Source organism: Pan troglodytes, chromosome 21 (genome assembly GCF_028858775.2).
Source record: "Pan troglodytes isolate AG18354 chromosome 21, NHGRI_mPanTro3-v2.0_pri, whole genome shotgun sequence".
NCBI lineage: Eukaryota > Metazoa > Chordata > Mammalia > Primates > Hominidae > Pan > Pan troglodytes.
The window spans coordinates 69,090,545-69,194,014 of record NC_072419.2 but is presented as its reverse complement, the minus strand read 5'-3'; the positions used below and the strand labels follow the sequence as shown (position 1 = coordinate 69,194,014).

Sequence of the window (103,470 nt, the reverse complement as noted above, 5' to 3'; positions counted from 1 at the left end):
AGGTCAGGAGATCGAGACCATCCTGGCTCACATGGTGAAACCCCAAACCCTGTCTCTACTAAAAAAATTAGCTGGGCATGGTGGCACGTGCCTGTAATCCCAGCTACTCGGGAGGCTGAGGCAGAAGAATCGCTTGAACCCAGGAGGCGGACATTGCAGTGAACCGACATCGTGCCACCGTACTCCAGCCTGGGTGACAGAGACTCCATCTAAAAAGAAAAAAAAAGAAAAAAAAATTCGGCTGGGCACGGTGATTCACACCTGTAATCCCAGCACTTTGGGAGGCCGAGGCAGGCAGATCACTTGAGGTCAGGAGCTCGAGACCAGCCTGGCCAACATGGCGAAACCCTGTCTCTACCAGAAAAATACAAAAAATAGCCAGGCATCGTGGCATGTGCCTGTAATCCCAGCTGCTTGGGTGGCTGAGGTAGGAGAATCGTTTGAACCCAGGAGGCAGAGGTGGCAGTGAGCCGAGATCGCACCACTGCACTCCAGCCTGGGTGACAGAGCAAGACTCTGCCTCAAAAACAAACAAACAAACAAATAAATAAATAAATAAAATAAATAAAGCACTGACTCACCATTTTCTTTTCCCAGATTATCCAGAGCACTTGGGCAAAAGCCTCCACCCCATTTTTACTAGAGTGTTCCATGGCAGCCTTGGTTCCAGAGGCACTTGGTTGAATTTTGCCCATCGATGCTCATTTGCATGAATTATCAGCGCCTCTTTCCTGTGGGAAATGGTCACCAATGCTTTTAAATCAAAGGCAATCAAAGATCCAGCTCCAGAAAACCCAGAACCAGCTTTGATCACTCCACATCACGGAACAGAAAAATCAATTGGCCCAGGAGTCCAAGAAGCTACAGGAGGATGAGAGGAAGGGGAGCAGTTGCCGGCAGGCCTGGTGACCCTGCCCTGCTCAACCTTCCAAGAATTTGAGAAAGAAAGAAAGAAAAAAAATCCTGCTTGCTGCGGTCTGAGTTTGTATCCCTCCAAGATTCATACTGAAACCTAATCTGCACTGTGGTGCATTAAGAAGAGGGGTCTTTAAAACAATGGCCGGGTGCGGTGGCGCACGCCTGTCACCCCAGCACTTTGGGAGGCCGAGGCGGGCGGGTCACCTGAGGTCAGGAGTTCAAGACCAGCCTGACCAACATGGTGAAACCCTGTCTCTACTGAAAATACAAAACTATTAGCCAGGCGTGGTGGCACGTGCCTGTAATCCCAGCTACTCAGGAGGCTGAGGCAGAAGAATTGCTTGAACCCGGGAGGCGGACGTTGCAGTGAACCGAGATCGTGCCATTGCACCCCAGCCTGGGCAATAAATCGAGACTCCATCTCAAAAAAATAAATAAATAAAAAATAAGAAGAGGGGCCTTTAGGAGGTGACCAGGTCATGACGGGAGAGCCATCATGAATGGGATTAGTGCCCTTTTACAAGAGGCCTGAGGGAGCTGATTTTCTCTCTCTGCCACATGAGGATGTGGCAGGAAGGCAGCATCTGAGCGGAACAGGCCCTCATCAGCCATCACATATGCTGGTGCCTTGATCTGGGACTTTCCAGCTTCCAGAACTAGGAGCAATACATTTCTGTTGTTTATAAGTGACCCAGTCTAAGGTGTCTTGTTATGACAGCACAAATGGACTAAGACACTGCTGGGTTTTTATTGGAACTGCATACATCAGTTTTGGGAATAACAGACATCTTAACACTATCGAACCTTCCAATCCATGAACATAGTATATCTCTATATTTGTCCATCTTTTTAATTTATTTCAACAGTATTTTGTAGTTTTCAGTGTACAGTCTTTTACATCTTTCATCAAATTTATTTCTAAGTTTTTTGTGTTTTTTTTTTTGAGACAGAGTCTCACTTTGTCACTGAGACTGAAGTGCAGTGGCACAATCTCGGCTCACTGCAACCTCTGCCTCCCGGGTTCAAGCAATTCTCCTGCCTCAGCCTCCTGAGTAGCTGGGATTACAGGTGCCCGCCACCACGCCCAGCTAATTTTTGTATTTTTTTGTAGAGACAGGATTTCGCCACGTTGGCCAGGCTGGTCTCGAACTCCTGGCATCCAATGATCCATCCATCTCAGCCTCCCAAAGTGCTGGGATTACAGGGCTAACATTATTTAAAAATAATTTTGGGCTGGGTGGGGTGGCTCATGCCTGTAATCCTAGCACTTTGGGAGGCCGAGGCAGGTGGATCACAAGGTCAGGAGTTCAAGACCACCCTGGCCAATATGGTGAAACCTGTCTCTACTAAAAATACAAAAATTAGCCAGGTGTGGTGACGGGTGTCTGTATTCCCAGCTACTTGGGAGGCTGAGGCAGGAGAATTGCTTGAACCCAGGAGGCAGAGGTTGCAGTGAGCCGAGATCGTGCCACTGCACTTCAGTCTCAGTGACAAAGTGAGACTATCTCAAAAAAAAAAAAAAAAAAAAAGAATTTTGGGCTGGGCATGGTGGCTCACAACTGTAATCCCAACACTTTGGGAGGCTGAGGTGGAAGGATTGCTTGAGCTCAGGAATTCGAGACCAGCCTGGGCAACATAGCAAGGCTCTTGTCTCTACAAAAAAATTTTTTTAAATTGCCAGGTATTCTGGCATACCTGTGGTCCCAGCTACTGAGGAGGCCAAGGTGGGAAGATCGCTTGAGCCCATGAGACTGAGGCTGCAGTGAGCCATGATCACACCACTGCACTCTAGTCTGGGTGACAGAGCAAGACCCTGTCTCTTGAAACTTTTTTTAAAGTAATAAATAAAAATAAAAATAACTTTTGCATCTTTGCTCCTGTCAGATATTGCTCTGTAGTTCTGTTTTGTCTGGTTTTGATATCAGAGTTATGTTTGTTTCATAGAATGCTTTAGAAAGTATCCCCTCCTGTTCAGTTTCTTGGAAGAGTTCGTATTACCAAGAGAACTGGTATTATTTCTTCCTTAAATGTTTAGTAGGATTCGCTCGTGAAGACATCTGTTAGAGGCGTTTTCTCTATGAGAAGGTCCGTAATTACCAATTCAATTTTATCAACAGATATAGAGAAAATAAAGTTATCTATTTGTTCTTGAGTGAGCTTTTGTAATTTATGTATTTTAAGGAATTTGCCCATTTTGTCTAAGTTGTTGATTTTATTGCCATAAAGTTGTTCATAATAGCCCCTTAATATACGTTCAATATCTACAGAAGCTTTTTTTCTTCATTTTATTTTTGAGACAGGGTCTCACTGTCACCCAGGCTGGAGTGCAGTGGCATGATCACAGCTCACTGCAGCCTCCGCCTCCCAGGCTCAAGTGATCCTCCCACCTCCAGCCTCCCAAGTAGCTGGAATCACAGACATGCGCCACCACTCCTGGCTAATTGTTGGTGTTTTTCGTGGAGATGGGGTTTTGCCATGTTGTCCAGGCTGGTTATAAACTTCTGAGCTTAAGCGGCCTGTGCACCCTGGCCTCCCAAAGTGCTGGGAGTATAGGCATGAGCCACCACACCCGTCCAATATCTTTAGAATCTTTACTGCTGTCACCGCCTATTCCTGATTCTGGTCATTTGTTTTTCTCTTTTTCCCTGCTTAGTCTGGCCAGAGGTTGATACATTTTATTGCTTCTCTCAGAGAACCGGCCTTCAGTTTTTTTTCTTTTTTCTTTTTTGAGACGGAGTCTCGTTCTGTCGCCCAGGCTGGAGTGCAATGGTGCAATCTCCACTCACTGCAACCTCTGCCTCCCAGGTTCAAGCAATTCTCCTGCCTCAGCCTCCCAAACAGCTGGGATTACAGAGACCCACCACCACGCCCGGCCAATTTTTGCATTTTTAGTAGAGATAGGGTTTTTCACCATGTTGGCCAAGCTGGTCTCGAACTCCTGACATCAGGAGATCCACCCTCCTCGGCCTCCCAAAGTGCTGGGATTACAGGCATGAACCACCGCGCCCGGCCAGCCTTTGGTTTCATTTGAGCTTTTCTCTACGGTTTTTCTGTTTTTTATTGTATTTAGAAATACAATGGAAACTGATGCACAGTTCTGCTTACTTTACTCTTCCTTTTCTAGCTCCTCAGTGCAGAAGTTGAGATTAATAATTTGATACTTGTCTTCTTTTGTGATTGCTATACTTTTCTAAGTACTTCTTTAGCTATATTCCATGAATTTTGATGTTGTCGTTTTCATTTTTGCTCATTTCTAAATACTTTATAACTTCCCTTTTGATTTCTTTGACCCGTGAGACATTTAGAAATGTATTATTTAGTTGCCAAATGTTTGGAGATGTACAATATCTCAAATATCTTTACATTAGATTTGAAATTAAATTCAGTCGTGCTTGAGGACATATTTTTGTAAAGTTTAAATTTATTGAGACATATTTTATGGTCCAAATTATGGTTTATCTTGGTAGATGTTACCTATCCAGTTGAAAAGACTGTATTCTGATGTGGGTGGTTGGGGTGTTCTATAAACATCAACTAGAGCAAGTTGGTTGATGGCGTTGTCCAGGTCTTCTGCATCCTTTCTGATTTTCTGACTTTCTCCTCTCTCTCTTTCTTTTGAGACGGAGTCTCACTCTGTCACCCAGGCTGGAGTGCAATGGCACAATCTCTGCTCACTGTAACCTCCGCCTCCCGGGTTCAAGAGATTCTCTTGCCTCAGGCTCCCGAGTAGCTAGGATTACAGGCATGCGCCACCATGCCCAGCTAATTTTTTTTTTTTTTTTTTTTTTTTTTTTTTTTTTTTTTTTTTTTTTTAGGTAGAGACGGGGTTTCTCCATGTTGGTCAGGCTGGTCTCGAACTCCCGACCTCAGGTGATCCACCTGCCTCAGCCTCCCAAAGTGCTGGGATTACAGGCGTGAGCCACCGTGCCCAGAATTTTTTTTGTGTGTGTGTGAGATGGAGTCTTCCTCTGTCACCCAGGCTGGAGTGCAGTGGCACAATCTCAGCTCACTGCAACCTCCATTTCTCTGGTTCAAGCAATTCCCCTGCTTCAGCCTCCCGAGTCGCTGGATTACAGGTTCACGCCACCACGCCCGGCTAATTTTTTTGTATTTTTAGTAGAGATGGGGTTTCACTATGTTGGCCAGACTGGTCTCCAACTCCTGACCTTGTGATCTGCCCGCCTCGGCCTCCCAAAGTGCTGGGATTACAGGTGTGAGCCACTGCACCCGGCCCTGCTCCATGTATTTTTAAGCTTTCTAATTAGATGCATTTAATCAGGAAAATGTTCTGCCCCCTATTTCACTATGAAATGACCAGAATCGCTGGCAAAATTCTTGGCTCTGAAATCTACTTTAGTATTTGTTTTCTTTTTTTTCTTCAGACCCGCCCCCTTGAAATTGACTTTAGTATTTATATGCCTATTCCAGCTGCCTTTCGACAGCGCTAGGGAGGTACGCATTTTCCATCCTTTCTCTTTAAAATGAGTTTCTTACGGGCACTCCAAGGTCTGACTTACGGAGTCTCACTCTGTCGCCCAGGCTGGAGTGCAGAGCTGGGACCTCGGCTCACTGCAAGCTCCGCCTCCCAGGTTGACGCCATTCTCCTGCCTCAGCCTCCCGAGTACCTGGGACTACAGGTGCCCGCCCCCACGCCTGGCTAACTTTTTGTATTTTTCAGTAGAGACGGGGTTTCACCGTGTTAGCCAGGATGGTCTCGATCTCCTGACCTTGTGATCCGCCCGCCTCGGCCTCCCAGAGTGCTGGGATTACAGGCGTGAGCCACCGCGCCTGGCCTGCAATCATTCTTATCTTTGTTCCTCTGTACACAATGTCTTGTGTGTGTGTGTGTGTGTGTGTGTGTGTGTGTGTGTATACAGCTGCTTTTAAGATTTTTCACTGATTTAAAGCAATTTGAGGCCAGGCACGGTGGCTTATGCCTGTAATCCCAGCATTCGGGAGACCAAGGTGGGCAGATCACCTGAAGTCAGGAGTTCAAGACCAGCCTGACCAACATGGCAAAATCCCGTCTCTACTAAAAATACAAAAAATTGGCCAGGCATGGTGGCACATGCCTATAATCCCAGCTATTCAGGAGGCTGAGGCAGGAGAATCACTTGAATCCAGGAGGCAGAGGTTGTGCTGAGTCGAGATCGTGCCATTGCACTCCAGCCTGGGAGACAGAGCAAGACTCCATCTCAAAAAATAAAAAAAAAATAAATAAAGCAATTTGCTTTCCGTCTTGGTGTAGTTTCCTTCATGTTTCTTGAGTTTGAGGTATGTTAAACTTCTTGGGTCTGTAGGTTTGCAGTTTAAAAAAAACTTTTCAATCATTATTTTTTTTGTTGTTTTGTTTTTGTTTTTTGAGACAGCGTCTTGCTCTGTCTCCCAGGCTGGAGTGCAGTGGTGCAATCTCTACTCACTGAAACCTCCACCTCCCGGGTTCCAGCGATTCTTCTGCCTCAGCTTCCTGAGTAGCTGGGATTACAGGCACATGCCACCACACCTGGCTAATTTTTTATATTTTTAGTAGAGACGGGATTTCACCATGTTGGCCAAGCTGATCTCGAACTCCTGACCTCAAGGGATCTGCCCGCCTCGGCCTCCCAAAGTGCTGGGATTACAGGCGTGAGCCACCTCACCTGGCAATCATTACTTCTTAAAATGTCTTTCTCCCCATCCTTCCACCCCCAGGGGACTTCAAATCACACTGCTTGAAGTGGCCCCACAGCTCACTGATGCTCTGCTCACTCTCTTAGCCTTCCCTCTCTGTTTTACGTTAGACGACTTCTGTTGCCATGTCCCTGAGAGTTTTAAGTCCTTGCTTTCCTCCTTGGTAGTGTTTTCTGAAACCTGATGTTTTGCCCAAAACTGATATATTATTTTCATGTATACATGTGTGAGTTTAGCTTTGCGTGGCTGAGCTTTCATAGCCCATCGTTGAATCATTGTAATATATTGGTCTGTGTCTAAACTGTGATGAAATGAGCGAAAGATTCAGACCCGGCTTAGAAGACGATGTGCAAGTCACAGGCCTTTAAGTGTCCTAATGCCTAGACAGAGAACAGACAACCACTGAGTGAGATGGGAATGTGGGTGAGAGGTTAAGTACAGGAATTATTTCAAGATTGCAAAAATAAGTCTCTTAAAGACCACATATTGCATAGTTCCCTTAACAGGGAAGGCCCAGCCTAGGCAAACTCCTGGACACAGAAGATTAGTGGCTGCAGGCGGGGGAGGGGCAGTGTGCTGACTGCTACAGGAGACAGGTGGTGAATGCGGCGGTGGAGGCGGGCCCAGCGCTGGGAATGCACCACCACCGTCGCGCTGTGCATTTTTTTTTTTTTTTGAAATGAGTCTCGCTCTGTTGCCCAGGCTGGAGTGCAGTGGCAAGATCTCGACTCACTGCAACCTCCGCCTCCCGGGTTCAAGCGATTCTCCTGCCTCAGCCTCCCGAGTAGCTGGGATTACAGGCGCGCACTACCACGCCCAGCTAATTTTTGTATTTTTAGTAGAGACGGGGGTTTCACCATGTCGGCCAGGCTGGTCTCGATCTCCTGACCTCCTGATCCACCCGCCTCGGCCTCCCAAAGTACTGGGATTACAGGCATGAGCCACAGCACCCGGCCATGCGCTGCGCATTTTACGCGGATGAAGCGGATGGCCTGGGCACTGTGGACTGTGGGTCCAGGTAGCTGTTTTGACAACGTCTTCATTCCTGCGGCTGTAATGGGGCGCACGTGCACGCACGGACGTGGCTTCTCCCCAGGGTGTCACCGCGTAGGTATCACGCTGATTCCAGCGCAGCCGCCCTCGCCGGGCCTCAGCGGGGAGTGGCCGGGCAGCAGGGGCGTGGCTGGGAACCGGGCGTGGCCTGGAGCTGGGGGCGTGGCCTAGCCGTGGGGGCGTGGCTGGGCCGTGGGGGCGGGCCCTCCGCGCAAGCATCCGCCGACGTGGGGCGGGGCCGGGCGTGCGGGCGGTTGGGCGGGGGCGGGGCCGGCGGCGGCGGGTAACGGAGGGGGCGGGGCTGGCGCAGGGGTGGGGTTGCCGTTGCGGGGCGGGGCGGCGCAGGCGCTGTGCGCGGCACTCAGCGGTTTTCCCTCCCCCAACGGCGCGCCGGCTGTGGCCGGCGCAGAGTAGTGCTCGGGCCGGGGGTCGCCTCCCGTCTCCCGCCTCCCGCCGCCCGCCGCCCGCGTCGCCCTCGCCGCCGTTGGGCCGCGCCGCGCCGCCATGTCGGGCCCCGGACCGCGGGAGCCGCCGCCGGAGGCAGGCGCGGCAGGCGGCGAGGCGGCCGTCGAGGGCGCGGGCGGCGGGGACGCGGCGCTGGGCGAGCCGGGGCTGAGCTTCACGACCACCGACCTGAGCCTGGTGGAGATGACGGAGGTGGAGTACACGCAGCTGCAGCACATCCTCTGCTCGCACATGGAGGCGGCGGCTGACGGCGAGCTCGAGACGCGCCTCAACTCGGCGCTGCTGGCGGCGGCGGGCCCGGGCGCAGGCGCGGGCGGCTTCGCGGCGGGCGGTCAGGGGGGCGCGGCGCCCGTGTACCCCGTGCTGTGCCCGTCCGCGCTGGCGGCCGACGCGCCCTGCCTGGGCCACATCGACTTCCAGGAGCTGCGCATGATGCTGCTAAGCGAGGCGGGCGCGGCGGAGAAGACGTCGGGCGGCGGGGACGGAGCGAGGGCACGGGCCGACGGCGCCGCCAAGGAGGGCGCGGGCGCGCCTGCGGCTGCGGCTGGACCCGAGGGCGCGTCCGAGGCCCGGGCCAAGCCGGCCGTGCGCGTCCGCCTGGAGGACCGCTTCAACAGCATCCCCGCCGAGCCGCCGCCCGCGCCGCGCGGCCCCGAGCCCCCCGAGCCGGGCGGGGCGCTCAACAAGTGCGTGCCCGGCGGCCGGGGGCTGGCGGGCCCGGGTGGAGGCCGAGGCCGGGGCCGGGGCCGGGGCGGAGGCAAAGGGGGCCCTCGCTGTGCACGCCCCCAGCCTGCCCTCCCGGCGGCACAGGGCGCGGACCTCACCGGGTCTGGGGCCGCCCCGAAAGGCTGTGTGCGCTGTGCGGGCCCCGGGGAGCAGGTACTTCCAGAAACTAAACACCCCCTCCCTCAGTGGCCCCGCCTGGAGTCGGGCCGAGCGCGCAGAATTCCTGGGAACCATGTGCTCCGGGTGGCACTCTTGGATGTCAGGGAAGCCTAGGAAGGCCCGACGGGGGTTTGCAGGCTTTGAGCTCTAAAATGAGGCTCCAGCCTGCAGCCGCCCCCTTGGCGACCCTCAGGGATGGCTGTGGAAGGGGCTGCGTCCGCAGTTTTCTGCTCATCCCAGCCTGTAGTTGCCCATCGTGGTCAGACTGGAGGATGGCAAAAGTGAGATTGGTGTCAGGATGTGATGAGAGCAGGGAGGTGGCGCAGTTTTGCTTTCCTCCATAGGAAGAGGAGGACTTCCACAGCAGCGATGGTTGCTAATTGTTGTGTGGAGATTTCCAGGATCAGAGTTGGGTTGCTGTCTGGAAAAACTAGCCAGAGCCATGGGAGTGGGATGGTGGATGCTTGTCTGCCACGTATTGCTGACACTTCTGGGCTTTCTTTTGTCTTGGCAGTTTGGTAACTCTCATTCGACATCCATCTGAACTAATGAATGTTCCTCTTCATCAGCAACAAAACAAATGTACAGCATTAGTGAAAAATAAAACTGCGGCTACAACTACTGCTTTGCAATTTACATACCCACTGTTTACTACAAATGCTTGCTCTACTAGTGGAAATTCTAATCTTTCACAGACACAGGTAGGGAACATGATTTGTGAAGCTTTGCTCTTTTGTATTAAATGGGTAAATTTTAACTTATTTTGGTTAGGTCCCAAGTACTTTTTTTCCCCTTCAGTGAGCTTAATAACCTTTTAAGCCGGGCGCCAAGGCCGACACCTGTAATCCCAGCACTTTGGGAGGCCGAGGTGGGTGGGTCATTTGAGTTCAGGAGTTCAAGACTAGCCTGGCCAACATGGTGAAACCCCGTACGAAAATTAACCAGGTGGTAGTGGCGGACACCTGTAATCCCAGCTGCTCAGGAGGCTGAGGCGGGAGAATCGCTTGAGCCTGGGAGGTGGAGGTTGTGGTGGGCTGACATCGCGCCCCTGCACTCCAGTCTGGGCGACAGAGTGAGAGCCTGTCTCAAAAAAAAAAAAAAAAAAAAAAAAAACCTGTGAAAGTTGAGTGTTTATGTGGTATGCGAATATTTTAAAATCTTCAGTGCAACTAAAGTTCTTCAAATTACGTGTTAGTAGTTTTGATGTTTGTTAAGTGCATTTCATTTGTGCAGTAAAGAGGAGAGTAAGCCACATACTGATAAAATTCCTGTTGCTTCATTTTTTTCCAGAGTTCTAGTAACTCATGTTCTATACTTGAAGCTGCCAAGCACCAGGATATTGGATTGCCTAGAGCATTTTCTTTCTGTTATCAGCAAGAAATTGAATCCACTAAACAGACGTTAGGTAGTAGAAACAAAGTTTTGCCTGAGCAAGTTTGGATTAAAGTGGGAGGTAAGTGATGAAGCAGCAGGTAGTGGGAGCTTTCTTCTGACTGAGCCCTGTGGCTGATGGCATTTTGGCCTTGGGGGGCAGGGGAGACAGATGGTTTGTACACGTGGTGTGTCTGTGTATCTCAGGGGTCTGTCCACCCGCTTCCCTGTCTTCTCGCTTTAAACATTATTCTGATTCTCAAACATAATTAATCTTGGTGTGAGAACGTTGCGTTTGAGGGCTTTTTCTTAACAGTAAAGTGATAGACTTACATAAATTTTCAGTTATTTTCAAGTTACTGAAAGTACTTTATAGTTTTTTATTTTCCTTATTTTATACTCGATGAGTGAGGCAGTCATCTAACATCTGCCGAAAGCCTTTGGATAGGTGGCTGCTAATAGGAGGACCCTGGGCTGCCAGGGAGAGGCTGTAAGGTGATTCGGAAAGTTTGGAAATAAAGTCACTGCTGAAGGCACTGCTGCGCTAACCTGCATAGCCCCTTCCTCCCTGGGAAACACCTGCATAGTCCCTTCCTCTCTGGGAAACTGATTTGTCAAGTGACCCGATAAAAAGAACACTCCTTACACTCAGCTTTCCAAGAGTTGGTGAAGACAGGATGGGGATGAAGAGCTACCGCCTTCTCCCATGTCAGTCCTTCCTTTTCCTCCCTATAAAATTTTATGCCAAAGTATATGTTCACATTTGTAAGATACAAAGATGAGTATTAAAGCAGCCTCTGTGCCAACTACTCAGGTTAAGGAATAAAATATCACCAAAACGACCGAATTCCTCTCTCTCCTGCTGAAAGCTTCATCATCCTTCTGAAATGGGTGCTTTGTGTGGCATACGCGTGCACATGAGCATGCCTGCCAGTCACGTGCCTGTGGTCCTTTGATGGATACAGTTCCACTGACGCACACGTGGCATAGCCTGTCACGCAGCAGCAGAGCTCGGACGCTACTTCTTCCTGCTTTGGGGAGGAGAGCCACTTCTGCAGCGAGGGCACACACACACGCTGCTGCAGTTTTGTTCTGAGCATTGCAGTAAAAATACTGTCATATTAGAATAATTGTTTTTTTTCTTGTTCTTAGAATAATTGTATATAAAGAAAATATTTTTGGGAGGAAATATGTCCAGGTGGTTTGTTGTTTTTTTTTTTTTTCATTCTGACCTTTAGAAAAAGTAAACAACTTCTTGTTTTCTGTATTCATAGATAACACCTGTTGATTAAAAAGAGGGGCTTTGGGTGAGGTCACATTGGTTGCATAGCACTTGGAAGACGTATTTAGTGTGATGATTGATTCTTGTTCAGTTTCGTTGTATAAAATAGGCTTGGGCTTCATGGTCCCTGCTGATGCTGAAAAACTGCATTAGTACATCTCTTTGTGGTTCGGTTCTCTGTGCTGCTTACCCAATAATGTTTATATCTTGGATTGAAAAGGCCAAAACTGTATTCAGCATTAATTGAGATAAGAATACAAAATTAAAAACCGCTTTTTTCTTCTTTCGCAAAGAAGCAGCGCTGTGCAAACAAGCACTGAAGAGGAATCGGAGTAGAATGCGTCAGTTGGACACAAATGTAGAGCGAAGAGCCCTTGGAGAGATTCAGAATGTGGGCGAAGGTGCCACCGCCACACAAGGCGCTTGGCAGTCCTCGGAGTCCTCACAGGCAAACCTGGGGGAGCAGGCCCAGAGTGGGCCCCAGGGAGGAAGGTCTCAGCGTAGGGAGAGGCATAACCGAATGGAAAGAGATAGAAGGTAATACGTGTGACTGCTTGTCAGGCTGACTCATATATGATTACCTTAGTCATATGTGGTTATCACAGATGAGTGATCCTTAGCCGTTTCTGCGTTCAGAGGGAATAAAGCAGGTAGGAGCATCGTTAGCTTTCCCAGATGGATCAAGGATCCCCCAGACTATGCCCAGGCTCGCTGGCTCACTAGGAGGACTCCCGGGACTCCGCATGCAGTCACTCAGGCTGTGACTTACTATGGAGAAAGGATGCCAGGTGCGATCAGCAAAGGCGCGTGGGGAGAAGGCAGGAGCTGAGGCGCAAGCTTCTAGGAGCGCGCCCTGTGGAGTCAGGCAGGACGCCCCTCATGCCCCAGCCATGTGGTCTGAAAACACGGGTGAGGTGTTGCCAACCAGGAAAGCTCGCTAGAGACCAGGGGCATGTTACGTAGGCACTGCCCCCATGCATGCAACCACAGTCCAGTCTCCCAGAAGGAAAGCAGGTGTTCGGTGTCAGCCATATTGTTTGCACAGTGTAGGTTCTGGGGAGCACTCTTAACTCCCTGAATCTAGGTTTGCAGACTCCACTAAGGGCCAGCCCTGACTGCAGGCCTTTCTGAGGAGAGTGGTCAGGCTGTTATGGTAACTGCTGCTTACCAGCCAGCTTGAGTTCAGCAAGTTTTGCCTGGTTCTTTTTTTTTTTTTTTTTTTTTTTTTTGAGATGGAGTCTTGCTCTGTCGCCCAGGCTGGAGTGCAGTGGCGCGATCTCTGCTCACTGGAAGCTCCGCCTCCCGGATTCACGCCGTTCTCCTGCCTCAGCCTCCTGAGTAGCTGGGACTACTGGCGCCTGCCACCACACCTGGCTAATTTTTTTGTATTTTTTAGTAGAGACGGGGTTTCAGCATGTTAGCCAGGATGGTCTTGATCTCCTGACCTCGTGATCTGCCCGCCTCGGCCTCCCAAAGTGCTGGGATTACAGGTGTGAGCCACCGCTCCTGGCTATTGCCTGGTTTTTTTAAGATTGCTGGGAAGGAAGAGGTTAAAATTGTTATTTAAGTGGTTTTGTCTGTAGATTTTATTTGTGGTATCCTTCTTTGTAGAATTAAGAGTGGTTAATTTTTTTCTATTATAATTGGGTTTTCTTTTCTTTTTTTTTTTTTTTGAGACGGAGTCTTGCTTTGTCACCCAGGCTGGAATAGTGCAGTGGCATGATCTCGGCTCACTGCAACCTCCGCCTCCCAGGTTCAAGTGAGTCTCCTGCCTCAGCCTCCCCAGTAGCTGGGATTACAGGTACCCGCCACTACGCCCAGCTGATTCTTGTACTTTTTAGTAGAGATGGGGTTTCACCATATTGGCCAGGTTGGTCTCGAACTCCTGACCTTGTGATCTGCCCACCTCGGCCTCCTAAAGTGCTGGGATTACAGGCATGAGCCACCACACCCGGCCTATAATTGGGTTTTCATACAATATTTCCCTAATCTATAATTAATTAACTACATAATGCATCGAGTACTGGTACTGTGTACCAGTTTCTGCTTTAAGTTCAGGAAATAAATAACAGTGAGTGAGACAAATACTCAGGTTTGAAGCTCCAAGGTTGAATGTTGAGCTAAGGCAATTTATTTATTTATTTATTTTTATTTGGTGAGATGGAGATTTACTCTTGTTGCCCAGGCTGGAGTGCAATGGCACGATCTCGGTTCACCGCAACCTTCGCCTCCCAGGTTCAAGCGATTCTCCTGCCTCAGCCTCCTGAGTAGCTGGGATTACAGGCATGCGTCACCACGCCCAGCTAATTTTGTATTTTTAGTAGAGAAGGGGTTTCTCCATGTTGGTCAGGCTGGTCTCGAACTCCTCACCTCAGGTGATCCACCTGCCTCGGCCTCCCAAAGTACTGGGATTACAGGCTTGAGCCACTGCGCCTGGCATGGCAATTTCTTTTAAAGGGATCTATTCAAACTTGCTGGGGCAGGGTGCAGTGGCTCATGACTGGGCCGAGGTGGGAGGATTGCTTGAGCCCAGGAGTTTGAAACCAGCCTGGGCAACATAGCAAGTCCCCGTCTCTAAAGAAAAACCAACAATACTAGTGGTGGTGGTGCACACCTGTCACCCCGGCTACTTGGGAGGCTGAGGTGTGGGAGGATCACTTGAGCCTGGGAGGTCAGCGCTGTAGTCAGCTGTGATCACGCCACTGCACTCCAGCCTGGGCCACAGAGTGAGACCCATCCCCCAAAGAAAGAAAAAAGCTAGCTAATATCTTTTTATGATACTTTTATACACGTGGACTAACTGAGGGCCTTCCTCACCCTACTGTGAATTATGAAGGGCATTTTGCTCCGACATTTATTTAATAGACATTCATTGAGTACCTGCTATGTGGAAAGCCTTACACTGTACGTTGACAGTTTGAAAGTTGGACTTCTAGCTCCACTGCGTAGACTTGTGGTTAGAGTTCAATGAGCTGATGTGTAAAGAGTGTTTGGCTCAATGTCTAGAAGTCCAAAAGCACCTAGTAAATGCCAGCTGCTGTTTTACTGGCAAAGTCTCTAATTAAAGTTCTAAATACACGGGTGTGAAGATGAGTAACAAGGGCCATATTGAATAAGTTGCTCAGTATCTGCTTGTTTAGGACTTTGCATGTTACTGAATGTAATATGTAAAAGTTTAAAAAATAGTCTAATAACAAGACTCCAATTGTTTATCTCTACAAAGACCAAGTTTCAGAATATTAACAGAGTGTTGGGCCGTGATCCTTTCTGAATCAGGGCCCCTTGGAGAAAGCTGTGCACGAGTTCCTGGTAGGGTATTTAGCCCGTGAAGGGCAAGTAATATCAGTCTTGAATGACAGAGTTATCTGCCCAATTTGGACCCCTCAGTGGTCCAAATGGAAGAAGGTGTCAGACACAAAATGTTGCTTCCAGTTTCAGGGGCTTTGGAGCCATCCCTAATCTAGAGACTTGAACCTGGCCCGTGAGAAGTAAAGAGGGAAAGCTCCAGGGAGCATGTGGGTCATGGGGCCGCCAAGGGCACCAGAGGATGCTCTGGCCTCTGGAAGGCAGTGGCTGCCTCTGTAGACAAGGCCGTGGCAAAGCCGTGGGGCTTCCTGTGGTGACAGGCGCTTCCGTGGCACTCAGTGGCCAGGCTGCACGAGCTCTGGTTCCCTCAAGTACTACAGGAGACGCTTCCTTTTACATGTTTGTTTTGCTCCGGTCTCTCTTGGTGATGACTTTGGGTTTTGACTGTAGGCGCAGAATCCGCATTTGCTGTGATGAGTTGAATCTCTTAGTGCCGTTCTGCAATGCCGAGACTGACAAGGCCACAACTCTGCAGTGGACCACAGCATTCCTGAAATACATCCAGGAAAGACATGGAGATTCTCTTAAAAAGGTTAGTGGTAGGCCAGGTAGATTTTCAGAATTTTACAAATTTTACTTAACAATGTCCCTCCTTTTTCCTAAGGATAACTCAAACTATCCTTTGTTTCCTGGAATCTAATGTCAAATACTAAGTCCAGTATGAGCAAAGCTCTGCTCTTTAATGATATAACTTGTCATTTATTAAAGTAATAGTCACAGCCTGCATGTGTTACACTCAGTGTGTAAATAACTGTGAAGAGGCAATTGTCAGATAGCAAATTGGGCACCTGCTGTGTACGGTATATTGCACTGGGACTGACGGGTGTGTAGGACATGATTTTTGCCCTCAGAAAAACTTGTGAAAGGGATAAAAGCAAGAATAGAAAAACAAAAACCGGCCAGCCACAGTGGTTCACGTCTGTAATCCCAGCACTTTGGGAGGCTGAAGTGGGAGGATCTCTTGAGCCCAGGAGTTTGAGACCAGCCTGGGCAACATGGCAAGACCCCATCTCTACTAAAAAATACAAAAATTAGCCTGGTGTGGTGGCGTATGCCTGTAGTCCCAGCTGCTCGGGGCGGGGGCTGGGAGGGAGGATCAATTGAGCCAGGGAGGTCGAGGCTGCAGTGAGCTGAGATCATACCACTGCACTCCAGCCTGGGCAACAGGGCAAGACCCTGCCCCACCCCCACCCACCCCAAAAAAGAAAGAGAAACAAAAATGCAGATAAGTGTCAAATAGTCTGATCTGGACTTCAAATATGCCCAGCAGGTTAATAAGAAATATACTTCTGTGGACTGGGTGACTATACTTCTGTGGACTGGGTGAATATACTTCTGCGGACCAGGTGACTATGCTTCTGTGGACCGGGTGAATATACTTCTGTGGACCGGGTGACTGTACTTCTGTGGACCGGGTGAATATACTTCTGTGGACCGGGTGAATGTACTTCTGTGGACCGGGTGAATGTACTTCTGTGGACCGGGTGACTATACTTCTGCGGACTGGGTGAATGTACTTCAGCCGACCGGGTGACCATGCTTCTGCGGACTAGGTGACTATACTTCTGCGGACTGGGTGAATATACTTCTGCTGACTGGGTGAATGTACTTCTGCAGACTGGGTGACTATACTTCCATGGACTGGGTGAACATACTTTTGTGGACTGGGTGACTATACCTTTGTGGACTTGGTGAATATACTTCTGCAGACTGGGTGACTGTGCTTCTGTGGAATGGGTGAATATACTTCTGCGGACCAGGTGACTATGCTTCTGTGGACCAGGTGAATATACTTCTGTGGACCGGGTGACTATACTTCTGTGGACCGGGTGAATATACTTCTGTGGACCGGGTGACTAGGGAGGAGCCGGCGTGTTAGCGCCAGCATATGCAGTCCCTCAGGACAGCCAGCCTGCTGTGATCCTGTCTGTGTGGTCGTGGCAGTGGCCTGCAGCAAGCCATCGTGGTTGGCTGGAACTAGATGTGTGATTTGAATGCGGGAGTTCAGTCAGCCCCTCAGTGGCCTAAAAGGAAGAAGGTGTCAGTCACAGGGCTGGTTCTGGGCCCTGCCTTCGGGGGACCCCAGTTCCAGGGTTCTGGGCCCTGCCTTCGGGGGACCTGAGTTCCAGGGTCCTGGGCCCTGCCTTTGGGGGACCCGAGTTCCAGGTCCCGTCCTCAGCGTTGCAGTGGCCAGGGTCAGTGGCTCTTTGGCCCTCTAGGAGTGAGCAGACCTTAGTGAAATAGATCCACAGGGTCCTGACTTTGTACCTGGTCCAAGCTGTTGGGGAATTGCTGCTGTTGACCCAGGCAGGAGTCTGACTAGAGAACAAGCTAAGGTTGCTGCAACAAACAAGGACCTCTTCCAAGAAGGGCTCCCAGGCCTGGCGCAGTGACTCATGCCTGTGATCCCAGCACTCTGGGAGGCCGAGGCAGGTGGATCATTTGAGGCCAGGAGTTCGAGACCAGCTTGGCCAACATGATGAGACCCCGTTTCTATTAAAAATACAAAAATTAGCCAGGCGTGGTGGCGCCTGTAGTCCCAGCTACTCAGGAGGTTGAGGCAGGAGAATTGTTGAACCCGGGAGGCGGAGGTTGCAGTGAGCCAAGATAGCACCCCTGCACTGCAGCCTGGGTGACAGAGCGAGACTCCATCTCAAAAGAAGGGCTCCTGTGTCTACGTCATGGTGGGGCTAGAGAGAGGTCCCCGCAGCTGGGCTGTGTTGAGTGAGGGCTCGTCTCTTCAGCGCCAGGCAATAGTTTGTCTTGTCTCTGTTCCTTTTCTGTGTCCACATGACATTTACATCTTGCGAGTTGCATAATTTAAGTTGTTTATTTACATTATACATTTAATTGCATTCTATAGCGATGCTATGTTGAATGTATTCTGATCGGATCGTTTATGGTTATTTACAATGCAGTTACTCTTGAAGATTATTGTTAGAGGTAGACTGTTGATTTGTTTTGATAAAATAAAGCTTTTGTGTTTTAAAAAATGCTTTAATGTTTTGGCTTTGTGTATCTATTAGTAAATCATTATTGATCTGATTTACTCAAGACGAAGGCATTTATAATTTTTGAAATTAAAAAATGTTAATTGTATGTATAGTCAAAGATTAAGTAGACCAAATGTTTATGGATATGATACTTTACATACATTATGTTTGCTGAATATTTCTGAAATGTAATTACATTGAATCTGATTACTTCTGGGTCACATTATTAGACCCACCAAGAAACAGGCTGAGGTCAAGTCAGTTCACAATTTTTTCGGGGAATTAGAACATAAAAAGCCGAAACACATGGGTTCTTAATTGTTTCTTTAGTGACTGCCCCCTTTTACTTGGATGCATATTTTTGTCCTTAAAGACGTAATACATGAGAGTTTTAAGTGATTTCTCTACATTATTTTGGTACACATTTCACTCAGCAGGTCTTTTCCAGTGTGACCAGGCACTGCTGAAGGTGCTGGGATACCTGCGCAAGATAGAGGCATGTCTGGCATGGAGGGAGGCAGAGGCAGGGGACGAGTAAACGTGAAGACAGCGGGAGCAGGCCCTTGCGGGTGGAGGGTGCTGCTGCGAGCCAGCCGGACTCGGGGGCTGCTTTGGATTGGGTGATGTTGGGTGGTCGAGGGAGGTGCCCAACCAAGGCCCAATAATGACAGGGAGCTGGCAGCCAGGACCTGCGGGCCGCAGGGTCTGAGGAGTGCCTGCCTGCCAGCCAGTGTTGCTGGGCAGGGCCCCGGGGCAGGCTGGGGCCTGGTGGACCGCTAGTCCTGAGGGTTGGGGGCCTCGGCAGTCTTTGGGCAGTGAGTGACATGACTCATATCACCCTGCTGCTGGGGGACACCGGATGCTAGGGAGTAGGAGCTGGGCTGGGGTGAGAGTGGAAACCAGGAGTCTGCAGTAGCTGGAAGATGCGGCTTGCCGGGCGATGGCTGCCAGGGGGCGGCGCTGGGGAGGAGGAAAGGCACGAGGCTTCTTGTGTTTGTGGCGGTACCAGTTGGGGGGTGTGATGGGAAAAAGGCGTCAGGGTTTGGCCTCGGTGGATGGGTGGATGGGGCTGTTTACTGAGAGGGAAGACTCAGAGAAGCAGGATCTCGGCATTCTGGGGGCGTCAGGTGGGGACATCGGGAGGCAGGGGATAGACAAGTATGGGGTGAGGGCAGGGCGGCGTCAGCCATCAGTGATTCACTTCTGTTCGTTTTCTAGTGAACATAGGAATTACAGTGAACACCTGTACACCCATGCTTCAGTCTCAGCAATGAACATTTACCGTATTTACTTTGTACACACGCACAATTTCAAAGACAATTATAGACACGAACCTTCATCTCTAAATATTTCTACATAAATCTCCAAGACAGGCCTTCCACAGAATCCCAGTGCCATGATCACGCCTCCCCAAGATAATAAGTCTTTTTCATATCCTCTAATGCACAGACTATTCAGATTTGCCCAAAATGTTCTTTTATTGCCACTATACCTGCCTAATTTTTTTATTTTAATGTTTATTTTGTTTTGTTTTTTTTTTTTGAGACAGGGTCTTGCTGTCTCCCAGGCTGGAGTGCAGTAACATGATTATGGCTCACTGCAGCCTCTGCCTCCTGGGCTCAAGCAATCCTCCTGCCTCAGCCTCCTAAGTAGCTAGGACTACAGGTGTGTGCCATCATGCCCAGCTAATTTTATTTTTGTAGGGATGGGGTTTTGCCATGTTTCACAGGCTGGTCTCATACTTCTGGGCTCAGGTGATCCTCCTGCCTCAGCCTTCCAAAGTGCTGGGATTACAAGCATGAGCCACCATGCCTGACTAGTTTTTTAATTTTTGTAGCAATAGGGTCTTGCTATGTTGCCCAGGCTGGCCTCCCAAAGTGCTGGGATTACAGGCATGAACCACCACACCCAGCCAAAATGTTCTAAAAATGACTTTCATAGCTGTTTTTTTCCACAGTCCAGCACCCAGCCATGGATTATGCACTGCATTTGATGACAGTTTTCAAGCTCTTTGAGCTACAAGAATCCCCCCCACAGTTATTAACTATGGCATTGAGGCTTTGAAGAGATCAGGCCGGTTGTCTAGAGAATGCCCCACATTCTGGGTTTAGATGGCTCTATTTACTTTTGGTAATTTTAAATTTTGGTGTAATTTCAAACTTACAGAAAAATTGCAAGAACAGTACAAAGAGCTCTTTGTAGTCCTGTCCGGGTTTGCTCCATTCTCCCTGCCGGTCCCAGTTTCTCTCCAGGTATCTTTGGGATCCATTTGATAGTAAGCTGCAGACACCATGCTTCTTTATACTTAAATACTTCCGTGTTTTTTTTTTGAGACGGCGTCTCGCTCTCTTGCCCAGGCTGAAGTGTGGTGGTGTCATCTTAGCTCACTGCAACCTCTGCCTCCCAGGTTCAGGCAATTCTGCCTCATCCTCTTGAGTAGCTAGGACTACAGGCATGGCCCACCATGCCCAGCTAATTTTTGTATTTTTAGTAGAGACCAGGTTTCACCATGTTGGCCAGGCTGGTCTCAAACTCTTGACCTCAAGTGATCCTGCCTACCTCAGCCTCCCAAAGTGCTGGGATTACCATTGAGCCACCACACCTAGCTAATTTTTGTATTTAATAGAGACAGGGTTTCACCATGTTGGCCAGGCTGATTTTGAACTCCTGACCTCGTGATCCGCCTGTCTCAGCCTCCCAAAGTGCTGGGATTACAGGCCTGAGCCACCACGCCCGGCCCAGTGTTTACTTTTTTTGAGACGGAGTCTCGCTCTTGTCACCCAGTCTGGAGTGCAATGGCGTGATCCCGGCTGACTGCAACCTCCGCCTCCTGGGTTCAAGCGATTCTCCTGCCTCAGCCTCCCGAGTAGCTGGGATTACAAACGCGTGCCACCACGCCCGGCTAATTTTTGTATTTTTAGTAGAGACAGTGTTTCGCCATGTTGGCCAGGCTGGTCTCGATCTGACCTCAGGTGATCCGCCCGCCTCGGCCTCCGAAAGTGCTGGCATTACAGGCTTGAGCCACTGTGCCCAGCCCCCGTGTTGACTTTTTAATATCCACAACGATGAAAATCAGGACATTTAACATTGGTGCAAGACTGTTATTCACATTTTGCCTGCTGTCTCAATAGTGCCCACTGCAACTTTTTCCCCAGTCGGGATGGCGTCTGGGGCGCTGGTTGTGTTTAGTTGTGAGATGCCCCTGCACGCTGGGGGCCCTGAAGGTGCCAGCCACACCTGGGGCCTCCCTTGTGGTGTCTGTCCCTCCCTTCTTCACACCAGCAGGTGGTTGAGTCCCACTTCGCATCTCCCTGCCATCTGCATCAGGCCCCGGTGTCGCTGTCCCTCACGTGCTGTCTGTTGTCAGGCCCTGCTGCAGACTCGGACTGGTCTGTCCCTTCTCTCCTCCTTTCCTGCGGACACGCTGTGACTTCTCCCGTGATCCTTCTGTGAGAACTCCCTGGACCTCGTGTCCTGTACTGGCAACCGCCCATTTCTCTGCTCTCCTTGGCTGCCCTCCTGAGCCACTTCATCCTCTCTTGGATCCATTCCCAGCAGCCTGTGATCATGGCCTCCCATGCTGTTTAGTCACGCCACCACGCCCAGCTAATTTTTGTATTTTTAGTAGAGATGGGGTTTTGCCATATTGGCCAGGCTGGTCTCGAACTCCTGACCTCAGGTGATCCGCCCGCCTCGGCCTCCCACAGTGCGGCCTCCCACAGTGCTGGGATTACCAACCTGAGCCACCGCGCCTGGCCTACATACGGATTTTCATTCTGTTTTTGAACATGGCCACTGGAGGGCCTCTCGGCTGCAGAGCAAGCGTTTGTAGCTTGTTCGTGGCAGAATGAGCCGAACGCTGTGTTGTGACCTGTTTTAAAAATAAAGCATCTTGAAAAAGAAAAGCCATTCTTTTTGTCCTAATGAGTTTATGCCTCCTTACCTCTGGCCACCTGAGCTCCTTGGTGTGCTGTACCCCTCTGGCCTGGGCCGTGCTGGAGTCTTTCTGGGGCTTAGTCATTCACTTTGTTGGTTTTTTATGTGGGGTCAGTGGTAGTGCTTTTTCCATCATAATTTGCTCTTATCTTTATTATCCAAAAACCTTATTTCTATTATTTCCTTCTTGAAGTTTTATTTTTTTCTGGTATCTTGGGTTGAAAGTTTATTTTGTCTATGTTGTTTTCTAATCAATGCATTATAGTAAATTTGTCCTGGTGTGCTTTTGAAACATTTCACAGGTTAGGACGCAATGCTTTCATTGTTTCTCAGTCTTAAATAGCTTGTAATTTTTTTTTTTTTTTGAGATGAAGTTTCACTCGTTGCCCAGGCTGCCGTGCAATGGCGCGATCTTGGCTCAGTACAGCGTCTGCCTCCTGGGTTCAAGCAATTCTCCTGCCTCAGCCTCCTGAGTAGCTGGGATTACAGGCATGCGCCACCACCCCGGCAAATTTTGTATTTGTATTAGAGATGGGGTTTCTCCATGTTGGTGAGGCTGGTCTCGAACTCCCGACCTCAGGTGATCCGCCCGCCTCGGCCTCCCAAAGTGCTGGGATTACAGGTGTGAGCCACCGCACCCGGCCGCTTTCTTCCTCTTAATAACTTCCTGGTATATTTTCCTGACATATAGTTAGAGCTATTTCTTTTTTCTTACTAAGAAAATTTTTTTTATTGTTGGTATTATTATTTTTCTTTTTCTTTCTCTCTCTCTTTTTTTTTTTTTTCCTAGCGAGGGGCCCTCATTCTGTCACCCAGGCTGGAGTGCGGTGCAACCACAGCTTAGTGCAGCCTCGTCCTCTTGGGCTCAGGTGCTCCTCCTGCCTCAGCCTCCCGAGTAGCTAGGACCGTAGGCGCCCCTCACCACCGCGCCCGTCTTGTTGTTATTCTTCTCATGTTCACAAATCTAACATGAGTATCTGCTTTGGTACGTTGTCATCTCAATGTTTTGATGTTATAAAAATTCCTTTAAAACTCAGCGATTTCACGTATGTTCTGTTGCTAATAGATGCATTTGGATTGAGGTGCAGATTGAGAGTGCGATGACATCAGTACCACGTCTTTGGCCTGGGCTCAGCTGAGGAGGACTAAGGGGATCTGCTCCTCTCTTTCACAGCTGCCCCAGCTCCCAGGAGACGGGTCGTGGGCGGGCCCTGCAAGGGTCCAGATGGAACCAAAACTCAACCCTGCCTCTGCCCAACTGTTCATAGTGAAGGCAGGCGCCGGGACTAGCCTCATCACTGTGTGAAAATAGTTCAGAAGATCTCACGAGCGCCTGGTTATGTCTGAGGATGATTATTTTCTTCCTTCCTTCTTTTTTTTTTTTAAATTATCTTCTTTTAAATTTAGATGGATAATTAAGAATGCTTCCAATTTAAGGTTCTAAGCACAAACTCCAGATACATCATGTTATGGACTTGCTTCCTGAAGATGAAATCAGCAGTTGATGGAAAGAATCCACAACACGCCTACAGAACAGCAAATCACAAATGGCTGTGTCTCCACGAAGCCAGGAGCTTTGCATTTGAAGTTTCTATCTGGGCTCATTTCCAGCTGTTCAGGGTTCGGATTCCTGAAGGCTTCCTCAGCATTTAACTCATTCTTTGTTGACTGAAGGCACTGGCACTGTTTCTCCACACGCAAACTGATCTTTGTCATAAATCACTTTTATAATGAGAGAGCAGCCTGGACACATTGCCACACCTTCCCCATTCTCCAGCTCTTCCTTGGTGATGGAGAAGTTATCTCCGCATGGGCAGGGACAGAAATATGTCTCCGAGTCCTCGTCATATTGGAAGTCCTCGATTTCCACCTCGTCATGAAATACTGCCATGGTCAGCGGGGGTTGCTGAAGGGGTGACGCCCCAGCAGTCTGAGACCAGCTCCGAGGGTCTAACTTCTCCGGAGCCGGCCCGGGCTCTGACTTTCATTTAATTGTCCTGAAAGGTGAATTCTATCTTGCCAAATAGGCAAGTGTTTTTTATATGTAGGCTTTAGGTGTCAGAATATAGGAAATTATCAAAATGTGGGGTCATTTTAAATTGCATCCTAAAACCTTTTAAAATTTGGGAAGAAGCTGGGCATCGTAGCTCACGCCTGTAATCCCAGCACTTTGGGAGGCCGAGGTGGGCAGATTACGTGAGGTCAGGAGTTCGAGACCAGCCTGGCCAATACGGTGTGACCCCCGTCTCTACTAAAAATACAAAAATTAGCCGGGCGTGGTGGCACATGCCTGTAATCCCAGCTACTCAGGAGGCTGAGGTGGGAGAATCAGTTGAACCCAGGAGGCAAAGGTTGCAGTGAGCTGAGATCGTGCCATTGCACCCCAGTCTGGGCGACAAGAGTGAAACTCCATATCCAAAAAAAAAAAAAATTGGGAAGAAAATGAGTATATTTATATGCAGGTGTAGATTCTGAGTGCACACAGTAGTTGGAAATGGCAGCTTGCTTGGTTGGAAAGTTGCTTAAAAGTGGATGGGTGGAATGTTCCAGTCACTCCAGATGGTTCAGAAGTTAAATCCATGGCAGCATGGCGCTTGTGTCCTCCTGGACTTGAATTAAGTAGAAAGTTACTACAACTCAGCAACAAAAAGACTACACAGACTGGGAACCGTGGCTCCCGCCTGTAATCCCAGCACTCTGGGAGGCCGAGGTGGGTGGATCACCAGAGGTCAGGAGTTTGAGACCAGCCTGGCCAACATGGTGAAACCCTGTCTCTACTAAAAAAACAAAAATTAGCCGGGTGTGGTGGCAGGTGCCTGTAATCCCAGCTATTCAGGAGGCTGAGGCAGGAAAATTGCTTGAACCCCAGGAGGCAGAGGTTGCAGGGAGGCGGAGGTTGCAGTGAGCCGAGATCACGCTGTTGCACTCCAGCCTGGGCGACAGAGTGAGACTCGGTCTCAAAAAAAAAAACAAAAAACAAAAAAAAAATGTTAAAAGCCAGGCGTGATGGTGTGTACCTGTAGTCCCAGCTACTCGGGAGGCTGAGCCTGCAGTGAGCCGTGGATGCACCACTGCATTCCAGCCTGAGAGAGCAAGACCCTGTCCAAAAAAAAGACAGCACAACTGAAAAATGGGCAAAGAACTTGAATAGACATTTCTCCAGAGAAGATACACAGATGGCCAATAAGCCCATGAAAGATGCGCCAAGCCGTTAGTCGTTAGGGAAATACGAATCAAGATCCAATGAGATACTACTTTACACATACTAGGATGGCTATTCAAAAACAAAAACAAAATAGCAAGTGTTGGCAAGGATGTGGGGACATCAGAATCCCTGTGCTTTGCCGCTGGGGGTGTGAAATGGTGCAGCCACTGTGGAAGACAGTATGACAGCTCCTCAGAAGGTTCAACATAGAATCACCGGAGAAGCATAAACCCCAAAGAGGTGAAACAGGGATCCAAATGGATGCTTTTCTATGAATATTCATGGCAGCACCTTTCACAGTGGCCAAAAGGTGGAAATGACTCAAGTGTGCTCCAGCAGATGAATGAATAAACAAATGTGTTACAAGCACAGAACAGAATCTTACTCAGCCATGAAAAGGAATGAAATTCTGACACAGGCTACAGCATGGATGGCCCGAGGTCATTATGCTGAGTGAAATAAGCCAGTCACAACAGGGCACACCCTGTGGGATTCCGTAAACAAGGCACCTAGAGCCGTCAGATTCAGAGACAGAAAGTGGACTGGTACGTGCCAGGGGCTGGGGGCCGGAGCGGTGTGGAGTTAGTGTTTAATGGGTACGGAGTTTCTGTTTAGGGTGATGAAAAGGTGGTGGCGGCTGCACAGCACTGTGAGTGGACTTCACGCTGCTCCACTGTACACTTACACGTGCTTAAAAGGCAAATTTTGTGCTATATTTTAATACCACAATAAAAACTATATAAACCTGGATTTAATCGTGTAGAATGCTATGTTTTAAAACCAACTTATGGAAATTTTCAAGTCTGCACAGAAATAGAAAGTGAACTCCCAGGTCCCTCTAACTCAGTTCCAGGCATCAGCTTGTTTCACCTATCCCCTCGCCCTCCCACCCCCGCTGAATTATTTTAAAACAATTCCAGACATCATTTCATTCATAAATATATCTTCAGAAAGAAAAGGCCTGTTTCACAACACAACCGCGGTATCAGTCTCCTTCCTGAAAGCCTTCACTCCTTATTACCCACCTGAGTCTCCTTCCCGAATCTGAGCAGAAGCTCCCGTGAGCCCACAGGTGTCTCTACGGTCGGCTCATTTGAATCAGGATCCAAACATCGCATTTGGTTGATAGTTTTTAAATACATCTTAACCCGTAATAGTTCCCCCTTCCTTTCTTCCTCAGCGTTCATTCATTTGTTGGAAAGGGAATGATTTGTCCCACAGCCATTTCCACATTCTGCCCGTGGTGGTTGGCGCCTCTCATCGGGCCGTCACCTGTGCCCCTCTCTTCCTCTCAGTCTCCTTCGGGAGGTTAAGACTGACCCCACCATTATAATTGAGGCCTTTTGTAAAAGACAGGTGGTGTGACAGGAGCAAGCTCAGCCCACCCCCACCCTGCTGGCAGGGTCTCCCCAAGGACAGAGCCATCTCAGCGAGCAGCACCTCCACCTTGCTGGCCTTGGAACCCTGAGTGTGTGGCAGTGCAGAGGGCAAGGCAGTCGCCCTGGGGTGGGGGTAGATGCCCCTGACTTGTTAATTGTTGAAACTTTTTAAAAATTTATTTTTTTGAGATGGAGTTTCACTCTTGTTGCCCAGGCTGGAGTGCAATGGCTCAATCTCGGCTCACCGCAACCTCTGCCTCCCAGGTTCAAGCCATTCTCCTGCCTCAGCCTCCCTAGTAGCTGGGATTACAGGCATGTGCCACCACGCCCGGCTAATTTTGTATTTTTAATAGAGACGGGGTTTCTCCATGCTGGTCAGGCTGGTCTCAAACTCCCGACCTCAGGTGATCCGCCTGCCCCGGCCTCCCAAAGTGCTAGGATTACAGGCATGAGCCACCGCACCCGGCCTAATGGTCGAAACTTTTTAAAAATTTATTTTTTTTGAGATGGAGTTTCACTCTTGTTGCCCAGGCTGGAGTGCAATGGCATGATCTCAGCTCACTGCAACCTCCACCTCCCAGGCTCAAGAGATTGTCCTGCCTCAGCCTCCCAAGTAGCTGGGGTCACAAGATGCTTGCCACCACGCCCAGCTAATTTTTGTATTTTTAGTAGAGACGGGGTTTCACCATGTTAATCAGGCTGGTCCTGAACTCCTGACGTCAGGTGATCCACCCACCTCGGCCTCCCAAAGTGCTGGGATTATAGGCATGAGCCACCGCGCCCAGCCTGAAACGTTTAATATATACACTCTACCTTCTCTCAAACGCTGGGTTTACAGGTTTATTAGCTAGGGCCTGTTAACGGTTGAAACATTCATGTCATGTATATTTTACCACAATAAAATCAATACAATGTGGCCAGACATTCTGAGTATTGGAAAAACTAAATAAAAGTACATGTACAGTGTAACTGCTATTTGAAAAAAAAAATGTTAAAATCTGTTTATTATATAAATCCCCTTGTGAGGTAAGACACAAGTTTGTGAATGACACCTTAAAACAGCGTATTCTAAAGTCATTAGCTCTTAATTTCAACCTTTTGCACTTTGGAAGACAGCAGTTTTCATGTCAGTTAATTCAGTACGTTAACCGTCACTTCTTCACTGCAGGAATTTGAGAGCGTATTTTGCGGTAAAACTGGCCGAAGGCTAAAGCTGACCAGACCGGACTCCTTGGTGACCTGTCCTGCACAGGGGAGTTTACAGAGCAGCCCCTCGATGGAGATCAAGTGATCGGACTGAACAGGAATCCTCGGGGAGTGAACAGCCATTCCTTCGTGATCTGTGCACGTCTTCTGCAACCCTGGAGCTCTGCTCGGCTAGTCTGACTCGAAAAGGGCGTGACTCAAGCTGACGGGACTCCAGTAGGGACTTTGAGAGCACATTTTGTAAAAATATTTATCTAGAAGCAAATGCTTATCCATGAATGTCCTCTTAGACCATTTGGGGATGAAGCCATCTTAATAATTAGTAATAATTAATTAGTAATAATTAGTAAGCATTTTCTCAATGCTCTGATTCCATCATGTTTTCTTAACATGATAACTTAAAAAATTGACATCCTTTGTACTTTCTTTAATCTTAAAAAGTACACGGCTTTTTACTTACTTACCTTTTAAATATGCCCCTTTAGCAATTGGAACAAGTTAAATTGTTAACTAAAAACAGTTTGGAAATTTTATTTCATTTGTTATATCACACCCCCTTGTCATGACTCTGAGTCACGTGCTGCTGTATTGCAACGTGCAGGACCATTTTAAACCTGTGTGCTAAAAATTTTCCAGATACTTGCTTTAAAGCTACTTTTGTCCACAAATGAAATACTGTCACAGTAGATGCTTAAATGCCACGTTTTCATACCAAGAGTCATTCATTACTTCATGTGTCACAAACTGTGGTGTTTGGAATTGAGTTTTTCAATGAGTGGCTTTATTTATCACAACAGGTAATAGCAATAGACGTTAGTGCAATACAAAGTCACCCTCAATAAATACTGTTAATTGGAGATGTGAGTTTGTACACAAAACATCAGACTAGACCTTTGTATGGGAGAGAATTTACTGTACATTAAATTCTTTATTTTTTGTTACTCTGTAGCCAGTCAATCTGAAGATTTAATATATCATTTTATTGGGACGAGATCATAGTCTTTACACAAATGCTATGTAAACAAGTTACTGAATATTTTTCACCTCGTGGAGTTGTACACCTTTTATATATACACACCCTACCTTCTCTCAAATGCTGGGCTTACAGGTTTATTAGCTAGGGCCTTTTGAGGTATGCTGTCAGGCGACAGCCCGATGAGGGTGCTCGCTGGCAGGGCCCACGCGTCCAGTTGGCGGCCGAGGGGCAGCCAGGGGCGCTCCCTCTCCTGGACGTCACCCGCCTGCCACACCCCCGCTCCTTCATGACCATCCACCGTGCTTCAGGCGTCCTTGTCACTTGCTTCCTCACGTTGAATTTTATGAGCTTCTAGAGCCTGATTTTTCCCCGACCCCTCCTAACACGGCTCCTTGGCAGGCTGAGGTGTCGCAGATCCCCGGTGTCCCCTGGGCCCCAATGGCACCTGGAAGCCCAGGATCTCCGGGAGGCCCAGGCTCGCCGGGAGCACCGTCCTGGCCGTCCTTGCTGGTGCCGGGCACGCCTTGGGGTCCTTGGGACAGAGCAGAAAGGTGAGTTCAGCTGCAGCCCGGACTGAAAGCAGGGGGACTTGACGTCCAGCTGCGGGCAAGCCCTGCTCTTCCATCAGCTCACTCTTCACTTGGGGGGAGGCCGCAGGGGGTGGGGAGGCCGAGGGAACAGGGCACACAAAGGCTCTCCGCGGGGCTGGCGGTTGGGAGTGTCCGGAGAAGGCCAGGCGAGGCCAGCCCCAGGCAGGGGTGCAGAGCCGTCCTGAGGACACCCGCACTCTGACTTACGCGGGTATGGTGGGGGCTGTGTAAGGAGTGGATTTGGAGTGAGCAGGGGGCCCGGAGTGGGGGGTTGTGGGGTGGCTTTGGTGAGTGATGACAGTGGAAACATGGGAGGCCTGGGTGTGAGGGAAGAGGGAGTCAGCCGCCTAAGTGGGGGGTGTCAGAGCCCTTCACTGAGATGAGGTGACAAAGTCCAGAATGGTGTGGGCATGGTGCGGCCGGGAGGCTGCTGTCCACCAGCAAGTGCAACACAGATGCTGTTCAGAGCCACAGGCGGAGAGACGTGGCTGTGGCCTGGGACCCCTGTGCGTTTGGACACCAGGTAGAGGCAGAGCTAGGTCAGCAAAGGAGAGTCCAGGAGCATGGGGCACCCAGAGAGCAGTGTGTGTGCGTGGAAGGGAGGAGGGGAGAGGGCTCCAGGGCACCCAGAGAGCAGCGTGCGTGCATGGAGGGGAGGAGAGGGCTCCAGGGCACCCAGGGAGAGGTGGGGTGGGTGGAGGAGAGGAGAGGGCTCCAGGGCACCCAGGGAGAGGTGGGGTGGGTGGAGGAGAGGAGAGGGCTCCAGGACATCCAGAGAGCAGTGTGAGTGCGTGGAGGAGAGGAGAGGAGAGGGCTCCAGGGACACCCAGGCAGAGGTGGGAGCGGGTGCCTTCTTAAAGACTGTTCGGGATCCTTCTCATCTGGACACACACATCCTTGGAGTCTAAGGCCTCCTGGTTTTGAGAAGGCACCAGGCTAAGACAGGGGCAGGCAGGGGATGGCCTTTGCCAAGGATCCTGGCGCTGCCTCCCTCCGTGACAAAGCATTTATTTTTGACATTAGAAATGGAAATATTCAATGTATGCACAGGTCAATTAAGAGAAAATTCTGTTATACTTTAACTGAAATAGATAGTAGCTTAAACAGAATCTAACCAAATTGACTTAGCTAAAATAGATCCAGGAGGATCTGCTTACTGATTAAACTTTTTTTTTTTTGAGATGGAGTCTCGCTCTGTCGCCAGGCTGGAAGGCAGTGGCACCATCTTGGCTCACTGCAACCTGCAACCTCCACCTCCCGGGTTCAAGCGATTCTCCTGTCTCAGCCTCCCAAGTATCTGGGATTACAGGCGCCCGCCACCACGCCCGGCTCATTTTTGTATTTTTAATACAGATGGGGTTTCACTGTGTTGGCCAGGCTGGTCTCAAACTGCTGACCTCAGGTTATCCGTCTGCCTCAGCCTCCCAAAGTGCTGGGATTACAGGTGTAAGCCACCGCGCCCAGCCCTGATTAAACTTTTATGTATTAAAGTGGTTATTGAGACAATTCCTAATCTTGTCTCTAAGACTGCTTTGCCAAGAGAAGAGGAAAAGAGACCCATTCACAACCCAAGCACGCCCCACATAAAGCTACAAGATGGCGGAAGAGATGTCACCCAGTGAAGCCTTGCTGGCCGTGGACTCCTACCTTGGGGCCCCTGGTCTCCTTCAGGCCCGTCCAGCCCTGCTCCTGCCGCGCCTTTGTCTCCTCTGTCACCCTGGTTTCCTGTCACGAGGTGTGGACACAGACATATGGTTAGAGTATCTGTTGCAGCCACACCACAGCGGTGTCTGATCACCTTTGTAACAAACAGGGTGCCAGCTTTTCACTGAAGTGGAAACATTTAGAAAAGTACAGATGTCACACGCGTAGGGCTTGACGGGGTCCGACAAGAGGGACCCACCTGTACACAGTCTTAGACTGCAGGACGGCTGCAGGTGGACGACACACCGCATAGGTGACAGTGGTCCCTTAAGATTACCATACCCAATTTTTACCACACCTTTCCCGTGTTTGGATGTATTTAACACAGATACCCACCACCAGGTTAGAACCGCCCACAAGACCCAGCCCAGTAACAGGCTGTGCAGGTCTGCAGCCATAAACCCCAGGCTCTGGCACACGGCCCAGGGGTGCAGGAGGCCGGGCTTGCGTAAGTGAACTCAGATGTTCCCACAGTGAAACCGCCCAGTGGCACAGCCGTCAGAACCTATGCCTGCTGCTGAGCCGTGCACGGCTGAACCACCTCCCTGACCTCCGGCAGCCAATTTGAATGGGATTTTAGTTTTGTTCAAAATATTGAAGCCTATTAAGCAGTTGAGTATTTATTAATATTTTGTAATCATGTTTTAAATGATTTTCCACCCATGGTTCACCTAAGGGCATTTTCACATCCCTCTAATTGCATCATTCAAATCTTACATCTGTGTTTTGCCTGGCTAATTTTGTATTTTTAGTAGAGGCGGGGTTTCACCATGTTGACCAGGCTGGTCTTGAACTCCTGACTTCCAGTAATCCACCTGCCTCGTCCTCCCAACGTGCTGGGATTACAGGCATGAGCCACCGCGCCCGGCCATTCCTCACATTTTTTTTTTCTTTTATGGAGATGGAGTCTCACTCTGTCGCCCAAGCTGGAGTGCAATGGTGCGATCTCAGCTCACTGCAACCTCTGCCTTCAGGGTTCAAGAGATTCTCCTGCCTCAGCCTCCTGAGTAGCTGGGATTACAGGCGTGTGCCACCATGCCCAGCTAATTTTTGTATTTTTAGTAGAGACGGGGTTTCACCATGTTGGTCAGGCTGGTCTTGAACTCCCGACCTCGTGATCTGCCCACCTCAGCCCCCCAAAGTGTTGGGATTACAGGCGTGAGCCACCGTGCCCAGCCTTCGTCACATTTTTAATCAATCCCTCCCTGCCAAATATTGTTCTAATGGTATTTGAGAAAAACATCACATTTTAAAAATGTTCCAGTTCCCACAGGATTACCAAGGAGTTAACTGCGCTAGGCCCCAAAACATGAGAGGCCCCCACGTTCCAGGGGTTACCCCTGAGGGCGCATGGCAGGCACCAGAAGCAGCGCCTACTAACAAGTCAGTCTCAGGGATTTTTACAGCAGGGTGACCGTGTCATGGGGTCAAACACTCACCTCTGGGCCCGGGGTCTCCCAGCTCCCCAGTGGGACCGCGGTATCCGGGGGGTCCTCGAGCGCCAGGGTGACCAATGGAGCCTGGGGGTCCTGGGGGCCCAGGGGGGCCAGCTGGACCGGGCCGGCCAATGGACCCGGGTGCCAAAGGCTTCCTTAGGTGCGCGGCTAACTGTGCAATTTGTTCTTTGGGAAAACAAGGGTGCAGGCGTTTACTCGAGAGAGGATCATCAAAAGTATTGTTACATAAAGCATAAAATACACGGTGCTGTCTTCCAGAAGGAAGTTTTCCTTCTGATTGATGGAAAATGGTTTAACTGCTTTGGGGTGATGAACGCTGGAGCTAGAAAGGACCCCCAACCCCTTGGAGCCTGAGAAGCCTGAGTGGGAAGGTGAAGGAAGTGCCCTTGGGGGTGTTTAGGGACCTGCCCTGCCAGCCACAGGGGCACACTCCGCTGTTCTTGTACCCATCGCATTCGGCAGGCTTTAGGGCATCTGCTGCGTGCTGGGAATCTGGTTGAATCCGGGGCGGGAGCGTGGGCCGTCCTCTGGGGCCATCCTCCGGTGCAGAGGACAGGCGGACGCCAAGGCAGACGTGGACCCCCAAGGGCTAACAGGCGGGGTGAGTGCTAGGGGCTCACTTTGGCTGGAAAGCAGTGGCGCGAAGGCTGTGTGTGTAGCCCAAGGCACGGGACCCCCAGGCGGGGATGGGCCCCGCTGCAGCCGGTGAGGGTGGCTGACTTACCGCTGATCATCCCCCCACACAGCTCCCTGATGCGCTGCTCGCTGGCCTCCTTCCCCTGGAATTCACCCCACACATTCGTCAGCATGGGGGCGGCAGCCTCGGTGAGGCATTCCCACCGTCACCCCGCAAAGTAACTTCCTTCCGGAAAAAACACGATCTCAACCCTGTGAAAGCTGGAAAAGCCGGAAAAGCGACGTACCGGAACTCCCGGCTTCCCCGTGATGCCAGGAACACCCGGGACGCCCTGCAGGCCCAGAGGACCGGGGGGCCCGGGGACACCCTGAACACCGCTGGTGCCGTTGGGACCCTGGGTGCCTTTGGGGCCCAGCTCCCCTCGACTGCCAGACTGCAGAGAAACAGAGGAAGGTCAGGGGCGAGCCCAGGAGCCCAGAGCCACCCCGACGTGCTCTTTCCCGGCCGGCACGGAGCCGTCTTGCCCAGCCTTGACCAGAGCAAGCTTTTTTACATCTCAGATCTGGGCAGTGCCCTGCAGGGCCGCCTGGTTGCCCAGAGGTGGGCAGGAAGCCAGCAGGCGCCCATGGATGGTGTCATCGGAACAGTCGCCAGGCACTCACCTCTCCTTTGGGTCCGACCAGGCCGCTGGGACCCTGTGAAGAGAAAAGTTGTGTGTTTGAACTAAGTGTATTGTTGGGTGGGTGGGAAGTAGCCAGTTGAGGATAAATCAAATCATCCACACACCTGCTATTAGACGACATCCAAATATTGACAGTGGTTCCTTCCGTTCTTCTATATACATTTTTTATATTTCTGTGATTGCACTGATTGATTGAAGCTTTTTAAAAACTTACTTTCCCGGGAAGAGTGACTTTGTTAGCTGCACGGTGCTGTCTCTTACACACGCTTACTTTGTTTCCATTCCTTTTTCTTACTAACACGCCTAATGCTGGGCTGAACCTCTCTGCCCTAAAACCCTGGAACCCCCTCCAGCTGGGTCCTCAGGAATGACTGGCCCCAGGTGCGTCAACACATAGTCAGCCGGGTTAATGTCTCCTCCAAAACACATGCTGCAATTGAACGGCCACTGCACTGCAATGCTATTAAGAGGTGATTAGGTTTGAGAGCTCGGCTCTCCGGAGTAAACTAACACCGTTGTCTCCGCAGTGGGTTCCTCATGAAAAGGATGGGTTGGGCCCCTTCCCTCTCTCTGGCACCTCCTCTTGGCCCTTCTGCCTTCCACCATGGAATGACGCAGTGGGGAGGCCCTCGATGGATGCACCCCTCGGTCTTGGGCTTCCCAGCCTCCAGAACTAGGAGCCACATGGATCTCTTTTCCTTGTAAACTACCCAAGCTGTGGTGGTCTGTTACAGCTGCAGAAAACAGACTGACACAGTCTAACCGCACAGCAGAGGGACCGACCGGGCCCAGACAGCATGCTCCGCTGAGGCCAGGAGGGTAGGGGGTCACCTCACACAGCCCGACCGTGCGAGTAGCTGAGAGCAAAGCCTTAGGTTTTCCGCCTGCAAGGGGCTCTGCCCCTCACCCCACCAGCAACAGTGGCCAGGTAGGGCAGCTTCTGAGATTTCCAGGGTCCATTTGTCAGTGCTGTCTAAGAATTCACTAAATGGGCTGGGCGCGGTGGCTCACGCCTGTAATCCCAGCACTTTGGGAGGCCAAGGCGAGCGGATCACAAGGTCAGGAGTTTGAGACCAGCCCGGCCAATATGGTGAAACCCCATCTCTACTAAATACAAAAATTAGCCGGGTGTGATGGTAGGCACCTGTAGTCTCAGCTACTCGGGAGGCTGAGGCAGGAGAATCGCTTGAACGCAGGAGGCAGAGATTGCAGTGAGCTGAGATCACACCACTGCACTCCAGCCTGGGGACAGAGCAAGACTCCGTCTCAAAAAAAAATAAAAAAAGAATTCAGTAAATGAAACACATACAACTGAGGTCTTTTGTCCCCAGGCATAAAAAGTTTACACTGGGCTGCGGGGGTCTGCCAGAGACTGGGGTCCCTGGGGCTAGGCTGTTTCTATTTCACCCAGACACAAAGGAAAGACTTAATCATAGATGAAAAACCCCCTCGGGAAAGCCAGAAAGGCTGTCCTTCCCTCGGACTCACGACTGCTCCATTTGTTACCTCCATAAGGAGAAATGTGTCTATCAAGGGACTCAAACAAGAACGTAATTTTATGCTTCACCTGAGTTTTAGGCCTGTGGAAGTGGAGTTTTCTTCAGTTAAAAACCAGCTGTGGGCCTGACACGGCGGCTCACGCCTGTAATCCCAGCACTTTGGGAGGCTGAGGCAGGCGGATCACCTGAGGTCAGGAGTTTGAGACCAGCCTGGCCGACATGGTGAAACCCCGTCTCTACTAAAAATACAAAAATTAGGCCAGGGGCGGTGGCTCGTACCTGTAATCCCAGCACTTTGGGAGGCTGAGGCGGGCAGATTGCCTGAGGTCGGGAATTCGAGACCAGCCTGGCCAGCATGGTAAAACCTTGTCTCTACTAAAAATACAAACATTAGCCGGGCATGGTGGCGGGCGCCTGTAATCCCAGCTATTCAGGAAGCTGAGGCAGGAGAATCGCTTGAACTGGGAAGGTTGCAGTGAGCCGAGATGGCGTCACTGCACTCCAGCCTGGGCGAAAGAGCGAGACTCCATCTCAAAAACAAACAAACAAACAAAACCCCCCAAAACACAAAAAATTAGTCGACTGTGGGAGGGCCCATAATCCTGGCTACTCAGGAGGCTGAGGCAGGAAACTCGCTTGAACCCAGGAGGCAGAGGCTGCAGTGAGCCGAGATCGCGCCACTGTGCTCCAGCCTGGGCAACAGAGCAAAACTTCGTCTCAAAAAAAAACCCCGGCCGGGTGCGGTGGCTCACGCCTGTAATCCCAGCACTTTGAGAGACCAAGGCGGGAGGATCACGATGTCAGGAGATCGAGACCATCCTGGCTAACACGGTGAAACCCCGTCTCTACTAAAAATACAAAAAATTAGCCGGGCATGGTGGCGGGTGCCTGTAGTCCCAGGTACTTGGGAGGCTGAGGCAGAAGAAAGGCGTGAACCCGGGAGGCGGGGGTTGCAGTGAGCCGAGATCCCGCCACTGCACTCCAGCCTGGGTGTCAGAGTGAGACTCGTCTCAAAACAAAAAACAAAAAACCCCAAAAAACCAAAAACAAAAAAACAAAAACGCAGCTGTGACTGCTTCATGCAGGTGCCACTCCACGGGGCAGAGTGCGGGAGCCCACACGTCTGAGCACCAGGTCAGGTCAGACTCCAGAGCCGCTGAGTTTCCCTGCCAGGCCCTGCCCACTTGCTAAGGGACGGCCAGTGGCCAAGGCCTCTGCCCGACCCTGCTCCATCCCCACGCTGCCCAGCAGAGCTGCCGATCTTCCACCGGGAGCTGCAGATCTTGACCCTGTACCCCAGGACTGCTCCCCAGCCACAGTGGCGACCTCGCTCCCAGCTGTTGGCAACAGTGAGGCTACCTAATTACTCACCAGTTCTCCTTTATCCCCAGGAAGACCGTCGGAACCTGCAATACCCTGAAAACGATACACCCCCAAGTTAAAAGAGCTGTTCATGCATGAGTAGGGACTTCATGCCTTAAAGTCCCTGCTCTCAAGCCTCCGTAGGTGTAATGTTCATCTTAAGGTCGAGGCCAAAAGCCCAGGCCCCAGGGCTGCCTTTTAACCCACTCCAAACGCAGCCCAGGACCCTGCCTTGGGAGACCTGCAGGCAGGGGCGGGGCTAAAAAACGGAAGACATTTGTTTGCATAATGAGGCTTTTCTGCCAAGCAGAACCTGCGGTGGGGGTTCGATGGCTGCAGGCCCTCCAGCCGTATGGAAAGGCCTTGTGCCTAGAAGTGAGAGCAGGCACTGCAGGAGGGCAGGGCAGCCAGACCATGGCCCCACCCACCCAGAGCAGGCACTGCAGGAGGGCAGAGCAGGCACTGCAGGAGGGCAGGGCAGCCACGACCATGGCCCCACCCAGAGCAGAAACTGCAGGAGCGCAGGGCAGCCACGACCATGGCCCCACCCACCCTGACACTTTTCCAAAAAGAAGAGTGCTTCGAAGAGCAGAAATGCATCTCGAATCTGCCTGCAAAACACACGCAGAGTCTAGCCCCTGCCCTCTGTCAGTTCTCCGGAAGGACGGCAGGACACACCTCTGTCCCTTTGAGAGTTCCCATTGGTGCCTCCTGGACTAGAAGCAGCTTCTGTTGCACCCAGAGCCATGCAGGGACACTCTGGCCAGCTGTTTGCACCCAGGAAGGCAGCGGGGGATGCCGGGGCGTGCCTGGGGGCTGGGTGCCCAGAGCTGCTGTCTCTGTGCTAAGCAGGAGGGGCAGGAGCCAGAAAGGGCGACCGACAGACACAGCAAGAGGAGAAAGGAGGCTCAGTGTCCCGAAAACACAGCCAGGGCCAGAGCCGGGACAGGAGCCTGGGAGAAGCTGTGCAGCTTTGCCTTCATTCCTTTTGCCCCAGCCTGTGCCCAGCTCACCTGGTCTCCCTTAGGGCCTGCGGCACCTCCCGGACCCTGGGTGTGGAGAGAAGGCTCTGGATTAGAGGAGCGGCAGAAATTCCTAAAGTGAGCCTGCCCTGGGCCCAGGAATGGTAAACACCTCCCCACATCTCCATCTGTGCTGCACAAAGGGCTTCTGTGAACACCGGCTCCCAGACACAGGCCCAAAGGCCAAGCTCACGTTCACAGCCTCTGGGCCCGACGGCTCTGTCCAGCCTCCCCTTGTGGGTAGTGAAGCCCCATTAGGTTTGCACTGTTTGTAACACCCGTGAATTCCTGCGGGTGTTTCTGCACAATCTCAGGATAATTCCGTCACAGTAGAGTCAAAGATGCAAAAGCTCATCTAATCACCTTCCCCCGGCATTGTGAAATGAGAACATGTCTGGGAGTTGCTATGAATCCCTTTTAAAAATGTCCATTTGCTCACATGGCCGCGTAAGTGAGAACTTGCCCAAAGGGCAGAAAAGCAGGAGACTTTCCCGTGAGTTTAAAGTGAAAGGGAAATTCAGCCACCAGGCCCCACCCACACCTGGGACAGGGACAGTGCCCGCAGGGCGGGTGCCAGCCCTGCCATCTCTCGGAGGCCCTGAGGTTGCTGGCATGGCCCCCACCTCTGGAATGTCCTGCCTGGAGGCCAACAAACAGCCCGCTATCCCCCATGGGGTGGTGGTGTCCACAGCCCCGGCCATCACCCTGGAATGACCATCACCCTGGAACGACGGGGCATCTGCAGCCGTGTCCTGGAGGCTTCTCGGGATTGACGTCTAAAAAGGGGTCTGTCTGCCTAGCAGAGGCGGCCACAGCAGGCACACGAGGTCCCCAAGGACCTGGTGGAGCGTGGCTGGGGCCCAGACCAGACCCACAGGCTCCTTCCAGTGAGCTGGGGCCCTGGGTAGGCCATGCCCCTCTTCTGCCCGGACCCCCAAGGAGCTAACGCTGCAGCTGCTGCAAGACCAGCAGGAAAAAGTCTTGACGAGGTATAAGCTGTGACCGTTACAGTCACTTGGGACATGGTGTTCAAACCTATTTTATAGCAACGTGATCCTCTGTCAACGGCGCCTCCGCAGACACCAGCTAGGCGGGAGCAGGCATGGCTCTTGAGCCTCAGCCTCCACGCCAATCTTGAGGAATGAACACTGACCGTGTGCAGGTCCCGCCAGGCGTCTACGCAGGGCAGGAGGCAGAGCGGCCCAGGCTCCCGCAGTCTCCCACCCACAAGGAACACCACGTGGAAGGTCAGAGGGGCCAAAGGCGCCACAGTCAGGGCCCTGATGCCACTGCCTCCGCCACGCAGGGAGACACTGCCCATGGCCAGATTTCCCACTGGGAGCTGCGAGGGCCTCTCCCTGTCTGCGTCCCAGGGGACCGTGGTGGGGGTTGGGGGACCGTGGTGGGGGGTTGGGGGACCGTGGTGGGGGGTTGGGGGACCGTGGTGGGGGTGGGGGACCGTGGTGGGGGTGGGGGACCGGGGTGGGGGGTGGGGGACCGGGGTGGGGGGTGGAGACTGTGGTGGGGGGTGGGGGACTGTGGTGGGGGTTGGGGGACTGTGGTGGGGGTTGGGGGACTGTGGTGGGGGGTGGGGACTGTGGTGGGGTTGGGGGACTGTGGTGGGGGGTGGGGGACTGTGGTACAGGGGTAGAGGGGGTACAGGGGTAGAGGGGGTGCAGGGGAGCTTCCTGCTGAGAGGGCCACTTACCCGGTCGCCCACGTCACCTCGGAGGCCCTGGGGGCCTGGAAGGCCGGGGTCTCCCATGCTGCCCTTCCGGCCCTGGGGAAGGAAGTCCTGGCTCGTCAGTGCCCATACCCTGTCGGGTCTGGCCCGTCTGGGTGTGCCGCCCCCCGTGCCAGGCCCTTGCCCCAACCTCACCCACCTGGAAGCCTCGGACACCAGGGGCTCCGGGAGGGCCTTGTGGGCCGAGGGCCCCCTGGAAGACAAAGGTGAGGTGTGAGCGGATGTCTCAGGGTTCGAGGAGTCCCCAAGAGGTCCCAGGGAGCCTGGCTCAGCCTTCCCCCAGAGTGGGTGGACACAGGAGCCGGTTCTAAGCCACCTGGCTGGGTTGCTGGGGACAGAGGCAGGGCTACCTCCCAGGGCAGTTTAGGGGGTCTCAGAACTCAGGCGTGCCCTGGACCCAATTTGTCAGGCTAGACTCGGGGCCAGGCACCCATGCCCATGGCTCCCCCTACCAGGGCCCTATGGCTGGTGCTGTCATTATCTCAGTCTATGGGGGTACAAGGCTGGGCTCAGCATAGAAGGCTTGAAAACAGGGCAGCTCCGGCCTGGCCCCGACCGTCTCCCAGCGGGTGAGGGGCAAGAAGGAAACAGGGCAGCTCCGGCCTGGCCCCGACCGTCTCCCAGCGGGTGAGGGGCAAGAAGGAAACAGGGCAGCTCTGGCCTGGCCCTGACCGTCTCCCAGCGGGTGAGGGGCAAGAAGGAAACAGGGCAGCTCCGGCCTGGCCCCGACCGTCTCCCAGCGGGTGAGGGACAAGAAGGAAACAGGGCAGCTCTGGCCTGGCCCCAACCATCTCCCAGTGGGTGAGGGACAAGAAGGTGGGGCCCCACACCTCCTGGCATCCTAGGCTTTTGTGGGCCTGGCCCATCAAGGCAACCAAATGCCACCCCGGCCTGCTCAGAAACTGGGGCCACGTGCCAACGGCTCAGTGCTAACCCCCGACCCCGGGCCATGTCCCTGCACTCACCGCTGAGCCCCGGTGGCCAGCCTCGCCGCGCTCCCCAGGCATGCCAGCATCTCCCTACAGGGAAAGGAAGGAGGGTGTCAGGGCAGGGTCTGCACACAGGCTGGATGGGGAGGGGTCTGGGGTGCCACAGATACTCACAGGGACGCCTGGCTCTCCAGAGGGGCCGGCCTCACCCAGCTCCCCAGCTCTGCCCTGTAGAGGAAGGAGAGCTGTGAGTGCCTGCCTACACCTGCACTGGGGCCAGGTCGCTGGCTCCCCGGCCCCTTGCCTCCCGGCCCCTCGCCTCCCCTCCCAGAGAGAAAGCGGCTGCGGCTGCGGCCACATACCCGTTCTCCCTTCTCGCCTTTGGACCCCGCTCGTCCGGGGAGGCCCTGCCAGGAGAGAGCTTGCGGTCAGGGCTACCAGTCACATTGCACGCCGGCAGCAGCACCCAGGGGCGTGCACGCCGGCAGCAGCACCCAGGGGCGTGCACGCCGGCAGCAGCACCCAGGGGCGTGCATGCAGGCAGGGTGCAGGGGCCAGAGTGAGTGCACCCAAAGGCAGGGCCGACTTCTCCCAGCCTTGTGGACCTGAGGTGCGGCTTTGACAGCTTCCCTGGCCTTGGATGCAGAGCCCATGGGGGTGATGACCGCACGGCATCCAGGGATGGCCATCAACACGTTCACACATGTCCCATGTACACACGAATAAGCACACACATGCAAACACACAGGCAACCGTCCACAGCACCCACTGGGCACCAGGGGTTGTGCCAGGCCCTGATGGACACAGGCCCCAGAACCCCTCACAGGGAGTCGGCCCTACAGCGACCAACCCACCCAGCCTAACATGGGCCACTGGGCAGGCAGAAGCTGTGGCGCCCCAGGCTGGCCCCACCCGCCAGGCACTCACCGGCAGCCCGTTGGGGCCCTTCTCTCCCGGAGCACCGTTGCGACCAGCCTCTCCCTGTGAGGACAGAGATTGGGGTGCGGAAGGGGAGGCTGAGGCCTCGGGAGGCCGAACTCCCCTCCAGCCCCCTCCCTCCCGTCACACCCTGAGCCCCATGCCAACCTTCTGGCCATCGAGTCCTGGCACGCCATTCTGGCCGTCCTTGCCCGGCATGCCCTGGGGACAAGGGATGCATAAGGCCCGTTGGGCAGTGGCCCCCCTCCCCCCCTCTACAGTCCCGCCCTGGGGGCAGCCTCCTTCCCAATCAACCTAAAACTGTGTCTGCCCCCACACCCTGGCAGTTATCTGGTTTCATGACCAGGGTGGCCGTGTGGCAACCAGTGCTGCCTCGGTGACCACACAGGCGAGGGGTGCGGGTGGGTGGCAGAGGCGGTGCTGATGCGGTGCTGACGCCCGAGGCCTCGTCCACCAGGCACATCATGGTGCCCTAAGGAAGTTTGGTTCTGGCTCATTTTACGGTGGGGAAACTGAGGCTTGGGAGCCAGGCCTGCCTCGTCCACCCTGGACTGGTTTTGGAATCAGGACACAGCCAACTGCTGGGTGTCCCAAGACAGGGCACTACTCCGGGGCAGAGGCAACACGAGGGGCTAGAAGGGAGCTCAGGTCTGGGCTGAGGGTGGGCACCCAGCAGGAAGGAAGGTGCCCGCACGGGTGCCCGGGACCCCGGGAGTGCCCACCTCTGCCCAGTGGTGCTACCCACCCACCCTTACTTCCCGTGTCCTCCATGCAGGTAAACCCGCCTGAGGCCCCTACTCCTGCACACTCGTGAGGCTCTGGGCAAGAGAGAAATGTGTGGGGCTGCGGGGCTGTTCCACCGTTAACCCGGATTTCAAGATGGCCACAGCAGAGGGCACTGAGCTCCAGCCCTTCTGAATGCCATCTCCACCTGTACATACCCAGGACCCGGGGGAGGAGCATTCCATGAGCAGCCACGTGCACTCACCGGCTCTCCGCTTGGCCCCGCCACTCCGGGGGTTCCCTTGGGACCAGGTCTGCCCTAGAGGACACACAAGTGACAGAAGCAGTGGCAGTCTCTTCCCAGACGGCCTCACGCATTCCCCGGCCAGCTGCTCGGGGACACCAAGTTGCTATGGTGGGCAGCGGCAGGGGCCACCCCCGACCACCACCCTGGGGCCTGTGGGTGCATGGAGAAAACTGTGTTTGGATCCACGGATGCTGCAGGACGGCACGGCGGCTCCCTGCACTCCGGCTGCCAGGGCTCGGTCGAGGGAGGTGTGGAGGCTGACCAGTCTGGGGACGGTCACTTCAGTTCCACTCCTGGAACGCTTGGCTGCCTCTGGACTTTCCTTATGTTCACTTGCTCAACCCGAGAGCCGTTTTCTCTGGGGGCAGGATCCAAGCCCTGGAGCCTGGTCCCTCCACCCGGCCCGTGGGCTGCTCTGCAGGGGGCCACAGAGCTCCCATGTGGCTCTGGGAGAACGGCTGGGGCCAGGGAGAGAGCTGGGGCCCTCCAGGGTCAGGCTCACCCCCACGCACCCCCAGGCCCACCCAGGGCAGCCCCTTGCAGTCTCACTCCCAAGTGTGTCCCCCTCCCCAGCACGAGTCAGGAGGGAAATTGGGTTCTTCCACATAAGGACCCAGGGAACCAACTTCCTTCTCACTTACAAGGTCACCCTTGGGGCCGCGGAACCCTTCTGGGCCCCTCTCGCCTCGGTCACCCTGGAAAGGATGAGGTGGGGCAGGGACAGAGTTAACACCATGGAGATGGTCGGAGAGTGGGACGGGGGCCCCTCCAGGCCCGGGCGGGGGACAGCCCTCCAGGAGTGGTCAGAGAGTGGGACGGGGGCCCCTCCAGGCCCGGGCGGGGGACAGCCCTCGAGGAGTGGTCAGAGAGTGGGACGGGGGCCCCTCCAGGTCCGGGCGGGGGACAGCCCTCCAGGAGTGGTCGGAGAGTGGGACGGGGGCCCCTCCAGGCCTGGGCAGGGGACAGCTCTCCAGGAGTGGTCAGAGAGTGGGACGGGGGCCCCTCCAGGCCTGGGCCCTCCAGGAGTGGTCAGAGATGGCTGGAGGTGCCAGAGGGACGATGGTGACCCCTCATTCCACGTCCAGAACCAGAAAGGAGGCGAATGTCTCACAAAGAATGGATTCCATTGGTAAGCACCCCCGTACCCATGCCACAAGCCCTCCCAGGGTGTCCAGGGAACAGCTCAGCCACAGAAGAGGGGCCCCAGTGGGGCTGGGGGCGTCTGAGAGGAGCAGAGGGAAAGGGGAGAGAGGTCACGAGGCATGGCGCCCACCGTCCACTGACACACGTACCGCTTTCCCAGGCGCTCCTGGGATCCCAGGCGGCCCTCGGAACCCGATGGGACCCTGCAGAGGAGAGAGGGGATCCGGGGTCCTCTTGTCTGAGGCCTGGCTGGCATCCCCCCAGTGCTCCCTCAGGGGCGGCCCAGACACAAGCAGCCCTTCCTCTAGGGCTCCCCAGCAAGTTCCCCCAAGATGCCACCTAGTAGTCTCCAAATCCCTGCTTCCCCTCCTGCTCTGGCCTAAGCCACAACAGCCCTCACAGCAGCCTGGGACCATGTGTATGGGTGTCAGCGAGCAGAGTTCATCAGCCCTCGCCTGGGCACACGCGTGAACAGCCCTCACAGCAGCCTGGGACCGCGTGCGGGCATCAGTGAGCGCCGACTGTCAGCTCTCGCCCAGGCACATGCGAGAACAGGGGCCCAGAGCAAGGCCTGCGCCACAGCGGCAATGGCCAGAACCAGGGTGCCGGCGGCTTCAGAGTGTCACTCACGGGGCCCATCTGAAGTCTGGAGGTGCAGACAACCAGGCCCCCAGCCACCTGGCCGGCCCCCACTAGGGGCTGCAGGACTTACCCGGTCCCCAGGGGGCCCGAGTGGCCCTGGCAGTCCTCGTAATCCCCGGGGACCCTGCGGGAGAGAGGCACAGATGCAGAGACTGGGGCTGCACCTCCACCCCGGGGAGCACCCAGGGCCAAGGCCCTCGGGGTACCCCTGGGAGCCCTGGTGTCTTCCATGAGCCCTCAGCCTCAGCTCAGGTCCCCCAGAGGGAGAGGGCACCAGCCTTGAGGTCAGCAGCCTTGGCAGAGGTGGGACCCCCAGCCAGGTCGCGCTCCTGTGCCTAGGTATTGGCCAAACACCCCCAGCCGGAGCTGGCCCCCTCGGGGGTAGATATGTGCAGGGCTTGATCACTCTGTGGGCTGAGTTCCCATCCCACCATCCTTACCCCTTCCTAGCCTCACCTGCAGCCCCACGCTGCCCGGGAGGCCGGCGGGCCCAGGGGGGCCAGGGTCACCCTGAAACAGAGGGGATAGGGTGGTCAGCGGCCCAGTCTGGCTCTCCTTGCACCTTTCGGTGCCTCCAGTCACCCTACTCAAGCCCAAGCAGCTGGGGGTGTTGCCCCCTTCACAGTTGGGCCTTGGAGGCTCTGTGAAGGGGACACTTGCCCACAGTTCCAGAGCAGCGAGTCTCGGTGGCCTCGCCCTGCTGGGCCTGGGTCCGTGGTCACTGTTCCCACAAGGCCCTTCAGCCCTGTCCAGGCCCCTCCTCGTGGCCAAGCAGGGACCCCTCTGATGTGCACCTGGGGTCTCCTCATCTGATCGCTCCAGCCATGCTAAAGGGCATCCCAGACCTGGTCCCCTGGCCTGCAGGTGATCATGGACAGACACCCTCCATGGACAGCGGCCACAGGTGAGGGGAGGCTACAGGCTAAAGCCAGCCATCCTCACAGATGCCCCTCGCCCCGGCCACAGACACAAACCAGGGAGCTTCCACAGCGAGACCAGGCAGGACGGGGTCTGTCCAGGGACCCTGCCTAAATCACCCAGCTCTGACCAGCCAGGCCCTGTCTGGAAGACAGGCACAGTAGGTGCCAGTGCAGGTGCACCCATGAAACGGTCCCTCCCCACCACCTGAGCCCAGCCCCTCCCTCCCGCCGGAGCCCAGCCCCCAGCCCCTCCCTCCCGCCCAAGCCCAGCCTCCAGTCCCCAGCTCCTCCCCAGCCGCTGTGCGGCAGCTTTACCTTCTCGCCATCCTTGCCGACTTCCCCCTGCTCGCCTTTGTAGCCAGTGGGTCCCTGCAAGCAAATATGGGGTCACTGCCCCACCCAGACCCCCCGACACCCCCTCCCTGGCAACACTGAAGTGAGGCCTGCAGGGTCAGTCAGCCCAGGGCCCGCCACACGGCAGCGCACAGGACTGTGGGTCTGGGCCCTCATGGGGAAACTGAGGCCTGCGAGGCGCTAGGACCCACATGAGGGCGCTCTGCGGTCAGGAGCGGGCCAGGGCTGGGCTGGGGTGGGAGCTTGAGGCTAGCTCTCCCCCACAGTCTCTGATGCCTATGGCCAGTCCCAGCCTGGCCACATCAGCGTGTCACTGGGGTGCTGAAGGCGGGACCAGGAGGCTGGCCTAGCTTTCTTCCTGGGGCAACCCTGGAACCAGGGTCCAGCTTTCTGGACCTGCCACCTCCACAGCCCCATGGGAGCCCAGCTGCCTCCTGCCCAGCACAGGGTGGTGCTTGGGTCCCAGTCACCCGTGACTCACCTTGAACCCTGGCATTCCAGGGGGCCCTGGGGGACCTGGCGGGCAGATACTTGGGCACTGTCGGAAAACAGAGCAGTCAGACCCCTCCCAGCCAAACAGAGCAGGATGTCTGATGCAGAGGTCAGTGCCCGCAGGACCCCAGGGAGGCCACTCTGCACGGTGACGGGACCCCGGGAGGCCACTCCGCACAGATGACGGGACCCCAGGAGGCCACTCCGCGTGGGTGACGGGGCCCCGGGAGGCCACTCCGCGTGGGTGACGGGACACTCTGGGTGACAGGACCCCAGGAGGCCACTCCACACAGTGACGGGACCCCAGGAGGCCACTCCGCATCAGTGACGGGACCCCAGGAGGCCACTCCGCATCAGTGACGGGACCCCAGGAGGCCACTCCGCACAGATGACGGGACCCCAGGAGGCCACTCCGCACAGATGACGGGACCCCAGGAGGCCACTCCGCGTGGGTGACGGGGCCCCGGGAGGCCACTCTGGGTGACAGGACCCCAGGAGGCCACTCCACACAGTGACGGGACCCCAGGAGGCCACTCTGCACAGATGACGGGACCCCAGGAGGCCACTCCGCGTGGGTGACGGGGCCCCGGGAGGCCACTCTGGGCGGGTGACGGGACACTCTCGGTGACAGGACCCCAGGAGGCCACTCTACACAGTGACGGGACCCCAGGAGGCCACTCCATACAGGTGACGGGACCCCAGGAGGCCACTCCGTACAGGTGATGGCACTGGGACAGGACACAGACAGGGTCTCCTTCAGCACTGGCCAAGTGCAGCAGGGGCTGCATGGAGCAGCCGGCCCCACGGCAGACACTGGCTATCAAAGCAGCCATTCAGCACAGCCCCGGCCGGCACTGTAGGGGGACTTGCAGCAGCCTCAGGTCGGGCCCATCCTCAGCACAGGAATGTGCTCGGCATGGGGCTTTTAGGAGGGACGCAGTGAGCCCAGGCAACAGGCCTGATGCTCAGGAAACCCAGGGCTGCTTCTAGATTATCCTACAGCTGCAATGGGCAGGCCAGGCCAAGGGTGCAGACCTGTATCTTCAGCCCCCACCCCACTCAGCCCATGATCGGGGGCCCAACCACGCACCACATTCTGGAAGGTTCCCTAAAGCCTCCCTTCTGGGACACAGGCTGGCCAGGCACCTAGGCCCCGGGGTGGGGTGAGGAGAGAGGCTGGTAGACAGCCGTCAGTGGTGAGGTCAGAGTGGGCCGAGCTTTTCCCTTCAAAACTATCAAACCTCTGTATGGAAACAAGGTGCTGACTGCCACCACGGACGGCCAAACAGAGAGGAGAGATGGATCCGTGGCCTCCGAAGCCCATTTTCTTTCCTCTTCATTTTTTTGAGACAGGCTTGAGCTTGGCTGCTTACGCTGGAGTGCAGTGGCTTGATCACAGCACACTGCAACCTCTGCCTCCTGGGCTCAAGTGATCCTCCCACCACAGCCATCCAAGTAGCTGGGACAACAGGCACGCCACCACGTCTGGCTACTTTAACAATTTTTTGTAGACACAAAGATCTCACTATGTTGCCCAGGCTGGTCTCAAACTCCTGAGCTTAAGCGATCCTCCTGTCTGGGCCTCCCAAAGTGCTGGGATTACAGGCCTGAGCCGCTGCGCCTGACCTGACCCTGTTTTCTTTTCAGGCAAATGACAAGGCTCAAAGATCAAGATAAAGGTGGGTCCCAGACTCCAGTTCTGTCGCCATCTGTGGCCAAGGGCGCCCTCTGCGGATGACGCAGGGGAGCTGGATGGCTCTGTGATATGATTGTGATTCATTACATTTGCACAGCTCCGTGCGCCTGGTGGCTTCGTGAGGGACAGTGCAGGTCTAGACGGTGGTGAGGAGGGTGGGAAGGGGGAGGGGGAGGTCCCAGCCAGCCTCTCTGCCAGGTTGTGCCCGAGCTGTCTGCTCTGAGCTCCTGTCCCCAGGGAGGGCTCGGGCCCTGCCTTCTTGCCAGTATGGACAAGCCCCTCTCCAGGCCAGACCCCCTCCCCGCAAGGTAGGCACCCCCCAGCACCCTTAACAAATGGCTTCAAGTGCCTACCTGAAGGTCAGTAACGCCTTCAGGGAGGACTCCTGGGTGTCCCTAAGACAAAAAGAGACAGCTGACATTCTCCCGCCCTCCCCAGCCACCTGCAGCCACCCAACCCACCCACCCACTCTCTGACGGACCACAACCTTCCCCATCCACCAGGGGACTTGGAGACCCTTCATCCTGTCCCCCAAGTGGCCAGTGCTGGGAGCTGCTGGCCCACCCACAGGGCATGTGACAATGACAGAATCCACCTGTCCTTGGGGCAGGGTGGCCATGGGACCTGAGTCCTGACCATCCCCAAGTTGGCTGGCCTAGCCACAGCCGCTGCCCCCACCATTGACTGTTCCTGGGAGTGGCCAAGTTAGGGTTAGGAGATCTCGGAGGGGCATGGAGCCTGGGGAGGGTCCAACCCAGTGTCCTAGTCCATGCCCAGCACTTCTTAGAGCCTCTGCCCAGTACTTACAGGGGGTCCGGGAGGTCCTGGGGGGCCAGGGAGGCCGGGGAGTCCAGAAGGTCCCTGGGGAGGGGGTATGACTTAGACAGAGTGGGACCAGCCCCCACCTGAGTGAGGTGCCCGGCTTCTCCCAGGGAGGTGGACACGCCCAGCTGCCCCCACTCCCACGGCCTGTGCTGGTGTCTGCGTCCTGAGGTCGGGTCTGGATCATTGGCCAGGGCTTCTACCAACACCCACCAAGGTGGGGGTGGGGGAGAAAGGGAAAAGGGAGAGGGGAAGGGAGCCCCTGGCTGTTGAGTCTGGGGGTGGAGGCCACAGGTGAGCACACTCTGAGGGGGTCTGGGACAGCCACTCACCGGGGGGCCGCGGAGGCCGATCCCACCTGGGGGGCCGCTCACTCCTGCCTCTCCCTGGAGGGAAGTAAAGAGAGGTGGGGAGGTCTGCACCCGGAAGCCCGGAGGATCCCCACCCAGGGTTGGTGTGCCGCCTCCGAAGGGAGAGGGGCTCCAAGCATGGGGTGGTCAGATGGCTGCCCCTGAGAAGCCCCACCCCCAGGCACGGTTTGGGACATCCCAGCCTGGCAGGCTCTCGGGACTTGCGTGCTTGCTCAGGGCCCCAAGGGTTGTCAGTACTCACGGGGGGTCCAGGGAGGCCTTTGCCCTGCAAAGCCAAACATGGGGTCAGAGCCTGCCAGGCACAAGAAGGGCTGCGCCTCACCCCTCCCTAAGATGGCTCAGGTGGGTCCCGGGGAAAGGGCGGTTCCAGGGATGGGTGTCTGGTCCCAGCCCAGAGAGGGCACCAGGACCCCATCCAGGCACCAGCCTCCGGAGAGGCTGCAGATGAGAGGGCCAGGGATGGTCCCTGGGATTCCTGGAGGCCACCCCATTTAGACCAGGCTCTCCAGCTCCCCAAACTCCCATGGAGAGGAGAGGACCACACTCCATACTCACCCCCAGCCCGGGCGGCCCCGGGGGTCCCAGACTTCCCTGTGGGAGGAAAGCAGGCGTCTAGGTTGGGCTGGGCCTCTATTTGCAAACCCAATCCCCTCCCTCTGAAGTGTGACGTCACAACTCCAACTCCCAGGACAACAGGGTCCAAGTCCCCACTTCACAGAGGGGCAGGGCCTCTGAGCCCTCTTGATCTGGAGGGTCTTTGCCGTCCTGGGGAGCTGCTGGAGACAGATGGCACCAGAGTCCCAGCGCTCGCCGCAAGAAGGTGCAACCTGAGGCGGGGCTGAGAGGCACTGAAGTGACCCCGGGTGCCTGTCTCCACCAGGAAGCCCTCCCGATAACCCACCCACGGAGCCTGCTGAGTCCTCAGCCCCCGCCCACGTCAGCGAGCCCCAGAGCCTTGGGCAGCCAGGCCCTATCTGCCCTCCACACCCTCTGGGCCCTGTCTGGCCCCTGCTGCCTGAAATGCCTCATTCCCTGGACGGCACGCACGGCCCCCGTGCTAAGGCTGGAGGCCCCTCCTGAAAGCCTGGGGACCAGCCCACCCCACACCCCTGGGCACCACGGACTCGGCTGCCAGCAGCTACTATTTCCCTCCTGTTTTCAGCTCAGAATCCGCCTCATGCCTGACAAGTTCCCAAGGGTCCCAAGGGCAGGGCTGTGTCCTCGTGTCCCCAGCCCAGCCTTCCTGCCCTCTGTGATGCTTTGCGCCTGGGGCCAGTGGCACCCGCTTGGCTGACAGCCACGTCTTATGAAGCCAAAGAGATAATGCTGGCTTCGGGTTTGTACTCAGAAGCCACAAGGGGAGAAAGGCACCCTTGGGTGGTGGTGCCGCTCTGTCAGGGTAAAGGATTCAGTGTCCAACAGGCAGGCACAGGGGACTCTGCAGGCTGCGTGCCCGGGGGTCCCTGGTGGTGGTCTGCCCGGGGCCCTGGGGGCTTCAGGGACATTCTGAGGAGGCACCTGGGGTGGGTTCCCCCAAACCATCCCCCTTCTCCCTGCCATGGTCTGGATACCAGGACAACTCTGACCATACGTGGAGGTGAGGCAGGGAGGCAGGCACAGAGGACTGGCCACTTGGCACCCTGCCCTTCTGCCCCTCCACCCCAGGCATGGGCAGGGCAGCTGTCCTTGGAACTACCAGCTCCTTGGCCTTGTGGATACAGAGCGGCCAGAGGTGGCCAGGGGACCTCACCTCTGAACCAAAGCCACTGGGTTCGGCGCAGGCACTTACCCGTTCCCCAGGGGCACCCTTGGGTCCAGGGGGTCCATCTCGCCCAGTCAGACCCTGGGGAAAGAGGCCGAGGGCGAGCTCGAGGGGCCACATGGGAAGCACATGCCACCCCCCAGGCAAAAATGGAAGCACGGACCCTTCCCTTGGTGAGTCCAGAGAGGCATAGAAGACCCTTAGGTTGGCAGCCTCCTCTCTTGGCCCTGTCCACTGTCTGCCTGCTGTAGCCAGAGGCTCTGGGAGGAGGGAGGGGGCAGCCAGCGGGAAGCCAGCAACGGAGGCACCTGCTGTAGTCAGGCCTCGGGGACCAACCTAGCAGGACTGGACAGCTCACTTCTCAGGCCCGGCTTCCTCCGAACAAAACTCCAGTGGCCCTGGGGCCAGGCCTGGAGCCCATGATGACTAAGTGAGGCCAGCCTGGGGCTCACAGGGGCCGGCCAGCAGTGGGCAGAAGGTCCTGACAATGGGCACTCATTCCTGGACAAGCAAGGAGGGCTGGCGGGACTTCCGACTCCACTGGGCTGGCTCTGTCCCCTGCCAGATGCTAGTGGCGTCTGGGATGAAGGCCAAAGGACCCCTGTTGGGGACTTCTGGAGACTTCTCTCAGGACTGGGCTTCCCGCCTGAGCAGGCCCAGCTGGACAACAGCAATTAAGGCTGGACTCCTCCAGGGACCCGGAGCAGGTAGTGGGGCATGGCGGGGAGGGGCAGGTGCACTCACATCCACACCCGGCAGTCCCGGCAGCCCGGCCTCTCCTGGTTTCCCCGGCTTTCCTGGGGCCCCCTTTGGTCCCTGTGTAGGAGGAAAGGGCAGAGATGTGAAGGCGGGGTCTGGCCTGGAGCCCAGGCCTTCAGTAATGAAGCAAAATGCTTTCCACTTCCCCCCAACCCAGCCATACGGGATGGGCCCCTCTCCTGGGTCCTCCCTGCTGTCTGGCAGACCCGGCTCAGCTGGAGCACGTGTGTCCTGCTTGCCCACACCTTGCTGGCCCAGGAAGGCTGCCCGCCCCATCCCTCAGTGGCATCTGTAAGACCTTCGTCTGGTCACCTTGGCCTCCCTGGCTAAGGGCCAGCAGGCATCTCTGTCGGACCCCCAGAGGGCCCAGACAGGGCTCTGAGCCCCAGGACCCTCAACCCCTGGAGCTGAAGAAGGTGGGAGGGCTCCAGGTGACCTCAGGCCTGGGGAACCTGAAGGGCTGTACCAGCCCCGGCCCCGGCCTGCCTGGCGCTGGTCCAAAGAAAGCTTCAAAGCCAGGCCCTGCCCTGAACATGCAGAGGCTGAGCCCACACACTCCCCTCCCGCCCCGCTGGCTCCAGGCCTGCTCCAAGCCCTCTGAGGCCTCCCCTCAACCCGGGCTCAGGCAGGATGAGACAGGATATCAATGACCCCTCTGTTCTGAGTTCCCCCTTTCTCTCCAGACTGGAAAAAGGCTGTCTCCCCAGCCAGGGACACTCACCGGGGGCCCAGGCAGACCTGGAGGACCAGCTTCTCCCTGTGAGGAAAGACACCCACATGTAACCCTGAAAATCAGGGGTCCCTCAAGAACCCCGCCTCGGGGAAAAGAGCAGCGCTGGCCTCCAAATCAGCCCCAGAGGCCCAGCCCCAGCAGACAAAAGGGGCCCCTGAGCCCCCGATCCCTACCTAGAGGGCACCCTCCTACGTGTGGGGCAGCGCTGGGCAAAGGGGTGAACTGGACAGACTGGAAGGAGGCTGTGGCCATTGAGGCTGAGCTGGGCAGGGGGGCAGAGGGTGGGTCATGGGGGGCTCTTGGTGCAGCCCTCCACAGCCCTCCACGGGGACCACACAGCGTGGACAGGCCCTGAGGGGACCCCTGCCCTGGTGGTGGTCACATGGGGAGGTTCACCCCAGACGGTCCCTCCGAGGGAGGCACAACTGTAGAATTTCAGCCGCCTCCTCCTGCTGCTTGGCCCACACCAGTCCTGAGATACCCGTAGGGGACATCATCTCAGGACTGAGTCGGCTCCTAAGCCCCCTCCATGGCTGGCTCCAGAGCCCAGCAGCCTCCAACAAGACCCCCGGCCCCCATCCACCCGAAGGACGTGCCTCCCCCCACTTCAGCCACAGAGGCCAGAACCCCGAACACAGGGGCACGGGCCCCTCAGGGGACCCAGAGACACACACCTCAGTGCCGGCATTCTGGGTGGAGGATCACCACATGACACCCTCCACCCCTACCCACCAGCAGTCCCCGCAGGGCCACCCCCGTCCCGCGAAGGCACTGGCTGCCCCCTGATGTCACCCCGGCTCTGGGAGGTGGGGCCTGGTTTTCTCTCCATCAGGCCGGGGAGCTCAGGGAGGTGGGGGCCAGAGCCAGAACCCCAGAGCGCTCGGGGCCCTCCCCACCCCCAAACTCACGTCAATGCCGTCCTGGCCGGGCTTCCCGGGCGGCCCTGGGGGGCCGGGGGGGCCTGGGAGTCCCACTTTCTGAAACGGAGAAAACTCATTAAGGAGCGCAGGTGCCCCCGTGGGCCTGACCCGGCGTCCCCTCCTCCGGGGTCCCGAGCGGCTCCGGGGCCTGCGACGACCGCCGCTCTCCCCGGTGAGACCCAAAGCCTCGGGCGGAGCCCGGCGCCCCCGCGCAGTGTGTCCCCCGCCTCCCTCCGGCGGCGGGAACAAAGGCCTCCTTGTGCTCCCAGAGGAGGCGGCGGCGCCGGCCGACCCGGGCCAGCGAGGACCCATCGAGGACACGGCCAGACGGGGCTCATCCCGAGGCGCTGGCGACTCCGCGCCCCGACGGCGACACGGGCTGGGGGCGTCGAGGCTGCGCCGGGCACCCCGGAGTGGCGGGTTCGGGGCTGGGACGGTCGCGGCTCCACGTCCAGCCTCAGAGCCCGGAGCTCGCGCTCACCTGCGCCCCGGCGGCCGCCAGGAGCTCCCCGAGCAGGAGCAGGAGCAGGAGCGGGGCGAACGCGCGCGGCCGGGCCATGGCTGAGCGGAGTCTGAGCTGCGGCGGCGGCGTCGGGGCGGGCAGCGCGCGGGCGGGGGGGCGGGCGGGGCGGGAGGTGGGCGGCCCCTTCCCCTTCCCCTTCCCCTTCCCGCCCGCGCCTGCACAAGCCCCCCATTCAGCCGGGCCCACCTGGGCGGGGGGGCTTCTACCCGCCCCGCGCCGCCGCCCAGCCCGCCTGGGTGAAAAAAAAAGAGACGCCGGGCGGGCGGCGCGTTCTCTCCGGCCGCGAGTTAAAATTATCCTGGGACTGGCGCGTTGCACACACGCAGCTTTGAGCAAGAGAGAAAGACGCTCTTTTCTCTCCTTGCTCCTCAACCCGAGTGTGGGGGCGGAAGCGCGCGGCGCTGAAGGGCCCCCTTCAGGGAGGGGCAGGGGAGACCCGCGAGTTTCCGAAGCCGCAGACCCCTCCCCAGGGGCCGGAGCGGACCCAGGCGACCCAAGGCCCAGGAACACCCCGGGGAGGGTGAGTCCCCGGTTCCAGGGCCCGGTCAGTGCCCAGCCCTGGTTCCTGCTCCGGGGTCACTGTCCAGGGCTGCCTGCTGGGCTGGGAGCACCCCCACCGCGGCCCCTCGCCCGTGGACCTGGACGGGCCGGGTGGTCAGGCCACGTCAGTTGCTACCGGCTAAGACCAGACTCCAAACCCAGACTCCCGGGAGAGATCGCAAAACGATGACCCTGGCCGAGGGGAAGAACCCCTCCCCGAGATCCCTGGCCTGAAAGAACTGTGCCCTGGAGGCCTGAAGGCGGTGCTGGCCATGTCCATTTCCCACAAGCTCAGGGGTCGCCAGGTCCGGCCAAGCTCTGCCTCAGGCTGCCAGGGCAGTCGCTGCCCTAGGGGACTCAAGGCTTCCAGTTGCCTGTAGGCTCAATGAAGGCGCAGATGCCAGCCCCTCCCCCAGGAATCTTGAAAATTCCCGAGAAAGGCTGCCCTGGGGGTTGTAGGGGGCTGCAGGAGTTTCCTTTCGGCAGGTGGGGACTCATGACTGTTGCAATGCTGTGAGTTAGCAAGGGCGGGAGGGGATGAGAGGGGAGTGGGCGCAAAGCTGCTCAGCAGGAGCACCGCACTCTGGCCGCACTCTGGCCGGGCGCAGTCAGCCTGGCGACAGAGGGAGGCCTCATCTCTACCAAAAATTAAAACATCGGCCGGGCGTGGCCAGCTTGGAGACAGAGGGAGGCCTCATGTCTACCAAAAATTAAAACATCGGCTGGGCATGGTGGTGCTCGCCTGTAGTCCACGCTACACGGGAGGCTGAGGCAAGAGGATCGCTTGAGCCTGTAAGGTCGGGGCTGCAGTGAGCCAAGATGGCGCCACTGCACTCCTGCCTGGGCAAGAGAGTGAGACCCTGTCTCAAAATAATAGTGTCGCTCTAATCTCTCCCGAGGTGAAGTGAGTGGAGGGAGATTCTCCCTTCACTGCTGGGTGAGCGCGGTGGCTGGGAAGGGTGTGTGTGAATTCCATCAGGCGAGGTGGGAGGAGCTGAAAAGGCCCACCCTCCTGAGGAGTCCAAGTCATCCTGGCACAGAGCTTCCTAACAGAGGACTTTTGACAACGGGGAGGGGTGGGTGGAGCAGGTCAGCCCAGACCGCAGGGGGCCTTAGGGGCTCCCAGCACCAGCCCCACCCCAAGCCCACGGTCTGGGGGACAGGATAAGTCCTCCCTACCAGTTCCACCTGGCAAGATGACCCTGTGGCCAGCCCCCTCCTCAGTGGCTCTCCCCTGGTCCCTGGCCCCACACCCCACTTTGCCTATCCCCATGATGCCCAGCATGCAGTCAGCAAAGACTGCTATCTGACCCAAATCAGACAAAACACAGCTGGCCTTCACCTCAGGCCAGGGGAGCCACCTCATGCCTGGGACACCTGCTTGGTGTCCCCCCCGAACCACCTTCAAGCCCCTCAAAAAACCACCCCCAGCTCCAGGCAGATCCTAGGCAGAGGGTGGGCACTGTCAGAGCTCAGCCTCCCCCGGCTCACCTTTGAGTGGGGCAGAGCCTCCTGCTGCCCGCCTGTTGTGGGTCATCACTCTCCCTGAAGCCCGGGTTGGCTGGCCAGCACTGCCTGCTGTCCCCAGGTGCCCACCGCCAGGCATCGGCCCCCAGGGCTGCTCCAACAGGCTCCTCATTTCAGGCGCTGATTTTCACCGACTCCAGCCCCACAACGGCCTGGACTGGGGACGCTGGATCTGCCGGGCGCTGCCCCAGTGACTGCACTTCTAGCCCTATGTCCAGCTCACTGCCTCAGTTTCCCTCCATGGCAGGAATCCCCTGAGCCACACTTGAGGCACCAGGGGTCCCACAGCTTCCCCACCCAGCTCTGGGGGATTATTGAACCTGGGGTGTCTCCTCCCAGTGACTTCCGGCTCGTGTATCCGGTGCCACCAGATGGGAACTGGGCATTTTCCCTGTAGTGGTACCAGGGTCTACAGCTTTAACCCTCCCACCCAGGGGTGCCCCGGGTCTGCCCTGTCCTTCACTGAGCAAAGACAAGTGTCCGGCCCCTCCTCTGAGGCCCCACAAAAAGCCCCTTACCCTGCTGATGTAGAAATGTAGGTGAACCGGGAAGCGGGGGCTCCTGGCCCAGGGTGACAAGGGCAGACTGCAGGGAGGGACTGCCCTGGGGGCACACCTGGCTCCACCAGACCTGAGGGAGCCAAGGGGCCCGCCAGAGAGTACTCCAAGCCTGCCCGAGGCACAGCAGCGCATCCCAGATCACAGCAGGCAGAAAGGCCTGGTCCAGACCCCACCATGCACAAGCACTGCCCCGGCCAACCCCAGGGGAACCCCCAGACTCATCTTGAACAGGTGGCAAAAGCCTGCTGAGGGACCTCAGTTCCACCTTCAGAGGCTCTGGGAGGCTGCAGCCTGCCCACCTGTGCACGCCTGGGGACTGTGTGGCCAAGTGGGTGTGTGGGGAGGGCTGGGCCACCACTCTGCCCCCACAGGCACCTGGTGGAGCAATGTGAGGCGGTAGCCGGGCCAGACCACCGGAGCCTGGAGGGACATCAGCTGTGACACCAGCCCTACCAGCCACCCAACAGGACCCCGGTCCATACCAAAGACTCAAAGTCAAATGAATTTATTCAGAAAAGGCCTTGCTTGGCACCAGACTAAGAAAAGCAGCCCTGCCCACCGCCCCCGCCTCCAGAAGGGTCAATTTACAAAGACGGGGCGCAGGGGAGAGCTGGGTGGGGAAGACGCAGCCAGGCCAGGAGGCTTCTGCAGGCCTTGGCCTTCCCTGAGGGCCTCGCAGCTTCTGGTGGCTGCTATAGTGGCCCCACAGGAGGCCAGCACTGTGGGTCATGGGTCACGGGTCACGAAGCAGAGCCTGAGGGGAGCCCGCAGCAGCTCCGGAGGCCCCAGCCCCTGCAGCAGGGACAGAAGGACCAAGACGCCGACGGGCACTCCTTTCCTTAAGGCTTCCCAGACTTGGCAGAAGACTCCACCTCTGCGGCCTGCACCTCTGCTGCCTCCCCTGCCGTGGCTGGCTCATCCCCTGCAGGTCCTGCTGGGCTGGGGCCTGGGGTCTCCGAAGGGCTCTCGGCTGGCTCGTCCCCTGCAGGTCCTGCTGGGCTGGGGCCTGGGGTCTCTGATGGGCTCCTGGCCAGCTCGTCCTCTGCAGGTCCTGCTGGGCTGGGGCCTGGGGTCTCCGATGGGCTCTCAACCAGCTTGTGCCCTGAAGGTCCTGCTGGGCTGGGGCCTGGGGTCTCCGATGGGCTCCCAGGGGTACCTTCTTTGGGCCCCGTTCGACCTTCTGTGTCCTCCTCAACCCCGTTCTCACTGTGTCCAGCCTTGGGGTGCCCTGATGGGGCAGGGGACCCGGCAAGGGCCAAGGTCTGGGCACCACCACTGGCCACCGCAGCACTGTCCCCAGCACCCTCATCCACCTTCCTCCGCTTCCTCACCTTGTCGGCCACCCTGGCTCCCAGGGGTTGGCGGCAGGGCTGCACTGCCTCCCCAGGGTCCTGACCGCCCACTTCCTGGGTCCCCGTCCTGAGGCTGCCCTGGCTGAGGGCACACCCCTCCAAATTCAGAGCGATCTTCTCCACCTCTGAGGCACTCTGAGGGCCTGGCTCTGTGGGCGGCTGCTCCCGCCGGCTCAGCTCCAGCTTCCTCTTCTTGCTCTCTTTGGGGCTTAAGGGCTCCGGCCTATCTTCCCCGTGGCCCCCTGCCTCATCCCCCTGGCTCCTCTCCAGGGGTCCCGTATCCTGGGGCTCCACACTCCGTGGCTGGGGCCCCTCGTCCACCCTGCCCCCACCCTTGCTATGCTCTGGCCCACAGGTCCGACCCTGGGTGCTGGCCTCGTGGTCGGGGTCCCTGGGGCTTCCTTCCTCCTCCACCTTCCTGGAGCCCTCGAGCGGATGGGGCAGAGAGCTGGGCTTGAACCTCCGCAGCTTGTCTTGGGGCCCCCAGACGAACTTGCAGCGGGGCCGGAAGTGCTCCCAGGCGAAGTGCACCAGCTGGCGGCGCTGGTGTCGGCAGCGCACGGCGAACATGAAGTAGTCCAGGGCACTCTGCCGCACCCCCGGCAGCTCCCGCCGCACCAGCGTCTCCTCCAGGAAGAAGCGGACCAGCGGTGCCTGGAAGTGCTCGAGGCCCAGCTCACCCAGCGACTTGAGGATGCGTGTGATGCGGAGGTTGTTGTGGCTGCGCCTGTGAGAGGTCCGGGTCAGGAGAGGTCAATGGCCGGGACCCCTCCTGCTGGGCCGCACCCCGCCCTGGCCTGCCCTCCCACCCGGCTCCACGAGGTCTCCCCACCCTGGCCCATGATTCAGTCTCTCTCTCCATTTGCCTCTCTGGGCCCAGGGGAGGACTCATGCCATCCCTGTGAAAATGGCCTGTGGGCCCTAGACACATGGGGGTTGGGGGGATGCTGACGCATCACCTAGAGGGTGGCTGTACCCCGAGTCCCTGGTGGGGAGGAACTGGCTGGATGAGAGCCACAAGGGGCCCCTGCAGGGTACAGGGGCCTCGAACACCCTGTGAGAGCTGGCTGTACCGCCTGCAGGTTCTCCATCACCCCTGCTTGCTTCTCTATGTGGACTGCCACCTCCTGGGTGCAGGAACAGCATTCTTTACCTTCTCACCAACCCTATCGGGGAGGGACCGCCCGGCTCTACAGGCAGCAAGGAGGGGGCTCAGGGCCTTGGTCCATTGCCCAAACGGCCCTGGAGTTCTCTGTCTGCAGCAGCGCTCTGTGACCTGCCCGAAACCTGACGTGGCCCTGTTCTGCGCCGGGGTGGGGGTGGGCGGGAGCAGCCGGGCCTCACCAGTTCAGGTTCTGGAAGCGCTTCTGGTAGTTCTGTGCTCGGCCCACCGTGCCCGTGCCTCGGTCCTCCAGCCGGATCCCGTAGAAGCCCAGCATGAGCTCGTAGGCCCGGACAAGCCGCTCCTGGATCTCCTGGGAGCTTTTAAACACCTGGAAAAGACCCCCTTGGAGAGCTCAGGCACCATCCCTGAAGCCCCGGTTCCTGAGTGTGGGGGTGGCCGTGGGTCCCGACTCACTCAGAGGCCTGGACTAGACAGACAGACAGACAGACATTTATTTAGAGACAGAGTCTTGCTCTGTTGCCCAGGCTGGAGTGCAATGGTGTGACCTCAGTCACTGCAACCTCTGCCTCCCGAGTAGCTGGGATTACAGGTGCCTGCCACCACACCTGGCTAATTTTTTTCTATTTTTAGTAGAAACGGGGTTTTGTCACGTTGGCCAGGCTGGTCTCAAACTCCTGACCTCAGGTGATCCACCCGCCTCAGCCTCTCAAAGTGCTGGGATTACAAACGTGAGCTATGGCACCTAGCCTGGACTCAGACTTTTAGGGTAAAGTGACAAGAGACACACTCATGCCTTCATCTCTCCTCTGAGCTGCTCCGAGCTCTCGCCAGGGCCTGAGGCTGCTGCCCTCCCCTGAGAGGAAGTCGCCGGCCATGGGAAAGTGCCAGGAGGGGCCCCTCGGCTAAGTCCCTGCATCCCTCAGGGGCAGCTTCCATACTTGGGTGACCCCACTCCAGCCTAAAACAGTGGTGAGAAAGGCAGGTCCCACCACTCCGGGTCTCTCAGGGGCTCAGCCCCAGACTCCCGCATGGGGACAAACAGCCTCGGAAATTGAGTTTCTCTAGATGCCTGGTGGGGTGAGGACCACTGGGGAGGGAAGGTCATCATACTGGAGGCTCTTTCGGCCCTTCTGCCTTCCAAGGGACCCCTGAGGGGGCACCAAATGCCTACTGTCAGAGGTGACCCCGTCTCTGCAGCGGCGTGGCTTGCCCAGGCCTCCCCATCTTCCCCTCCAGTCACAGCCAAGGCCTGGCTCACCTCAACCTCCCTGAGCGTGAGGGGCTTGGCATGCCAGTTCACTCCTGGTTCTCGCAGAGGAAACAGCCTGCAGGAGAAGAGATGCCCAGGCAAGGGATTAGGAGAGCCGCTTCCAGACCTCGGGCACGTGCTCGCTGTGTAGCCCGGGGCAGTTCCAATCCTCTCTGGGTTCCCAGGCTCAACTCTAGGAGGGAGTGGCTAGGTGGAGGAGCGAGGGTGGGAGAGCTCAGGTGAGCGTGCAAGGGCCCAGGACAGGAGGTGTGTGGTGCGTAAGCCACAGCCTGCATGCTCAGCAGGACTGGGGAGGTGACTCAGGCAGCGAGGGGCCCTGCAGCCATCCAGCCCGGGCGGACAGGGCCTTCCTTTCTACTCCTCACTCTTCCCTCTCTTGTGTTGTCACTCGTGACACGTCACACACCAGCAGAGGCTCCCTGTGGACGCTCAGCGAGCTGTCCCCAAAGCAGGGCATGCTGTGTTTCCGGGGCCACATTGTGGGTCCCCGAGACGCCTGCACAAGTCTCATCCCAGCACTATGCCAGAACCTTGCCCCAGCTGAGTCCGACACGGGGGCCGCCCCTTGAGGCTTGCTGAGGCCTCCTGGCACTAAGGCTGCCCCTCTGGCAGGTAGTGCCTGCCCCCTCTTCTGTTTCAGGGAGCTTGTGTGCAGCCCTTCCTGTCTCCCTGGTCACCAAGAGCCCACAGATTGGGGACAGACCTGAGCCTTCCCTCAGCGGCCCTTGCATGTCCAGTAATGTCCATCCGTGTAACGTGGACACCAGCTTCCAGGAAGGACAGGGAGTGCTCAGTCCATGCCAGGAAGCAGCGTGGGGAGGGCTCCTGCCTGGGAGGGCCCTCCCCCTGTGGCCTCGCCAACCCCCCATCCTCCCATCCTCCCCAGCTCACCACTGGATGTAGGAGTGATTGTCCTCAAGGAGGTCATAGTTGTCTGTCCAGTTCTGAAGAATGTCCTCAATGAAACAGCCTGGGAGCCCCATGGGGACAAGTCAGCTGTGGCAGCCACCCTGCCCGTGCTCAGGAGGATGGGGTGTGGGTGGGGGACATAAGGAGAGAGTGCTGCCAGCAGCTTCCCCAAGCTATTCCTCGCCCTCATCTCCTGAGGCTCTTCAGGGTGCTAGGCTCAGTGGGGCTGCCCATCCCTCCTCTGATGCACAGCCCTTGCCCTGCTGCCATCTGTGACCTGGACCCTTGTTGCTGGCTGGCGGCAAACCCCAGTGAGAGCCCGGAAGGTCCCTCTGGGGGAACCAGTGGTCCTCGACCAGGACCTGTCTGTACAGGAGGGGGCCTCAGTGCCTCCTGCAAAAGCGTGGCCCGTCAGCCACAGAAATCTGTCCTCAAACACAGCCCCCAGCTGAACCCAGTCCCATGATGTGGCAGGCACAGTCTCCTGAGATGGGGGCCTGACAGTGTTTTGTGCAGCCACCCAGTCTCTGTTTCACGTTGCAGCCCGGCACGTGCATAAACAGGTGTGGGCATGTGCCCGTGAAGCTTTATTGACACTGAAATTTTAATTTCTTATAATATCAAAGTAATAGAACACTGTTCTTTTTTTTTTTTTTTTTTTTTTTTTGAGACAGAGTCTCATTCTGTTGCCCAGGCTGGAGGGCAGTGGCGTGATCTCGGCTCACTGCAACCTCCACCTCCCAAGTTCAAGCGATTCTCCTGCCTCAGCCTCCTGAGTAGCTGGGACTACAGGCGCACGCTACCACACCTGGCTAATTTTTTTTGTATTTTTAGTAGAGACAGGGTTTCACCATATTGGCCAGGCTGGTCTCGAACTCTTGACTTTGTGATCCACCCGCCTTGGCCTCCCAAAGTGCTGGGATTACAAGCGTGAGCCACCAGGCCCGGCCTCTACTTTAATTTTTTCCAACCATTTAAAAATATAAAAGCTATCCTTAGCTCGTTGGTTTACATGTGGCTTTCATGAGGTCGTGGAGGAGTTCAGTAGTTTTGATAGAGACTGCATGGCCTGAAAAGCTGCAGATATTCAGTCTCTGGCTCTCTACAGAGATAGCCCACCCCGACCCAAACACCGCTGCGGAGATCCCAAGCTGGGGATCCTGGAGTCCCTCTGGCCACCTCCAGGGGGCACTGTGGGGCTATTTGAAAGCTGTGGCCCTGGTAATCGCCGGGTACATCCCAAACCAGGCCCCAGTGGACCACCCCTGCCAGGCACGGATGGAAGTGCCGGCTGCCAGTGGTTGTGAGGCACCTACCGTTGGGCAGGAAGCGGATCTCATTTCTGTAGAAACTCAGGTTTGGCGTGTCCCCATTGCAGTCTCGTTCCACCAGATCCTGAAGAGCCAGAGAAAGGGGACAGCAAGGATCCATCAGACACAAGCTGCCCTGGGGCCCTCCGTGCCCTTCGGGGAGGCGCATCTGCAAACCTCCAGGCTGGCCCAATACCCCAAGAGCCCGCCTGGCTCCTCACTCTGCAGGTGGGGGCCATTCAGAGGACAGCAGCTGCCTCCAAGCCCCAGGGACCCCCCTTCCCCATTTCGCCAGCCAGGCCAGGCCTGGCAGGTCCCCTCCTCAGCACCCTGAAGTCAGCACAGGGGTTTCCGTGATTCAGGGGTGTGGAGGGTAATGGCTGAGGACAACCTGCAGGAGACAGGGCTGGCATGGGGGTGGGGTGCCGTGTGGGCGGTATCACGGACCCCACACGTGTGCATCACAAGGCTGGCACTATGGCCATGTTTGCAAGGCGACGGCGTGCTGAAGCTCAGAAAAGTAGGGGGATGCCCCCGGTCTCCCGGAGAGGGGAAGGGCAGGGCTCTGAATCTACACCAGGCTGTGCCCCAGGCAGGGTCCTGCCCAGAACTGTGGCCCTGGCACAGCAAGCCAGGCCGGCCTTCCAGTAGAACCTGGGACATTCTGCCTGAGAAGAGCAGCTGGCGGGAGGGTTGTGTGTCCTGGGGCAGGTACGTACCGGATAGTTGTGCCGATACCTACACATGTCCCTCGTGGCTCGCCAGTTTCGGGACCCTGTCATTCTGGACTGGGAAGAAAAGAGATGGGATTAGGACGCCCATGGGAGACCCCCAAGTGAGCCCCAACGTGGTGAGGGCTGCAGGGCCTGGGCCAGCTGCCAAAGAGCTGTCTTTAAAGGGTGGGGGTTTCATGGCTCCTACCTCTCATTCTCCTGCCCCGGCTCTTTTTTGGGGGTTCCCAGTGGGGCAGATTTGGGCCTCAGTAACGCATCCCAATACCCTGCACAGAACCAGAGAGGGCTGCGGGAGCCAGGTGGGGGCCTGCTCCTTCTCTAGGCCCCTTTGGGACTCCTGGCTTCCACCTTAGGGTGGCCCCTGGCTGACATGCACCTCCCCTGGGGTGTGGCCCTGACCCTCTCCTCCTCCTAGGCCTGCTGGCCACCTCCACCCTGGCTTTAGCCTCTGTTCTGTGCCCCTGGAGACTCCCCCTGCTTTGTACACTAAAGTCACCAGGCTGTGTTCTTGGGGGCAGTGGCCTCACCACCTGTAGCCCCAGAAGGGGACCCAGGTGCTTCTGGCAGGGTCTAATGAATGAATGCCCCTTCCCTGCCCAACCCCACGCCTCACTGGCCATGGTGAGGTCAGGCCCTGAGTCTCCAGCCTCCAGCCCTGTCTGGTGATGGCTTCTCAGCAAGATGTCAGGTCCCCTTGATGCCCCAAGCCCTTCAGCCCCCATCTCTGCAGGCCAAGCATCACGGGGCTGAGCAAAGGGCCGGAAGTACCTGGTGATGAGGATGCTGGGACACAGCCCTGACCTCGTGATGAGGGTAGGGGGCCTGGGGCTGGGCCTCGCTCGGTGGGTGGGGCAGGAATGGGCGTATTTGTCCAGGGCAACAATTGGGACCCAGGATCCTGGGGGAGTGCTAGAAGGGGGGTTGGGAGGCCCGGTCAGCCACTGTATCCCCTGGCTCCCTGCTGAGCTCCAGCTGGGACCTGGCGTTGCCTCTCTGCCTGATTTTTCTTTCTTATTTTTTTCCCCTCGAGATGGAGCTTCATGCAATCTCCACCTCCCAGGCAATCTCCACTCACTGCAACCTCCACTCACTGCAACCTCCACCTCCCAGGTTTAAGCGATTCTCCTGCTTCAATCTCTGGAGGAGCTGGGATTACAGGTGCCCATCACGCCTGGCTAATGTTGTATTTTTAGTAGAGACAACAGTTTCACCATGTTGGCCAGGCTAATCTTGGACTCCTGACCTCTGGTGATCCGACTGCCCAGGCCTCCGAAAGTGCTGGGATTACAGGCCTGAGCCACCGCCACCGATCTCTCGGCCTGATTTCTCAACAGGGCCGCTGGTGTGGTTCTCTCGCTCCGCCTGGTTATCAGTTTCTACTTCTCCTTCCTGGGGCCAGCAGGAGCCTCCCTGGGTCAGTTCTGGAGGCTGGGTCCTGACTGGATGTGGCCAGTCAGCCCACAGGTGCATACATGACACTGCCCAGGAAAAAGTGAAACAGCCCCGCCAGGGTCCAGCGCAGGCAGCTGGGGAGGCCTGAGGGGTCCAAAGGGGAAGGGGAGGGGCTTGTGGACAGAAGCCACAGCAGGAGGCAGAGGGAAGAGGTCAGGGGTCACAGGCGCCTGGCAGGATGATCAGGGCCTCTGAGCACCTCTTCAGGAGAGCGGCCTGAGGAACTCCAGTGAGGAAAGCCCGTCAAGAGCCCACCCAGGCGTCACACCGTCCTGTGGGACAGAGCCAGACCCCACCCCCCTGCCCAGCCTGCCTGGCCGCTGCCCTCCCGGCGACAGGGCCGAGCCCCTCCGTGCTCTCTCACTGCCCGCTCCACCATGGCCAGGCGCCAACGCAAACGGTGCTGGGTGCCAAGGGGAGAATCCATGCGGAGCCGTCGAGTTCCATGCACTTCCCGGCCCTCCACAACCCGGGCAGCTCAGCTGGAAGGACGCTCCCAGATAAATCCCAGCTCCCCGACGGGGGGCCGGACTGCGACAGTGTGGCGTTCCCAGCGCGGCAACAAAAGTAACCCCGGCGATGACAGGCGCCCGGCGGTAACAAAAGTAACACGCGGAGGCCCCGTCAGCCCGCCCCGGGCTCCCGCAGGTGCAGAAGCGAAGCCTCCCAGGCCAGACCCGGCCCGGGCCCCAGCCCCAGCCCCAGCCCCAGGCCGCGGGGCCTGCGCAGGGGCCGCCAGGAGGCCGAGGCGCGGGCCCGAGGCGGGAGGGGTTCCAGCAGGGGCGGCCACGGCGGCTGGGGGCGGGACGCGCCCGAGGCACCCCCGGGGGAAACGGCGCCCACACACGGTGGGGCCCGGGAGGCTCAGCTCCGCTGTCACCCACGCGCGGCCCCCGCACTTCCCCGCCAGGCCCTGGGGCTGGGGGTCGGCCGGTCTGGGGTGGGGTCCCCGGGGCTGCGGGGTCCCCAGGAGGCTCCAGGTGTCTCCGCCCGGGAGGGGGGGGGGTCTCCCGTCCACGCAGCCGGGCGGGGGGCGCCGGGGACCCCAGGCCTCTTCCGCGCCGCGGGGCCGCACCTGGAGCGAGCTGGGCCGCGCCGCCCGCGGCTGCTCCGATTCCTCGTCCTCGTCCTCGTCCCCTGTGTCCGCGTCCCTCGCGCCGGCGGCCTCGCCGTCCTCGTCCTCCGCGTCCTCCGCATCCTCCTCGTCCTCCTCCCAGGTGGAGTCGCAGTCGGGGTCGTCCATGCTCGGCGGCGGCGGGGCTCGCGCTGGAGGCGGAAGCGAAACCGAAAGCAGAGGAAGCGCGGGGGGCGGGCGGGGGGAGGGGACGGAGCGGCCCAGGCCCCGCCCGCGTCCGCGCGCAACGCCCCTCCCTCCCCGGGACGCCCGCCCCGCGCCCCACCCTCCCCCGAGAATCCCCCAACGTCCGCCCGGGAGGATGCCCCTCGCAGAACGCCCACCCCCACCCCACGACGCCCACCCGGGAGGATTCGCCCCACCCCGTCTCGCAAGGATGCCCGCCCTAGGAGATCCTCCCTCCCGAAAATGTCCCCAAAGCCTGGCCGCCCCCCAGAGGACGGTGTCCCCGGAAGATGAGCCGGGTACCTAGGAAGGATGTCTTCCAACGATGCCCTCCCAGCAGGATTCTCTCCCCGGAGGATGCCTGCCCCGCAGAGAATCCCCTCTTCCAGGAATATTTCTGTCCCCCAAGAGAAATCCCCCCAGAGGATGTCCCCATCAGAAGAATGTCCCTTGGAGGATAACCCCCGGAGGGGCCACGTGTCCACAGGGGCCTCTCTCCCTAAGCTGGGTGTGTAGGGGTCTCTGTCCTTCTGCTGCGAGCTGGGGGCCTTACTCAGCTCCTGGAAGCTGCTGGCGGACCCCTGTCCCTCCATAGGCAGTGCAAAGCACGGCCGTTTTCTTTTCGAAGCCACCAGGGGAGTCTTTCTCTCTAGGGTGCCGAGTCTTATATAACCAGGATGACATGGGCAAGCCGTGGCTTCCTTCAGCTTTGCTGCCATCTCTCAGTTGTAAGAAGGCACTTAGGGGAGAGGACCACACGAAGCCTGGGCCACCGGGAGGGTCACCCTGGGGACTGTTCAACACAGCTGATGCCAGTTCAGTGCCTCCTCAGGGCCCTCTCTCTAAGCACTGGCAGATATGGGGCAACACAAAGTCACTTTCACGTGCCATTTCCCAGCACCGCGGGTCCCTTGCTCATCCACCTTTGACATCTGCTGGCAGATACATGGCAAGGTTGGTGACCTCTTGAAATAAAAATCAGGAGTGGCCACTCCAGATAAATTTCTTCTGTAACTGCTATACCAATTCATTTCAAAACATTTAGGTAAAACTAAATCTGGATTTTGGACTTGGCCATGAGGATAGCTCCTGGCAGAGTTGTCCCTGTAATGATGGTGGTGGAAAGGTGGAGCGGGCCCCAGCCCAGCCCCTAGGGGACACTGCCATCTCCTAGCCCTGCAGGCCTGCTGGGCCTGGGAACTGGTGACATTCCTTGTACTGTGTGCCAGGGACAGCCGTGAACGGAAGTCTTCCAATCCTGGCCACAAGTACAGGTTAAGGACCCTCTGGGTGCTGGGCCCTAATCTTTGCTGACCTGTTGACCACTGTTAGCAGGTGCAGTCTCACCTGGCTGGAACCTGTGGACATGCGTCACACTTTCTTGAAACGACAGTGGTGATGCCCCGAAGTTCTGGGGCGCTGGACATTTCTGTAAATCAACTTAGGGCAGTGGCCAGGGCAGGTTTCCCGGGGAGCCTGAGTGAGCTGCCTGACCTCCTTGTTAGATGATTTACAGGTGGGATCTGGTTACAGCATCAGAATAGACTGTGAGGTGGAGTCGGGGGGCTCTGATGGGGACATTGATGGGTGCTGGGTGGTTGTATAGGGTTTGGGTGATCTGAGACTTGGGTGGTCAGGCTGCCCCCTCCACTGCCCCAGAAAACAGAAAGACAAGCATACTGGGTGCTGACAACATTGTTCTAAGGAGACAGCATTCCCGCTGCTACCTACTGTCAGCAGGACTATAGAACCACTTCCCTAAAAAGAGTATTAGAGACATTGCCCAACTTCTGTTTTACAAATATCACCACACCAAATTGCTTCTTTAGTTGCTTTTGTGTTGTGTGTGTGTGTGTGTGTGTGTGTGCAGAGCTCATCTCGGGGGCGTGCTAATCCGAGAAGTGCAGGAGCTGCTGTAGGGGACTGTGCAACAGAATTGCTTCTTCAGAGCATCCTCTGCAGTCCAGTGACGCCCCGTGTGGCACGGCATTCCAGAAGGGTTTGCTGTTGAGGCTGGGGAAAGGGGCTCTCTTTCTCTGTCACACTCTCTCTCTCTCACACACGCACACAGAGCTCCCAGGCACCCAGGAAGGGCAATGGTCTCTGCACATGCAGTGGGTGATGTGCCTGGAGCAGGCACTGCTCACAGCTAAGGAGCCCAGCAGAATTTTGTGTGGCTGGGAGCTTGGATTACAGCCTTCATATCTTCTCCAGGCAAGACCAGTGGCAGCCTCGTGATTTGGCCCAAGCGTGCCCTGTCCTCAATCAACCAGCCAAGCAGGGAGCCTCGCTGCCAGTGCCCTGCCGCTCACTATTTATTCGCTGCTATTTGGGGAGCAGTGGAGCCCAATTGCCTTTCCCAGTCACCCCTGGGTCGCCCTGGGTGGGCCAGGCAGGGGAGTTCAGATAACTCCCACTCTCAGCCTTCACTGAGTCCCCACCTGCAGCTGCCAGCCATAGAGAAAATGTCTCTGCGGCAGCAGGTGCTCTTGGGCCCTGGGTGTTCCAGGTATAGAGCCGCTGCTGAGGCTTCCAGGCTCAACATCAGCGGCAGCTTCTGACCCGTTCAGATCTTGTCCCGAGCGCACAGTGTACCACGTCTCGCCTCTACAGCAGCAGGCGCGTGAGCGTCCGTGCACGGGCCAGCCTCATGCCAGCTGTTTTCCTTTTCAGATTGGGGTTCAGTCGGCACCTTCTACATGACATGGTGGAGTGTGCATTACATAAAGCCCCCAGGTTACAGACAGGACCCCTGGGGCCAGGGGAGGGTAAGTACAGCGCTTACCAGGACTTGAGGCCACATCGCCCTTGCCCTGACACTTGTGAATTTGACCTGGTCATCCCACCTGCCAGCAGAGCATGAACTGGGCCTCCCCACAGGGAAGCCCAGAAGCCCCTGTGAGTCCATAAGGGCTGCGTGGCTCCTGACTTCAACCAGTCAGCCTCTGGTCCAGAAGGGAGGCCTGGGGCGGGGGCACGCTGCTCACCTGCCCGGTGGGCTTACTCTGTGGGCTCTCGCTTTCTCCTGGAAGTGCAGCAAAATGTTACAGTAATCGAGATGAGGCAGATTTATTAACTAGGCTTTCCCAGCACAATCTGAGGTCATCCGAGATGCGGTTTCAGATGGAGGTTTACAACAGTGAGCCTGGGTGGCGAGCAGGACTCCTCCTGGCCATCCCGTGACACCCCGTGTTAGTATTTGCCCCCCTTTGCCCTGCTGCTTCTGGACTGCCTAAGAGCCAGGCTGCTGTCCCGGACTGAGACTCCAGGACAGGACCTGGCACAAAGCCCTGACTGAGGCTGACCTAACAGGAGAGATCAGACGGGCAAGGGGGCACACTTGGGCAGCAAAGGGAGACCCCACCCTTCCCTGGCTGCAGGGCTGAGTATTTGTGGTGTGAGGGGAGGAATGCCAGGCGGGCTCAGTCCTTTGGTCTATGTGTGTGGGGCCCTCCAGGTGCCTGCTCTTTGTGGCAGGCTGTTACTGCAGGGCTGTGGATTTGTCCCAGCTCTATAGAAAAGGGACCCACAGGGTCCCCCCAGGCAGCTGCTCTACCCTTGGAATACAGCTCAGGCAGGCCGTAGACCAGCAGCTTCCCTGGGCTATTCTTCCCCAGAAGTGGCAGTGCGTTTGGTGCAGATGAGTGGCAGGTGCCACACGGGGCGATCACATGGCACGGGATTCCTGGCTTTGCCCCTTTAGTGGGTGCCTTGTGATCTGCGTCATGGTGAGGACTTCAGGGACAGATGGCCAGGGATGTTCCCAGGTGGTAGAGGAGGCTCCACTGGCAGAGAAGCAGCATCAAGCTGAAGACATTGGGGTGCGATGGCTGGCCAGGACAGCTTGTCTCCTCGTCCGCACACGGGAACGCTGGATTTCACTCTGTGACCCAGCCAGCGGTCTCATCTCACAGCCGCAGCTTTCAGCAGGAAGGAGCCCACTGGTGCCTGCCTGACCTACGAGGGCCCGCACCGTTTTGCCCTCCTAACATTTTGTATTTGAAGTGCTTGTCACAGTCCACAAAATAACCACTCAGAATCTGTTACTATTTTGTTTATACGTTGTATCAAGTGAATGTTAATAAGTCATCTAAGTGTATGCTTTAGTTATAAATCTTGGAAAAATAAAAACTTCCTTTTGGGGGAAAAGTGAACTTACTTTGGTATCAAAATCACACAACTCCAGGTTGGATTTTTTTGTGCTTTAATGTTCGCAGTCACACAAAAGTGGCATCTCCATCAGCACTGGGGCGGCCGCCTCCTCATCAGCCGACAGCTGCACGGTCCCCGCCTCTCACCCATTTGGTCTGTTTGCAAGTTACTAGATCATACAAAAATAACCGCTACAAATTCTCTGTATCTGGCATATAAAAACTGAGCAAAAAGTATCTCTTAAAGCAAAACATCTCAGAAAAAATACAACACAGGTTTAACTTCTGCAGTACTTTGTTCATATAAAACACTAGTAAAATAGGCTTCTTAAAAATTAAATAGTGAAATACCAACCAAATTATATACATTGTTACAGTACAAGTGAATGAGGCAAAATATCCAGTTCTTAGTTTCCCAGGTGGGGGGGGTGGCCTTCAGTGCGTGGCACGGAGGGGGTGACAGGAAGGCCACGTTCTGATGTCACAGTCAGCGCAGAAAGAGGCTTGCAGCGGGACAAACAGATGGAAAGAACTGAGTCACGCAGGGAAGACCAGTGGCTCCTTTGAGGAAGAGTGAGGTCATGTTTTTATTGCTTGCTAATCCGAGGTTTTCCCCTGGCCCGATGCCCCTCTAGGTAGCCTGGATCCCAAATGCTGCAGCCCACGTAGCGCTAATCCATGTCACCAAGCAGCCACGGGGAAGCCACAGCTGCTCCAGAGAAGACAGAACGAGGCTTCAGAGCCCTCAATATCTGAGCTGGACTGATCCTGGTCTTTCAGGTCCATCAGGGTCCCACATGGTCCAACTGACACACACGTTTCCCCGCTGACGGCCACGTTCACCTGAGAGCCTGAGGGCGGGCAGTGTGGGCTCATGGCACTGGGATGGTATCACTGTGGCCTGGGGGGTGGCACTCAGACCCAGCCAACCCCCTCAGCGACCACAGTGCCTCGCCCGCTTCTCTGCCGCCGCCAGGGCTGAGGGCCTACGTGCGGCGCCGCTTGGCAGCGCTGGGACTGGAGGGGTTACTGTTTGCGGTCAGGACTTTGTCAGTGACCCGGCTGCGCTTCCGCTTGTCTGCGCCTTCTTTGCACCCCAAGTCTGAGGAGTTCTTCTCTTTGTCTTTGCTGGATTTTTCTGATGCTTTCCCCAAACTCCCTGAAGATGAAAAAACTGAGAAACGAAAAATCACTTGGCTGAAAACAGAATATCCAGAATCTTATTTTTGTCTTCCTGTTCAGTTAAAAAAAATCTGCATACTGACACGTGACCCTCTGAACCCAAAGCTTCCTCCTGAGCTGGGAGCCCCTTGCATTTGGGCCCACAGAGGGGCCTGGTCCTCCTGAGGACCTGCCTGCGGCGGGCACTGCAGGGACCGCCGCTCAGACCCCGGCCTACAACATGGAGCAGGCACTCAGCTCCTGGGGAGGGGGCACTGCAGGATCCATCCTGTGCCTAGATGACCTGCCTGGGGCCTCTGCACCGCAGGCTCTACGCCCACCTGACTGTGCCCTGCCTGAGGGCAGTCTTGGGGTGCTGAGCCCCAAAGGGCATCAGGGCAGGGTGAGCTCCACACTCACCATCGTCAGCCCCATTGTGGGGGTCCACGTCTTCCTTCATCTCCTCTTTCATCTCCTCTTCTATCATCACTTTTCCTGTGGAGGAGACAGCTGACGCTCACCGAAAACCCACGGTGGTGGCCGACGCTGGGGGATGGTCAGGCCAGGGACTGCTCCGACGCTTGCTGCCCACACAGGCCTCAGCTTCCGTCCAGCCACTGCTCTCAAACAAAGTCCTCTCCAATCCCGGAGGTTCCAAGACCACCCAAGCACAGGTAGGGCGGGGTCTGCGCTGGACCCTCACACCTCCCTGGAGGCCCGGGGTCCTCACCCTCACCTCCCTGCCCTTGGCCAGGGTCTGGCCTTTTCTGAATCCCAAGCCCAACCTCTCCCGAGCCTCACCTTCTCGGACCTCCTGAATGATCTCTTCTGGAAGGACGAAGTTCCTCTCTGGATTCGGGAATGGAAGAATCTCAGACTCGTGCTGATATCAAATAGAGAGTGTCGTTTAAGAAACAAGGGTGAAAATGCAGTTTCAAGAAGTCACTAGAGCCGTGTAAGAGCCACTTGGGGAGAGGCCAATGAGCACACATCACTGTGTTGGAGGCTGCGGCGGGCGGGGCAAGGGCAAAGGGCATTTCTTCTTTTTGTGAACAGCGCCTGCCACAGCTGGGCTTTCCAGACAGACCCAGGGAGGGCAGAACCAGCGGCAGCAGGTGCAGGAGTCAGGAAGACCCACCGGGGCCAGCATCACTAAGGCGGGCCCTGAGGACCGGGCAGCCCTGGTGACACACACCTGTGGGCTCCGCCTGCCCAGCACGGCCTGCAGTCTCACCATGAGACTGCGTTCCCCAAGGCGGCGTGCAGAGGGCACAGTGACAGCCCTGGGGAAAGGCCGCAGGCACCTCGAGTTCTCATCCACGTGGCAGGAGCCCATGGACACCGAGGGTGTCGGTTGGGAGCGCCACAGGCACAGAACCAGGCAAAGAAGAAGAGAGTGCTTGCCAGGCACTGCCCTCCTGAGGTCGCACAGACCAGAGGGAGAGACCTATGTCATACTGGGATGGCTGGTGTGGCCCTGAGTCCAACGTGGCTGGCACAGACTCTCCACCAGCACAGGTCCCCACTCCTCCTGGTCACCTGACCCCCGACCCCCACCCCACTCTCCAAGTACACCACCTTCTTTGAGCTCCTGGACCCACCACCTCCTGCTGCCACAGGGCCTGGAACACCCACCTGTCTCTTCTGGCCACCCTGCTTACCTAGTTAACCCGCTCGCCCGTCACACACTGCCAGCTCCAAGCTCTGCGAGGACTGGAACTCTACTTGTCTGACTCCCACAGAAGTCACCAAATTCACCTTGGTGTGACTCGGATAGGGTCACCCTCTGCCTAAAGCACTTCAGGGGCCTCCCAGGAGGCTGACAATGGCCTAAGGGCCCGGGACTCTGCATCCTTCCCTCCCTCCCCAGGGTCTCAGCTGGAGACTCTGGCCCAGCACCCAGTCTAAAGCAGAGCCCCTGAAAAGCTAGCCAGCTGCTAGCACTGTGTTTGTGCTTTCCATGACAGGCTCTGGAGCCCCGGGATGCCCTCCTTAAGGACGGGCCTCAATGCAGGGGTCTCTGCCCAGCGGACCCCAGCAGGCACGGAGGGGCCCCTGCCCAGCTCAGGCTGACCCTGAGAGCTCACTGCAGACCCCAGCAGGGATGGAGGGGCCTCTACTCTGCCCAGCAGACCCCAGCAGACATGGAGGGGTCTCTGCCCAGCTCAGGCTGACTCTGAGAGAGCGGTGTGCGGGTTCGTGCCCCCATCGGGCGGCACAGGGAGGGCGGTTGGGCTCACCAGCGCCTGCATGTCGTACATGGTGCTCAGATGGTCCCAGATGACCTTGGATGGGACCTGCCGCCCGATGTTCTGGCTGAACTTGTCCCGAATACAAATCATGTGGAAGTGTCGGTTCACACCTGAGGGGAGGAGGGGCGGCGGGATAACCGGTGAGCGGGGAGGAGAACGGGGATGGAGGGGACGGGCTGCCCTGGGGACTGGAGGGGCAAGGGTGGCTGCGGAGAGATGGGGAGGGCCAGGGTGTGGAGGGGCTGTGGGGGGGCAGGGCTGGGTGGTGTGTGTGGGAGGGGGTGGGGTGTCCCGGGGCGGGGGTGGGGGTGGGGCACTGCGGGCTGGGGCCTCGCGGTGTCACGCGGGTAGGGGTCGTGGGCGGGGTCCGGGGCGGGGTCCGAAGGGCGCGTGGGAGGGGGCGGGGGTCCCGGGACGGGTGTGGCGGCGGTGTCACGGCCCGGGCTCGGCGGGGAGCGTGGGGGCGAGGGTGTCGCGAGCGCAGGCCCCGCCCCGCCCCGCCGGTTGCCCGCCCCGCCCCCACGCGCGTCCGCAGCCTGGGCGCTCACCGACGGGCTTGTGGCCCAGCATGGCGTGGAAGAGGCACACCTCCACCTCGGGGCTCCACACCACTGTCTCCTCCGCCGGGCTGGTGGCCGCCTCCCCCGGGCCCTTGTCGCCGGCGGCGCCCCCGCCGCCCACCTCGGCCTCTCCCATGGCCGCGGCCCGGCAGAGCAAGGAGCCCCCGGCGGGAGCAGGCGCGGCCACGAGCTCCGCGCAGGCGCACTCGGGGGCGGGCGCGCGCTCCGCCGGGTACGCGCTCGGGCTCACGCGCCGGCGTCGGCGCAGGCGCAGCCGAGGTCTCGGGTCCCTTCCCGCCGGGGACTCCGCCCTGCTCCGCCCCGCGCGGGGGTGCTTAAAACGTGTTCCTCTTTAAAGCACAGTAAGAAATACACTGCACCCAAACAAAAAAGTCTGTGCTTCAAAGGAAACCATCAGAAAAGTGAAAAGACGACCCACAGATGAGAGAAAATATTTGCAAATCCTATATCTGATAATGAACTTCCTTGTAGAAGGTATAAATAATTCTTATAACTCGATAATAAAAAGACAATCTAACTATAAAACGGCTAAGGATTTGGATACACATTTTTCCAAAGAAGATGTACAGATGGGCCGGGCGCGGTGGCTCACGGCTGTAATCCCAGCACTTTGGGAGGCCGAGGCGGGCGGATCACCTGAGGTCAGGAGTTCGAGACAAGCCTGGCCAACATCGTATAAGCCCGTCTCTACTAAAAATACAAAAAAAGTAGCCGGGCGTAGTGGCGGGCGCCTGTAATCCCAGTTACTCGGGAGGCTGAGGCAGGAGAATCGCTTGAACCCGGGAGGCAGTGAGCCGAGATCGCGCCATTGCAATCCAGCCTGGGCAACAAGAGCGAAACTCCGACTCGAAAAAAAAAAAAAGATGTACAGATATGGCTAATGAGCACCATCGGTCACGCGAAACGAGAATTAGCCCGCGTGGGGACCCCCTGCCCCGCCGAGACCGCCACAACCACGCGGCCGGGGTGACGAATGCTGCGAGGGTCAGGGCTCGGGACCCTCGTGCGGTCGTGCTGTGCGGTCAGATGGGCCGCTGCTGCGAAAGACAGTCTGGCCGTTCTTTCAACGATGGAACCGTCTCCCTAGGAAGCAGCAGCTCCGTGGCGGGCGCCCGCGGCAGTGGAACAAGACACAGGTTCAGGCGGGGACCCGCAGCCGCGAGGCAAGCGCCGCCCCCAACCCGGGGCTGAACCTGCGAGGGGCGCCTGGAGCGCGGGCACCCGCACGTCGCAGCCGCGTTCAGCCTAAAAGCAGCGAGCGCGGACTGCGGCAGCGTGGGTGCGGGCTGAGACGAAAGTCAGAGAATTCAGACACCAAAATACACAGCATGGGAATCCATTCACAGGAAGAGCCAGAACTGGCAACTCCATAGGAATAGAAAGTAGATGCACGGTTGCCGGGGACGGGGGAGGGGGAGGGAAACGCGAGTCACTGCGGATGGGGACCGGCTTCTTTTTTGTTTGTTTTTGAGGCAGAGTCTCGCTCTGTTGCCCGGGCTGGGGTGCAATGGCACGATCTCGCCTCACTGCAACCTCTGCCTCTTGGGTTCAAGCGATTCTACTGCCTCAGACTCCCGGGTAGCTGGGACTACAGGCGCTCACCACGGCCGGCTAATTTTTGTATTTTTAGTAGAGACGCGGTTTCACTATGTTGGCCAGGCTGGTCTCGAACTCTTGACCTCAGGTGATCCTTCCTCCTCGGCCTCTCAAAGTGCTGGGATTACAGGCTTGAGCCACCGCGCCCGGCCGGGCCCAGCTTCATTTTAAGGAGGTGAAATGCTCTGGAATTAGATAGTGGCCACGGTTGCTCGCAACAAAACCCCACCGAATCGTGCGCTTTAAGCGGGTGAACTTAACGGTCTCAATAAAGATGTTAAGGAAAAAACAAAACCAGAAACCCCACAATTACTGCAGGCATAGGGCTCACTGCCCGGGTCTGGGTGCGGGATGGAAGGGCTCACGCCCGCCCCCAGAGTCCAGCGCCTCCTGGGAGAAAGGGCAAGTAGGGGGTCTGGCCCTGCCGGCCTTGACCGCCTGCCTCCGACTCCCGGCCGCCGCGCAGCCCAAGCTCTGGTGAAGCGTTAACCGCGGGTCGCTGCGGAGGCCCCACCGCGGGGCGGGGCCGGGGCCGGGCGGTGAAGAGGGGGCGTGATCAGGGCGGGGCCTAGGCTGGGGCCGGGCGGGGAAGCGCTCAGGAGGGCGGCTCGGGGGCGGGTCAGGGGCGGGGCCGCCAGGTCAAAACGCATCCATGACGAGCTTAAGGCGGCATCCAATCAAGGCCGCCGCGGCCTCCAGCTCCGCCCGCTCCGCCTCCGCCCTGCCCTCACGGGCTTCTCTCCGCACCATTCCCTCTCGGCCACGCCCACCACGGCCCACTGGCCAGTGACCCGCTACGCGGATATTTTCGCCTCTGCGGGTGTAGGCTCCGGGTCGGGCTTCCGGGTCCCTTGCCTGGCTCTGGCGCCTTCCAGCTGTGTGACCGGGCGAGGCCCTGAGCCTCTTGAGGGTTCAGTGCCCTCCTCCGTACAATGGGCCAACAACAGTCCCTTCCCTGGGGATCTCGGTGAGGGTTCGTTGCTCTGCAGGGTGCCCTGGGCCTGTGCCAGCGCGCTCAGGCATCCTGGTGACCAACCACAGCTGGCACTGGTGAACGCAGCCTCTTAGCCCAGGCAGGCTCTGGTCAGCCTCACCTGCTGGGACCGCTGAGTGGTCCAAGAGCTGGCTTGGCTGACTGGGACCTGGGCCTCAGCTTCCCCATCTGTGCAGGGGGCCGCTGGTGATACCGGTCCCTGCCATGCCCTGGTGGAGATATGGCCCAGTGAGACTTCGTGAGGGGTCCAGGCCACTGCTGTCACGTGGCACGTCTTCTACCCTGGCCCCTAGGTGGCCCTGGCCTCAGCCTTGCTCTAAAGAGGAATGAAGCCCAGCCCACAGCCCCTTAGCACAGATACGCTCGGGAGACGGGACCCTCACCATTACTCATCTCCTTACTGTTCCCTGGACACCTTGGGGTCCCTGCGCCTCTCCACCCGTCCCTGCCAGGTACTCTCCTCCTTCAGTCTGGAGCGCCTCCTCCCTTGGGGGTCCCCTGTGCCTATTGAGAAAAGATGGCATAAAAGCGTGAGACAGGAGCCCGGACCAGGAGACCCGAGGGTGCTGAGCCCCAGATTGGGCCGGGTCCACATGGAGACACACGCTTGGCTCATCCCAGCCGGGGCTGTCTGCCTGCTCCAGTGGGAACCTGGGCAGGGGTACTGTCTCCAGGGCTCTATGCTGGGCGGTCGTCATGAAATACCTGCTTTCCCCACACGCCCCCTCCTTTCTGAGGCAGGTGCCGCTGTCACGCCTGCTTTGAGGGGAGGAGTCAGAGATGAGTAGAGTGGGGAACTGCCTGGGTTGAGGGCAGAGCCAGGAATCAACCCTCAGAAGCCTGGCTTCAGCCGACCCCTGACCACCTCCCTTCTTGGCCTGCTCTAGTCCCTGTGGACCGTCACCTGGGCTCCCCTTGCAAATCACCCTGCAGCCCCCTAGGGTGCAAATGCCTGCCCCCACCCCTTTGCCTGTCTCTCTCCTGCGCAGCCTTCACTCTCAGCTCCAAGGTCACCGCCCCAGCTGTGAGGGTCCCATTTGGTCTCTGTGGCCACACACCTGTGTTTCTCACTCAATAAGTGCTTTGTGGGATACGCTTTGCACACTTGTCATTGTGAATCACGGATGATAATTTGTTCAATGTGTGCCTCCCCTGCCAGGCTATCAGCTGGCTCCAGGGGGCCAGGGCTGGGAATGGCGTGGCACCACTGTCCCCCACCTCTCAGGCAAGGCCAACACACAGCAGGTGGACAGTGACCATTTGTGGACTGGCTACACAACCTACTGACCCATTCCCTCCCTCACGGGGATGGAATGAATGATCCTCACTCTTTGATCCCTGTTGCTCAAATTTCCTTCAAAAGATGGATGTGGCTTCCCAAATATCTTGATCCCAGGAACAGAGGACTTGGATCCCAAGTGGGAAACGCTCAGGCCCTGGAAAGGCTTTCCCATGGTCAGCGAACATACAAGCCTTCCAGCTTATAGATCAGTCTTGTATAAGTCTAGCTGCATGAATCATTCCTCAGATCGGCTCTGGGTTCTGACTAAGTGGAGTTTCTTGCCTGGGGAGCTGATGTCATCTCTGGAAGGGGGTGACCACTGCTAACCAGAGGGTGCCCATCTCCCAGCCCCATGGGGACACCTGGTTCTTGGTCATGAGAGTCGGGTGCAATGGAAGGGATGTTTAGAAGGCTTTGCTCAAACATACCCTTGCGTGTCCACATGCCTGTGGTCACAGTTTCCTCCTGTCTGGCTGAGTGTCTGGGACAGAAGTGGAATTCCATTGCAACGAGGCTGACATGGCTGATGGGACTGCTCCCTCTGCCACTCATACCTGAGACCCCAGACACTGTAGAAAGAACGCAGCCTTTGCAGCTGGGCAGCCACTGTGGGTTTTGTTTCCCCAGGTCCTCCTGCTCCACCACAGGCCATCTCCCTGGGCCTCATCCAGACAGCTGCACACTGAGCACAGCTCTGTTGTCCTCTTCCCTGGGCTGAGTGGCCTCAGAGGTGCTGGGGACTGCATGGCCGCCGGACGAGGCGGGGGCTTTCCAACCCAACACCACCGAGCCTGCCTCTTCCTGCCCTGGATGCTATGTCTTCCATAGAGCCGCTTTTCCAACACAGCCAGGTGGGAGAGGTCGTCACCTAATTAACAGCTCTCATGTCCCCTCCCTTTGCTTTCTTCCTATTTGGGGGAAATTAACGCTATTAAGGTTCTGATCTAATTATTTCCCTTCTGACCAAAGTAGCCTGTGGTTGCAGAAAATTAAAAGTTGGGCTTCAGGGGAACCCCCCATTGAAGGCAACCTGGCGAGGGTGTCCCCAGGCCCAGCCACCAGGCTTGCAGCCAACACATCACACCTCTAGGGGGCGTTTTCCACCCACTGTTTGGACCCAGATCTTGGCTCCTGTCTGAACTCTGCTGGAGGGAACCAAGGGAAGGCGTTTCCGTTCCCTGGGAACCTGCCCACCAGGAGGGGGCCACTCTCAGCTTTCAGAAAAGAAGTTCAATTCTTCACATGGGGCATCGGAAGACTCACCATGCTGACTGAAAGGCGGGCTGGTTGTGGCTCTGGGGCAGCACCCATGATGCCCCCAGCACTAGACTTGGACAATTATTGTTCCCACGATGTCCCCTGCAGGGCCAGGCCACGGCCCCGAGAAGGAGGGAGCTGCAGCGTGCTGGCTTGGCTGCCGCACTCTCGACCGCCTGAGGGGGTTTTGGCTCTTTTCAGGGGTTGCCAGATTTAACATAAAAATACAGGATGCCCAGGTAAATTTGAATTTCAGAAAAACATTGAATAATTTTGTAGTGTTAGTATGCCCCATATATATATATATATATATATATATATATATATATATATATATATATATATATGTTTGACCAAAGCCTTCTAAACATCCCTTCCACTGTACCCAGCTCTCATGACCAAGAACCACATGTTCCCATGAGGCTGGGAGACAGGCACCTTCTGGTTAGCAGTGGTCACCACCTTCCTAATAAAATAATATGATATAACATAGCATAATGTAATATAATCCATGTATATATTCGGGAGATACTTATACTATAAAATCATTCACATTTTAATTATCAAATTTGAATCAAATTTGAATTATCTGAAATTCAAATATAACTGGGCACCCTACCTTTTATCTGATGATTCTGCTCCTTTTGCCTGAATTACCTCCTGGTCAGCAGCTTGATTTGACTTGAAACGTGGGGCCCACCCAGGTCCACAGCGTCACCTCTGCCCGATGTGAGCTGCATGACTGAGGGGCAGGGTGGGTGGTGCTCTCCCTGCCGGGTGCTCCTTAGGGTCTGTAGAGGGAGGGAGAGAGGCAGGCCATGATAGCCCAGGGGAGACCCAGGCCCTGGCTCTCCAGGTACTGCTTTTGTGGGCGCGGAGGATTCCTAGGTAAGGGTGCATAACTGATTTCACCACGCCTGCCTTGATGGACAGATTCTGCTGCGTGTTTCTGCTGTGAGAAGCCATGCTGTCCTGGAACCCCCGTCCACATGCACACCTCTTATCCTCTGTGGGATGGGACAGTAGGAGGAGGAGGAGGGCTTGAGTTCTGATAGACCCAGGGTGCTCAGAATGCGGGCCCTGCGACGGCAGACTCAGCCTCACCCGGAGACTTGTCAGAAATAGGTATTCTTCCCACATGTGCACATGTGTGTATACATATACACACACACCTGTACTGCCTGCCATGGTACAACACATGTACAACACAGGTACGACACATGCACACACACGTGCACACATGTACACAACACACATACATGGACACACACATGCACACCCAGGTGCACACACATGCATGTGTATGACACATATATACACACACACACTCGTGCACACGTGCACATGGGCAGCACACCCAACACACAGCTCTGCTGCATCAGACGCTTTGGGGCGGGGCCCAGCACTTCTCCAGGGCTGGTGGGTGCGAGTACCACAGTGGGAGAGGCCACGCAATTGCCACTCGAGCTGTTTTTAAGTTGGCTCACATGGGCTGGGGGGTGCGGGCTGAGCTGCTTCTCATTGTCTTTTTCCAATCTGCTGGGGGAGATGAGCCTCATGTTTCCTGCCTGCCATGGGGTGTGTGGTCCTTTGAGTTCTCAGTCACCGCCCCATTGTCACCAAGAACCAAGCTCAGCCAGGGACAGTAATCCCAGCACTCTGGAAGCCTGAGGTGGGAAGACTGCTTGAGTCCAGCAGTTTGAGGTCAGCCTGGACAACCTAGGGAGCCCTCCATCTCTACCAAAAAAAAAAAATTTCCTGAGTGTGGTGGCACACACTTGTAGTCATAGCTACTCAGGAAGCTGAGAAGGGAGGATGGCTTGACCCTGGGAAGTCGAGGCTGCAGTGAGCTGTGATTGTGCTGCTGCACTCCAGCCTAGGCAACATGAGTGAGACCTTGTCTAAAACAAACAAACAAACAAACAAAAAAACAGGCTGAGCTGGAAGGACCTTTGTCCAGCTGGCAAATGGTGACTTCGAGAGCCAAGGGGCCGCACCTTCGTCCTGACCTGCTCAGCCATTGCCCAGACAACAAGGACCAAGCTGTCGGGATGTGGGAGCGTGTTCCTGGTCACTCTCTGCCCGTGCTGTGCCAGCTCTTCACGGTGCAACATCACTTATGCATCATAGTAACCTCCCGGTAGAGCCACTGTTATCTCCATTGCAGATGGGGAAACTGAGGCGCAGGAGCACTGGGTAATGTGTTTCCTACATCAGGTGGAGGAACCAGGCATGTGCTGTGCCCGCGCTACCCCAGGGCCCATCACCTGGCCTCACCTTCCCTGAATGGTGGGTTTGAGGGGCAGCTGTCCTTTCTCCTGCCTGGGAAGGGCCAGTCTTGTCCATCTTGCTCCCCATCCCGTGGCCCCCTGGGAGTTTTCTGCAGGCATGGCAGGAATCATCTTCTTCAGGAGAGGTGTCAGATAGCTGAGGGTGGTAGACAGTTGGGGTGCAGGCTGGGGGGTCACCCCAGGGACCCTGCCTAAAGCTAGAGACCAGCTCTCAGAGGCGATGACGTCCGGCAGCAAGGACAGGGCTTCTCACGTTCTTAGCCGGGCTGGGCCCTTGACCCCAAGAGGCTGGAGTCTCACTGATGTTGGCCGTGAAGCTTCCTGCCCAGGCTGACGGGGAGCCTGGCGCCAGCAGCGCCTCTGCCCATGGAGCCAGCCTCTGCTTGCATGTTCCAGACAAGGCTCTGACACAGCCGTCTGTGGCGAGTGTCACGCTTCATTTCACACCGCTATTCTCATCTCCTCGGATCCCTCAAAACCCTGGGACAATCACGACTTTAAAAACACCCAGGATGGAGACATTACACTTGAAAAATGCCACGGAGGCTGGCCTAGCTTCCCAGAGGTTTCAGCTCTCCAGTCGGGTTCCTGTGGGTTCACAAGGGGCAGAATTTATTTTTTAAAAAGACGGAAACTTTCCCCATTCATTCAGCTTCTAAAGTCCAGCTCTGCTTTTTTTTTTTGTGCAACAAAGGGAAATTATTCCTTGGGTCAACACAGAAAGCAGCCAATGTCCTCTTTGTAAAAGGAGCAATTCTTTTCATAGGCAAGAAAAGTCCTTCTGAAGTAAGTCCCTCTGCCCCAGCATGTCCCCTAAGCTGGGCTCTGCAGCACCTGGGCTTTGGATGCATTTTCTGTTGACTGTTAGGAGGGAGATGCTAGGGTTTCAAGGGCCAACCCAGTGGGTGTCAATTGCAGCTCCATGAGGACAACATGGAAGGGAACAGAGAGATGTGAGCCAGGCTCCCGAGTACCAAGCGGGCTTGAGGCAAAGGGTGTTGCTTCCCCTTCTGGCAACATTTCAGAATCTGGAGGGAAGGAGGGAAGGCCTGAGAGCTTCTGGAGAGGAACTGAGTGCCCATAGGACTCAGAGCCAGAGTGACAGCTGCTTGGATCAATGACGCTGGATGCTTGAAGACAAAGTTCACAAGGAACCAAGAACCTCAATTGCAGCCCACGTCTTCTCATGTGAGGACAACGTGTCTGCCAAGACCTGGGGTGCTCAGTGCACCTGAAGCACCTGAGCCACAGCAGCTGGGAAGGAGGAGGCCACGGGGACGCAAGGACATGGAGAAAAGGTGAAAGCTGAGAGTGAAAACGAACAGGGCACAGAGAGCCAGTGCTCCGCAGAGTCTGGTTTACATGGAAGGGTTTAGAATGGCATTGTATTTCCTGCCCTTGGACACAAACATAGCACTTGGCTTCTCAAAAGATGATATTTAAATCGTCATAATACTTAAGTGCTGTTTATCAGGATGGCCTGGTGTATTAGTCTGTTCTCACGCTGCTGATAAAGATATAACTGAGACTGGGTGATTTATAAAGGAAAGAGGTTTAAGTGACTCACAGTTCCACAAGGCTGAAGAGGCCTCAGGAAACTTACAATCATGGCAGAAGGGGAAGCTAACACGTCCTTCCTCACGCGGTGGCAGGAATGAGAAGTGCCCAGCAAAAGGGGGACAACCCCTTATAAAACCATCAGATCTTGTGAGAGCTCACTCACTGTCACAAGGACAGCAACCTGGGTAACCGCTCCCGTGATTCAGTGACCTCCCCCTGGGTCCCTCCCATGACACGTGAGGATTATGGGAGATACAATTCAAGATGAGATTTGGGTGGGGACACAGCCAAACCATATAACCTAGTTAGAATCATCCTATAGACGAAAAAGGAGGTCTCAAATGTATGATTGAACGAAGGCAAATGTCCAAGATCTTAACAATGTGAAGGGGACATAAGGAAAAGATGAGGGTGGGAATGCGGGTGGGAGGGGACCCAGGCTTTCCCTCCGTGGGAGTAGTCAGAAGTCACCAGCCAAGAAGCACAGCTCCAGTGCATTGCTTACAGGTATGAAGTATCCACCGGCCAACTGAAAATAATGCAGTAACTAAGAAAAACAGTGACGAGAGGAAAGAGTGTCAACGCCCCAGATGGATCATCTTCCAGAGCATGTCTACACCGACATCAAGAATGAAAAGGTGGGAGCAGATTTAAGGCTCTTGGGCAGCTCTGCGGCCTGCTGTGTCGAGTGCCCTGGTGAGCAAATCTCTCAGGTCTGGGTGGTCAGGCTGGCTGTGGCGGTGGCCAAGGCAAGACAGATGGGCATTGTTGGTCCCTCCTGGACACACTGCAGCCTTGGGACACAGGCAGGTGCTGGCTAGAGTCAAGTGGCCTCTTGTCCTTGCTGCGTCTGACCCCCCATCCAGCCTGTGAGCCCTACCTTCCTCTTGGGGCTAAGCAGCTGGAGGCTAGGCTTCCCTCTCAGGGCCTCAGACAGTCCAAGCCAGAGGCGTGGGCAGCTGGCCAGGCTAGGAGCACTCCTGGGCCACCTGGGCTCCCAGCAGGGTGGGGGGCTTGTGCCTCTGCCCACGCCGCAGCCACGTGGGCTCCTCTCCTATTCGCTGGGAGCTGGAGCAAAGCATCAGGCTTTGTGCCCTGCAAGCCCAGAAATGCCGGTGGGCACTGGGGCCTGCCTGCTGGCGGAGGCTGAGCTGACTCCAGGAGCCCTGGGGGTGGGTCCCGAGCTCCGTGTGGAGGTGCACAGGCTTGACGGCCACGTGAGAACCCAGATGCTGCGGTGCTTGCTGGGAAACTCCGGGAAAGGCTCTACATGGCCTTTGTCTGACTTGTCTGGGTAATTAGGGAAAACGTCTTCCAGTGGGTTTTTGTTTCCCTGAAGTTTCTGGTGATTGAGCTCCTGGGAAGTGAGGCTGGTTTTTGCTTGGTTACCTCAGGGCCTCAGCAAAGCCTGGAGGGGCTTGGCAGCTGGTGGAAAGGGGCCTTTTAAGCCGCTTCCTCTGGGACTCACAGCTGCGCTCTCCTGGTGGGGCCGTCGCAGGCTGAGCGTGGCAGGCAGAAGCTTCTGCCCAGAGTCTCTGGGTCTGTGATGGTTGACAAGCCCCACAGGGCCCCTTTCTCTTCCCCTGGAATAGTGGGGTTGTGTGTGGGTCTCCGCCCAGGCCCAGGGGTGCAGGGGCCCTCACAGGGCACAGGGGTCCTCAGGGGGTGCAGAGGCCCTCACAGCACTTGCTGTTCTTCCAGGTCTGGGCAAGAGGCCCCCCCGCGTTCCCTTAATTCTCAGGTCTTTGGAGTGAATGCCTAAGGCCTCCGAGCCCCGGGTCTCCTCCGTGTCAGGCGCTCACGCTGTGGGAGCTGCTTTCTCTCTGCTCCACTTCTACAGAGAAAGAAAATCACAAGCATTTCCCACACTTCCCCCAAGCCTTGACGTATCACAGTTCACTCATGGAGTTGTCAACAGACACAGGCACACACAGACCAGACTGTGGGCTCGGGAGGCGGGAACAAACCCCTCCTTTAGGAGACCTAGCAGCAGGCCAGGGGGCGCCCCAGGGCCCACCCACCCAGCACAGGGGCAGGCAGCCGCTCCCTCCTGCCCCTCGCCTGCTCCAGCTGTGGGCACTGGGGGCTGCCCCTGGCCCACCCCGCCCTTCATCCCCTCACCTCTGCCTCACCCCATGCTCCATCCCTGCCATGTCTCACCCATCCCACCCTACCCTCACCCACCTCCACCCGTCCATCAATTCCCCAACCTCTGCCTCACCCCACCCTCCATCTCCCCACCCGGTCCCACCGAGCCCCATCCCACCTTCCATCCCCCACTCCACCCCATGCTACCCCACCCTCCATCCCCCACCTCTGTCCCACCCACCCCATTCCCCTCACCCTTGTGCCCCAACTCTCCAGCCCCATCCCTCCTCCACCCAGGTTATCCTTCCTGCGGTACTTGGTGTGTTTCAGTCTTTAGTAAATTTAAAATAAAATGTGGAATTTTCCCTTCGTAACTGTTGAATCTGGATGCTGTGCACACAGGTGCATGCGATACTAGTCTGTCGACTTTTCTGTCTGACGTTTTTCATAATACAAAGTTGAAGAATATAAACAGCTGTCTCTATGCTGATGGAAACGATTATTACAAAAACTGAGCCAGTCATTGTGCACACAGCAAAAACACTCTGGGATAAAAGAGTCCCTGCTGCAAAGTATCCCCCACCAAGGCCGCCTCCGTTAGGAGAGCTGAATCCCTGCCCCGGGAGGCCTGGGTTTCTGCCATTCCCTAATCAAAAACCAAACAGGTGGAATCCGGCCTCCCCACACTTGCCTCCCTCCCTCGCAGTGTGGCCCGTCCTAGAGGCCAGGCTGTGTTGGCCCCTGGAGATCTGGCCTGGTTAGCACAGTTCTGCTGGGTGCAGGTGCGGTACCCAGAGCCGTGCTCACGCGGCTGAGAGAGAGGCAGGGGGAGAGCCTGAGGCAAGGGAGTCCTTGCTGGGATGGGAGCTTGAGGAAGGCGGCCCCACCCGAGTGGCCACTGCCAGATACGCTGCCCTCTGCAAGGGGCTTCCTTGGCTTTCGGGCAGGTGACGCCCGAGGAGCAGCTGCTGCTGATGCCAGCGGGTGTTGGTGGGGAGCACCCAGCTCGTCACCCCTGGGTGGGAGGCTTATACACCCCTCTTGAGGGCCCTGGAGGGGCTGAGCCCCAGCAGCCCCAAGTGTCACCTCTCTTCTTCCTGCACCTACTCGTGGAGTGTGGCCTGGGGAACACTGGGCCCACCGCTTCTCTCGGAACAGCCACCTCTGTGGGATCGGGGGCTCCAATAGTGGCCAGGTTAGGCACTTAGCAGACTGTGGGCAGGGGTCCAGGAAACCCCACAGCGGGAGCGAGGAATCTGACTTTGCAGCGAGGAGGACGCAGCGGCCAGGATGTTGGGCCAGGCCAGTTCCTTTTGATTTTATTTATTTTTGAGATGGAGTCTCACTCTGTCGCCCAGGCTGGAGTGCAGGGGCGCAATGATCTCGGCTCACTGCAACCTCCACCTCCTGGGTTCAAGTGATTCTCCTGCCTCAGCCTCCCAAGTAGCTGGGATTACAGACACCTGCCACCACACCGAGCTAATTGTTGTATTTTTAATAGAGACAGGGTTTCACCATACTGGCCAGGCTGGTCTTGAACTCCTAAACTCAAGTGATCTGCCCACCTCGGTCTCCCAAAGTGCTGGGATTACAAATGTGAGCCACTGCGCCCAGTGTCTTTTGTGATTTTTGACACAACTTTCTAATTTCAGGAATTGGGATCCTGACACATCCACCAAAGAGCCTTTGAGTACTTCGAAATCACTTGGAACAGGTTCCTGCAAAGCAAACCCTTCTGGGCTTGAGGAGGAAATGGACCCGGAACATTCAGCCCATCTGAGCACAAACTTTCTGTTGACCTGAGAGGCTGAGGCCTTCCTGTTCCCCACTCAGACCCAGGAGACAGCCTGCTCAGGGGGAGCCCGGGCATGGCCTACGAGCTCCTGGAATCAGGCAGCTCCTGGGGGGCCGGATGGTCCTGGGCTGGCCGAGCCAGCCTCTGTCGTCCTGTGGATGGTGGGGCCGTGTGTACGCATAGCCTCTGCACAGGGGCACACTGTGGGTGTTTGGACGGACAGTGTCTCAAAAACCCAATTCAGGGCTTGACAGCAGATTTGTCTTCCACTGCATGTGCACGTGAGCAAGGAGAGTTAATGCAAAGCTTTCTTCATAGCAGAAGGTTGAAAACAATGTACCTTTCCATCAGCAGAGCAGGCAAGGGGGATACTGTGTGTTTCCCACTGCTGCTGGGACAAATTATAACAAATGTAGCAGCGTAAACCAACGTCCATTTTTCATCTCATGCTCTGGAGGTCAGAGGTTCTCGCAGGTTCTTCTGGTTTCTCTGTTCAAGGTCTCATGAGGCTGAAATTGAGGTTTCAGCCAGCAGGGTTCTTGCTGGGAGGCTCCAGGAAGAACTGGCTTCCTGCTCTGACAAGCTGTTGTCAGAATCCAGGCCCTACAGTTGCAGGACCTGGGTCCCACATCCTTGCTGGCTGTTGGCCAAAGGCTGCTCCCAGCTTCTGGAGGCTGCTCCGTTCTCTGGCTCACGGCTCCATCCTCCACCTTCAGAGCAAAACCAGGTCATGTCCTTACCTCGACTCTCTCTGCCTCTGCCTCCTGCCTTATGGCTCGGCCTCCAGGGAGAAGCTGGCCAATGCGCTCTCTTTTAAGGGTTCATACGCTGGGCTCACTGGGGAATCCAGGATTGTCCCCCACCTTAACCTTAACCACAGCTGCCAAGTCTCCTTCCCCCGCCACACGTCATGGTAGCACATGAAGGGATTGGGATGCGGGCATTCTGCTTCCCACAGACACTAAGCTGCCTCTCTCCGCAGGAGGCGGTGCTGAGTCTCATGGGGAAAGAGCTCTGTGCTGCAGTGAGATGAAGAGACCTCGGCGCCGGTGCTGGGTAGGGAGAAGGTGTTACCGGTGGAGGGTCTGGACTGCAAGTTGTCCAGGTTCTTGGCATTTAAACAAAGAATTGGACAAAACGCACAGCAAAGCAAGGAAAGAATGAAGCAACGAAAGCAGGGATTTATTGAAAATGAAAGTACGCCCCACAGTGTGGGAGCGGGAGTGGGCAAGGGCCCTGGATACAGAATCTTCTCGGGTCCAAATACCCCCTAGACGTTTCCCATTGGCACTTGGTGCTCACCTTATGTAAATGAAGTGGTGACTGCAACCAGTCTGATTGGCTGCAGAGAGCAACCAATCAGAGGCTGAAGTGAAGTTACAAAGTTACACTCCTGGCCAGGCACTGTGACTTATGCCTGTAATCCCGGCACTTCGGGAGGCCCAGGCAGGCGGATTACCTGAGGTCAGGAGTTCAAGACCAGCATGGCCAACACGGTGAAACCCTGCTTTAGTCTCTACTAAAAATACAAAAATTAGCTGGGTGTGGTGGTGTGCACCTGTAATCCCAGCTACTCAGGAGGCTGAGGAATGAGAATTGCTTGAACCCAGGAAGCAGAGGTTGCAGTGAGCTGAGACTGTCCCACTGCACTTCAGCAAGGGCAACAGAGCGAGACTCTATCTCAAAAAGCAAAACAAAATGAAAACAAAAAACCAAAAAACAAACAAACAAACAAAAAAACAAAGTTACACTCCTATGCAAACATCTAATTGGTTGCAAAAAGCAACCAATCAGAGATACTTTTAATTTTCCATCTGCCGGGTTTGCAAAGGGAGTAGCCTCTGGTCCTTTTGTTACTTAGGCCTGGAAAGTTAGAGTTTTCCTTTCAATTTAGAATTTAGTTCTAATAAGTCAGTGTGAAACAGCCTTAGGTTCCCTGACCAGACCCAATTCTCCTGATTCAAAGGGACAAATTGTCCGTAGGTGGGAGAGGAGGGACCCGGTTGTCCCATCCCTCTAGGAGCACGTAAACGCCTCCCAGGGCTGCCTTGAGGAGGAGGCCTGGGGCTGGGGGCCTGGGAGGACGTGGACTTTGCTTTTGCCTCCTGTGTGTGGCTCCACGTGCACGTGTTACCTACTGGAAATTATACTTTTTTTGAGACGGAATCTCACCCTGTCACCCAGGCTGGAGTGCAGTGGCGTGATCTTGGCTCACTGCAACCTCCACCTCCAAGGTTTAAGCAATTCTCTGCCTCAGCCTCCTGCGTAGCTGGGATTACAGACGCCCGCCACCACTCCCGGCTATTTTTTTGTGTTTTGGTAGAGACAGGGTTTCACCATCTTGGCCATGCTGGTCTTGAACTCCTGACCTCGTGATCCACCTGCCTCGGCCTCCTAAAGTGTTGGGATTACAGGCGTGAGCCACCACGCCAGGCTTTATACTCTTATTTATAAGTTGTATACTTTTGAAAAACACAAAAAATGAAAAGACAAGACTCAGAACATGTCCCGGTCACGGCGCACATGGAGGCTGGTAGATTGGGAAGCTATTTTGGGCTTCCTGGCAAGTGATCAGTGAAGGCCTTTTAAAGCCACCCTTGGCCCCTCCCTTGAGCTCAGCCCGGAGCCTGCAGGTGGCTGGCAGCGTCCCTTAGAATTCTCCTTAGACTGGACATGAGGCTGGCTTTCCCGAGGGATGGGAAGGCGGCGGCAGGTACGCTTTGCAGGCCGCACCTCCATGGGCGGAGGCGGGCAGGGTGTCCGAGGCTGTGCCCGGAGTAGGGGCTGGGCCACATTGTTCTCACAAGTGTCATGTCTTGGGGTGTGGCACGTTGCATTCCCTCGGTGGCACCTGGGCTCTTCTCTAAGCAGACGCCTCATCTGCCTGTGGGAGTCAACAGCAAAGCAGCAGCCAGGAATAAGCATGGTAGCAGGGCGAAGACAGCGTTGTAGCAGGGCGGAGACAGCGTCCTGTGCAGGGGACTCCACAGGTTTCCTCCCTTGCCCCTTCCTAGTCACACGGAGTTGGAGCATCTCATGGGGTGTTGGAGAAATACAATTAAAAACAAAATCTCTTGCTAACCCCCAGACCTCTCCACTAAGGCAGAAAAGAAAGAAACCCGTTTTGCCATTGATTGAGCATCAAACCAGGATGCCAGGTGCACGACGTGCAAGCTGCTGAGAGTTTGCAAAGACAGAGAGAAATCTCAGCCTGCACACAGCCGGGCGGATGCAGTCCGCTACGTGCATCTCTCCTTGAAAGACAAACAGGAGCTCGTCTTCCCGCGGGACGGCTTGACGGCACCATTTGTCACACAGACGCCACCGCACATCCACCTGGAGACTGGGGTGACCATCTGTGCCAGCTAATTGGCTTTATCCAAAGGAAAAACAAACTCCTCGTATCTCTACGACGGGAGGTGGTTCTGAAGCACTGCGCCCGCCAAAGTCGGGCTCCTGGCCTTGGGCTGGGAGCGGGGAGGCAGGTGCCACCTTCCTTGATGTCCACGTTTCAAAGATGGTGCATCCTGCCCCTGGGAAAGACATCCCTGGCTTGTGCCCAGGCAGGGAGCTTATTCAGCTTTTAAAAAGATTTACCCACATTTGGCTGGGCACGGTGGCTCATGCCTGTAATCCCAACACTGGGAGGCTGAGGTGGGCAGATCACGAGGTAGGGAGTTCGAGACCATCCTGGCCAACATGATGAAACCCCGTCTCTACTAAAATACAAAAAATTAGCTGGGTGTGGTGGCGGGCGCCTGTAGTCGCAGCTACTCAGAAGGCTGAGGCAGGAGAATCGCTTGAACCCGGGAGGCAGAGGTTGCAGTGAGCCAAGATCGTGCCATTGCAATCCAGCCTGGCGACAGAGCAAGACTCCATCACAAAAAAAAAAAAAAAAAAAAAGATTTACCCACATTCAAAGAATCCACAACGAAGAGCTTTCTAACTAAAAGCTGAAAGAAAAGGGGTCTGTTTTCCCTTTTGCAGGAAAGAAGATTAATTTAAAAATTTTTTTCATTTGTGTCGACCCTTCCAGGGACCACCGTCAAACTGTCCGTCTGTCTCTCTGGCCCTGCAGCAGCAGGGATGAGCTCATGTCAGCACACAGGGTGCGGGAGGGTGGGTGCTCCCAGTCTCTGCCCTGCTCCTTCTCACAGTGGGGTGATCCAGTTCAAAGTACAGACACCCTTGAGCCTCAGTTTCCCACCTCATGAAATGCCTGCGTGGCCAGTTCCTTCCTCAAGTGCTGTTGCAGGGGCGAGACTGCAGAGGATTGGTGAGCATGGCGGACTTCAGCCACCACTGACACCGTGGCCTGTGGGCGGGGCCCCGGGGCCAACAGCTCCTGCTTTCTGAAGGGAAGGTGGGGGCTGTGGGGGCTGCAGGGGGTGGGTGTCACTCAGAGGGCAGCATGGCAGGGAGGGGACCTGTGGCAAGTTTTTGGATCAGAGGGGCAGCGACACAGGGCTAGAACCCTGAGGGTGAGCTGGGAATGGGCAGAGGAGGGCTCAGGGCCTCAGCTCTGCCTCCTGTCGCAGCTGCCCTGGCCATGTGGCCCAGTGGGACGAGGCCTCCTGGTGGCAGACGCTGCCTCTCATGACTCTTGATGTGCCGAGAAGGTGTGGCCAGGGGCTGTCCTGGCTGGGGCTGGGATGGGGGACGGGGGCCAGGATCCCAGGATGGAAAAGGGTGGATCTTAAAGTTCATGCCACATCCCCCAACCCAAGGCGGATTCTCTTTCTTGCTGCACCAGTCAGGGCCTGGGGAATGAACTGGCCACTCAGGGTCACGGGCCCACCCTCCTCAGCTCCTCTCCTCATCTGTAAATGGAGACAGGGAGGAGTCATTGCCTGGGGCCACTGGAAGCCGGCAAGGCCGGGCCCCAGAGCCACTGCCCAAATGCAGGCTCCCAGGCCTTCTCCCAAACACTGCGGTGTGGGCGTCCGAGACCCAGAGAGGCAGCCTCATGCGCTGGGGCGGGGAGCCAGACGGAGGGTACCCAAGGCCTCCTGCACCAGCCTCATTGATGTGCTGCTCCCCACTGGGCTTGGTACACACGGTAGGTGCTCATTAAATGTGTGTTGAGTGAAACAGACAAATGCAAAGTGGCAGAGTGGGGGCTGTGAGGACAGGTACAGGAGCCCAGGGGCTGTAATCAGGGCCAGGCTGTGTGGTGCAAGGGCCCTGGAGAAGGAGTCATCAGCCTTGGGTCACCTCCTGCAGGCCAGGGTTCACGATGTGAGACAAGAGGCAGGATCACACCAGCCAACAGAGGACCACCCCATCAGACAGGCTGGGGACCACACCATCGAATAGGCCAGGGAACCACACCATCAGATAGATAGGCTGGGGACCACACCAACCACACCATCAGATAGGCTGAGGACCATGCCATCAGACAGGCCAGGGACCATGCCATCAGACAAGCCGGGGACCACGCCATCAGACAGGCTGGGGACCACACCTTCAGATAGGCCGGGGACCACACCATCAAATAGACCAGGGACCAAGCCATCAGACAGGCCGGGGACCATGCCATCAGACAGACTGGGGACCACGCCATCAGACAGACTGGGGACCACGCCATCAGACAGGCCGGGGACCACGTCATCAGACAGACGGGGGACCACGCCATCAGACAGGCCGGGGACCATGCCATCAGACAGGCCGGGGACCACGCCATCAGACAGGCTGGGGACCACGCCATCAGACATGCTGGGGACCACGCCATTAGATAGACTGGCCAGGGACCATGCCATCAGATAGGCTAGGGCAAAGCCATCAGACAGGTGGAGGTCCATGCCGTGGGGCCTGAGGTGGTGTCTGCTGTCACCTGGTCAGGGAGCACAGTGTTGCCCATCCGTGACACCTCCCTGAGGCCCTGGCAAGCATCATTCTCTAATGCAGACAGATGGCTGGGGCGCCAGCAGGAGCCAGACTGCCACGGAGCAGGAACTGGGCAACTAAGGGTGATTTGGGCCGTAGAGAAGTGATTGATGTGGACAAATGGAGTCTGCAATGCAGGCCCCACGCCACCCTGGCTCCCTGTGCGAACCCAGGGCTCTGCTGGCCTGGCGGGGCTGACTCCATGGACGAGGTGGCTCATGTAGGGCTGGCTGGAAGTAATCATGTCACCCCCTGCAATCATGCCCCCAGGAGCTTAGAATAGGGCCCTGATCCCTCGTTTCTGTCCTATCCCCTCCTTTCCGTCCCATCTCCTCCTTCCTGCCTCTTCTCCTCCTTCCTGTCCCATTTCCTCCTTCCAGTCCCATCTCCTCCTTCCAGTCCTATCTCCTTCCTGCTCCCATCTCTTCCTTCCTGTCCCATTTCCTCCTTCCTGTTCCACCTCCTTCCTATTCCCATCTCCTCCTCCTGTCCCGCCCCCTCCTTCCTGTCCCGCCCCTCCTTCCTGTCCTGCCCCCTCCTTTCTGTACCTGTTGACCTCATCTGGGCTGCAGTTGGTGACTGCTCGAAGAGGTGGGAGGAACAGTATAAAGTCCTGTCCCCCTCTTGCCTTCAAGGGCACCCCTGAAGGACCATATCCACTGTGGACCCCCTTGGGATCAGCCGAGGTTTGTAGAGGTGACATCACAGCCCAGCACCTCCCTCCTCCGCCCTGCCCTCCTCTGTCCTCCTTCCACAGGTGTGGCCAAGGGCACTGCCCAGTTGGCCTGTGACCCCCAGCTGAGGCTGCTTCCTGGGCAGCTGACTTCAAGTTTGTGACCTGAGCTCTCCAGGCCCCCGAGCGGCTGGTGCCTTGGCCCTGCAGTTCTGCGGCCGAGACTCCTCCTCTGGGACCTCGTCTTACCCTGCTGCGGGTGCCAGGGCTGCCTGAAGCAAGGGCGAAAGTCCCCTTCGCCCGGGCGCTGCCCTCTGCCTGCTGTCCCCTGTGCTCCTGTTCCCCGTGGCTGCCCAGGGACAGGTGTGTGGGATGGAGGAGGCGGGAGAGGCTGAGTCCTCCCCAGTGGACCCCCAGATGCAGACCCTGAAGCAAGGGAGAGTGAGAAAGTGAAGGAAAGAACACAGCTGGAAATGCAACCAAGAATGAACCCCAGCCCGGGCCACTGTGAGCAAAGAGAGCCGAGCCCCGGGGAGCCCTGAGACAGTGTGGGAGTGGAGGCCTGGGGCGCCTCCGGGCAAGGCAGCGGGATGTCTATGCCCCAAGCCCTGCCAGTCGTGGATGGAGACGCACACTTTAGTGTGGGCTCCAGAGACAGAGGGAGCCCCAGGCCGAGAGCTGTGGGTGCTGGGCAGGTGGGCATTGGCCAGCATTGCCCCCACTCATGGCGGGTCCACCTTAATTTGACGGGTGTGACACTCTCCTCACACATGTACACATTCAAGAGGTAACTGTCTGTTTCTATAACTGGGTGCATTTCGGTCTGGAGCCGTCGAGCCGGGTGGTGGCCATGAATCCCAGGCAACTTGGGGGGCCCAATCCAGGGTTGCCTTTTGGGGGCCTTGGGGCGGCTAATGCAGTTCCACATGCTGTTAAGGACCTTGAGATGGGAGATTATCCTGGATGGTCAGGGTGGGCACAGTTTAATCACAGCCCCTCTAAGAGGGACTGGGAGGGTCAGGGTCAGAGGAGGAGAGGGGACAACGGAAGGGAGAGAGAGGCTGGGAGATGCCGTGCAGCCAAGGAGGGCAGGAGCCTCTAGAAACCACAAAAGGCGAGGGCACAATCTCTCCCCTGAGGCAGAGACCCAGGGCTGCCCCGCACAGTCGCGCATACCGTGTACTGCCCTGCTCCTGGGGCTCATTCACACAGGTTGCCATGGCTGTGGGGTCCCTGGGGCTGGGCTATCTGCCAACCTGGGGGACGCTGCACCCTGTTTTCTGTCCCGTCTACTCCAGCTTTTCACACTTTCTGTTGCCCTTGTCCTTGGGCATCTCAGGGACTCGAAGGAATTGGGTCTTGAGACACAGCCGAGCCTGTGAGCGCTGACCTGTGTAAAGAAGACACCAGAATGAGATGTCTCCACACACAGAGAGCTGCAGCCGATGCCGGCCGGTGACTTGGGACTTGGATGCTTAACAGGAGGCTCCCCCTCTCTTGGGAGGTGAGGATGGGGTTGGGAGCATGTGTCTCAGGGGCTGGCTTCACTCGCTTCTCAGCCCCAGCAGGTGCATCTCCCCCCCCGCGAGGGCCTGGTTGCTGTCGTTCTTCTAGAAGGCCGCACCGAAGGGACCCTCTGATCCTCATGCCAGCTGCTCCACTCTTAAGACAGAGACAGGAGCTCCCGGGCTCGTGCACACCCCCCCTCTGCGCATGTTCAGGACTCGGGGTCACAGTGTGGGCTCGTGGTCCGTGGGGTGGGACTCCAGCCTGCTCTGCCTTGGGTTCTGAGGCCAGAAGCAACACTTCCCTCATGTGGGTCCTCACAGGGACCAAGCAGAAGACTGGCAGGGGGCGGGGCCTCAGAAATCCACCCACATTTGCACACTCAGCCTTCCCACGCCCAGCCACAGCTTCCATCCCTCATCATTGTCCTGTCACGGTGGTGAAAACCAAATCTCTGTCAAAGGAGTTTTCTCCACCCTTTTCCCTGAGGTTGTAGTTTGGGGAGAAGTTTTGAAAATTGCCTGTCCTTGCCAGTGGCTGGGGGTGTTGTGGGGCACCTTGTCCTCGGGTCTTCTGCTCCCACAGTCCCCTCAGCCCCTGCCTGGAAGGAGCACGCAGGGCCTTCCGCCCGCCCCAGTGGAGGGAGCACAGAGCCCAAGCAGCCCCCCGGAACTTTCCCCAGCTCGGCCTCATGGTCTCGTGGTTTCTTCTCCAGGTAGAGAGCAGTGAGGAAGGGGACTCAGCCTCCATGCCTCCCGCCAGCCCAGATGCGCCCGAATCACCTCCCTCCTGAAGGGATGTCAGCCTTGGCTTGGACACCGTGGAGACAGGGCCCTCCTTGTGCTTCAGAAGCATCAGCATGTCAGAAAATCATCTTCACGCCAAGTCTGGAAAAAATGGCTTTCAGGTTGTGCACACAAAGGAAGGAGGGAGAGCCCCAGGTGTCGCCGAGGACCGTGCGGCTGACAGAGCCAGCAGGGCGGTGGCGTGTGAGCCGTGCTCTGGATATATAAGGATCTGACATGCTGGCAATGTCTGAGCTCTACGCTCACCCATCTGTCGGCTGCTATCATCACCGGGTGGGATTAGCGGAGATCCACTCTTTCATATTTAAATCTTCACAAGAGAATGAATCACTTTTATAATAAAAGAAAAAGACCGTCCATGTTGTTAATACGCACACAGCAAGTTGGAAGGCCGGGGAGGGCAGCAGGTGGGGACGCTGACCCAGGCGCCCCCCTGCAGCCTGAAACAGCCCCAGGCCTGCTCCACTGTCCCCTCGGGGTTCCCTGTCGAAGAGGCCAAAGAGTGGAGGGGCTGGTGCCTACAGGGTGTGGAGCTGCAGGTGCGCAGGACAGCTGGCACCTGGCAGAGGTGGTTCATTATCAAGCAAAGGATGAAACAAGGCACTTGGAGCCCCTTCACAACTGGAACCTCCACTGCAGGCACAAGGCTGGGCTGGACTGGGGTCTCCTCCTCTCCATGACAGCCTTGGGCAACCTGGAGCCCGCCACTGCCCCTTCCCAGGTGCTGTCCCCTTGAAGCTTCTCCCAACGGTTTAGTATTGTAGAGTTGGCAGATCTCACATGAACAAGAACAGCCATCACTGAAATAAATGCTCAGAGCGGACCGACGTTTTTTCCCAGCCACCCTGGGGTGAGCATGGCTCACGTTGCACACCAGGAAGCCCAGGAGCGGGGAATTGAACCAGTTCCATCCAGTCCCTGGCAAGGGACCACCCTGTGTCCGAAGGCCACGTTCATTTTTCAGATTGCAGGAAATGGCTCAGCCTGAAGTTCAAGTTTTCCTCTGAGCTCCTGTTGATTGATTAATATGGCAAAGAGAGCATGCTGTGGAATATGCTGGCAGAAATGTCAGGATGGCTAAAGTGTTTCATTGCAAATGCTCAGGCTGGTGGGGAGGTGCCTTGGCACAATTCTGCAGAGGGTATTTGGCAATAGCAACAAAATCACAAAGGCACAAACCCTGTGACCCAGAAACACCAATTTCACGGTAGGAGCTGCTGCCGCAGGGGTTTGCCCAGAGCACAGGGAAAGGTGCTCACGGTACTCGCTGGGACAAGCAAGAGATTGGAAAGAGCTCAGTGTCATAATTCAGGGTGTCTCCTGTGTCTCCCGATCGCTATAAGGGGTTCCAGGCTGGTCCCCGGGGGAGGAGCTCCTGATCAGATGCAGGCCCTGCCCCCTCCCCAGCACAGAGCTGGTGAAGGAAGTGGACATTCATTCATTCAGGATGTTCTGAGTATTTCAGCACCACCAGGCCCTGTGAAATCAAGGTCTCAGCAGATGACGGTGGCAGTTTGATTTTTGGCTGAATTGTCCTCTACAGCAGTCACTGGGGGTTGCGTTTTTCTCACACTGCCCAGTCATGCAGCACACGGAAGCCATCCATATGCCATGGGAAAATGCTTTGTCTCCTGCCTGGGTGCCCCCCGAGCCAGTGAGTACAGTCCTGCCTAGTGGCAAGGTGAGTGTCCTGTTCCCAAGTCATGAAAATGCTCTTCACTGGGGCGGGTCTGCCGAGTTGGGAAGGGCACTTACGGTTTAAACCGAGAGACTCTCCCTGCATTTGAAATGGAGGACATAGAGTTCTTTTTCTCTTTTCTTTTCTTTTGTTTTGTTTTTTTGAGATGGAGTCTTGCTCTGTCGCCCAGGCTGGAGTGCAGTGGTGCGGGGTGATGGGGCAAACGGGGCAGGGCGGCCAGGTGGGGCCAGGCGGGCATCTCCCGAGGATGATCCTGGAGGTCAGCTGCCCGGTGTGGGTGGCCATGACCTTGGTGGCTGTGAGCTTGGACGAGGACATTTTCTTCTGCCAGTGCAATGCCTAGAGAGGCAGGCCACTGAGGGCTGGGGCAGTGAACCCCGGGGACATCGCGTTGGGGAGTCCTGCCGTGATAGAGGGCCCCTGGGCACCACAGTGCAGCGTGTACTCCACCGTGGCTCCTGGATGGCCACCCATGGGCAGTGGAGCTGGGGCAGGGATGGCATTCCAGGTCTACAAAGTAGGGAGAGTGATGGCCCAAAGGAGCGAGGGTCCAGGCGAGCCGCACATGGAGGAGCGAGGGTCCGGGCAGGCCGCACATGGGTCAGAGGCTGCAGAGCCCATGCTGACGGCGCACACCATGTGCTTGGCCTGCTGTCCCTAGAAAGTGTGGGGCAGAAAGAACGGACGCACCTGTGTGCTCCTTGCTGGAAGTGGCAGGGGGCTCTTCCCATGCTCCTGTGGGCAGGCAGTGTGACTGCCCTGGGAGGTGGCAGGTATGACTCGCTGTCCCTGGGGAGGCGGGACCCCCCTGGGCACCTCTGCAGGTGCGAATCGGGGGTGGTCTTTCTCTGCGTGGCTGCATGGGGTGAGAGCCTCTGTCCCAGGGCAGGTGTGGGGACAGGCCCTGGTGGAGCGTGCGGGCCTGCTGGAGCTGGGGTGCCCGGAACTGTGGTTTGTGCAGGCCCAGGAGCCTCTGTCCTCGTGTGATCTTCGTGCACTCAGGACTTCGAGTCACACCTGGATTTGGTGAAGGGCTCCGGTTTTAGTTCCAGCTCTGGCAGCCACACCTCTGGGATCACGGGCAGGTCACACTCCCTTTCCCAGCCTGTTTCCCCATCTGTACGACGTGCATCCTCCTGTCGCGAGGGTGCGTAGGTGCAAGAGACGTCCACCTCACCTGGCCCTGTCTGCAGGCATGAGGCTCTGTGAGGCGGGGCCCTCCCTGGGGGCTGTGTGAGGGGGGACCCTCCCTGGGGACTGTGTGAGGGGGGACCCTCCCTGGGGACTGTGTGGGGATGGGGATGAGGCCCTCACCTGGGGGCTCTGTGGGGCTGTGCTGTCAGCTGGGTGAGGGGAGCCCTGGCCATGGTAACAACAGGGCCAGGAGCTTGCCCCTTTGCCCAGAACATTCCTCCCATCTGCCCCCTCCAGGCCTCAGCTTCCACGCCTTTCCCTCCAGGGGACCTCCTCTTCCTTTCCTAGTTCCCCCACCTCCCTCCATATTCACCTGTGCGCATGCCGGTGAGCGGGAGTCCAGGCTGGAGTGCCGGCATTTGGGTCCCAGTCCTCAGGCTGGAGTGCCGGTGTCTGGATCCCGGTCCTCAGGCTGGCGTGTCGGCGCCTGGGTCCCGGTCCTCATGCTCCCCACACCATGGCTGTCTCCTGATGTTTTTGGCTGACTCTCCCTGGAAGCAGAATGAGGCCAGGGTTGATGTGGAAGCTGTTCATTTCTTTGGGAGGTGACCCAGGAAGACAGGGAGTAGGGAAGGGGATGCACCTGTAAGGGCTGATGGCTTAGTGCCCCTGCTGAGCACCTTCCAGTGACTCCCCTGGAGCGGGGAGGAGGCTGAGTATTTATCCAACTCCTGCCTGTGGGGGTAACAAATGAGGCCGCTCTGGGGGTGTGACTGCCTGACAGCCGGCCTGCCCCAACCCAGGCAGAGAGCCCTGGGCAGAGCCCCCTATTGCCGCCAGTGTCCTTTCCTAGCGGTCATTCTCACTGCTGTACTTGCAGCGTGGTGGCCCAGTCACAGGCCCTCCCTACCCCCAGGGTTCTGCCCCATCCTGACAGGGCTGGCCAAGAGCCTGGCATTGGGGCCCGAGATGAGACCTCAGTGCCACATGGTGACTGGGGTGGGGGACCGACCAGAGTGGGTGGGAGGCAGGTGCTTTCTGAAGTGTGCCTGGCCTGGCGTTTGTCCAGCGAGCTCTAGACACAGCTGCTGACCCTGAGGGCTCTGGCACCTGCCCTTTTGCCCAGCTGCAGACTGGCTCTCGGTGGCCATGGGCCTTGAACCAGGTCAGATGATGGGGGTTGAGCTGACAGGGCCTTGCTCCAGGCCCTGGGTAATTGGCTGGGGTCTGGGCCTGGCTGGGGGTGTCCCCAATGGCTCTGCTAGTCACCTGGTTAGTTGGCCTGGCAGGATGAGAAGCGGCTGGTCTCACAGACCCAAGGAACGAGCCCTTCCTGGTGAGATGGGAGGCCCTATGCAGGCTGAGTGTGCCCGGGTGTGAGCACTTGTGTGTGTGCACTCATGTTCACATGCCACGCCTGTGTGTGCGTGCAGGCATGTGTATATGCATTTGCCTGTGTGTGTGCGAGTTGAGTGTAAATGTGTGCATGTGGGTGCATGTATGTGCACAAGTGTGCCTGTGTGTACACATGTGTGTCTGTGTGTATATGCATGCGCTGGCACGTGTGCATGGTGTGTGTGCATGGGTGTGCATGTGCTTGCATGTGTGCATGCTGTGTGCATGTGCATGGGGTGCCTGTGTGTACGTGCATGTGTGCTGGGGAGGGCCCACTCACCACGTGCTGCAGGCGCCGTGCGGGTGCCAGCCCCTCCTCGTCTGCCTTGCTCTCCTGCCCTGCCTGCCTTGGCTCCCTGCCTTCCCCTCACCGGTTCTCTCTCTGCTTGGCGTCATTCCTTTCATAAATTCAGCCTGGCCATGGTTTCCATGGTGCTCTGATAAAAACTGGAATTCCAGTCATAATTGCAGGGAGTGGGGGAGCTGGGAGAGAGAGAGGAGGCGGGAGGGAACATTTTCTGTACAGGAAGCTCAGGTCTCAGTGGCTGTGGCTGGTTTTTCTTCCTTCAGAGGTATTTAGAGTGTATAGAATTCTCTCCCAAGAGCTCCCCTGTTGCCTCGCGATGGCGATGGGCCGGCACTGTCCTCCTGGGTGGGCCTCCTAGCCGATGGGCTTCTGTCTGTGTGCTGGAACAGGGCGGAGCTCGGCAGACCTGCTGGGTGGGGAGGGGCTTGACCCGGGCTCTGGCTTCAGGGGACTGGAGTTCGAGGGTGCCTGGGGCAGGCTGCCCGGCCAGTGTCCCCAGATCTCCCGCTCCATGACTGAGCTGGAATTCCATGGTTGTATTTCCATTCCTATGATGTTGTTGTCAATGTCAGTGTTCCTCCGGTTGGGGTGCAGTGATCTCCTATGCCCTGGAGTGAACGGGGGTTGTGAGAATTCCTTGCAGGGGCTGGGGCAGCAGAGCCCCACACCCTCCGTTCTGTGCCAGCCAGGGGGGTGCCGAGTCAGCCAGGTCCCGAGGAGCACTGAGCGGATGAATGAATGGATGGATGGATGGATGGATGGGAAGGTATAGGGAGGTGGCTCTCCCACCCCAGGGCGCATCTGACTCTCCTGGATAAGTCGTTAACATGCAGACTCCCAGGCCACCCTACCTTCTGATCGCCTGGGGCTCAGCTGGGGCCTGGGAAACTGGTCTGGAACAGGCTCCCTGGTGGTTCTGACCTGAGCCCGCCCATCTGCCTGCCCAGGAGACACAGGGAACAGGGGCAGCAGGAGCACTGGAGGCCTGTGGTTGGGAAAGGGGCTTTCTTCTTTGTCCCCCAGAGGACAGCGTTTGGCTGTCAACAAGGCCCTGCCTCTGCCCTAGTGGCTTGGGGCTGGGCAGGGGGGTTTGGGGGACCCCTCTGCTACGTGAGATGGAGGCAGAGGCAGGGAGGGGGGAAGGGGGATGAGGCAGGGACACACCCGGCGCAGAAGGCACCTCTGTGGGGCTGTCAGCCCTCAGGGGGGTCCTGCCGTGGGGGTGTCTTCTCGTCCTCCTGTGGGGGTGTCCTGTGGGGATGGGAGGGACGCCCTCATCAGCTCAGAAGCAGATGGTGGCTGGGTTTCTCCTTCCTTCCTTCAACTTCCTTTCTTTCTTTCTTTCTCTCTCTCTCTTTGTTTCTCCTTCCTTCCCTCCCTCCCTCCCTCTCTCTTTCTCTTTCTTTCTCTCTCTCTTTCTCCTTCCTTCTCTCTCTTTCTTTCTTTTCTTCTTTTCTTTCTTCTTTCTTCTCTTTCTTTCTTTTCTTTCTTTCTCTTTCTTCTTTTCTTTCTTTCTTCTCTCTCTCTCTCTGTCTTTGACATGGAGTTCTTGCTCTTGTCACCCAGGCTAGAGGGCAGTGGTGCAACCTCAGCTCACTGCAGCCTCCGCCTCCTGGGTTCAAGCGATTCTCCTGCCTCAGCCTCCCAAGTAGCTGGGATTACACGTGCCCACCACCACGCCCAGCTAGTTTTTGTATGTTTAGTAGAGACGGGGTTTCACCATGTTGGCCAGGCTGGTCTCAAACTCCTGACCTCAAGTGATCCGCCCGCTTTGGCCTCCCAAAGTGCTGGGATTACAGGCGTGAGCCACCGCGCCCAGCCTTTTTCAGTTCTTTAAACGCTGGCGTGTGTGTGGCTGTGGATCCTACGGGGTGTTTATGAAGGACGCTTGGTGTGTCCTCGGTCCCCACGCATCTTCCTGCTGCTCCCACCTGCCCACCCGGGAGGAGGCTGACCTTGTTGCCTCGCTGCTCCAGCTCCTTCCTCCTTGGCACAGAGCCCAGGGATCCCTGGAGAGAGGCAGAACTGGAAAGACCACAGGGACCTCAGGCTGCTGCCGCTTGCTGGGTCTCAGTCATGAAGAGCCGTGGGTGTGCGAAAAGCCGGGAGAAACCAAGTGGAAGCCAGTCGGGATGGTGGTCAATGTAACAAAGACCCCAGAGAAAGGAAAGGGCTGTGGGGCTAGGCGGTCTTCTGGGAGGGAGAGTGGGGGGCTCAGAGGGAAGCACGGAGTGGAAGGAGGAGGGCGGGCAGGAGGAGGGGCAGTGACTGTGTTCTCTCGGTTGTTGATCTGGGTTTGCCTCCATGCCATGTGGCACCCCATGATTTATTGGGGTGATACTGAAACTCACTCACCACCAAATGGTACTTATTCCTCCGGGCCTTAGGCACAGACTTTCTTACTTTAAGGAGAACTATGTTGTCTGAATCCAATAATTTTACTTTAAAAATGTAGCCAGAGTTAAAAAATAGCTATTGGCTAACAGCCCGTGTGAAAATTTGCCGAGGGGAATGAGGGCGAGGACCTGAATGGGTGGGTGGGGGAGGGTGCCCGTCATCCGAGACCCCCCATGCCTTGTGTTTGCTGCTTCACCTCTGCCCTCCCAACCTGCGCCCCAGCCCTGCCCCTCAGCCTGACCAGCATCCTGGGGTCTCCTGCAGAGCCCACCTTGCTGTGGCCACCCTTTTGGTCAGCTTGCCTGGGGTGAGCGCCCGCCACATCCACCTCTGCCTGGCTGCCCAACCAGCGTTCCTCCCTGGCATGCTTTCCCCATGCCCCCCAGAGGGAAGAGAGGAGCCAAATGGTTCCCAGAGGCTGAAGCAGACCCCAGGAGGCTCTGGGTGTAGCCTGGACACAGTGTCTACACAGCTCGGCGTCTGAGGCTGAGGTGGGAGATCCTGGGCATGCAGGGTCTCCTGCCGGGTGAGCATCTCTGCTTTGGGGGTAAAGCAACCTGTACCCTGTCCTTCGTCCCTCTCTGAGCCCCGCAGCCTGGAGCTTCCTCCTGCCACTGCCATCAGTGGTCCCTACCAGTCCCTGGGGCAGCAGCTTGGCTCTGCCCTCTCACTGCTCCTGGGTCTTGGTGTGCTGGAGGCTGGGTGCTTTTCTCACCTGGCAGCTCCTGGGGAGGTGTGCCCTCCCCAGGAGGGGGTCACAGTCCTTGGGAGGTGGGGTCTTCTGAAGGCCCCACAATGGCGAGGGCAGAACCAACACCAGCTCCGTGCAGCTCTCCCCCTCCCTGGCATCCCCAGCTGTGAAACAGGTGGAGCTCGCCTTCGGCCTGTGGGCCTGCAGGGTGGGTCACCGGGGGCACATGAGGGCTGATAGGACCATGGTCTTCAAGCTTAGGGAGGCTGTGGGTCCCTGGCAGATTACCAGAGCCTTGGTTTCCTTGGCCAGTCAAATGGGAACAATGACCTAAGGATGCTGAGCCCCAGAGCGGCCGGAGGCTCCCTACACACAGCTGGGTTCAGCCAGGGCTCCTAGGTGATGCCTGGCAGAATCTGCGCTTAAAGTCCTGTCTCCCAATCCTCTTCCT

At 56.8% G+C, this 103,470-nt stretch overlaps 4 protein-coding genes, 1 long non-coding RNA gene and 1 pseudogene across 16 annotated transcripts; 2 read left to right on the top strand and 4 right to left on the bottom strand.

Moving 5' to 3' along the window:
• The first annotated feature begins 8,000 nt into the window (after window positions 1-8,000).
• On the top strand, window positions 8,001-28,670 carry TCFL5 (transcription factor like 5). Of its 9 annotated transcripts, none has more exons than XM_024352144.3 (6): window positions 8,001-8,792; window positions 9,506-9,692; window positions 10,282-10,444; window positions 11,941-12,181; window positions 15,401-15,542; window positions 27,692-28,670. In XM_024352144.3, exons 1-6 carry the CDS (start codon window positions 8,146-8,148, stop codon window positions 27,812-27,814), a joined length of 1,503 nt encoding a protein of 500 aa, XP_024207912.1. In that variant the 5' UTR covers window positions 8,001-8,145; the 3' UTR covers window positions 27,815-28,670. The 9 variants fall into 9 exon arrangements, with proteins under 9 accessions (XP_024207912.1, XP_024207911.1, XP_024207910.1 ...); XM_024352143.3 differs by having other exon boundaries at window positions 11,938-12,181; XM_024352142.3 differs by lacking the exon at window positions 27,692-28,670 and adding an exon at window positions 23,377-23,734.
• Window positions 23,594-23,922, bottom strand: LOC100612608 (Putative DPH3 homolog B; annotated as a pseudogene).
• COL9A3 (collagen type IX alpha 3 chain) lies at window positions 28,489-53,505 on the bottom strand. Of its 2 annotated transcripts, XM_001150788.8 has the most exons (32): window positions 53,396-53,505; window positions 52,903-52,971; window positions 51,983-52,018; window positions 51,247-51,318; window positions 50,530-50,583; window positions 49,296-49,331; window positions 48,982-49,005; window positions 48,702-48,755; window positions 48,355-48,408; window positions 47,901-47,942; window positions 45,841-45,897; window positions 45,321-45,374; window positions 44,542-44,595; window positions 44,156-44,209; window positions 43,593-43,646; window positions 42,942-42,995; window positions 42,259-42,312; window positions 41,418-41,471; window positions 41,259-41,312; window positions 40,694-40,738; window positions 40,506-40,559; window positions 40,368-40,421; window positions 39,542-39,595; window positions 39,367-39,438; window positions 37,650-37,685; window positions 36,646-36,690; window positions 33,756-33,788; window positions 33,380-33,526; window positions 33,181-33,235; window positions 32,439-32,621; window positions 30,943-31,020; window positions 28,489-29,237 (listed from the first exon to the last, which is right to left on the bottom strand). In XM_001150788.8, the coding sequence occupies exons 1-32, from the start codon at window positions 53,471-53,473 to the stop codon at window positions 29,047-29,049; spliced, it is 2,055 nt and encodes a 684-aa protein (XP_001150788.3). In that variant the 5' UTR covers window positions 53,474-53,505; the 3' UTR covers window positions 28,489-29,046. The 2 variants fall into 2 exon arrangements, with proteins under 2 accessions (XP_001150788.3, XP_024207902.2); XM_024352134.3 differs by lacking the exon at window positions 53,396-53,505 and having other exon boundaries at window positions 52,903-53,385.
• Window positions 53,506-56,553: 3,048 nt separating this feature from the next.
• On the bottom strand, window positions 56,554-65,565 carry OGFR (opioid growth factor receptor). Of its 3 annotated transcripts, none has more exons than XM_016938265.4 (7): window positions 65,293-65,565; window positions 62,751-62,819; window positions 62,038-62,116; window positions 60,704-60,782; window positions 59,801-59,867; window positions 58,761-58,909; window positions 56,554-58,143 (listed from the first exon to the last, which is right to left on the bottom strand). In XM_016938265.4, exons 1-7 carry the CDS (start codon window positions 65,458-65,460, stop codon window positions 56,904-56,906), a joined length of 1,851 nt encoding a protein of 616 aa, XP_016793754.2. In that variant the 5' UTR covers window positions 65,461-65,565; the 3' UTR covers window positions 56,554-56,903. The 3 variants fall into 3 exon arrangements, with proteins under 3 accessions (XP_016793754.2, XP_063658799.1, XP_016793756.1); XM_063802729.1 differs by having other exon boundaries at window positions 62,751-62,814; window positions 65,293-65,483; XM_016938267.4 differs by lacking the exon at window positions 65,293-65,565 and adding an exon at window positions 62,953-63,888.
• Window positions 64,746-69,671, top strand: LOC104003646 (uncharacterized). The gene is made up of 3 exons (XR_676346.5): window positions 64,746-64,865; window positions 68,191-68,285; window positions 69,221-69,671. It is a non-coding gene; the product is annotated as an uncharacterized LOC104003646 (long non-coding RNA).
• A 33-nt stretch (window positions 69,672-69,704) lies between these two features.
• MRGBP (MRG domain binding protein) lies at window positions 69,705-73,854 on the bottom strand. Its single transcript, XM_016938269.2, has 5 exons — window positions 73,630-73,854; window positions 73,070-73,191; window positions 71,631-71,712; window positions 71,250-71,324; window positions 69,705-70,842 (listed from the first exon to the last, which is right to left on the bottom strand). Exons 1-5 carry the CDS (start codon window positions 73,775-73,777, stop codon window positions 70,655-70,657), a joined length of 615 nt encoding a protein of 204 aa, XP_016793758.1. The 5' UTR covers window positions 73,778-73,854; the 3' UTR covers window positions 69,705-70,654.
• Between the last annotated feature and the right edge of the window lie 29,616 nt (window positions 73,855-103,470).

Coding starts and splice junctions, on each gene's coding strand:
- OGFR (XM_016938265.4), bottom strand. CDS start 65,460: ATGGACGACCCCGACTGCGACTCCACCTGGGAGGAGGACGAGGAGGAT. Junction 62,820..65,292: donor CGCGGCCCAGCTCGCTCCAG/GTGCGGCCCCGC, acceptor TTTTCTTCCCAG/TCCAGAATGACAGGGTCCCG. Junction 59,868..60,703: donor AATCACTCCTACATCCAGTG/GTGAGCTGGGGA, acceptor CTTCTCCTGCAG/GCTGTTTCCTCTGCGAGAAC.
- COL9A3 (XM_024352134.3), bottom strand. CDS start 53,226: ATGGGTCCTCGCTGGCCCGGGTCGGCCGGCGCCGCCGCCTCCTCTGGG. Junction 48,409..48,701: donor TCGGCCTCCGCGGCCCCCCG/GTGAGTGGCTGT, acceptor CCCCCTCCCCAG/GGACCTTCTGGACTCCCCGG. Junction 33,236..33,379: donor CGGGGAAGCCGGGAGTTCCG/GTACGTCGCTTT, acceptor GGTGAATTCCAG/GGGAAGGAGGCCAGCGAGCA.
- MRGBP (XM_016938269.2), bottom strand. CDS start 73,777: ATGGGAGAGGCCGAGGTGGGCGGCGGGGGCGCCGCCGGCGACAAGGGC. Junction 73,192..73,629: donor GCTGGGCCACAAGCCCGTCG/GTGAGCGCCCAG, acceptor TCCTCCCCTCAG/GTGTGAACCGACACTTCCAC. Junction 70,843..71,249: donor CCACAATGGGGCTGACGATG/GTGAGTGTGGAG, acceptor TTCGTTTCTCAG/TTTTTTCATCTTCAGGGAGT.
- TCFL5 (XM_024352141.3), top strand. CDS start 8,146: ATGTCGGGCCCCGGACCGCGGGAGCCGCCGCCGGAGGCAGGCGCGGCA. Junction 9,693..10,281: donor CTAATCTTTCACAGACACAG/GTAGGGAACATG, acceptor ATTTTTTTCCAG/AGTTCTAGTAACTCATGTTC. Junction 12,182..15,400: donor CGAATGGAAAGAGATAGAAG/GTAATACGTGTG, acceptor TTTTGACTGTAG/GCGCAGAATCCGCATTTGCT.